Genomic DNA, 144,179 nt, shown 5'->3' with positions numbered 1-144,179 from the left:
AATACAAAAATTATTGACCACTCGAAATAAATTCATATCCATGTTAAGTAATTTTCCCTTTCCACTTGACAAGTGTGAATTCATCCTTGATATTGGCTAGTGGAAAAGTCTATTGGCCAATGGGAAAGTGTGAACCCAAGCTCTCATCAAACCCCCACTCATCAAAAAAGAAGAGTGATTGATTGAATGTGGCGACTTTGTTATTTTGGCAGGGCCCCGGCCGCCGCTGGTTGGAGAAGGGATTCAATGGAAAGTGCGAGGAGACATCGTGCGAGTGGACTTGTCGGAGACTCGGAATATGTTTTCCAGGGACAGGCTGGTTGAACTTTGCAAGGGAAATTTCCTGGCAAAATGAGGGCCGCGTGGAAACCATCATAGGGCGACCTTTTTCCTCCTTATATAGCGCCGATGCCCGTTCTGCAGTATCATTTCAGCAATACAAAGCTTCTCTTCTTCTTCTTATCCCCGCGATTCCCCGCTTTGCCTGCTTCAATTAGGGTTTCTGGTCATGGGCAATCACTTGGCTTGCATGTCTCCTGCGGCTTCCAATCGCCTGCATGCTGCAGCTAATTCTGAGTGCAGATTTATCAAGTTCCTTAACTGCGAGACCGGTGCCCTATCGCAGCTGGAAGGCCCCCTTACTGCCGCAGAGGCGATGATGGAATTTCTTGCGCAGTTTGTGTGCTCCTTTTCGAGCGCTGCCGCGAGCGGCAGCTGTGGGCGCCGCATCTGCGGTCTGTCTGCCGACGAGGAATTGCAAGCTGCAGAATTGTACTTGCTGCTTCCTATGCACAGACGCAACACACGCTTCTCAATGGAGGAAATGGCAGCCTTCGCAAAGCTGGAATCCACATGGAAGTGTAGTGGAAGGCAGGTTTCTAAAGGTGCGGCCATCTCTCAAAGAAAAGTAGTCCCATGTCCTGCACCACCAGCTTCGGAAGCTATGCAGATTGCCTCAATATTGGGCGAGGGCGCCTTTGTTAATCTGAAGAGCCGATCGGTCAAGCAGTTGGAGATGGCGAGTCTGCATGAGGGGCCATTGCAAGTAGGGGGCGTGGGCAGCAGGCAGGTAATGTGCAGGTCCAAGTCCTGGATGCCGAAGCTAGAGACGGTGAACGAGTACGCTGTTGCTTCGTGATAATACTGTTCCCTTCTCAATAGGGGGAACGGGGGTTCGATCCGGCGACTAGACCCCCTTGAACCCCTCCACACAACTAAAGCATTTTTTTGGGCCCTTTTAAGGTCACCAAGAGAGCTCCATCCAGTAGCTTCTCCAAATCCTAAGCATTTTTTGCGGTTGTCTGGAAGCATTGACCCTTGCAAGGCCACCAAAGTAGCTAATCTCTATTGCTCAAAGCTCCTTGCACACATATGTAGCATTGTGCAGCTTGGTTCTCTTGATCCACCCCTAGAGCACACCGTTTCTTTGGGCAGGGCTGCATCAGCTAACAAGAGAGTTTTGAACTCCAAAGAATACATAAACTTGTGTCGCCAAGTTTTATGTTGTAGGACCTTTTTGTTGTTTGGTGCCCGACCTTCTACAACTCAGCAGCATTGAGCGGCAATCTCACAAAAAATCATCGGTCACATTTGGAAAAGGAGAACATCATGGCATTGTGGAGGTTTGCACAAACAATCACCACCATTTACATTGTATTTTGTCCCAATTATAACCTATATTGCACAAACCGGCCCTTACAAACGCAAGGGATATATACACTCAATTTGGCTCACTGCACTTCAAAGAAGTTAAGGAGCTCTTTCCCACGAGTTGACTACATCATCATCCAACAATCAACATTTTTCTCTAGTGTGCACTTCAACATCTATAAAGTGATAGAGAAAATGATTGCCTTGTTACATTCCACCTACAATCTACATATCGATAAAACAAGGACTCTTTGCAACAAAATGGCCTTTTATTGCATTTTCAACCTTGAGTTTTCAACGAACCAAAATTGCAACATCTCGATTAGATTTAGAGCTTAAAGAGAATTAATCGGTAAAACTTTTATAATGTTAGCATGAAATCATGCAAATCCTTCAAATTGTGACCTCAAACAAGTAGAGTTTTAAGTGTATCATATTTTTCTTTGGTTAGGAAAAAAGTTGTTAGTGAGCCTTGAAAACAAGATACTTGAACTTGGAATACCCAAATAATTGAACATACATCATGCCTTGTGATCACATTCCACTTGCATAACAAAAGTGCTCTTACATCTCATTTCTTCGATAATGAACTAGTAAAGCCCCACACTACTTCTACCTTGTTGTTTTCCAGTGTGAGAGGGTTCCAATTAGGATTTTCTTTCTTTGACAAATAAGTGTGTGGGATTGTCTATGAAAGTGCCTAAGCTTCCATGAAATTGACTCGGCAAAGAATTGAGCGAGGAACAAGGTCTACCACAAGCTAGGGCAAAGTAGTGTTGTATCTATACAATTGAGTTGACGCACATAAGTTTTGAGTTGTTTTTGGGCATTCTTTTTTAAGGGAGATTTCATGGATAAAGTGAAGGTTTCAATCTTCAATCATGCCTTGTATATCTACCGATGGTTTAGCGTTAAACTATGGAGGGTGAAGCCTTAACTTAACCATGGTGTTATGGTTAGGGTTAGAGATTTAGGTGTAACATTTAATGGCCTAATAACTTATGTGTAGCGAAAATTAGCATGAACATAGTGGGCATTTCATTAGAATAGATTCCTAATGAGAATTACAAGAGTGCTTGGGTGGAGAGAGCAACAAAAAGCATAACACCTAGTTAGATAGCATCAACAATACTTTCAAAAGAGAGAGAAATTAAGCTATTGACAACAGTTGAGGACCGGATTTTCATGGAGCCGGTCCCCCCTCCAAAAGGCTTTGTATTATGGTTTCTCCCATCAAGAGAGACATTGTACAATACAATTCTTTGTGTTCCTTCAAGACTAGCTAGTGCAATGAAGATGGAAACTTCATGCACTACTCAAAACACTTAACAAACACAACTTGAATTATCCCTGTTCTCAGACCCAAGACCTCACACACCTTCGAAGATGGTGAGAGCTAGCAGGGTATGAGAGTAGATTGAGAGGAAGAAGGAGTATCTTATGAGAAAGATGTACATCTCCTCACATAATCACTCATATTAGCATAGCTTAGCTTAGTAATTAGCTTGGTAGAGAAGATGAGAATGCATTGAAACTTGGCTCTTGGTTGGATTTGCATCCACATGCCAAGAGAGTGTTGATGTAGGCTTCTATCTCACAAGCTTGGAGTAGGTGATGAGCTCTCCATTAAAGCTTGGGAGGAGATAGAGTATTCTTTCTTCACACATGAGCTTGTGTGTGTGTATGCGTGATAATGCCTTGCAAAAATCAGCCCCCTCTCTCTCTTGGGCGAGCCCTTCCTGCTAAATTGGTCTAGCTTTTGCCTCATTGGACCTCCCCAAGTCAAGCGAATGGGTGTTAAGCAGCAAGGAGCAATGTCATGCTTTCATATGGCATGAGGTGTCCTTTGGAATTAATGAAAGTCTAAGCTAAGGAGACCACATGAAGACTTTTGCTGCCATAAATGGACCCTATTTTGATGAATTTTTTACACAAGGTTCCAATCCGAATTGGAAAACGATTTTAAAATGAAAATCGTAGCTAATGAGCTGAAGTTTTTGCCCATATTTTTACTTTTTTATTTGGAGCCACGGTTGAGAAGATATGATCAAAATACTGGACCCCAATCTGCCCACATCATGCAGGGACAACTCATTTCCAACTTTTCCAATTCCTGTTCACATTGGCTCCTCTCTTCTTGTGTAAACCCTTGTGGGTTCCCTTCACCTATAAAAGCGGACCTCTTCTTCCTTGGAAAGAACTCAATCATTCAAGCCATTGATGAGAGGAATTCTTGAGGGAGTGAGTAGTAATGCCTAATTGTACTTAGCCATTAACATAAGCCCAAGCCTACACTTTTTCCTAGAGGGAGACTAGCCATTCTTGCAACAAGCTAACCTTGGAAGATCAACTCTAATCAAAGAAGGTCTTGCACTTGGTATATCAATCAAAGTGGAATTATCCAATCTTCTTCTCTCTCCCATCAATAATGGTGCCGAAGGGTTTCAAGTAAGATGTGTTCTACATTGATGTTTTCTTGATTTCTTGTTGTTTTCATTTTCATCTCTAATCCAACATATACATATATATGTATCTAATCTCATCTCCTTAACCAAACCTATCTCTCTCATTCTTAGTAATTCATCCTCTCTAGCTTCTCTTTGCTACAGGTACATCTCTCCCCGCAGTATCCTTATTGCCTACGGGCAAGAATAGGGCTTGGGAGGGAAACTTCTCATCTCTTCATTTCTCTCATATCTACATTTCTCACATACTATCCTAGATGAATAACCCACATGATGATCATTTCTATCGCTTTCACTCTGTATGATCTATTAGAATTAACGTATGGATTAGCCGTAAAATACACTTTCAACAACGTATAGTGTTTCTTCGGCCCTGAAAGGCTCAATGAAATACTTCTATCACCGGATCCCATCATACTACCTCTCATAGACTATAATTTTTCTTTTGATGTAAGCGTAGTTATCGTGCTATGAACCAAGAGGATTTGTACACACAATTAATCCCAATCACTAGACATAATATCTATATTATGGTAAGCACAAAACTACAATTCCAAAGAACAATTCGTAGCCTATTTGGTCAGCCAAGATTGAATGCCATTAACTCATCCATTAACCCTTTCATATTACCCATGATACGATATGACCATAGCCTTGATGTTTTCATCTTCGTATTCTTTTGACATTCTCTTTTGCGTTCTTTCTTTGTGTGTGTGTGAGTGCAAGAGAGAAAGAGTGAGTTTTCTTTGATTGCACTTCTTTCCAAACCCTAGTCTTCATGGCATCTATGGTTTAACTCCTTTATATAGTTTTTGTTGAGTTCTCTCACAAACTCTCACAGCCATAAGCCCGGTGCTTTCCTGGCAAGACCGCAAATTTCTCGACATATTTTTGGTGAACCCGACGCGAATCTGCTAGGGTGAGAGTTTGTGGGTAACCATGGGTGATCATGTTGAGCAACAGGGTATGCATTTTCACCCAGCAACAATGCAAATGTTTCAAGAATTTGCAATGTTCATGCAACAACAACATGCTACTGAAAGAAGGGAGATTTCAGCAACGAAGGCCATACAAGCGGTCGTCAACAGAATGGATCAGTTCAATGGCAAAGATGTAACCAAGTACTTACGCGAGTATGTGAAGGAGATGGAGCTGCATCGCGTGTCAGAAGGTGAGATGATTCAAAGGTTTGAGCTAGTTGTTGCTCCAGAAATTAGGGAGCATGTTAGGGCAATTAAAGATGGGCATGGGAGAAATTGGGAAGAACTCAAAGTAGCTTTAAAGAAGGAATATTTCATGGAGGACTCGGAGAGAGTGACCAAAAGGACATTCTTAGAATGGGTAGTCAAGCCAAAGCAAGGACTATCAATAACAGATCTACTTAGGGAATTTGAGCGGCGCTATGCACAACTCACTAGGACAGAAAGGGCCACACTAGATGCAGAGAAGACAGATCTTTTCTTACAAGATGCAGGTAAAGAGTTTCAAGAAAATTTGGAGCTTCTTCTTGAAGATAAAGATGCTGAGCAAGGACTAAAGACCGATTGGAATGAGGTTGAAGGTGCTGTCTCACTGCTTGCCAAACGACCAAGAAGAAGGGACAAGATGGTAGTAAACACTACAAGTCCTTCCACCTCAACTTCTGACAAAATGGTAAAGCCTACTTTTATCGCTCCTAAGTTTGATGAGTCCATGCTAGATGATCTTGTGAAGGGAATGCGTGACTTGAAGGTGAAGTTTGCAAAGCTTGAAGAAAAAGGCCAACCATCAGGGCCACTTCTTAGGCAAAGACAACAGCCCAAAGAAGGGTTTGTTAATAGATGTATTTGGTGTGATAGTACAGACCATGTAAGAAGGGATTGTGATGATTTTAGTGATGCTTTGTCAAAAGATGTTGTCTTTTTTAAGGATGGTAAAATCCACTTAAGAGAGACAGGTCTACCCTTGAGAACTAACTTTGGGAAGGGGGGAATGCAAACCTTAGTTGAAGATATGGCAACCAAGCATGCCACCTCTTCAGTTGAGGCAGCTACTTATGGAGTAAAAATTGAACATTTTTGTGATGAAGAGGTGAGTAACCATCATGGTCAAATTTGGCCAAATGTCATGCAATTAGCTAAAAAGGGAAAGCTTACAAAAGAGATTCTACATGAAGCAGGTGATTGCATACGTTTAGAAATAGGATGGAATGATCCAGTGGACTCATTGTCAATGCATGCCTACATTACAAAATGCCAACAAAATGAGGCAATTGTAGAAGAGAAGCGCAGACGTGAGAATGCTGATGAAGGACCATCAAAAAGAGCTTCTAGAAGTGGGGGAAGAAGCGACTCAATGCTTTCTCAAACACCCTCAACACAAGGAGCATCTCCACCTGAAGTACTCATGGAGGAGTCTACAACAGGAAAGAAGAAAGAGCCAACGAAAGGTAAGACAAAAGGCCGAACTTATAAACTACAATCTGATATTGAGGTTGCTACAGATTTAAAGAAGGTCTTGGAGGAAAGGATCTTGAATAGCAAGATTGAGTTTACTCTGGGAGAAGTTCTTGGCATTGCAAAGCGTGAATTCCATGAGGAGATCATTGACATCATCAAGAGAAAGAGGCAAACCCTTGCTGAAGTTTCTCGTCCACAGGTTGAAGGGGAAACCTCAAAGACACAAGGGATGCAACTGCAAAATAAGGAGAATGACGGAGCTGTGGTAGGATGCTACCAATCTAGTGGGAGAGTGAAGCAAGTGTATTTCTCAAATGATGATGAAGAAGTTGAAGATATTCCTAGGAGTTACTATTCACGAAGTCATTGGGCAAGGGCTACTACAGAAACTTTGGTCAAGGTAGGTGATCTTGAAGAGCCATTTGTTGCCTTGATTGACCATGGTTCAGAAATAAACATAATGTCAAAGAGTCTCTACAACAAGTGCAAATGGCCGATGGACACAGATCATGGCTGGATGGTAAAAGTGGCAAACAATTCATCCGGTGAATTGTATGCAGTATGTCCAGGTGTGAAGGTAACAATAGGTGATGTAAAGATTGACCAAAACTTCTTTGTACAGGATACATCTTAATATCATCTCATCCTTGGACAACCCTACATTGTAGGAGTTCGAATGGAAACAAAGGTAATGGACGATGGTTCAGCATATGCTAGGATACGTAGCAAAGATGGTAAACGTGCTGTCCAATTTCTCACAGTTTGTGTAAACCATGAAAAAATCGTGACAACCTCAGAGAACATCCTCTACCAAAGGTAAGCAAAGAGTTTCATGATCGTAGAGAAATGATGGGTTTTTGCCTAGTACCATTGTAAAGCGGGATTGCAGTGAAAGAAAAAGGGTCTCGCCTGATCCAAAAATAGGTGAAACTTTCTCAATGAGCTCCTTGGTAACAAGGAATGGATCAGTATGTTTTACAAAACTTGAAGATTTGAAGAGATATGAGAGGCAATATGTGCATAATGTACAAATAGGCATGAAAAAGAGTGGATTGCTAAAGCCTACTGAAAATGTTTTGGGTTTGTGTGAGCAAGTTTCTTTTGTAGATACTATGGGTGAGCTTGATGCTATAATGAGGTCTAGTTTGCATCTTGAAAATGAAGTTGTGGAAGTTTGCTCTATGGAAATGTATCAAGTAATAGAAGCCTTTAAAGAAAGCCAAACAGTTGGCCCAGAAGTCCATGTTGAAACTAAATACAAGAGTGTAGCAAAGAAGGTGAAACCAGTAGCTTCACCCTTACCACCCAACAACAGGGAAAAGATTGAACAGGCTTCTTTACAACCAAGTTTGCGGAATCCTAAAAAGATCGGGCATACCTTCACAAAGGAGTCTTTACAAGAGTTGCAGATTGGTTGCGAGGAGTTTCTAACACAGGAGGAGACAAAGTGCTTCAAAGAAATGCTTTCAAAGCATGGTAAGGCTTTTGCATTTGAGCCACATGAGATAGGATGTGTTGATCCTTATATTGTAGCTCCTATGGTAATTTTCACAATACCTCATGTGCCTTGGAATCTGCGGCCTATTCCGGTTCCAAAGGTTCATTTGCCAAAGTTAGTAGAGCTACTGAATGAGAAAATCAAAATGGGAATCTTGGAGCCTTCTTGTACTCCATACTCAAACAGGTGGTTCACAGTTCCAAAGAAGAATGGTTCTCTACGCTTCATCCAAGATATGCAACCAGTGAACAAGGTGACAATTAGAAATGTAGGTACAGGTCCAATTGTGGATGAATTTGCAGAGGCGTTTGCAGGGAGGGTTTGCAGGGAGGGCAATCTACTCAATGGAGGATCTCTACTCAGGGTATGATCAATTTCAGCTTGCAATCGAAAGCAGAGACTTGACAACCATGAGGACACCTTTGGGTTTGGTAAGGATGTGTACCTTGCCACAGGGAGCAACCAACTCGGTTGCACATATGATGAATGGGATGAATAAGTTCTTACGTGACTTTATTCCTCAAATCACAATGCCTTTCATTGATGATTTGCCTATCAAAGGATGTGAAGAAAGTGACAAAGATGAAGCTTTGGATCTCAAGGGATGTTGCAGGTTTGTGGTAAATCACATAAATGATTGTGATAAAATTTTGTCTAGGTTGGAAGAAGTGAATCTTACATTGTCAGGGAAAAAGTCTATGTTTGGTGTCAAAGAAGTGCTCATTGTGGGGCACATGTGCGGGCCATATGGTAGGAAACCTTGTCCATCAAAGGTAGATGCCATCCAAAGAATGAAAGAAACATGCACTAGCATCATTGAGGTTAGAAGGTTTCTGGGAGCATGTGTCTTCTATGTTATTTGGATTCCACATTATGCACATGTAGCTGATCCTCTTTATCAGCTGCTTAGAAAGAATCAAAAGTTTAAATGGACAGAAGCACATGTAAAATCCATGAAAAAGCTAAAGGAGTTACTCCAGTCAGCAACGACTTTGAGAAAGGTAGACTATGAGTGTCAAAGGCCAGTGATTGTGACAATAGATACCAGTCTTACAGGGATTGGATGGGCAGTAGGGCAAGATGACAAAGAAGGACACAGGTATGTGGTAAGATTTGGAGCAAAGGTACTAAGTGCTCGCCAAAGAAACTATCCACAGATAAAGAGAGAGTTATGGGGTATGTTTATAGCTTTGAAAAGTGGGAAAGAGTACCTAATTGGTGCATGTGTGGTTGTAGAAACAGATTGTCTACCACTTCTTGGGATGATTACAAGCTGCTCAACACCAGACATTGCTATGTTGCGGTGGATTGCCTACATTAAGTCCTTAAATCCCGAGTTTAATCACATTGCAGGTAAAGACAATACAGTGGCAGATATGCTATCAAGGGCAAGGTATGAAGATGAGTCACAAATGATTGATGAGGGAGATGATGTAGGCACAAAATTCTATTCTATCTCTCATGTCAAAGGTAACAATGTCTGCATGACTAATTCACTTGAATTGTTCTTGAAAGATCTTTATGAAGGTGATTGGCTTTCTATTGGAAGGTACTTGAGTACTCTAACAAAACAGGATGATTGGTCTGAACAAGAATTCAAGAGGATACGCAGGAAAGCATATGGGTACTTTTTAAGGGATGGTTACTTGTGGAAGCATCCTAAACAAAAGGGTGCTACACCACAACGGGTTATATGTAAAAAAGAGACTCAAGTAAAGCTCATGCAAGAGTTTCATGAGAGTCTATGGGCTGGACACAGGGGTGTGTGGGCAACCTTCTCCAAGTTGAAAGAAAAATACTGGTGGAAGGGTATGTATAAAGATGTATCTCAGTTTGTAGAGTCATGTGTAACTTGTCAAATGTATTCAAATGTTCGACATCGTGATGGATTGCACCCTACATATCCACTAGCCATGCACTATAAATGGATTGTGGATCTAGTCACGATGCCTTTAGGACTCTGGCACATGAGATACTTGGTTCTTGCACGAGAGGACCTAACTAACCAGGTTGAAGGAAGAGCATTAAGAGCTAAGACCACAGAAGCTGTGTGCAAATTCCTTCTTGATGAGGTGATTTGCCGTTATGATTGTGTGCGAAAAATCACTGCAGATCGAGGTGAACTGGATGCCGAAGAAGCAAGGGAGTTCTTTTCTAGATTAGGGATCAAGCTTTCTCTTACTACAGCTTACAGCCCTGAAGGCAATGGAAAGAGTGAAAGAGGGCATCCTCCTATCATCAAAGCTTTGGCCAAGGCTTGCGAAGGAAGAGTTGGTGAGTGGCCAAAATCGTTACCATATGCTTTATGGGCTGATCGTACAACACATAGCTTAGTAATTGGCTACATGCCTGCGGAGCTAATGCATGGTCAAAAGCCAGTGATGCCGATTGAGGATACAATTCCCACATGGAATGTACTACCTTGGTAAGAGGGGCTTAGTAGGGAAGATCTCCTTGCACTGCGTATAAGGCAGCTAGAGAGAAGACCTGGAGACATTGAAGCTGCAAAAGAACGACTCAAAAATGCAAGGTTGAAAAACAAGGACTATTTTGATAAGCGACATCGACTCAGGAGCAAAGCAATTGACAAAGGTGACTGGGTTTTAGTGTATGATAGTAGCCGTGATAACCAGCACACAGTCATGCGTAAGTTCTCAAAAAGATGGTTTGGAACGTATGTTGTAAAGCATGTGCATGAAAATGCTACTTACAGCTTGTCTGAACTAGATGGTACAGAAGTAAAGATTCCCATTGCAGGAAAAAGGATTAAAATGTTTAAGAGAAGAGGAGACAATGATCTAGAAGATATTGATGAGGAAGAAGAGAAAAACACAGGTGAAGATCAAAGTGAACATGAAGCTCTGGAATCATCCAGTGAAGAAGAAGACAAGGAAGATGTACAAGAGGTCTAATCTTACAAAGAGACAATGTGGCACATACCGGAGGATGTACAGGTTTAGAGGGGGTGGATGTCGTGCTGTGACACGTATATAGTGGGAACGCATGCTACAAGATCTATCTTGTATTTTTTTAGATACATAATTATATTTCCTATAGTGTACATATGCATATTTAAGCATAATAAGAAGCCTTCTATCTCATCCTATTATTTTTCTCAAGGGTAACATATCCTTACTTTACCATCAGAAAATACTATGGGAAAAGCATCAATAGCTCCGCCTCTTTAACTTGGGGCAAAAAGCATTGATTCTTTATTTCTACTATTTCATTATCATCTCACACCCTAGCTAGATCCTATATCTAGGGTAAACTCCAATATATATATATATTCTACGTATTTTTTTATACTTTTCTTATATTTCTTTTTTAGCTACTAGGAGAGAATCAAATCCTAGTGGGACACTAGGTGGCATGATTTCAAAGATACACTTATTTTAATGCATTACTGCAAGCATGATTACAAAACTTTGTCAAAGAGCAATGTCATGCTTTCATATGTCATGAGGTGTCCTTTGGAATTAAATGAAAGTTTAGGCTAAGGAGACCACATGAAGACTTTTGCTGCCATAAATGGACCCTATTTTGATGAATTTTTTACACAAGGTTCCAATCCGAATTGGAAAACGATTTTAAAATGAAAATCGTAGCTAATGAGCTGAAGTTTTTGCCCATATTTTTACTTTTTTATTTGGAGCCACGGTTGAGGAGATATGATCAAAATACTGGACCCCAGTCTGCCCACATCATGCAGGGACAGCTCATTTCCAACTTTTCCAATTCCTGTTCACACTTGCTCCTCTCTTCTTGTGTAAACCCTTGTGGGTTCCCTTCACCTATAAAAGGGGACCTCTTCTTCCTTGGAAAGAACTCAAGCATTCAAGCCATTGATGAGAGGAATTATTGAGGGAGTGAGTAGTAATGCCTAATTGTACTTAGCCATTAACATAAGCCCAAGCCTACACTTTTTCCTAGAGGGAGACTAGCCATTCTTGCAACAAGCTAACCTTGGAAGATCAACTCTAATCAAAGAAGGTCTTGCACTTGGTGTATCAATCAAAGTGGAATTATCCACTCTTCTTCTCTCTCCCATCAATAATAGTGCCGAAGGGTTTCAAGTAAGATGTGTTCTACATTGATGTTTTCTTGATTTCTTGTTGTTTTCATTTTCATCTCTAATCCAACATATACATATATATGTATCTAATCTCATCTCCTTAACCAAACCTATCTCTCTCATTCTTAGTAATTCATCCTCTCTAGCTTCTCTTTGCTACAGGTACATCTCTCCCCGCAGTATCCTTATTGCCTACGGGCAAGAATAGGGCTTGGGAGGGAAACTTCTCATCTCTTCACTTCTCTCATATCTACATTTCTCACATACTATCCTAGATGAATAACCCACATGATGATCATTTCTATCACTTTCACTCTGTACGATCTATTAGAATTAACGTATGATTAGCCGTTAAAGACACTTTCAACAACGTATAGTGTTTCTCTTCGGCCCTGAAAGGCTCAATGAAATACTTCTATCACCGGATCCCATCATACTACCTCTCATAGACTATAATTTTTCTTTTGATGTAAGCGTAGTTATCGTGCTATGAACCAAGAGGATTTGTACACACAATTAATCCCAATCACTAGACAAAATATCTATATTATGGTAAGCACAAAACTACAATTCCAAAGAACAATTCGTAGCCTATTTGGTCAGCCAAGATTGAATGCCATTAACTCATCCATTAACCCTTTCATATTACCCATGATACGATATGACCATAGCCTTGATGTTTTCATCTTCGTATTCTTTTGACATTCTCTTTTGCGTTCTTTCTTTGTGTGTGTGTGAGTGCAAGAGAGAAAGAGTGAGTCTTCTTTGATTGCACTTCTTTCCAAACCCTAGTCTTCATGGCATCTATGGTTTAACTCCTTTATATAGTTTTTGTTGAGTTCTCTCACAAACTCTCATAGCCATAAGCCCGGTGCTTTCCTGGCAAGACCGCAAATTTCTCGACACCGTGGAACGGGAAACCTATTTTTGATAGTGATCCTATTTAGTGCTCTATAGTCGACACACATACGGTATGTGCCGTCTTTCTTTTGCACTAATAGCACAGGTGAGCAAAATGGAGATGAGCTTAGCCTAACCATACCCTTCTCAACTAACTCATGCACTTGCCTCATAATCTCCTCTTGTTGAGCTTGAGAAACTCTATAAGGAGGTTTATTAGGCGGTGAACTTCCTGGAAGAAGTTCAATTGCATGGTCATCATTACCTCATTTAGGAGGTAGCTCACAAGGGATGTCGTCAATAAAAACATCTTGAAACCCCTTGAGAAAATTGGATGACTCTAATTCCTTTTGGTTGCTTTTATTTTCTTTTGCTAAAGCATTAGGTTCATTTTGAGAGTCTTTAACAAAAATCATGTACACGGAAATAGAGCTCTTTATTGAGTTGTTGAAAGCAGGTGTATGTACAATGGGGATGGTGTTACCCATTTCCTTAGCATCTATATACATGTCTTTTTCCCTGAACTTAAAGGAGATTCTCCTTTCAGGAAATTTAACATCGGCAGCCAGGCGGTCAAACCATGGTGCCTCTAGGATTACATCCTCATGCTTGAGAGGAGAGATAAAGAAGTCCTCTTTTTCCACATAGCCTTGGACATGAAGCCTCAATTTCCCAGTTAAGGGAGTGACTGAAGCTTCTTGCCCCTTGAAGGCACTGTCTGCGGGTAGGACATCTCCCATCTCGTAGGATTGTATGCCTAGCTTGGTGGCTAACTCCATAGATATAAAATTGTGAGTAGAACCAGGGTCAAAGAGAATAAAAGCATCATGTTCTCTTCCCTTTTCCCAAGCATGGCATAGAGGAGATTCTTTGTGGTGAGTTTGGTGAGTCTCCTCCTCTTGGATTTCAACCAAGGAAGCTCTAGGAGGATCTTGGCTGTTGTTCTTTTGGGGACAAGCACGGTACGCATGCCCTTGTTCGCCGCACTTGAAACACCGGTTATCCTTACGATAACGCTCAAGCTCTTCAGGAGAGAGTTTATTCTTACCTTTGTAAACTCCCTTCTCATTAGCTTTGTTGGCGTTGCCGTTAGGAGACTTTTGGACATTGTCCTTCCCCTTAGGCTCATTGGAACCCTTGTTTTCCGAGGGCTTATTATTTCTTTTTGCCCCCGTTTGGAAATTGATTCGAGAGGCGACCATAGTGTGGTGTATTACCACCGATATGGTACGTGGTCTTTGGGAGTTGACATACTCCACCATTTCTTCGGTTAAGCCCGCACAAAATTGTTGCTTTTGCTCTCCAAAATCCAACTTTTTGAAGAAAGTGGCTTTGAGTTGTAGGTCCCAAAACTTGTCTACATATTTGTGGATAGATTCATTGGGAGAGAGCTTTAAGCTTTGCCATTCGGTGAGTACTTTTTCTTTGGCATCAGTGGCCAAAAACTGCTTCATAATGGAAGCTCTTAAAGCTTTCCATGTTCGTGGAGCTTCACCGTTGGCTCATAGGCTAGACCACCATTTTCTGGCGGACTTTTGAAAGTGCATAGCTACATGGTGTAGCTTAGAGGACTCCGTGAAGCCCTCATCTCCAAACGCCGCATCGAATTGTTGGATAAAGGCCAAGACTTTGTCTGTAGCACCAAAGGTACCATCATAGGTAAGGAAAGAGATGCTCTTCCCTCCCTCTTTGAATTTCTTCAACTTAGACGACCTCATCCATGCGGCATAGGATTTCCTATGGCCTCTTCTTTTTGATGGTTCAAAGGTTGCACCATCACTTTCTTCAGAAGATGAAGAATTTGAAGAAGATGGAGAAGAGAGTGACCTCTTTCTTGACTTTTTCTTGTCTTGATCTTTGTCGTCTTCACCATAGCTTTCATAAGAGCAAGAGGATGAAGAAGATGGAGAAGAGAATGTCCTCTTTGTCGCCTTTTTCTTCTCTTGCTTTTTATCATTCCTCTTTGAATTGTGGTGGGGAGAAGAATATGATGGTCTTCTCCGCTTTGAGGGTGATGGAGAGCGTTTAGCCCGCTGTCTTCGTGGAGCCATCTCCGCCGAGGTGGTGGGAGACTCGCTTCTTTCTCGTTCCTTCGGTGGAGGCTCTTGAGTTCTCCTTTGGGAAGGAGATGCATCATCAAGAAGTAAATTCTTGAGCCCTTCATATGGATTCTCTTCTTCTTCCCGAATCGGAGAGAGACCTCTTTTGGTAGTCTCACAAGGAGGCTTCCTAGGTGTTCTCTCGTCATGGTGATGAGCTTGGAGAATCCCGTGAGCACGGAGCTGCCGTTGCACTTCACTTTGGAGAGATGGATTTCCCATGGCTTGTTGAAGCCTAGAAACAAGATAGTTAACAAGCATTGAAGAATCATTAGTAGCTTGCTCATGAGAAAAATCAAAGTTATCAACATTAATTTCACTCTCTTTACTATTGTCAGCCATTCTAACAACTTTTAGGTGTACTTTGGCACTTCAAGCCCTAGTTGCGACTTCTCTTTACCCCTTTAGAAAAAGCACTCAAGCTATTGTACCCGTGACTTGAATACCATTAATTGCAAGGAATAGAAGAGAGGGTCTTTCGACACCAAAACAACATCGGCTCCCGTCAAGCTTCTAATAGCTCAATAGTGGTTAAGCCGTAGGCAAGCCCCGTAGGACTCCACTATTAAGACCATAGCTCTCGACGGTGATGCCCCGTTAACTGCACGAAGGCAGGCGCACTGCAAAGCTCAAAAATCCCTATTCTACTTACTCACAGGCAATTAATAATACCAACCATTTATAGCTAGCTTGAAGACCTCCCTTCTTGAGCAAGAAAAGAGAAACCTTGTGCTCTGATACCAATGTAACATTTAATGGTCTAAAAACTTATGTGTAGCGGAAATTAGCATGAACATAGTGGCATTTCATTAGAATAGATTCCTAATGAGAATTACAAGAGTGCTTGGGTGGAGAGAGCAACAAAAAGCATAACACCTAGTTAGATAGCATCAACAATACTTTCAAAAGAGAGGGAAATTAAGCTATTGACAACAGTTGAGGACCGGATTTGCATGGAGCCGGTCCCCCCTCCAAAAGACTTTGTATTATGGTTTCTCCCATCAAGAGAGACATTGTACAATACAATTCTTTGTGCTCCTTCAAGACTAGCTAGTGCAATGAAGATGAAAGCTTCATGCACTAAGCAAAACACTTAGTAAACACAACTTTAATTATCCCCATTCTCAGACCCAAGACCTCACACACCTTCCAAGATGGTGAGAGCTAGCAGGGTATGAGAGTAGATTGAGAGGAAGAAGGAGTATCTTACGAGAAAGATGTACATCTCCTCACATAATCACTCATATTAGCATAGCTTAGCTTAGTAATTAGCTTGGTAGAGAAGATGAGCATGCATTGAAGCTTGTCTCTTGGTTGGATTTGCATCCACATGCCAAGAGAGTGTTGATGTAGGCTTCGATCTCACAAGCTTGGAGTAGGTGATGAGCTCTCCATTAAAGCTTGGGAGGAGATAGAGTATTCTTTCTTCACACATGAGCTTGTGTGTGTGTGTGTGTGTGATAATGGCTTGCAAAAATCAGCCCCCTCTCTCTCTTGGGCGAGCCCTTCCTGCTAAATTGGTCCAGCTTTTGCCTCATTGGACCTCCCCAAGTCAAGCCAATGGGTGTTAAGCAGCATAAGTGATAGCCTTCTGACATGTGTCCCCCTTTCCCCTTTTCTGAGAGCTTTAGGTAATTAAATAATTAAACTTAACTCTCATTGGACCCCTTTGCCTCATAGGAATCAGGCAAGTCATTGGGCTCCTGAATGCTCATTGGAGCCCTTGGGAGACTGCCCAATAGTCTTCTAGGAGACTTAATTCTCATTGGTTTCTTTTATTAAATGTTTTTAAATTAATTAAACTAGATTTACTCTAGCTTAATTCTCATTGGTCCACTTCAAGGGTCTTCCAATAGGAATTGGGCACACCTTGTGGGCATCTGGCCTAGGGAGCTGACATGTGTCCCTAATTCCCTTTGTGTAAAGGGAGCCTGTGTGTGTGTGTGTGTGTGTGTGTGTGGCTTTCTCTCTCATCCCCTACTAAATGGGCTCGCCCCCTCCTTTGTAGGCTTTGAAGAAGACTTTTGTACACACACTAAGCATCCAATTTTCCCTAGGGTTGACCTTTTGGACACAACCTTTGAATTTTGGAACCTTAGCATTTTGGAAGTCTTAATGGGCTGAACCTTAGGGTCTTTTTAGCCCATTGTTGCACATGGTTCTTTTGCACATGGCCCCCCCTTTTGATCCCTATTTTCCCTCCTTTGGATCCCTACTGTGGCCGGTCTGCTAGCTTAACCAATATTCTAGCTTTTTCTCCCCTGGTACCTCCCCACATTAAATGATCAGTTTAATATGAGAAAATCATTTAGGAGAATTAGATATTGATTATTATGACATAGGGATTAGAGTTAAGATATGCCAAGTGTAAAAGAATAAGGAGAGAAAGTATAGACACAATAATAATGCTCAAATTGCAAAGATTAATTAGAAAATAGCCTCTAATATAGGCTTGGTAATTTACATCCATTAGTTAGAGAGGTTGCATCCTTTCTTTATTGGACCATATCATCATCTCATACATCCTAGTAGATAAGAGATATTTCCAATGTAGTGCCACAAGTGTGGGCTTACCCTAACAATCGCCCCCTTAAGACAACACTTGGGGAGAAATACAAAGATATCGTAATTTCGTGTCATAGTGTACTCCTAGGCTCTACTGATCCATCTATGTGTAGTACATGATTCAACATGGCGGTTCTCATACTGGATTCATCACCTATGTTTCAATAGTACTCATCCTAGGCTCACGAGGTAGACCTATGGTAATACAAATTTGTTCATTCATTCATGTCGATGTCGTCACTTCATTGTTGATCTTTGTCTTGATCTTCATGTCGTTTTGGTGTCATGATTTTCATGTTTAACGTCGATCTCCATTGGTCCATCATGTTGAGTATGCAACCTTCTTGGTTGATGGTGTAAAGTACACATAGCTTCCTAGAATGGTGTACATTGTGTGTGTGCTCATGTGAGTGCTTGTGGGGAAGGAGTTCATACCATATAAAATGACAGTGTCTAGTCCCATAGACATTTTAGTTTTGTGCATTTGATACATATCAAGGTGGTGTTTGTGCGATTGGATCCTCAACGGATTTTACAAATTTTGACAGAATGTAAATTCACTCTTCTCTTTGCCAGAAGCACCTCTTTACAACGGTTGATCTTGAGCTTGCTTATGATTCTTATTTGAATGCACTGAATCACACTAAAATTCTCCTTTTGCTGTGAGAAATACCTCCTAATACGCTATATGCCGACAAGAACGAGGGCTTGAGCACTTGGTGGACTTGAGAAGCCAAGAACGGCGTGAGAATGGGCGCTTTGGAAGGGGCTTTGAATATGTGTGATGGCTCGTTTAACAAGAACAAAATAAATTTAAGCTCCAAAAAACAATATGCCAAATCTGGGTGCACTAGAGTGTGGCAAATGTGACTGGCAAAAAATAGAGCAGTACGATGCAAGCAAAGGGTGATGACAAGGACTCAAGGAGCGGGAGTGCAACCAACAAGTTGGTCATAGAGAACATGAGATTTTGTGGATCTATGAAAGGTTGATGGCGCTGCAGCCAGAAGTCAATGAAGACCCAAGTAGCTGCGTGATCTTGCAAGGCTTTTCAAATGAAGAGCTTATGACAAGTTATGCAGGAGGCTCAGGGAGTAGCTACGGACTTGTGGTGTTGAAGCGAATGGTGGTGGCAAGCTAATTTTTGAGAGGTAGTGCCCAATAATGAGCCGCTTGTGTAAGCATGGGTAACAGATTGTGATGGATATTGGCTCGTTGAAGCTATTTAAAAATTTACTACAAGAGCCTCTTAAGCTTAGTGACGCTCATTGTGCAACACTCAAAACTAGTAGCATCGCTATGAGCGCCACTATATAGCGACACTCATCACCAGCAGGTAAAAAAATACTCAAGAATGCCAAAACTCAGATGTGGATTTGAGTTTTGGCGCTCTCGAGCAAGCAACAAAGAAGAAGGTAACGCCTTCACCTTCCCTCTCTCTCTCTCTCTCTCTCTCTCTCTCTCTCTCTCTCTCTCTCTCTCTCTCTCTCACTCACACACACACACACACCGAAAAGGAGAGAAGGGAGAGCCAGGTATGCTTTGTCCCTCTCCTATCTCTCATGCTCCCTTCCCCTCTTTTCTTTCCCCCTCTCCCACTCACACACACACAAACACATTGAGAGATAGAGAGAGAGAGAGCGAGGCGAGAGAAGAGATAGAGAGATAGATAGATAGATTTTATTATCATCCTTGGAGGTCAAATATGACCTATGGAACCAAAGTTACATGTGATGTAGTATGTGTATGGTTGATGAGTGACTCTCGACGCTCCAAAATTGTGGTGATGAGAGTCGCAATGGAGATCCCACACTGTGGTTGGGAGAGGAAAGTGTGTAGGTCTAAGTCATGCCTGAACATCTGAGAGAAGCAAGTTTGGATGTGACCAAAAGCTAAGAACTCTAGTAGTGTGTAGTACACAGACTCTTGAACTTGCAGTGAGCATAATGTCCACAGTGGATTTGACTCTTCTCCATTGCCCCAGTGCCCTATCTCGCATCGAAGGAAATGGGAGCTAAACCGAATGACTGCAATAGTGTGTATCATCGACAAGGGGATAGGCTCAAGCATGTAAGTGTGAGTGCGGTTTCCTCTTTCAGCGAAGAACATGGTTTTGTAGTTGGGGGCAATATGGGTGGTGTAATGTATGAAGCGTGACCCACCGGATTTCTTTCAAGACGTAATATATTGGCATCGTAGAAAAGCTTCATTCACTTGGGAGTCAATTGAAGCATCATGTAGCAAGTGTAATGCATCCCATCTCCCAAACCACTTCTTTATGTCTTGCATCCATCCCATGCTCAAGATCTTGCTTTTATGCATCTTCTGAACTTTTTTGCTTGCTTCCCATGCAATTGTAGGAAGTTGATGTGAGAGGTTTTTACGCATCTTTATCATGTACTCCACAACCCTTTCCATGCCCATAACCTCGATTGGAAGAGATCCCGACTCAAGAAGTAGGAGCATATATGGTGTTTGTGTCTTAACTTGGAGAAATTTTGTAAGAAAACACTTATGGACATTCTCAAACTCTTTCCAAGTAGACTTTGAGATGTTGCCACCCCACACTTCAACTCCATAAAGAATAACCGGTGTCACCAGTGCATCAAAAAGGTACTTCTTGTGAACCCAACACTTGATGTTTTCCGCATTACACATGCTCTCAAATGCATGATATTCTCTCTTTCCCGTTTCCAAACGACGTATAGCACATTCGTGCAACTTGTGATGGAAAAAACCTAAAGGCCAAGGTACTTAAAGCTCTCAACAACTTCAAGTGTCTCATTGTTGTACACAATGCATGGCTTCTCCTTATGGTTGATTTTCACAAGCATAACCTTTGGTTTGGATTCATTCACAATTAGCCCACTATGCAAGAAAAAGTTCTCAAGAACAACCATAAGCTTTTGTGCATCTTCTAAAGTGTGTGCTAGAAGCACTACATCATCTGCATACAACAAAAGAATGATTACCACATTGCAAATAGAGACATGTTCAATGCCTTCTTCTTGCATAAAGTCAAGTACCATTTCTTCCAACTGATCGATGCATAGACCAAAGAGAGTTGGTGACAACGGACATCCTTGTTTAACCCCAATATTGCTTACAAAATTTTTTAAAATTTCTCTTCCTATGCGCAATTGACAAATCACCTTCTCATAGATTCGAGAAACCGCAAGCATAGACTCACTTGGCACTTGGAGTTCTTCCATTCTTCTCCACAAATTGTTAGATGGAATCATATCAAAGGCTTTCTAGAGAGACGAAGATAGAAAGAGGCATAGAGAGAGAGAGACATAGAGAGAGAGAGGGAATAAATGAAATGAAATGTTATATTAAACATCTTCAAAAGGCTAAAATGACCTATGAGACCAAACTGATACAATCTTGGTGGGTCTAATGCAATGTTTCGGTATAATTTTTTTTATATAAAGTAGACTAAAAGAATAAAATCATCATCATGATCATCATCAATGCCTGAGGGATACAAAATTATCTAGGATATATATAACTTTTGGATTATGGTTTAAATCTAGGATTAAGATTAGGGTTTGGGTTTCATATTTAATCTTATCTTCAAGATTATGGTTTTAATCTAAGGTTAGGATTAGGGTTTGGAAGATAGAGAGTAGAGGGAGAGGATAGAGACATTGATAGAAGATAAATCTCATATTGTTCTCACTACCCTTAGCCCTATCTCTAGTCTCTACCCTCTTTCTCTATCATATTGCGCTCAACCTACCCCTCTCTAATTAAGTGTAGGTAGAGAGAGGGATGATTAGGTATCTACCTCCCTTCAGAGTTATTGTTGTAAGTGGAGCCAATGTTTTCTGTTGTTTTCGAAGTTCGCAAGCTAAGTGTTTTTGTGTTTGAAAAACGTTACGGGCCTTGGAAATGACTTTTTCGCAATCTGCTCGTGCATGTGAGTTTGTAAATAGCTTGCATGTAGCTTTCATGGGTTAGGTAGGTACAGAGCAGGATGATTACGTATCTCACATGCGCAAGCGATTGTAGGAAAGTCGTTTATGAAGGTTGATATGTTTTCATGTCCCAGAAACATTGCGGACTTCAGAAATGCTTTGTCCGTGAGTTCTTTGTGTATGTGAGATTGCTGCAAATAGCTTCCATGTAGCTGTTGTAGAGTGCTTTTAAGAAAAGATTATTTATTGTGCTCCTTGCTCAACATCTCTTCATAGTAAGAGAGCTCGAGACCTTCCCAATTATGCGATGAATGTGAGGATACAGCCGCTTCGGTGAAATGTATGTGACCAATAAAGTCGATATTATAACTCGGTGGTCTTGATCTCTGTGTATCGTCCAATTGAGGTGTGAGAGGATGGGGCATGACTAGAGAATTTGAGGTAGCCAGCTAGGGCATGGATTGAGCTAAATAAGAGACAAAGGGGTTTTTACCACTACATGGATTGTCATGTAGACGTGGGTGTGCATATTTCTCAAAGCCACAAATATAAGAGTTGATCAATAAAGGAGAGATTATAACCCAATGGTCCTGATATCCATGCACCTCTAGACTGAGGTGTGCAAGGACAGGCATGGTTAGAGAATGTGATGTAGTTTATAGTGTGATTTATGGTTGATTGGTACTAGATAGAGAGAGAGAGAGAGTGAAAGAGAGAGAGAGAGAGTTAATTTATGTTAAATTTAGGGTTCAGGGTATTCACAGTCATTAGTATTGACGATGATGTGGGGTAGTTTGACCGAGACGCCTATCTCACAATGCAAACATGATGTGCAGAAGACAAGGTGTGTTTCTTTGCAACAGGTTCACTAGTTTGGCAAGTTTACCCATCTATTATAGATCGAGTTCTTGCCAATTACAACTCATCAGACTATGATGTTGGCCAACAAGCAGCAATACTGCAACCTAATAGACGTGTTCACATGTGCTTTACTCAAGGAGAATATGTCAAGCCACAAAATACAGCCTCTTCGAGCTTGGAGGGCAACCATGCAGAGCACATTTCCAGCCAGGCTATGTTTGAGCCCAAGATCGACAAAATGATCAAGAAAATCATGGATTAGAAAAGGCTCGTCTGTGATGACATGAAACGTGACGCCGACACTCCCTTGTATGATGAAGCACGAGCGTTAGATTGAAGGCACTCCCGATTCTTCTTAACATGCAGTCAAAGTCTGGATGGAGTGACACTAACGTCACATAACTTTTTAGATAATCTCTTGCAATGTGTTGACTTCAAAAAGAAAACTATATATGTATATGGTACCAAATTACTAGAGATGTTATTGTCTTTCTCTATGTAGATTGCTAAAGAAGCGCATTTTGCTAACTCATAATGTGATGCCAGATTCCATAGAGGATGCAAGAAAGATCTTGCAAACCGGGTTAATTTTATTTGCGAGTTAATCAATTCGAGTTTTTTTGCTAAAGGTGATGCTTTTTTGAGTTTATAGAAGCATGGATTTCTCTCATATGTATGCTCTCTAAGGTGGCGTTGTGGTATGTTAAATAAGTACCGAGGGAAGGAGAGAGAAGAAGGATTAGACGAAGAGAGAAAAACATACTTGTGAAATGGAGATAGGATCAGGGTGTGAGAGTACCGACAACGAGAGAGAGAGAGAGAGAGAGAGAGAGAGAGAGAGAGAGAGAGAGAGAGAGAGAGAGAGAGAGAGAGAGAGCCTGAGAGTGGGAGATGAGGGGGAGAGAGGAAAGATAGGTTCAAAATGAAAAAAGTCCGGCTCAAGTTTGGGCAAGAAGGTTCTCAAGCCGGTTCAAATTATTTCATTTAGTAACTTGGTATAGAATTGTTTATGTGTTGGTTTAATGTATATATTTTATAAATACCCCACATTTTAATTGAGATGAAAGTGGAGTTAAGTAAAAGTGGAATTTTGTTGTGAAGAAGGAGGTTGTGTGCACGTTTTCTACTCACGTGTGTGTGTGTGTGTGTGTGTGTGTGTGTGTGAGAGAGAGAGAGAGAGAGAGAGAGAGAGAGAGAGAGAGAGAGAGAGAGAAAGAGACTTTTCCTGTTCATATGCGTGTGAAAAGGTTCCAAAGCCGGGTCCACAAATAATGTTTTCCGAGCCCTTAGAGAGGCAGTTAGTGGTGGTTACTCATTGCACTATTATATGCTTATAGTCTTCGTAGGGGAATAATAATCATAGTGTTTCCCGAGCCCTTAGAGAGGCAGTTAGTGGTGTCTACTCATTGCACTATTAGTTGCTTATAAATTTTATAGGGGAATAATAATCGTAGTGACAAACCATGCATATTTTATTGCACTCCCCACTTTAAAAGTTAGTAGTGGACTAGTATACGATTATAATATTCATAGGGGCATAATATTCATATTGACAAATCATGCATATATTATTGCACGTTCCAATTAAGCAGTTAGCATATGCTGCATGGGACCCCTCATGTCACTAACACATGCCACTCTTCCATCACTATCAATGATTTTTGAGAGCATGCTGCTTTAGCTTATATAAATGTTACAAGGCAAGCAGCATATGCTGCACAAGTGAATCGGAGGTGCTAATCAAGAGAGATTTTTTCATTTTCCCTGTACTTATACAATGCCTATAGGATATGCAACTACTGGTAATGAGGTAGTTGCAAAAATCCATGAAGAGCTTCACAAACTCCCCCCCAACGCACCCCTTGAAGAAAAGAAGATGTTTACACAGAGAGAGCGTGACACAAACAAGGCGATCCGGATGTTCAACCACCTTAAGCGCGCTCGCAACACCGGAGACCAGGAACTCAATGATAGCTTTGAGACAATGCGAGAAGCTCTGGGAAAGTGGGAGACATGGGGGTACATAGACAGCTCTCGAAGGGTCGCTTTACAGGGGGAGATTGACCATTTGCTTGTCTGCAAACACACAATCAACCTGGTCGACATCTCTGGCTCTAATGTGGTAGAAGATTGAGGCAAGATTTAAATAATTATGCACTAAATATATATAGTTAAATAAATATGCACTAGCACATGATAAATTGTACTAGTGTGATGCAAGTTGTACTATGTGTGTGTGTGTGTGTGCAGGTTTGATTCCCTACCTAATCATGTAAACAACTTATTTTAACTATATGATGGTGTTACACTCTTCAGTGCCTTGGCGAGAATAATTCATATGTCTCTGTCTGACTTATTATTATTGAAGTAGCTGTGATACTTTTAATCGGCTTGGTCTACTAGCACATCTTTAAGATCTGTCATAATTTAGGGTATTGTTGATATCTTGTAGCTAAACTGAACCACCAAATGTAGCTACAAGCTGTTTGAAAGCCAAACATAAAGAAAATCTATGTGAGTTTTTTATATAATGCAAGAAAAAGATGAGCATGTCTTTAGTATTTACCCTACTTTTAGTAGAATGTTGTTTCCTGTCCATGTAGGTGTTGTTGCAAACAAGGATGAATGCCTAATAAGCCAATTTGAAACTAGGAATCTAAAAAATATTGATGGTTGTACTTGTTTGGGCAGAGACCTCAAAGTAATGATACACGCATAGACTCTTGCATATAAAATAGTAATTAAGAACACTTTACTGAGTTGAAGAACTGCATACGTACATAAACACACACATATAAATAACTATATATATTGTATAAACAAGTACTTAAAAACACTTTACCAAGTTGAAGAACTGCTTATGTACATAAACACACACATATAAATAAATAAATAAAAAGATATTATATATATATATAATATAACTATTATATATATATATAATATAAATATTATATATATATATAATATAAATATTATATATAAAACTATATATATTCTTAGACCGACAGTGTAAAGAAATACTGACAAGCAATCAAAATTTTGACAGCATAACAACGTGAAAAATTAAAAAAAACCCATTCCATACTTGCTTCCGTGAAAGCTTGCCTAACTTTCGTTAAGCTTTCCCATTCTATACTTGCTTCCGTGAAGCTTGCCTAGCTTTTGTGTATACATGAAACCATGATTATGTTTCTAAACATGAACAAAAAACATGATTATATTCAGAAGCAATCAAAATTTCGGCAACATAACGGCGCGAAAATTCAAACAAAAAAATTTCCCATTCCATACTTGCTTCCATGAAGCTTGACTAACTTTTCTGTATACATGAAACCATGATTATGTTTTCAAACATGAACAAAAAGCATGATTATATTGACAAGCAATCAAAATTTTGGCAGCATAACAGCATGAAAATTCAAACTAAAAAAATCCCCATTCCACACTTGCTTCCGTGCAGCAGCGAATGCTCACGGGAAGAAGAAATTACATATGCAAAAAAGCATGTGTTGGTATATTAATTTGGTAAATCCAAAGCTCTCAACTAACTTCTATCTAGCATAATAAATATTAAATCATGGCTGAATTGATAAGGATGATCAACACCAACAACATGTCTTCAGTAATACCAAAACAGCGGCACCCAAACACCATGGTCACACATCCTTCCATAAAAATCACAAACTAGAAAAAACGATAGATAATACCAATGTTGATATCAATCAAGGGCAATGTGATCCGGGGTCATATTGTTGCCAATCAGTCTCCTCATCGCTATCTGCATCAACTGCTGAAATAGCATGTACACATGGAGCCTTGAAGCGTGAAAGATGTTGATGGAAGACCTCTGGATCACTATCTATGCAGAGACAGTGTCTAGACAACTCAACGCAAACATTGCCCAAGCCACCATATCCGGAAAACATATCAACAATGAAGGTGTTCTCCGTAGTAAATGTCTGCACAAGCCACCTAAAAAAAGAAAAAAATATGCGCATTTTTACTTTATGTAACATAGTCCAATAATGCATAGAAGGAAGCATATATTCTTACCGAAAGAAGTCAAGGCTACGCTTGGCGGCACCTCTAAGAGCGTGTCCTCCAATGTACTCTCCGTCGGCGCGCTCCACCAGTATTCCGGACTTGGCATCGAAAGAGTTGTTGTCCACGCTCTCTCCATCTCGTCGATCGTAGATAGGACGTTGAACCTTATGATAAAACAATCCTAGCAATAGTGTTTCCACCTACAAATTACAATTAGAATGTGATCTAATTGAAGAAAACTACGAGCATGCTTTTCAATCAACAAATAAATTTACTTACTCTCTCAATCTCAATGGTCTTTCGCACATAACCATCGGGGATCAAAATAAGGATGGTGTGCATCATTTTGAATCCCATCTCGACAGCATAGCTAGACACAATGGTAATGTGATAATAATCAATATCTAATTCTCCTAAATGATTTTCTCATATTAAACTGATCATTTAATGTGGGGAAGTGCCAGGGGAGAAAAAGCTAGAATATTGGTTAAGCTAGCAGACCGGCCATAGTAGGGATCCAAAGGAGGGAAAATAGGGATCCAAAGGGGGGGCCATCTGCAAAAGATCCATGTGCAACAATGGGCTAAAAAGACCCTAAGGTTCAGCCCATTAAGACTTCCAAAATGCTAAGGTTCCAAAATTCAAAGGTTGTGTCCAAAGGTCAACCCTAGGGGAAATTGGATGCTTTGTGTGTGACTAAAAAGTCTTTGCATATCCCTACATGGGAGGGGGCGAGCCCTTCTTCTAGGGGATGAGAGATAAAGTCACACACACACACAGGCTCCCTTTACACAAAGGGAATTAGGGACACATGTCAGCTCCCTAGCCCAAATGCCCACAAGGTGTGCCCAATTCTTATTGGATGGCCTTGGAGGTGGACCAATGACAATTAGGCTAGAGTAAATTTAACCTAATTAATTTTAAAACACTTAATAAAATGAACCAATGAAAATTAAGTCTCCTGGATGATTATTGGACAGCCCGTGAAGGGGTCCAATAGGAATTGAGCAGCCCAATGGGCTACTTAATTCCTATTGGTCAGAATGGGGAAAGATCCAATGGGGATTTAATTCATTTAAATCAATTAAGTTTAATTGATTAAGCTCTCACAAAAGGGGAAAGGGGGACACATGTCAAAAGGCTATCACTTATGCTGCTTAATAGCCATTGGCTTGTCTTGGGGAGGTCCAATGGGGAGCCTGCAAGAGCAAATAGAAAGAGGGCTCGCCCAAGAGAGAGGGGGGGCTGATTTTTGCAAGGCATTATCACACACACACTCACACAATCTCATGTGTGAAGAAAGAGAAGACTATCTCTTCCCAAGCTTTAATGGAGAGCTCATCACCTACTCCAAGCTTGTGAGATAGAAGCCTACATCGACATACTTTTGGCATGTGGATGCAAATCCAACCAAGAGCCAAGCTTCAATGCATGCTCATCTTCTCTACCAACCTAATTACTAAGCTAAGCTATGCTAATATGAGTGATTATGTGAGGAGATGTACATCTTTCTCGTAAGATACTCCTTCTTCCTCTCAATCTACTCTCATACCCTGCTAGCTCTCACCATCTTGGAAGGTGTGTGAGGTCTTGGGTCTGAGAATGGGGATAATTAAATTTGTGTTTACTAAGTGTTTTGCTTAGTGCATGAAGCTTTCATCTTCATTGCACTATCTAGTCTTGAAGGAGCACAAAGAATTGTATTGTACAATGTCTCTCTTGATGGGAGAAACCATAATACAAAGTCTTTTGGAGGGGGGACCGGCTCCATGCAAATCCCGTCCTCAACTGTTGTCAATAGCTTAATTTCCCTCTCTTTTGAAAGTATTGTTGATGCTATCTAACTAGGTGTTATGCTTTTTGTTGCTCTCTCCACCCAAGCACTCTTGTAATTCTCATTAGGAATCTATTCTAATGAAATGCCACTATGTTCATGCTAATTTCCGCTACACATAAGTTTTTAGACCATTAAATGTTACATTGGTATCAGAGCACAAGGTTTCTCTTTTCTTGCTCAAGAAGGGAGGTCCTCAAGCTAGCTATAAATGGTTGGTATTATTAATTGCCTGTGAGTAAGTAGAATAGGGATTTTTGAGCCTTGCAGTGCGCCTGCCTTCGTGCAGTTAACGGGGCATCACCGTCGAGAGCTATGGTCTTAATAGTGGAGTCCTACGGGGCTTGCCTACGGCTTAACCACTATTGAGCTATTAGAAGCTTGACAGGAGCCGGTGTTGTTTTGGTGTCGAAAGACCATCTCTTCTATTCCTTGCAATTAATGGTATTTGAGTCACGGGTACAATACCTTGAGTGCTTTTTCTAAAGGGGTAAAGAGGAGTAGCAACTAGGGCTTGAAGTGCCAAAGTACACCTAAAAGTTGTTAGAATGGTTGAAAATAGTAAAGAGAGTGAAATTAATGTTGATAACTTTGATTTTGCTCATGAGCAAGCTGCTAATGGTGCTTCAATACTTGTTAACTATCTTGTTTCTAGGCTTCAACAAGCCATGGGCAATCCATCTCTCCAAAGTGAAGTGCAACGAAATCTCCTTGCTCACGGGATTCTCCAAGCTCATCACCATGACGAGAGAACACCTAGGAAGCCTCCTTGTGAGACTCCCAAAAGAGGTCTCTCTCCGATTCGGGAAGAAGAAGAGAATCCATACGAAGGGCTCAAGAATTTACTTCTTGATGATGCATCCGTTCACAAAGGAGAACTCAAGAGCCTCCACCGAAGGAACGAGAAAGAAGTGAGCCTCCCGCCACCTCGGCGGAGATGGCTCCACGAAGACGGCGGGCTAAAGTCTCTCCATCACCACCAAACTGGAGAAGACCATCACACTCTTCTCCACGCCATAATTCAAAGAGGGATGATAAAAAGCAAGAGAAGAAAAAGGCGAGAAAGAGGACACCCTCTTCTCCATCTTCTTCATCCTCTTCCTCTTATGAAAGTGATGGTAAAGATGACGAAGATCAACACAAGAAAAATGCGAGAAAGAGGTCACCCTCTTCTCCACCTTCTTCAAATTCTTCACCTTCTGAAGAAAGTGATGGTGCAACTTTTGAACCATAAAAAAGAAGAGGCCATAGGAAATCCTATGCCGCATGGAAGAGGTCATCCAAGATGAAGAAGTTCAAAGAGGGAGGGAAGAGCATCTCTTTCCTTACCTATGATGGTACCTTTGGTGCTACGGACAAAGTCTTGGCCTTTATCCAGCAATTCGATGCGGCGTTTGGAGATGAGGGATTCACGGAGTCCTCTAAGCTACGCCATGTAGCTATGCACTTTCAAAAGTCCGCCAGACAATGGTGGTCTAGCCTACAAGCCAACGGTGAAGCTCCACGAACATGGAAAGCTTTAAGAGCTTCCATTATGAAGCAATTTTTGGCCACCGATGCCAAAGACAAACTACTCACCGAATGGCGAAGCTTAAAGCTCTCTCCCAATGAATCCATCCACAAATATGTAGACAAGTTTTGGGACCTACAACTCAAAGCCATTGTCTTCAAAAAGTTGGATTTTGGAGAGCAAAAGAAACAATTTTGTGCGGGCTTAGCCGAAGAAATGGCGGAGTATGGCAACTCCCAAAGGCCACGTACCATATCGGCGGTAATACACCATACTATGGTGGCCTCTCGAATCAATTTCCAAACAGGGGCTAAAAGAAATAATAAGTCCCAGGAAAACAAGGGTTCCAATGAGCCTAAGGGGAAGGACAATGTCCAAAAGTCTCCTAAGGGCAACTCCAACAAAGCTCAAGAGAAGGGAGTTTACAAAGGTAAGAACAAACTCTCTCCTAAAGAGCTTGAGCGTTATCGCAAGGATAACCGGTGTTTCAAGTGTGGTGAACAATGGCATGCGTACCGCACTTGTCCCCAAAAGAACAACCGCCGCAAAGATCCTCCTAGAGCTTCCTTGGTTGAAATCCAAGATGAGGAGACTCACCAAACTCATCACAAAGGATCTCCTCTATGCCATGCTTGGGGAAAGGTAAGAGAACATGATGCTTTTATTCTCTTTGACCCTGGTTATACTCACATTTTTATATCTATAGAGTTGGCCACCAAGCTAGGCATACAATCCTACGAGATGGGTGATGTCCTACCCATAGACAGTGCCTTCAAGGGGCAAGAAGCCTCAGTCACTCCCTTAATCGGGAAATTGAGGCTTCATGTCCAAGGCTATGTGGACAAAGAGGACTTCTTTATCTCTCATCTCAAGCATGAGGATGTAATCCTAGGGGCACCATGGTTCCGACCGCTTGGCTGCCGATGTTAAATTTCCTGAAAGGAGAATCTCCTTTAAGTTCATGGAAAAAGACATGTATATAGATGCTAAGGAAATGGGTAACACTATCCCCATTGTACATACACCAGTTTTCAACAAGTCAATAAAGAGCTCTATTTCCGTGTACATGATTTTTGTTAAAGATTCTCAAAATGAACCTAATGCTTTAACAAAAGAAAATAAAAGCAACCAAAAGGAATTAGAGTTATCCAATTTTCTCAAGGGGTTTCAAGATGTCTTTATTGACGACATCCCTTGTGAGCTACCTTCTAAACGAGGTAATGATGACCATGCAATTGAACTTCTTCAAGGAAGTTCACCGCCTAACAAACCTCCTTATAGAGTTTCTCAAGCTCAACAAGAGGAGATTATGCGGCAAGTGTATGAGTTAGTTGAGAAGGGCATGGGTAGGCCTAGCTCATCTCCATTTTGCTCACCTGTGCTATTAGTGCAAAAGAAAGACGGCACATATCGTATGTGTGTCGACTATAGAGCACTTAATAGGATCACTATCAAGAATAGGTTTCCCGTTCCATGGGTAAAAGACCTATTTGATAAGCTACAAGGATCGACCTACTTCAGTAGGATTGACCTAAAAAGTGGCTATCATCAAATAAGGATAGTTGATCAAGACATTGTAAAGACCGCATTTCGCACCACATTTGGTCTTTACGAATACATTGTCATGCCTTTTGGCTTGACCAATGCATCAGCCACATTCAATCACTTGATGGAGAAGCTGTTCAGGCCTCATCGAACCTTCACTGGAGTGCTCTTTGGTGATATTATCATCTACTCGAATTCATTAGACGAACACAAGCAACACCTCCAGGTAATATTTCAAGTTTTGAGAGAGAATAAACTTTATGTTAATCGAAAGAAAAGTAAATTTTTCTTGCAAGAGATTCAGTATTTAGGTCATATTATCTCTCAAGATGGCATCCAAATGGATCCATCAAAGTTAGAGGTAATAAAAGGATGGCCTAAACCAAGGAATCTTCATGAACTAAGAAGCTTTATAGGTATGTGTGCATACTATAGACGCTTCATAGAAAAGTTCTCACAAATGCGGAACCATTACATGAACTAACAAAGAAAAGCGTTAGGTATACATGGTCTTCTAAGGATAACAATGCTTTCGAAAAGCTTAAAGAAAATCTTATCTCTCAACCTGTGCTTACACTACCGGATCTCTCAAAACCATTTGAGGTCCAATGTGATGCTTGTGGTGATTGCCTTGGAGCTGTTTTTCTCCAAGAAGGGCACACCATAGGCTATGAGAGTCGAAGGCTCGACCCTGTTGAGCAAGCTCTAGGCATATATGAAAAGGAACTCCTTGCGGTTCTACATGCCTTAGACTCATGGAAGCACTATTTATTGGGGACTCCTTTCATTCTGCGAATAGATCACCAAAGTCTTAAGTACTTCATGACGCAGACCAAGCTCTTCGACAAACAAATGAGGTGGGCAGATTTCCTATCACAATTTCATTTTCATATTGCTCACATTGCTGGCAAGCATAATCAAGTAGCTGATGCACTCTCAAGACGACCGAGAGTGAATGCGGTTTCCATAGCAACTCACAATGATCTATCTTTAATGATAGATGAGTAAGCTATTGATCCCGACTTTAGAGATGCGATTTCAGCCCTTGCATTAGGGAAGAAAGAAGAACCATTTACTTTACAAGATGGTTATCTTCTCTATGGCAATAGACTATGTGTTACTAACTCACTACGTGTGAAAGTAATGTATGAATCTCATGCTCCACCTTATGCAGGACATAGAGGGATTCAGTCTACCTTAAAGGGAATTGAAACATATTTCTATTAGCCTACCATGAAAGTGAACATACAAGAGTATGTTTCTAAATGTGTGGTTTGCCAAAAGACAAAATTTGTTAGAGGGAAGCAACTTGGATTTCTTGAACCCTTGCCAATTCCTAATTCACCATGGGAGAGCATATCCATGGATTTTATCTTTGGATTGCTTAAGTCTATCCATGGGAATACGGGAATATGGACGATAGTAGACATGTTCAGTAAACAAGCTCATTTTATACCTGTCAAAAAGACTATCAAAGCCCATCAAATGGCAACCCTCTTCATTTCACAAATTTTCAAATACCATGTCTTGCCAATGTCCATAGTGTCGGATAGAGATCCTAGAATGACCAGTAATTTCTGGAAGGGTCTCTTTTAGAATTAGGGACAAGGCTAAATTTCTCTTCGGCCTATCATCCACAAACGGATGGCCAAAGTGAAATAGCTAACCTAACAATTCTCGATCTACTAAAAGCCTATGTAATGGAAGTAGATCAAAGATCCCAATGGGAGAAGTACTTACCCTTAGTGGAGTATGCTTACAATAACACTGTACATACTTCCATGGGAAAAGCACCTTTTGAGGTAATTGAGGGAAGATCAAAAAGTCCCTTGCTACTGAAGGTACATGGGAAGATCTTCGTTGCAGATGAGTATAGCCGAGACCTACAAGAATCTTTTCAAAAGATTAAGGATGCTATCTCTATCTCACAGCAAAGGCAAAAGGCTGCTATTGACAAGCACAGAAGAGCCCAAGCCTTTAATGAAAACGATTGGGTCTTGTTAAAGTTTCCCAAGGCTCGATTAAGGCACACGACGGGCAAGAATCCTACGGGCCACCAAAAGTACTATGCTAAACTATCAAAACGGTACTATGGTCCCTTCCAGATTCTTAGGCCAATCAATGAGATGGCCTATCAACTCAAGTTGCCCAATCATTGGCTCATACACAATGATTTCCATGTGAGCCTATTAAAGCTTTACAAAGGAGAGCCACCTCAAGATCCAACTATTGAAGACCCACCGGAGATCGAGGACCAAGAGGAGGTGCTGCAGGCCGAGTCCATTCTCTGACATGAAGACAAGGTATTAAGAGACGGTAAGACTATCCGATGATATCTTATTAAGTTTAATAATTATCCTTTTGAAGATGCTAGATGGATGCAAGGCATACAATTAAAGGATAACCTAAACCTTGTCAATGCTTACGGTGCTTCCCAAGAGTAAGAAAATGTACAAAATGTTAAAAATGAACAAAGTTTTTTTTGTCTTATAAGACTCTCTTTTTCTTTATTGTGCACAAAAATGAAGTAGTATGCATGCTTAGAAGTAGACCTTGTCACTCTACTATGGAAGACTGATAGGACTAATGTGCAGACATGCTTGCGGCAGCCTCAGGCTCTCAAGCGCCAAATGGACTGGTCATCCATCGTGGAATGATGTCGTAGGGTAACATAGGGATCCTCTACCCGCTAAGAAAAGGACTCATAAATATGCTTTATCTTTTCTACACCATAGTCTAGGACGACTATGATTTCAAGAGAGAGGTAATGTCATAATAAACAATATATAATTCTCCTAAATGATTTTTTCATATTAAACTGATCATTTAATGTGGGGAAGTGCTAGAGGAGAAAAAGCTAGAATATCGGTTAAGCTAGCAGACTCGCCACAGTAGGGATCCAAAGGAGGGAAAATAGGGATCCAAAGGGGGGGTCATCTGCAAAAGAGCCATGTGCAACAATGGGCTAAAAAGACCCTAAGGTTCAGCCCATTAAGACTTCCAAAATGCTAAGGTTCCAAAATTCAAAGGTTGTGTCCAAAGGTCAACCCTAGGGGAAATTGGATGCTTTGTGTGTGACTAAAAAGTCTTTGCATATCCCTACATGGGAGGGGGCGAGCCCTTCTTCTAGGGGATGAGAGAGAAAGTCACACACACACGCTCCCTTTACACAAAGGGAATTAGGGACACATGTCAGCTCCCTAGCCCAAATGCCCACAAGGTGTGCCCAATTCCTATTGGATGGCCTTGGAGGTGGACCAATGAGAATTAGGCTAGAGTAAATTTAGCCTAATTAATTTTAAAACACTTAATAAAAAGAACCAATGAAAATTAAGTCTCTTGGATGATTATTGGACAGCCCGTGAAGGGGTCCAATAGGAATTGAGCAGCCCAATGGGCTACTTAATTCCTATTGGTCAGAATGGGGAAAGGTCCAATGGGGATTTAATTCATTTAAATCAATTAAGTTTAATTGATTAAGCTCTCACAAAAGGGGAAAGGGGGGACAAATGTCAGAAGGCTATCACTTATGCTGCTTAATAGCCATTGTCTTGGGGAGGTCCAATGGGGAGCCTGCAAGAGCAAATAGAAAGAGGGCTCGCCCAAGAGAGAGGGGGGGCTGATTTTTGCAAGGCATTATCACACACACACTCACACAATCTCATGTGTGAAGAAAGAGAAGACTATCTCTTCCCAAGCTTTAATGGAGAGCTCAACACCTACTCCAAGCTTGTGAGATAGAAGCCTACATCGACATACTCTTGGCATGTGGATGCAAATCCAACCAAGATCCAAGCTTCAATGCATGCTCATCTCCTCTATCAAGCTAATTACTAAGCTAAAGCTATGCTAATATGAGTGATTATGTGAGGAGATGTACATCTTTCTCGTAAGATACTCCTTCTTCCTCTCAATCTACTCTCATACCCTGCTAGCTCTCACCATCTTCGAAGGTGTGTGAGGTCTTGGGTCTGAGAACGGGGATAATTAAAGTTGTGTTTACTAGGTGTTTTGCTTAGTGCATGAATCTTTCATCTTCATTGCACTAGCTAGTCTTGAAGGAACACAAAGAATTGTATTGTACAATGTCTCTCTTGATGGGAGAAACCATAATACAAAGCCTTTTGTAGGGGGGATCGGCTCCATGCAAATCCGGTCCTCAATTGTTGTCAATAGCTTAATTTCTCTCTCTTTTGAAAGTATTGGTGATGCTATCTAACTAGGTGTTATGCTTTTTGTTGCTCTCTCCACCCAAGCACTCTTGTAATTCTCATTAGGAATCTATTCTAATGAAATGCCCACTATGTTCATGCTAATTTCCGCTACACATAAGTTTTCAGACCATTAAATGTTACAGCCAAAGTGATCAGTGGAGCTTAAGGTGATGTACCACCCATTGTCTGCCACATACTTTGAAGATATTACGGCCACTTTCTTACTTAAGTTTTGAGAGAATTGATTCCATGGAGGGACCTGCATAATACGCATTGTTAATTTAATTAAAGTTCCAAAACTATCATAAACTATCCATTGTGGTTTTGAAGGATGCATATCTCATTCTCTGAAAAATTTTCAACTTTAAAGTTTGTTGGAAAATCCGCAAACAAAAGAGAGGCCACTTCATTGCTCTTTTCCCCATCAACATGGGCTGAATGAAGAAAATCCAAGATCCTGCATACGATCAAATACATGTATTTCAAACATTCATAACACACACCACACATAGTTAGTCTTTCTTGTCACATGTGTTTACCATTTCTCAACATCGAGAGAAATTTTGTAAACATCTAGCATGTTGCCAATAACTGTCACATCACAATCTATGGAAGGCAATGCATAATTAGAAAATAAAATATGTCATCAAGAATTGTTGAGTAGAAAGAAAGTGACAGCTAGATATCTATACAAGCAAGTTTACCTGTGGAGCCTTGAGCACCTTTTTGGTTCTTTTTGGGAGACTTCTTGGGCTTCTTGGATCTAACAAAATCCAATCATTTCTTTATAGAGGAGATTGTACTATTGTTTACTCTTTTCGAAGAGGTGGCTTTCTTGGAGACTGAGCCAATCTCCTCAATACCATTTTCATTTCTTTCAAGAACGTTCTCTAAAGCAAACAAAAATATATTTCTCACAAACATAATCTAAATAGTATGAGCACTTTAACAATTTTGCAGTTTTTATAAATGCCAAAAATAACCTTTATATAAGTTCCCTTCATCACGTGGGTAGGTGCCTCAAGTGTAATCTAGCCACCAAGGGTAATACTAAATTTCCCAAGCAATCAAACCATAATCTCTCATCCATAGTGGATACATACACTCCTCACAAGAGAGGTCCCTCCAACTTTCAACAGCAATTGGCAACTTCTCCAACAAAGTTTGATCGTAAAGCTGAATTAGTCATCTACATAAAATGCAGTTAACTTTATTTGAGCTCCTTTCCTAAGTGACTTATTTATTATACAAACTCTAAGTAAAAAATAGAATAACAACCATAAAGAATTGTATTACCTGAATAATACTCTCCTCGAAGATTCCATAAGCTCTGGAATTTTTTCATCCGACTCTTTTGTGTTGAGCTTACTCCAAAGCTCCACAAAAGCTTTATCAATGTGGTCCCTCAATTGGTGATGAAACCATGCTTCAAAGCCCTCCGGCATTTCTTCAATCATTTTCCCTTTGATCCTCAAGCCAATATTGCTTCAAGATACTTCCCCAATACCACTGTTTACATAAGTACATTCTAAATTTCATTGCACTAATATAACGCTCAGAAGTAACATCATCTGCACGGCAATGCATCAAAGAGTGCAATATTTCCTTTTTCCTATAGAGCAAACAATAAACAAACCATAAATGCATGGATTCATTTGATGATTTCATGTGTATTTTTTATCCAAAAATTATTACCTCTCTGGTGATATTTTAGAAGTTGCCAAAGAGTGTACCTTGTCTCTTGTAAGGCCCACTTGATCCTTTTCTCTTATCCAATTGAAGTTAAATAATAAAGAGAAGAACCCCTGGCCATTGGCGGGGTTGGCAATGGCCAAAATCTATGTTGCATTAGCACGAGATCAAATCAAATCAATTTTTCAATCAAATAAATCAAATTCAAATGACATGTCAACTTACAATTTTGTAGAAATTCAAACATGAACGGTGAGAAGAGAAAGTGTTTACCTTATAATCTCTTTCTTTGAATATTTTTTCTACTCTTCCTCGAGCAACCAATTCCTTTTCTGGCAGTGAAATCGAGGGATCATTTATCTCTTGCATCTCTTTGATAAGAGACAAGTCAAAGTCTTCCTTTTGTAGAGCAAATGAAAAAAAAAGTAAGATTTTACAAAATAATGTCAAGCTTTAGAAATTACATAAAAAGTGTACTTTAAGGAAAAAAATATACCTTCCATATGAGCATTGCTAATAAAAGAGCAGGAGCATTGTACCAACTCCCTTTAGATGCGTTCTTCTCACAAGCAAGTTCTACCTCTATCCATCAAACCCAATCTTGGGGAAAGTCTTTCATTAAAGAATCTTTGCTTGCCACAACCAATTTTTGGAACAAGAAGATCTCCTGCCCAAAATTTGTGCTCATAGTGGTTCTACCAATCCTAGACCACAATATCTTATATTAAATGGCAGGATAATGACATCGATAAAGTAATAGCAATAACTTTAAAAACAACAAATGTGCCTACTCATTTTGAGAGCGCAAAGCTAGCATAAGTCCCCCTCTGCACTTCTATCAACATAGACAAATTGACACTTCACAGAACAATGTCTCCACTTTATCATTGAAAATTCTACAACAACAAAAAAGAAAATTAGAAAGTATAGAGTAATACAAGTCAACTTTACATTAAACAAAAAAGAAATCACTTACATGTTTTTATTAAGTGCATCCAAGTTTTCAAACGATGATTAACATCCCAAACGATAAAGTTTCTTCCCCTTAAGTCTTCCCACTCAAGGGGAAGGGAATTATCAAAATCATCGCTTATTTCTCGCCAAATAGGCCCCCATTCATCTTTGTCTAAGTCAAAAACATAATGTTGATCATGACTTGGCTTCTTAAATGACACAAGAAATGGAGCTCCAATCACACTGTATCTAAACATCTCAAACCTTTTCACCAAGCCCTCAGTGCCTGGACCCACCGCTCTAATGGCTTCATTTTCCATCAATCTGCATAGAGGAATGCGAGGAGGTTCCCCACCTCTCTTTACAATAAAACCCTCTACAATCTCCTACAATATTCGACCATGAACATCCTTTCCAAATATTGTTGGATGATCGGGAGGTTTAGCAACAATTGTTGTTGCTTCAGACACGCTGTGAGCCACCAATTCACCTTGTGTAGCATGAATATCTATGAACACCTCTTCTTCATGCACATCACTCAATATATCCTCTTATTCATGCACATCACCCAAAATATCCTCCTTTTGAAGGACATTGGAAGAATCAATGGAAGATCGTGCATTGGCCCTATGCCCTGTAGTGCCAGACTTTAATGTGTATCCTACTCCTACAAGCAAAAAACAATAAGAACACAACTAGTTTAGTGAGTATGTGGAGACAAATAAAAAGAACACAAATAGCTTAATGTATTTGAACTTACTTTGAGAGATACCTGTCCTGCCACGTTTAGATGGTGTACGAGCCATAATCTATCAACCACAAACAAAAAAAATCTTCTTAGCAATGACAATACAAATATAAACTTCTAAATTTTGGCAGCATAACGGCGTAAAATGAAAATTAAAAAAAAAAACCATTCTCAACTTGCTCATGGAAAGGAAAAATACAAATCCACTTTGACATTTGTATACCTCTTCTCTACAACGACCTGTTCTTACATCATTGTAATTGTTACTGTAAGTGTGTTTAGTATGTGTGTATGCATGGTGTCTTGTATGCAAGTGTGTTGATGTGTGTGAATGCAAGTGTTTATGTGTGTGTGTGTGTGTGTGGATGTATGCATGATTGTGTGTTTGTGAATGTAAGTGTAATATCTGTGTGTCTGTATGCATGATTGTGTGTGTGTTTGTGCTATGTATGCAAGTGTGTTGATGTTGTGAATGCAAGTGTTTATATATGTGTATGTGTGCGTATGCATGACAATACAAATCTAAATTTCGGCAGCATAACAGCGTAAAATGGAAATTAAAAAAAAAAACCATTCTCAACTTGCTCATGGCAAGGAAAAATACAAATCCACTTTGACATTTGTATACCTCTTCTCTACAACGAACTGTTCTTACATCATTGTAATTGTTACTTTAAGTGTGTTTAGTATTCGTGTATGCAAGTGTGTTGATGTGTGTGTGTGTGGATATATGCATGATTGTGTGTGTGTGAATGTAAGTGTAATATGTGTGTGTTTGTATGCTTGATTGTGTGTGTGTTTGTGCTATGTATGCAAGTGTGTTGATGTTGTGAATGCAAGTGTTTATATATGTGTATGTGTGTACGTATGTAAGTGTGTTGATGTTGTGAATGCAAGTGTTTATATGTGTGTGTGTGTATGCAAGTGTAATGTGTGTGCGTATGCATGATTGTGTGTGTTTGTGCTATGTGTGCAAGTGTTTTGATGTGTGTGAATGCAAGTGTGCAAGTGTTTTGATGTGTGCAAGTGTTTTGATGTGTGTGAATGCAAGTGTGTATCACTATGTGTGTGTGAGTGTGTGTGTGTGTGTGTGTGTGCTTACCTGCGGTGCTCGCCCGATCCACTGGAGGAGGTCCAATAGGAGCTCCATTGGAGCTCCCCCATGCCTTGAAAGGCATGGTGAGAAGGTAGCGCGCGCGCTGCCCTCTCACCATGCCTTTCAAGGCATGGGGAAGCTCCAATGGAGCGGCTCCGGTGGATAGGGTGAGCGTGCGCAGGTAAGCACACACACACACACACACACACGTGAGTAGAAAATCTACACACACACACTGTACCTTGTCTTCTTTTACTCCTTCTTCACAGAAAAACTCCACTTTCTCTTCACTCCACTTTCATCTCCTTCTTTACAGAAAAACTCCACTTTCACTTCACTCCACTTTCATCTCAACTACTACTTTTTTCACACACACCATATATTACAAAAAATGATATTGTGGTATAAACACTCACACACACACATTCATATATATATATATATGTATATACACACACAAAGATATACACAAAATGGATTCATATATATAATTTTACTAAAAAAATACTACGTTTTTTACACACACACACACACACACACAGCTATATATTTAAAAAAATGATTGTATGTGTTTGTGTGTATAAAAAACGTAACATTCTTAAAGTTAAGTTAATACACACACACGCACACACAAGATGGAAAAACTATGTGCACAGTCATACATACATACAATCTCTAGAGATAATTATATATATCTTAACTTAAAAAAATGCTACGTTGTTTACACACACCCACAAAATCATTTATACACACGCACAGTAATGTATATAACTTAACTAAAAAAATTATATATACACACTACCTAAAACACTCTCACACATATATATAAAATGGAAAGATGGAAGCATATATATAAATTAACTAAAAAAATTGCTACGTTTTTTATACAAAGTCAGTCATATAGAATGCTACGCTTTTTATACACACACTCACACAATATATATATATATATATATATATATACACACATACACACACACACACACACATACACACACACACACAAGATGGAGACACTATTAGACTGCATTAAATGCAGTCCTTGAACCACCATTTAGAAATTAAATGGCCCCTCAAATTTTATGACATATTCCATTGCACATACATTCACAACCGTCATATACTAAATGCACTTCTTCAATTATGATTTTCATTATTCTTTGAGCCGTCACAAGATCTTATGCAACTGTCTTTTCGTCTACCTACCAATCTTTCACTTTCATTAACCTTCACATCTTTCATTAACTTTCACCAGTTTCATTAACCTTCACTTTATCTTTAACTTTCGTTAACCTTCACTTAATCCACCACAGTTTTCTCGCATCTCCACCCTGTAATCTTTTGCTTGAGATAATATGTCCAACATGAAAGTAACAATAACTTGGAAGGTTGGTGGTCAGATAGTCAACCGCGACATTCAGCTGAAGGGAAACTCAGTGTTGCTTAGTCTTACTATTTGCAGAGTTTGCTGCCTCCATCTTTCCATTTTCATTCCCTATCTGCTCTTATTGAAAGTGATTGTGGCCTAACAAAAGTCTTACTGCAACCACAGTGGGATATGGAAGGTCATCAGCATTTCTTAATAGATGGATCTTTTTTTAGCTTGTTTGAGATGCTTCATTCAGACACATTTATACAGGTATTTAACAATGAGAAAGGAAATGACAAAGAGATATCTGAAGATGTTTTAAGAATTGTGCATCTTGAAAGTAGTGGTGACGATATAGGACATCTCAAAACTCAGTAATCGTCATTTGGATTCAACAAAATCCAGGGGCAAAAAAGTTAAATGATTTGTTAACATTATGTGGAGCTCCTTTGCAAGTTGCTGAACTTCCACAGCATTATGATAGAAATTTGTGTTTTGAGTTACCTGCGACTCAGGATAAAACAAAACAAATGACAGGGATGGAACAATGCTTTGATGGTCACTTGTGGACTCGCCCATCTGTGACAACCATGACAATAGCATGCACAATTCGTCTTAGCCAATGTTTGGGATGCATGCAGTGCAATTATTCAACGTATCCTCATTATATTAAGGAACAAGAATTTAATAGTAGAGATTTTCATGGATATTTGGACAGATAGGCCAAAAAGGACTACCTTGCAATGGAAGAGAATACAACAATAACTTGTCATTATTGTCAGAAGGTTGTTACTTGTGTTGCTGCTTGTCCCTGCAAAATCTATTATGTTTTGCCTAGAGATGGTACAATGTCGCGACTGGCAATACATGTTGGTAAACATTGTCATGATGTTAAGGCAGGAACCTCTAGGGCTTCTATTTCAAGAGTGTGGAAATTGGTAGGTGCAGTACTAAAAATAGAAAAGGGTGGCCCAAGAAAAATTCAAATGTTGGTGGCTTAACAACTTGTGCTTCACTCCTTGATTGGTGAGGAAGCTGACGTTACATTCGATGTACAATTCAATGATTTTTTGGAAGAAATGATGCCACTGGTTCAAACCAAAGGGTAAGAGAAACTCAATTTTGTTCTTTGAATTTGTTAATTTTTTAACTATTATAAATTTAGCTTTCTTGTGATGCATCATGTAGGTTTTCTTCAATTGTTTCAAAGGAGAGGAAGAGTCAAGGTGTTGTCATTGGGGATGGATATGATAATATTTTATTGCTTCAAAAAAAGTGCATGTTTCCTTTTTTCCATGGGAGTAGATTTCCTGGACAGGGTGAAGAGGATGAAAAGTGATTCCTATTAAAATTTATGTCCACTAAAAGACTAGGTTCTGGGATTGATCTAGTAAATCGGATGAAAAGAATTGAAACTGGTGACTTGTGAAATGTGTGGGTACATTTTGATTTTACCCATAGAATAGATGGATGGGCAACAATGTCATGCTCAGTTTATGATCGAAGGTAATCTTTAAGTATTTAAATATCTCGTATTTTTTCATCATTAAATAAAAGAAGATGTGTGAAAATGTTTATGTTGAATATCTTGCAGCATACGATCACTACAAATAATTTCTATATGTGAAACTAAAGAGGAGGATGCAAAGACTCAAGTTATTTTTTGGGAGAACCTTAATTCAACAATGGAAAAGTACGGACATGGTGCAACTGACTTTGTAGGTTTTATGTCTGATGAGGCTGGTGCAAATTGGAATGCTATTCGAACAGTCTTCAATGGCGGGCCAAATAATATCATGGAGGGACATGAACGGTCATGCCTATTTCATTGGGAGAAGAGTCTCCACAAATATGCTAAAAAGTGGATACCTCAACATCTAACAAATCAACACATTGATATGTGTGAGGAATGGAGAGCTTGTAAGACCATTGTGCTTGCATCTCAAAAGGAACTTTCAATTCAAAAATGGTGGAGACTTACCTCTCTGTAATTGCCATAGTGAGTTATCTCACCCTATCAAATCACTCAAACACTATGGTTACCCTCACCCTTTCACTGTATATAGGTGCGTGTGAGTTAGGGGACTTTTCCCATATCTCCTTACTGAAATAAAAAACCCTCAATTAGCTAGTCATTGGGCTAGTTGAGCCAAAAAAATAAAAAATATAAAAAATATAAGTATGTTATGGCCCATGCGTATGTAAATATTTCTTTGTATATAGGGCCTAAATAAAAGATTTTTTCATAATTATTTTGGTATTTATTTAAATATTTCTACCTAGGTGTGTGTTATTTATGCTCTGTACATTGCCTCACCATTACCACAATTTTTCTTACCATTTTTCATACTCTTTATTCCATATAGAAATATTTTCATGTAAGCTTCTCTTATATTTGGTGTAACTTCACCCCAACAAAAATCCAAAAAAACTAGTTTTATTTATGTGTATATTTTTTCACTATTGTGATTTTTCCCTTCCTACATCTATTTTGTTTGTTTTTTAATAAATTTGAACATCAAAAATATTTATCTTTTTATGGTAGCCTCATAATGAGAGAGATTTCTTTTGACCCCTTTATATTATTTCCACTTATATTATTTATATTTGACATGTACATATTTTTTAGACCCCTCAATATTTGATTTTCTTAGTTGTACTATTCACTTATATCATGATCTCAACAATATCTTCAATTATAGACCTACCAAATAAGGTCAAGGGTAGGTGGCATGCATACATGCACTATGGAGGGATCACTCTTGGAGGTATTCAAAAGAATCATCCAAAGAAGGACCCCACAAGGACCTTGTGCAGTGGAAAAAAACGGTCGGTTTTGCTGAATTTGTAAAGTTCACTTGCTCTCCGAATTTGAAAAGGTGATACAAACAAAAGTTGTAGCTCGTGGGCTGAACTTTTGCCTCAAAGTTTTTCATCTTTTTTTGAGCTACGAGCTGTGAGCTATGATTTTATTAGTGGACCCTAGTTTTCCCATGCTATGCAGCCACACTCTCTCTTCCACTTTATCATTTTCCTCTTTCACACACACTTCTCCACTCATCATCCCCACCTCTCTCACCACTCCTCTCTGCACCCTACTCACCTTCTCCTCAACCTTGAAGAATAAGAGAAACCATGGTGAACTCATACCTTCCACACACAATTCCATTCCAAAATTGACCACCTAGTCTCATTTTTCCTCCTCCAAATTACCCATATCTATCAAAAAAACCACAAAATTCAGTCTCTTCTCTTAAAAGACAGCATCATGGTGGTTGATTACTCAGCTTCAATTACCTTGTCTCTCAAGGAAGGTCAAGAGTGGAGAAAAAATGTACTGTCAAAGCTAGTGGACCGTCAACAAGCGTCAAAATTGGCCCTACTCAAGACACTTGGAGCATCAACCTTGTAAGAAATCCACCTTTTCTTACCTCTTAAGAGTTTTTCGTCCTTATTTGTATCCTACATGGATACTCCCATTGTAAATATCCAATTCCATTTGTAAATTAATACTAACTCTACTAACACTAACCCACTATGAAAAGTCCTATCACCTCCATTTCTCTCCTCTCTCTTTCCCCACCAACTTCTTGATAATTCCAAGCAAAAGAAATTAGATAAATTGCTGAAAATCTAACCCAACCATGGTTAGAGGAGTAACCCTAGCCTTCAAAATTTTTATAAAAGGAGGGTGTAGCTAGCACAAAAAAGGGGGGAGAAGAAAGAGCACTATGCTATAGCTTGAGAAGCCAAGCTCAACCTCTTGAGAAGGAGCTCTTGAGTGGAATCTCATTGGCATTAGGCATATGTATGTGTTGTATTAGGGGTGATTAGCAAGGGAACTCTATGCCATTGTAAGAGAGAGTGATCATTAAATTGAGAGTAGGAAATCTATCATTTCTCCTACTAGTGTAAGCCCAACATTTGTTGAATCAAGGAGGGTGAATTTGGACTAAGCATGGATACCTTGTCTCCCTTCCAACGTGAAGTCATGGACAATAATGATGTGTAAGTGTCTTGGTGTTTTATTTAAGTTCTTGATATCTTGTCTCCGGGTATTGTTATCAATTTAGCCATAAATCCCACATGCTATAAAAGGGCGACAGGGTGGAGAGGACTCCCCTGGCCTTAAGACAGTGATTGGGGTGGCTTTTTTCTTGTGATGTGTTGTGGTGTAATTTACTTAGGCTATGTTGAACAAATACTAATCTCACTTTGATTGGTCATGACAGATTTGTAAGAAGGCATTAGTGCAACAAGCGCCCCCTTCCCCCTTCTCTCTCTTTCTTACATATATATATTTATGTTTGCTTGATCATTAACGATACACTTCAAAGCAGCCCGAGCACCATCTCTCTCTCTCTCTCTCTCTCTCTCTCTCTCGTGTTTTAGTGTGTGAGAGTGTTCCATTGGTGTTAGGGTTAGTGTAAATTCCTTGCTTGTTTGTGGGTTGCTCTAACGATTCTCCTCTTTTGCATCCTAGTTCGCTCTTAAACTAGGTGGTGCCCCTTGTGTAGTTGGGATTTGGCTGGGGGTTTGTTGTTTTGGTTTGTGTTGTGTTGTGCCCCAGCCCCATTGAGCAGCACGGGAGCCTTGAAGGGTGTCTAGAGATTGCTCTTCTTGTTGCCCGCCCCGGACCGCTTCAAATTGGTGCCCCCACTAAGGACAGGCTTGTGTATGTTTTGTGAAGGCTCAACCTTTAGCATAATCAAGTAGCTTGGATGAATCATGAGAATTTGTATGATCCCTTAATTCCCATTGCAAGGCAAAAGGTACACATAATTGTTAGTACTAAGTTGAAATTTCAGCGAGTAATTCGTAGAATTTTAGGTCCTCTTAGGTTGGTAGAGATAAACGCATCAATAAATCCTTTTATTTTGCCTCTCATTAGGTACGACCTTAGTTTGGACGTCTATATTTTTGTTTTGTTTTAAGAATTAGGTCATGCATAGACCATGGATAATGGCCCAGGAATACCGGTTTTTCCCTTTCATTTCACTCCACACATTAGAGTAAACACTGCAATTAGAAGAAAAATCCATTTTCAACAACGTATGGTATTCATGTTTGGTGCCCAAAGAGTAGGAGAAATTCTCGCGTCACCAAACCCTGTCATTCTACCTCTTATTGATTATCATAGGTCATTTGATGTGAATATTTTTATTTTGTTGTAGAATAGATTGCAATTTAGAAAATATTATTGTGTAAATCTTTTAAAGAAAGAAAAGACAAAAACGCGTCACTTTGAAATCAATTCAATGGAGAGCCAACGCCAAATGTCTGGATATCCTCTTTTCTTTGGAGAGCCTGGAGAGGATGCAGAATTATTTCTAGCGAATTTCAAGATATCTTGCCGTATCAAGAGGATAGTAACTGATCAAGAACGTGTAGAAATGTTTGAGGTGGTCCTTAGGAAAGATGCTAGCACTTGGTTTGACTCTTTGCCTGAGGAAGTTAAAGGGAATTACACGGAAGTTTTGAATCGTTTCAAGAAATACTTTTTTGATCCCCAAAACACTCAGAAATTATGGCAAGACATTGTTTCTCATAAGAAAAAAGACTTAGATGACTACTACTTGTACAAGCAAGAGTTCCTACGTCTTTGGGCTCTATGGATACGAAATGTTGCTAACCCTGGTGAGGGTGCAGAATTTTTAAAGAAGGAGAGGTTCATAGCCGGACTCTTTCCTGACCTTAAGGTAAAAGTTGAGGCGGGTGCACCTGCTACTTTTGATGCAGCTGAAACTAGGGCTACTGAGAAGTATAGGAAACTCAAGTGCTTAAGGGGAGAGGTTCCAATAGAAGGTCTTAGACCCAAAGGTAAGTCACAAGCATCAACATCTAGGGAGCTTCCTGAGGTAACGGCTGAAGTGATTGAGAAGTTAAATGAATCTTTAAGCAGCCTGTCAATTCACCTTGCACAAGTTGTAGGTCCAAAGGGTCAAGCAAAGAAGTCAGAAGAGAGAGAGCCACGAACTAGGAGAGTCTTGCAATGTTGGAATTGCGGAGAGTCTGGACATGGGATGTATAATTGTCCTTGGCCCCGTGGAGAGCCAGGGAGACCTAACTTGAATTACCCAGTGATGAATGCAGGAGAAGGAGCTGGTCAACAACCAAGGCTTCTACAAAGGCCAAATGGACCAATACCACCTCCACAAGGGGTAGAAGGAGTTCCACCTTTGCCAGATCCAAATGTGCATGTGGTAGAGATGACAAATTCAAATGAGGTGGACATGGAAGCCAATGGCATTAAGCGTGGCCGAGGAAAAGGTAAAGAGAAAGAAGGAGTCACATCACAGAGTGACCATGGACAAGGTAAGAAGGCAAAGGAAACCAAGAGGACTCGACGTTGTATCAACCTCCAAGACTTCCCTCTTGGACATGGTATGGCTCCGTACAACTTGTTGGAAGACATGAGAGGTAAGGGTCCTGATATTTCATGGCCTCAATTTCTTGCATTATGTCCACATGTTAGGAGGGATTTAAGAAGGGCAGTTAGCACTAGGAGAAAGGTAAAAGAGAGTGTGCCTGTTGTAAAAATTGCACAAGCTGAAATGAATGAGGACATTACACCGGTGCTAGACTGTTACATCAAAGGAAGATTGGTTAGGAAAGGTCTAATGGATGGGGGTGCACAAATTTGCATCATGATAGAGGGACTCATGCAAAGACTAGGCATGCACATCCATGAGACACCTGAAATCAAAGTCAAGATGGCAAACAATAGCAAGGCTAGGTGTGTAGGCATTTGTAAAAATGTCTTTGTAGAGGCCTTTGGCATTAAGAAAGCGGTGGATTTTTATGTTATGTCGACCAAGGGAAGTGGTTATCCATTTATCTTAGGAAGACCATGGCTAATGAAAATGCGATCTTTGCAGGATTGGGCGAGTGGGAAATTAATTTGCAGGAATGACAATCATAAGAAGGTTGTCTTTGACATGAAGGAGCAACGCCAAGAGGAGCTCCATGAAGAATCATCTCAAAGTGAGACGGAAGAAGGTTGGACCGATAGCACTTCAGAAGAAGAAAGTAGCGACAGCATTACTGAAGAGGAGTCTTCCATCGAAGTCATGGGGGTAAGGTTTAAGCCAACCAACCAAGAGACCTCTTGTCAAGGCTTGGAGGAGGTAGGTACTCAAGAGAACGAAGGTGTTCAAGATAAAGGGATGTTGGAAGGTATGCTATCAACAACACTTACAAAGGATGAAAGAGAGGAGTTCAAATGTGTGCTAAGGAAGTTTCCTAGGCTTTTTGCTAAAGACTACACTGACGTGCGTGGGGTAGATGTTGTTCAACACAAGATTGAGTTAAAGCCTGAGGCCACACCTAAAGCTCAAAAGCTACGAAGGTTAGGAGTTATAAAGGAACAGGCTCTACTCAAGGAGGTAAGAAAGCTTCTAGCAGCAGGTTTCATTTATCCAGTGGAGAATTCAGAGTGGGTCTCTCCTGTTGTTGTCACTCCTAAGAAAAATGGCAAGTGGAGGGTGTGTGTGGATTACCGTCCCCTCAATGAGGCAACAAAAAGAGATCACTTTCCCCTCCCATTCCAGGATGAGATACTAAATGAGGTAGCTGGTCATGAGAAGTACACTGTGTGCGATGGTTACTTAGGTTACTTTCAAATAGGGATTGCATTGGAGGATCAATTGAAAACAACCTTTATCACTCCTTGGGGTTGTTATGCTTTTAGAGTCATGCCATTTGGTTTGACAAATGCTCCTGCAACATTCCAACGTTTCATGAATATGGTGTTTCAAGCATTCTTTGGAAAGTCAATTCGGGTGTTCATTGATGATTTCTGTATTTATAGCTCAAAATCATTGCATCTACAAAGGGTGGAAGAAGGTTTAAAGAAGCTCTATGACATGGGAGGTCAACTCAACCCCGACAAGTGCCATATAGGTGAGGATGAGGTAATCTTGCTTGGTCATAAAGTTTCTTACAAAGGCATTGAAGTGGATCCTTCAAAGGCAAAGGCTCTTATTGAGCTACCATCACCCAAGAGTCTTAAGGAGGTCATCTCATTCATTCAAAAGGTGAAGTATATGTCACGCTTCATTCACTTAGCCTCGGAGTTACTTCACCCTTTGCAAAAGTTGACACAACAAGTAGAATTTGCATGGTCTGATGATCTTGAAGAGTACTTTTGTAACATTAAAGCCATTTTGTCAGAGCTACCAACACTCATGCCTCCTTGTTGGGAGTACACATTCTTTGTTAGCTCTAGTGCTGGGAAAGAAACAATTGGTGCAGTTTTGCTACAACAAGATGCCTATAGTACCAGGATGCGGCCCATCTACTTTGCTAGTAGGGTCATGAATGCTTTAGAGAGAGGCTACACAGAGGTAGAACTCATGATGCTTTCTCTCATGTTTGCGATAAGGAAGTTTAGATCCTACTTGCTCCCAAAACCTTTTGTAATCCTCACCGTAGAGAATTTGTTCCCTTGGGTGTCATCTCAAATGAATCTTAGTACTAGGATCTCAAAGTGGATTATGGAGTTGCAAGAGTTTCAATACTCTTTCAAGGTAGAAGATAGTGTGCGTGCACAATTGGCAGGGATTCTCACTTATAGGGTGCATGAAAAGGAGATTAAGGTGCCTAAAGTAAAGACCCTACCATTGCCACCACCAAAAAATATTCCTAATGCTTTTACCTTATTCTTTGATGGAGCTTTTCGTCGAGCCACAGGAAAAAAAGGGGGAGGGCTAGTGTTGCTCAACCCAAGTGGAGAGGTGGTCATGAAAGAGAAGTTCAATCTACCAAGTTCAGCTAGCAACAATGAAGCAGAATATGACACACTACTTCATGGTTTAAAAATATGCATTGGCCATGGTATACAACGTCTCATGGTAAAAGGGGATGCACTTCTCATTGTGAAGAAGATTTTAGGCATTTGGGCATGCAAAAATGAAAGACTAAGGGCCAAAGTTCATACCATCCGTAGGCTATTTAATCAATTTGAGGAGGTGCAATTATATCATATTCCTAGGAAACAAAATGAAGATGCTGATTTACTTGCACAACAAGCCGTTGCATGTGTAAAGAAAGAAGTGCAGGTCATCATGGTGGCGGCTGCTGTGAAGCAACCGAGGTACCAGGGATTGGAGTCATTGGCTCCCATAATTGGCTACATTTTGGAGGGTGAGTTTCCACCAGACTTCACAAAAGCTCAGAAGAGGAGACTCATGAAGAAGGCAAGCATGTATCTCTTCCTAGAAGGCTCCCTCTATCAAAGAGGGAAGGATAAAGTGTGTAGAAGAGTACCAACTATCGCGGAAATTCCAGCCATTCTAAAAGGTTTGCATGAAGAGGCATGTGGTGGTCATTTTTCCCAAGAATTAACTGTGAAGAAGATTTTGCTTGCGGGGTATGTTTGGCCAAGTCTGCATGTGGATGTCCAACATTGGTGTAAAAGTTGTCACAATTGTCAGGTAAATGGGAATAGAAGATTGATTTATGGTCCAAGGCAAATTGTGCTTGCAAATGGACCCTTTGAAAAGTGGGGCATTGATGCTATGGGTCCTCTGCCTAGGACAAAAAATGGTAAACTCTACATTCTAGTGGCTGTTGACTATATGACTAGGTGGGTGGAAGCACAAAGTGTGGCAAAGGTAAATGAGAGGACAGTGAGCAAATTCGTCTACACTCACATTTGTTGTAGATTTGGCACACCTTTGGAGATTGTTTCTGATAATGGTCCACGGTTTAGAAAGGGATTGCTCACAGAAGTGTGTGAAGAACTTCACATTCTACATCGTCACAGTACACCCTACTATCCCCAATCAAATGGTTTGGTAGAAAAAGCTAATGGTGTCATTGCAGGCATCATTAGAAAGATGGTGAAAAACAAGACAAAGTTGTGGGATGACTTCTTGGATGGTGCCTTGTGGGCGTATCGAACCACATATAGGGAAGCCACGGAGTTCACACCATTTCACTTGGTCTATGGTCAAGAGGCTTTACAGCCAATTGAACTAAACATTCCAACAATGCGACTTCATGGCAAATAAGCACAAGATGATCAAGAAGCATGGATGGATCGACTTCTTACCTTAACTGAGCTTGAGTGGAAAAGAGAAGCAGCATACGAGTGCTATAAGAGGAAAGCCACACAGACAAAGGAGAAGCTTGACAAGAAACTGAAGGACAAAGGCATCAATGAAGGAGATCTTGTGCTAAGGTATGACAATCGACTCGATAATCGTTTTGATGCCAAATTTGAAACAAGATGGCAGGGGCCATACATAGTCAAGAAGGCTTTCAATTCAAGTTACTATCAACTTATGGACTTGAATGGGAAAGAGCACTCCAGGAAGGTAAACGGCTATCGCTTGAAGCCTTACTTGAGTCGCCTTCTACCAAAGGATCTACCAGAGCAAAAGGCAACTATCCCATGTAAGTATTGTTCCATGAAGCATGAGTGTAACACAAACCAAAATTCCAAGGGGCCAAACAATGAAGATCTTGTCAAGGACTCTGAAGCACTCTCTTTGGAAAAGATTCTTTATGATGGTATATGAATATACCATCATCCTGGCGGAGGGCTAATGATAGCCGTTTTTCGACTCTCTGTAATTTCCATAGTGAGTTATCTCACCCTATCAAATCACTCAAACACTGTGGTTACCCTCACCCTTTCACTGTATATAGGTGCGTGTGAGTTAGGGGACTTTTCCCATATCTCCTTACTGAAATAAAAAAACCTCAATTAGCTAGTCATTGGGCTAGTTGAGCCAAAAAAAAATATATATATATATATATATAAGTATATTATGGCCCATGCGTATGTAAATATTTCTTTGTATATAGGGCCTAAATAAAAGATTTTTTCATAATTATTTTGGTATTTATTTAAATTTCTACCTAGGTGTGTGTTATTTATGCTCTGTACATTGCCTCACCATTACCACAATTTTTCTTACCATTTTTCATACTCTTTATCCCATATAGAAATATTTTCATGTAAGCTTCTCTTATATTTGGTGTAACTCCACCCCAACAAAAATCCAAAAAAACTAGTTTTATTTATGTGTATATTTTTTCACTATTGTGATTTTTCCCTTCCTACATCTATTTTGTTTTTTTTCTAAAAAATTTGAACACCAAAAATATTTATCTTTCTATGGTAGCCTCATAATGAGAGAGATTTCTTTTGACCCCTTTATATTTTTTCCACTTATATTATTTATATTTGACATGTACATATTTTTTAGACCCCTCAATATTTGATTTTCTTAGTTTTACTATTCACTTATATCATGATCTCAACAATATCTTCAATTATAGACCTACCAAATAAGGTCAAGGGTAGGTGGAATGCATACATGCAATATGGAGGGCTCACTCTTGGAGGTATTCAAAAGAATCATCCAAAGAATGACCCCACAAGGACCTTGTGCAGTGGAAAAAAACGATCGGTTTTGCTGAATTTTTAAAGTTCACTTGCTCTCCGAATTTGAAAAGGTGATACAAACAAAAGTTGTAGCTCGTGGGCTGAACTTTTGCCTCAAAGTTTTTCATCTTTTTTTGAGCTATGAGCTGTGAGCTATGATTTTATTAGTGGACCCCAGTTTTCCCATGCTATGCAGCCACACTCTCTCTTCCACTTTATCATTTTCCTCTTTCACACACACTTCTCCACTCATCATCCCCACCTCTCTCACCACTCCTCTCTGCACCCTACTCACCTTCTCCTCAACCTTGAAGAATAAGAGAAACCATGGTGAACTCATACCTTCCACACACAATTCCATTCCAAAATTGACCACCTAGTCTCATTTTTCCTCCTCCAAATTACCCATATCTATCAAAAAAACCACAAAATTCAGCCTCTTCTCTTAAAAGACAGCATCATGGTGGTTGATTACTCAGCTTCAATTACCTTGTCTCTCAAGGAAGGTCAAGAGTGGAGAAAAAATGTACTGTCAAAGCTAGTGGACCGTCAACAAGCGTCAAAATTGGCCCTACTCAAGACACTTGGAGCATCAACCTTGTAAGAAATCCACCTTTTCTTACCTCTTAAGAGTTTTTCGTCCTTATTTGTATCCTACATGGATACTCCCATTGTAAATATCCAATTCCATTTGTAAATTAATACTAACTCTACTAACACTAACCCACTATGAAAAGTCCTATCACCTCCATTTCTCTCCTCTCTCTTTCCCAACCAACTTCTTGATAGTTCCAAGCAAAAGAAATTAGATAAATTGCTGAAAATCTAACCCAACCATGGTTAGAGGAGTAACCCTAGCCTTCAAAATTTTTATAAAAGGAGGGTGTAGCTAGCACAAAAAAGGGGGGAGAAGAAAGAGCACTATGCTATAGCTTGAGAAGCCAAGCTCAACCTCTTGAGAAGGAGCTCTTGAGTGGAATCTCATTGGCATTAGGCATATGTATGTGTTGTATTAGGGGTGATTAGCAAGGGAACTCTAGGCCATTGTAAGAGAGAGTGATCATTAAATTGAGAGTAGGAAATCTATCATTTCTCCTACTAGTGTAAGCCCAACATTTGTTGAATCAAGGAGGGTGAATTTGGACTAAGCATGGATACCTTGTCTCCCTTCCAACGTGAAGTCATGGACAATAATGATGTGTAAGTGTCTTGGTGTTTTATTTAAGTTCTTGATATCTTGTCTCCGGGTATTGTTATCAATTTAGCCATAAATCCCACATGATGTAAGAGGGCGACAGGGTGGAGAGGACTCCCCTGGCCTTAAGACAGTGATTGGGGTGGCTTTTTTCTTGTGATGTGTTGTGGTGTAATTTACTCAGGCTATGTTGAACTAATACTAATCTCACTTTGATTGGTCATGACAGATTTGTAAGAAGGCATTAGTGCAACAAGCGCCCCCTTCCCCCTTCTCTCTCTTTCTTACATATATATATTTATGTTTGCTTGATCATTAACGATACACTTCAAAGCAGCCCGAGCACCATCTCTCTCTCTCTCTCTCTCCCTCTCTCTCTCTCTCTCTCGTGTTTTAGTGTGTGAGAGTGTTCCATTGGTGTTAGGGTTAGTGTAAATTCCTTGCTTGTTTGTGGGTTGCTCTAACGATTCTCCTCTTTTGCGTCCTAGTTCGCTCTTAAACTAGGTGGTGCCCCTTGTGTAGTTGGGATATGGCTGGGGGTTTGTTGTTTTGGTTTGTGTTGTGTTGTGCCCCAACCCCATTGAGAAGCACGGGAGCCTTGAAGGGTGTCTAGAGGTTGCTCTTCTTGTTGCCCGCCCCGGACCGCTTCAACAGCATCTATCTACAGAGAGCATCACAAGAGTGAGCAGATGGTTTAAATGGTGGGAGCAACGAATTTCACACTGGGAGGAATTGGAACAGATGTAAGTACCTTTATGAAAATTTATATTTTTATAAAAAATTTTAAGCTTTTCATGCATGACATTTATAAATTTTAATTCATGTTTTTTTGAATTTCATAGGGTGGCCTAAGTCCATGGGAGCGGGCACAAATTCCCAATGTTAATTTATCAGAAAGTGTACATGCCAGTTGGTTAGCGGGTGAAGGTGGAAAGAGAAAAATATCCTTGTATGATGCATGTGTAACAGATGTTATAAACTCATATATTTAATGTGCAAAGCGTTTGGGATATACTACTGGGCGTTATATAGGAACGGGTTCCACAATGGAGACCTTTCTTTCTCGAGTTGAATCTCAGCAAACTCCAACTCCAACCAATGTGGCCCATCTATTACACCAGGCTGTTGCAGGGACTCCCATGTATGCGTAGCCAATTTTGCATGGAGACAAAGAAACAGTACAACGCAAAAAGAGGGGCAGAACAGTAACAAGTAGCTCCCATCGGCCGGAATATGTCATGGAATCTAAGCAACGAAACCATCGCGGTCGACCCAGAGGTAAAACAATTGAGCAATGGTTATGGTTTTGTAATCATGATATTTTGCATACTCAATCAATCAAAAGACAAGTCAAAGATTCACCTCTTGCTCCAAATGTTTGGCCAGTAGCAAGAGGGACATATATCTCCACACAGGAACTTGCCGCGCTGCATCAGAGTGGATTTCGGACAGAGAATTCAATGGTAAATCCACAAGATCTTGCTGGCGACTGCAAAGAAGGTGGTGGCAGCTCGAGGAAGAAAAAGTGGAGGCATGGAATCTCTAAAGAGGCCACGAAGAAATTGGAAGCATGTAATAGTATGACAATTATATTTTTGGATGAAGTGAAAAGGTCTCAAGAGCATGTAATTTTCCGAGTTCTCACTGAAAATAGTTATGAGATTCATATAAAACAGAGTCCAACATGCACGTGTCCGGATTTTTAAAAGCGAGAGAATACCAACAAATCCTTTTTGGCCTGCAAACATATGTACTATGTGTACACAAAAGTACTCGGACTTGAACCTAAGGAGCACATGATTATTCATCATCCAACCCTCTTACCAATGGACATCGCTTTTATTCTTGGACAACCAAGGAGGATTTCTCCCTCCATTTAATTACAGCTGGTTTGGTATGCATCTTTCACTCAACTAGAATATTGATCTATAATATTAAAATGTTTTTCTGTATTTATTTTGGTTTATTACACTTGTGATTATTTATCTTGAAAAAACATTGTTTATGCAGCAAAGGATTTCAAATTTCAAGCAAAAGACATGAAGCAACTTGCAAGCTATTTGGGAGCAAATTACTTGCCTTTTAGAGTGACCATTACATTTATGGCGACTATCCTTTTTTGTACTCTAATTTTGATCTTATCCTGTGGTAGTTTAGCGAATGTACTTACATCCTCAAACTTGCGTTCTTTCAAAAAGCTCAAGCTTGGGAAAAATAGTATTGTCTCTATCTGGCATGATTTTTGACTTCATCACATTTATATATGCTGTGGATTATTTAACTTTGAAAATAGTGTTGTCTCTATTTTGCATGATTTTTTACTTTATCGCATGTTTATATGCTGTGGATTATTTGACTTTGATCACATGCACTGCAAGCATATTTGACTCTAATGGCATGAGTTGTGAAATGGTGATTTTATTTGTTTATATTTTCACGTTGTTATGCCCTCTCGGTCTCTCTCCCTCTCTCTCTCTCTCTCTCTCTCTCTCTCTCTCTCTCTCTCTCTCTCTCTCTCTCTCTGCGTAGTGATATAAAACTCTATGATTTTACTTTCTCTATCTAGAGGAGAAGTCACTCTCTCTCTCAAGGATTTACTTTCTCTCTCTAGAATTTATACTTTCTCTCTCCGTCAACCACACATATATGGAGTCTTATGATGATTGAAATTACATTAAATAGATACTTTATGCTATGACACATATTTGGTTAAAAAAACTCTAAAGATTGCTAAAATTGTCAAACAAAATTTGAAATGAAAAACTTGCAAATGTTAAATCCCCTTGCAAACCCTAGGGATGGATTACAATTCCATTCACACTTATCCTAATGACTACATTCTTTTCAAGGGGAATATGTAACATGCAAAAATGTCCAAAATGTGATTCCAAGAGATATTGAACAGATCTCCATGGACAAAAAGTTTTGCAGAAGGCTATGACATTTTGCTTTATTGCCTCGCATCAAGGATTTCTTTGAATTCAAGTCCATGGCTACTCTAGCAACATGGCATGCGGAGAACAAATCTTCAGATGGTGTGCTACGGATCCCTGCAGATTGTGCAGCATGGAAACATATTGATAACATGTGGTCGGATTTTGCTAGGGAAGCTTGAAATCTGTGCTTCGCACTGGCGATGGATGGAATAAATATGGTCTGAGATAGACATCTTACAGTGTATGGCCAGTTGTCATTGTCAACTTAAACATACCTCTATGGTTGACGACTAATAAGGGGAATCTAGTTTAAAGCTTGATTGTGTCAGGGCGCTATAACATGAAGAACATGGATGTGTATCTTTGTCCACTATTGGAAGAGATGCAACAAATGGGGATAGGCATAAAAGTGGTGGATATGAGTTGACATATAGATCAGTGCAATGCTTTGATCAGAGGCATTCTAATGTGGACAATGCATGAGTATCATGGGCTAGCATAATGCTCAGGTGAGACTCAAACCCCTGTGATGACAGGGTTTATTGTTATGTGTATGGGTACAGGGATTCAATTGATTTATTGTCGTGTGTATGGGTGCAAGGCTTCAAACAAGTGGTTACAACGCATGTGCCACATGTGGCCCCATAATGCTCAGGTGAGACTCAAACCCCTGTGATGACAGGGTTTATTGTTATGTGTATGGGTACAGGGATTCAGTTGATTTATTGTCGTGTGTATGGGTGCAAGGCTTCAAACAAGTGGTTACAACGCATGTGCCACATGTGGCCCCATAATGCTCAGGTGAGACTCAAACCCCTATGATGACAGGGTTTATTGTTATGTGTATGGGTATAGGGATTCAGTTGATTTATTGTCGTGTGTATGGGTGCAAGGCTTCAAACAAGTGGTTACAACGCATGTGACACATGTGGCCCCATATTTAATGCACGTCGAGTGTCCTCACTCAAGAAGAAAATCTACGAAGTTCATCGAGCCCATCTTCCAAAAATCACGAGTTACGAGAGGGTTTCTTGGGAAGCAAACCACCAAAGATGTTTGCTCGAGCATGATTAGAGCAGAAGGAGATGTGTGAAGATAGTCTACCCCCCAGGATGAAGAGATTCTCTCTATGGTATTGAGAGGCGGAAGTGGAAAAAATAGACCCGGTGGCCTCTACACCAAGACTATGCACAATGGCCTCATCATGGGGAATACACAATAGGGGCACCACCTAGCAAGATATGCGGCTAGGACGCATACATATACACAATGAAGCATGCATGGAAAACAATTTCAAGATCCACGCCCAAATGTGGAATGGGGTGGTTAGAGAATAAGGTGAGAGGAGTAGTGAATGAGTGAGTGGGCTTGCTACTCGTGCATGTTAGTAAGGAAGATAATGAGGTAGGGGAAACTTGCAAGTATGCTCACTTATCATACAAGAGGTGGCGAATCCGCACACCTCAAGATGGAAGTAGCAAGATGATAGGAATATGAGAGGGAGAGAGAGTGTGTGTGTATGGTGGCGAATCCGCACACCTTAACATAAGCAGAAAAAAAATGGCAAGGAACAAGCATATACCATACTCATAATGAGATGTATCCAAAGCAACACAAAGTATGGCACCAAGATGGAGTGTGTTGATTGCTTGCAAAAGATGAATACAATAGGTAGCCTATGGCAGGAAAATGAGAAGGGAACAAGATCGTAGGAGGCATAATGGAGAGATGGGAGTTGATGGCAAGGAATATCATGAGTGTGTCCACCCTTCTTCTTCTTGAAATTGTGCCTTCAAACCTTAATTACAAGTGGTGTGGAGGTGTGGTGCTTGGTGATGGTGATGATGACGGTGTTGTGATTATGTGAGTAGGGTTCATGCTACAAGCATGTAGCACAAGAGTGTGTATGGATAGGTGTGTGTGTGTGTGTGTGTGTGTCTTCTCCCCCCAAGTGAGCTCTCATGGCCTCCTTATATAGGGAAGGAGGGAAGGATTTAGCAATATTTCTATTTGAGGTGAGTGTCCCACTTTGGTGACTAGGAAAACGGGGTGCATGTGACTGTGGCTCCCATCTTGTCTCCTCATTATTTAAAATACCAGAGTCAATAGAGAGAGAAAAAGAGAGAATGTGGGTAGGATGTAGAGGATAGGAAATATTTACAATAGTCTAGCTTTGGATAGACATAAGCTTATTAGGGAGAGAAGAGAGAGGTAAGAAAATTATAAGAGAGGTTGTCGAAGGTGGATATTTGTTGATGAGGATGGTTCCTCCAAAAATGGTGATAGAATTACTCTAGACTAGCCAAAACCTCATTAAAAGAGCCTTGTCTTTTGTAATCATGCTTGAAGACTTGTAGAACCATAGCCATTCTAGAAGGAAGAAAAGTGGGGATGGCATGTGCCACCATTTCATGAGAAAACTGGGGTCCACTACAAAAATCATATCTCCGTGTTCATAACTCAAAAAATTCTGAAAAACTTTGAGCTAAAAGTTGAGATCACGAGCTACATCTTTCATGTTGAACGCTCCTTCAGATTCGGGGTTCTTCTTTACTTAAAAAATTCAGCCAAATAATGTATTATTTGTGGCTGCAAAAGTCTTTTGGTGGTCCCCTTTGAGTGGACTTCTCTCTTGCCTTCAAGTGTAAGCTCCTTCATGTGTATGAAAACATGACCTAGAGTGTTGAAAAGATTGGCAATCATCTAGATGGAGGTATTATTGAAATTTGAAAGTGGGGTTGAGGTTTGAAAATGAAAACTAGTGAATAAAATATTTGTTAGAGTGGAATAATATATATACATGAAAAAAATATATTAGAAAATACTAGAATATATATATATTTAATATTTAAGGTCAAAAGAGAGATCAACAAAGAAAGCTTACTTATTATGCTACATCGTGATTGATTAGCATAAGTATTATTTATTTAATAAAGGCTAAAACGTTAGTGAAAAAGGGAAGAAAAATCAAAAGTAACTTATATAATAGGAAATATTTTTGGTAAAAGAGAAAAAAATATGGGGGGGTTCCCATGCATGGAAAAGCTTGCGTCATTAGCCCTCCCCCTAAGGCTAGAGGTATTCATGCCTCTAGCTCTGTTCTTGAGCATGTTGAAATAGAGTAGGATTTCTCCTTGGTGGCTGGTAGATCCTTGTAGGGAATAATGGATCCCTTGGAAGCATGAGGCTCCCCAAAGTTCTTTTCGATGTCCACCTGGGTCCCACACTAAGCGTAAATCCATTGTATGCAATAATGTCCTCTTCAGAAGATCACACTTATAATGATTCTTGAGTCCACAAGCTGCACAAGAATTAACTCTTGCATAAGTGATAGAAGGTATGGAAAGAACTTGATCATTCCTTGAAAGTATTTTAAAGCGGCACCATGCATGGCTTCCTCGTCTAGACACATAGCCAAAAGGGAGTAAGAAACCATAATCCTCATATCTTGCTTGTTTTCCTTCTTCATGCCAAATTAATAGAGACCTGTTGCCCACATGGATAGATTGCATGGTTGATGCCTGTTGCACAAGAGAGCCCACCATGTACAAAAGATAAACTGCAAACCACATTTTGAAAAATGACTCCATGTTACCACTAGTATGCAAAACCATTCTTCCTTGATTGGTGTGTCCTAGATTGATTCCACTGGTTGTTGATGTCAATCCTTCCACTCTTGTCACAACCCAACTTAAAGAGCTTCCCAAATTAATGTTACACACAATGTTCACAGTTAGAAAGGCAAACCTAAAGTGCCAGTAGACCTCAATTGCATTTCTCTGCATGAGTCTTTCACCAATCTCGTGCCATAGGGGTAGTTGAAGTGTCTTCAAAACTTTCACATGTGGCTGAAAATTTGAAGGGTCCACCTTGTTGTGGTTGAATGTGAGGCCCATTACCTCAATGGATCTATCACTTCCTTCAGTCCCTGTTGACTCCTCCTCTGAAGTGGTTGAAGAGTCACCACTAGAAAACTCATCCATAGAGGTTTCTAGATCCATGTCGCATTGCCGACCTTTCTTCATGTCGTAAAGTATTGGCTTCCCTTTGGCATCTCTCATTTGGATTATGCCGGTGTCCCAGTCTTGCTTAGCTCTCATAGCCATAAGCCAAGGCCTCCCTAGATAGATAGGATAGCCCTCCCCTTTGTGTGGCATGACAAAGATGTCCACATCTACCTCGGTGTTGAATGACTTTATCCTAACTGCATTTATGACACCAACACATTGAACTTTTAAATTATTTGCCATTTTGGCTCGGCATGGTGCCGGCGGACTCACCTCTAAACCCAAACGGTGCATCATTTTTTCACTCATGACGCATATTTGTGCGCCACCATCGATGTAGATGTTGGAGATGTGTTGCCCTTTTATGTAAGCATCCATCACTGGTAGTATGTCGTTTAGATTCCTCCCAGAGATAGCCCCAGCTATCTTTGGCTTTGGTCGCCTCGTGTTAACCATCTTTGTCCATTGTCTCCTCACCCTAGGTGCTAGGTGGAGTAACTGGGGCCAGGTGATTTTTGGGCCCTGCACAGAAACATCTTGAACCAAATCATATGGTTTAGAACATTCACCCAAAGAGAAATCTACAATGTCAATTTTACGTCGTGACTTGGACGGCTTTTTGCTAGATTCCCCTTTATTCTTCATCTTTTCTTCCTTTTGAGAAGATTCACCATGCCTAGCGCGTTTTACCCCAATGGCATCTACTCCTTTAACCTTGGTCTTATCCTCCTCCACTTTCTCCTTTCCCTTACCTTCAAGACTGATGACGCTTACTGTTTGATTGCCAACTGGTGGTGGGGGTAATGGTGGAATGAGAAGTTGTGGTGGTGGTGATGGTGGTTGTGGTTGAATCGGTGGCTGTAAGATTTTCACGAGTGGTGCTTGTCGTGGTACCCTCGGTGGTGGTGGTCTTGCTCTTGGTGGTGAAACCTGGTTTTGTCTGGCTCCTCTGTTGAAATTCTGCCTCCTTGGTTGTGGACAGTAGTACATGCCATGACCATCCTCCCCACAATTGTAGCAGTGGTATTCTTGGTTTTGCCTTCGTTGTCCTCTCCCTTGCTCTTGGTTGCGATTGTGTGCATGCCCTTGTTGTATCAAATGGACTAAGAGATTCTCAAGTTGATTGGTGATTCAGTTGAGCAGGTCTTGCTGATCTTCAATTGGTTTTTGTGGTTGAATCCTCTGGGCGACTGTTGTAGGTGGTGCTAGAGGTGGTGGGGTCCTAACGGCTTCCTCTCCATCGATATTCCTGGCTTGTAGGCGCAACTTCTTGTCTTTAAGGCGGGCCACTTCAACTGCTAGCTCATACGTAGCAGGAAACCTTCCCTTCACCTTCTCTTTAAGAGTTGGCCATAACCCAGCCACAAACCGATCCTTCTTTAGGAAATCAGGTGCCCCCTCATCCTCTCTTAGCGATGCAACCCAGCGCCCCCATAAATCTACAAACTTTGACTCATATGATGCGTATTCCAGCATACTGCCCTGCTTCAACTCTGTCAACAATTGCCATAGTTTCTCTGATGTTGTGCCCTCTCCAAAACGCTTGACAAAGGCTGCCCTTAATAAGTCCCACCGTTCCTTGGTTTCTTGTGCCAAGGCATTGTACCATGATCTCGCCTCCACCTTCATTAGAAGTGGGAAGATGCGCAAGCGCGAAGCATCATCATCTCTCGCAGAGATGACACATGCTATTTCCAAGTTGTCTAGAAAGTCTACAGCATCCTCGCCCACCTTACCAGTAAAGGTTGGAAATGCTACACTTGCCATGATTACTGAGAGAGAGCTAGAAAGACACACTTCTTAACTTGCAAAATTTTTTTCTTCTTTACAAGGAGGCATGTATACCCTATTATACTAGGACATAGATTAAAACTTCAAACGGTACATTGCCTTGTACCAAAGGTAAAACAAATGGCTGATCTGATGCCAGAACCTCAAAAAACCGCTCCCCACCCGGCATGGTGTCAATGACGTGCTGGTAGTGAATCTTCAAGTCCAATATTACCTTGATTGAGCGTACACGTGTTGATATGTGTGATCTGTCTTGAGGTAGGTTGTACTGATTCATGTGAAGCTTAGAGGTGCTTAGTCACTACCCAAGCTTGTAGGAGAGGGTGGTGTTCTTTCCTGAAACAAACTCAGTAGATCCCTAGTTTCTCTAGTGAGAGTGTGAGCCAATGCTTCTGTTATCTGTGCTGCAGCATCAAGTGCGACTTGAAAACTGACTATGATAATTACCTCAGTGACTTGAGTTACCCGATTCTCAAAGTAGAATAGTGTTGATTCTCTATTGTGCAGAGCTCCTTCCATTTTATTGTTGTTGGTTGGTTGTAGGTTGCAGACATGGTTTCCACCTTCTCCTTCTTCTTCTTGGCACTTGGCCTATATATATCCACTGGGTTTGGTGCTCCACCTTCTCCTTCTTCTTCTTGGCACTTGGCCTATATATATCCACTGGGTTTGGTGCGTTGGTTGACTCTCCCACCTCGAATCGATTACAGTTACGCCTGGCACTCAAGCTTTGATGGAGATGCGGAGTTCGTCTAGTTGTGCTTGGAGCTCTTCTTCTTCTGTCGTCCAGTTATAAAATCCTTCATACTCATTCATCCATTCACAATAGTTTAGGGTTTTCAGTCTTGTAAACTGAAGGGTTTCAAGAGCCCTCCTCAGTGGGGGCACCAAATGAGAGGCGGAAGTGGAAAAAATAGACCCGGTGGCCTCTACACCAAGACTATGACAATGGCCTCGTCATGGGGAATACACAATAGGGGCACCACCTAGCAAGATATGCGGCTAGGACGCATACATATACACAATGAAGCATGCATGGAAAACAATTTCAAGATCCACGCCCAAATGTGGAATGGGGTGGTCGGAGAATAAGGTGAGAGGAGTAGTGAATGAGTGAGTGGGCTTGCTACTCGTGCATGTTAGTAAGGAAGATAATGAGGTAGGGGAAACTTGCAAGTATGCTCACTTATCATACAAGAGGTGGAAAATCCGCACACCTCAAGATGGAAGTAGCAAGAAGATAGGAATATGAGAGGGAGAGAGAGTGTGTGTGTATGGTGGCGAATCCGCACACCTTAACATAAGCAGAAAAAAAATGGCAAGGAACAAGCATATACCATACTCACAATGAGATGTATCCAAAGCAACACAAAGTATGGCACCAAGATGGAGTGTGTTGATTGCTTGCAAAAGATGAATACAATAGGTAGCCTATGGCAGGAAAACGAGAAGGGAACAAGATCGTAGGAGGCATAATGGAGAGATGGGAGTTGATGGCGAGGAATATCATGAGTGTGTCCACCCTTCTTCTTCTTGAAATTGTGCCTTCAAACCTTAATTACAAGTGGTGTGGAGGTGTGGTGCTTGGTGATGGTGATCATGACGGTGTTGTGATTATGTGAGTAGGGTTCATGCTACAAGCATGTAGCACAAGAGTGTGTATGGATAGGTGTGTGTGTGTGTGTGTGTGTGTGTCTTCTCCCCCCAAGTGAGCTCTCATGGCCTCCTTATATAGGGAAGGAGGGAAGGATTTAGCAATATTTCTATTTGAGGTGAGTGTCCCACTTTGGTGACTAGGAAAACGGGGTGCATGTGACTGTGGCTCCCATCTTGTCTCCTCATTATTTAAAATACCAGAGTCAATAGAGAGAGAAAAAGAGAGAATGTGGGTAGGATGTAGAGGATAGGAAATATTTACAATAGTCTAGCTTTGGATAGACATAAGCTTATTAGGGAGAGAAGAGAGAGGTAAGAAAATTATAAGAGAGGTTGTCGAAGGTGGATATTTGTTGATGAGGATGGATCCTCCAAAAATGGTGATAGAATTACTCTAAACTAGCCAAGACCTCATTAAAAGAGCCTTGTCTTTTGTAATCATGCTTGAAGACTTGTAGAACCATAGCCATTCTAGAAGGAAGAAAAGTGGGGATGGCATGTGCCATCATTTAATGAGAAAACTGGGGTCCACTACAAAAATCATATCTCCGTGTTCATAACTCCAAAAAATTCTGAAAAAATTTGAGCTAAAATTTGAGATCACGAGCTACATCTTTCATGTTGAACGCTCCTTCAGATTCGGGGTTCTTCTTTACTTAAAAAATTCAGCCAAATAATGTATTATTTGTGGCTGCAAAAGTCTTTTGGTGGTCCCCTTTGAGTGGACTTCTCTCTTGCCTTCAAGTGTAAGCTCCTTCATGTGTATGAAAACATGACCTAGAGTGTTGAAAAGATTGGCAATCATCTAGATGGAGGTATTATTGAAATTTGAAAGTGGGGTTGAGGTTTGAAAATGAAAACTAGTGAATAAAATATTTGGTAGAGTGGAATAATATATATACATGAAAAAAATATATGAGAAAATACTAGAATATATATATATTTAATATTTAAGGTCAAAAGAGAGATCAACAAAGAAAGCTTACTTATTATGCTACATCGTGATTGATTAGCATAAGTATTATTTATTTAATAAAGGCTAAAACGTTAGTGAAAAAGGGAAGAAAAATCAAAAGTAACTTATATAATAGGAAATATTTTTGGTAAAAGAGAAAAAAATATGGGGGGGTTCCCATGCATGGAAAAGCTTGCCTCAATATGAGTTTCCATATTGGCAAAGACTCAAGATCAATCACTTGCTGGATCGAATGCACATATTCAAGAGTTGTGGGAACATCTTATCATCGGCAAGAAAGATACATTGGGAGCCAAAATTGACCTTAGGGAGGCTAGTCCTATGGAGAAATACTGGCCACAAATTGCAAATGAGGGATCGATAAAGCTGCCTAAAGCACCATCGATCTTGACTGGACAACAAGAACGCAATGTGAAGGGGATAATTTGATCTATGCGTATGTCCACATGGGTAATGCACTCACTCCGGACAGCATTCACAAAGGAAGGGAAGCTTATTGGTTTGAAGTCACACGATTGGCGTAAAATGTGTCAGGTATGTTCAAATTGAACTAGAGCAACGCTAAATCTATTTTGATCCCGATGCTAAATATGACTGAAAGCATGCATTGGTGGTACAAAAAAGGGACCTTTTTTGTTCCTACCTAGTTGATACTTCTACATATTTCCATGTTGTTTTGGAGCGAACCTTTTTTGTGGAGTAAATTTAGGAGGGAATTTATTATTATTATTTTGAGAGAGAGTCGGAAATAAAATTTGAAACACCACTCCTTTCAAAGAAAACATGGGTGCAATTATGGATGGGAGTTTCACATTTGCACTCCAATGACGTGACGACTGCCACTCTCTGTCCCGCTTCAGTCACTCCACCCTGCACCTTGCAGCAGCTCTGCACCTCTCTCATAGACCACCTTTGTCAAGCCTTTTGGAGCATAGGCTTTGCACCTCTCTCATGGGAATCACGTTATTTATTTTCTTGTGCAGCTAGCGAGGTCTCTGGTTGTTGACCATCACGACTATGAGGATGCCTACAAGGAAATCTGCTACCAAGGCATCAACAAAAAAGGGGGAAAAGCCTAGGACCACAGATGCAAGGTCCCCCCTCACAAGTACAAAATCTCCTCGAAGCATCAACACCCCAAACACGAGAGCTAGCAAGGGGGACTTCTCTGTGGAGAAATCAACTAAGTCTCGGGCCCTTTTTGGCGAGGATGAGATTCGATCATCTACAAAGTCCAGAGGTTGGTGTTCATCCTTTGCATCATGCCTACATGGTTTTTCTTTCATGAAAGATAGCAATTGTCATTCAAATGAGGATTTTGAGGTTTTGAGATGGTCAATATTTTTTCTTGTTAAATTGCATGCATGCAAGCGTGTGTATGGTATCTTGAGTGCTCTAAATTTTCTTTTCATTGCATGCATGCAAGCATATGCGCTATGACCTATAAAAAAAATTTAAACCTCAGTAGGGTGGTGAAGGTTAACATATAAATTGAGGTACTTTATAGCTTTACAGTACCAAATTTGGTACTTTACAGTTTTGGTACTGCTCAGTTTTAACTTTTGCATTGGCAAGGTCATCCGTGTGCTAAAGAGCAGCTCAAACTCCCTGTGTTGAGTTTTGCATTACTAAAACATGTTACCACATTGCAGGTAAAAACAAAATGGAGGGATACCCTCTTTTTGACCGAGTTTGCTATACAACCAAAGAGCTAAATAAGGAGTGTGGTCTGAGCATGGAGGGTGTGCTTCGAAAGGATCTTACAGACAAAGACCTTCCTGATGACCAATGGATGGCTGTTTTCAAGCAACGCTACAAAAATAATGCGAAGGTTTACTTGAATCATGTGCAGTAGAGACTGGTTGAAGATTGCAGGTTCTTGTTCCATAAGGTATACCAAGCCCCTCCATCTTGTGGGGAGATCACTGCAAAGTTTGCACGCTGCTTTACTTTCGAGAATTCCCATGCGGAAACAAAGGACCCTGCGCCATAAGGTTGCATGGGCGAGGTTTGGAGAGAATGTACTCAGCATGTGTCCCAGCCGCTCGGGAGGGTTGGAGCGGAAGGTCAATACTTGGAGAAGGGAAAATGCTGCCTCCCAGGAGGACACCCATCATCTATTAAGAAGCCTTGTCTTACGCAAAGTGGTAGTAATCTCTATACATATGTAGACCCCCCATAGCATCACGTACAGACACCTGACTATGTTACAGACCTAAAAAGTATTGTTGAGAGAGTGCCTCAAACATGTGTAGCTACATCCGCTAAAATGAAAGAGTTGAAATCATCTCAACAGCAGAACAAGGAAACTTTGTTGAGAGCGGAGGGTTCCAATGCTATTGTGAACAGGATAAAAGACGACATAGAGTACTATGAACTGCAGTTTTCAAAACTAAAATGGAAAACCCTTGCAATGATGAGGACATCAAAGAGGTGGAAGCTGATTTGGGAGCCAGTCAACGCATGCTTCACTAAATTGGAAACAATGAGGACATGAAGAAGCTTGAGAGGGAAGTTGATCTCCAACAAGTAATTCTTGGCATCAATGCCTTGAGAAAGTGGTTCTGGTATTTTTGGCAACTCCCTAATAACTTATATTTGTTGTTGCCTTGGTAGGTATAATACATTTGGTGGTTTATGGCAGTTTTTGGTACTTCAATTTATTTTTTAGTATTGGTAGATTCTGGCAGGCCTGACAGTTTTGAAATCCTTTGGTAGTTTCTCGTATTTGTGAGAGCTCTTGGTATTTTTTGGTATCTGTAAATCTTGCTTTGGTAGTTTTGTCAGTGTTTGGTCCTCTTGCTTCTGTATGCTAGTTGCATATTTTAGGTAGATTGGTAGCTTTAGGTAGATTTTTTGAATTTTTTCTATGCTATTTTGGTAGTTTCTATTCTTACTGGTATCTTTTGGGTCTTTTTGGCTCTACTTTCTTGTTTTGGTATCTTCTATCATGTTGTTATTAGACGTTTGGTAGTCGTGTAATTTTGCTATTTTGAGAGTTTTGGTAGTTTTAAATCTGCTACTAGTACCACTAAACCCTTATGGTATGATTTTGGTAGTTTTTGGTTACGCTAAGTAGTTTATGGCGCGGATCTAACAAGGTTTTTTTGGTAGTTTTGGTTATGTTTGAATAGTTTATCGGTGTATTCATAATGCTTTTGGTACTAACTGGAAGCTTTTGGTACAAATTGGTAGGACATGGTTGTGAATTGGTTTAATTCCTAGTACATGGTTGTCTTCTAGCTTTGATGACTTGGTCGTTTTGGTAGTTTTTTGGTACTATTTGGTAGATGCCTTGAGGAATTTCTATTATGTTTTGGTAGAATTCTCTTTCCCCCTCTAGTGGTTTATGGTTGCTTCCTATCAATGGTGTTTTGGTGGTATTGGTAGTTTTAGGTAGTTATGGTAGCATATGACAATGTTGTTTGGTGGCTATTAGGGTTTTGTTTTCCTTGCTTATGTTTCAATTACTAATTGATAGCTCATGGTTCTATTTTTGGTAGTGTCTTTTGTCATTGATGACTTGTAGTTTTGGTAGTTTTTGGTACTACTTGTTAGTATGATGCCTTGAGGACTGCTTTTGGTACTAACTCATAGATTTTGGTACTAATTTGGTAGCTTTTGGTACTAATATGGTATCCCCTTTGCTATTGTTTGGCAACAGGCTGCTGGGTATAATATGCTGGAGGCAGCATGGAAGGAAGCCCAAGGCCACACCCTCTTTGTGAAGCAGATGATTGTTGATGTTGGGCTTGGGAAGAGATTCATGATATATCCTAGGCCCCAGGTTGTTGATTCCGTGGGTATGATCCATGTGTTTGGTGTGTGTGTTGCATGTGGTGAGCTGCTGGAGTCTGCAGGGGTTGTTGGAACCTTTATGCTTGAGTGCCGACATCAGTATCACCCCCTTTGCTTCAATGATTTGCTACAAAGCAGAGATCAATGTTGTGCCAAACCTGGTTGTACTATGGTGATACCCGAGGTGGAAAAGTCCTAGGTCACTGGGTATCATCTTGTGAAGAGTAAGTATGTGTGTGTTCTGCAAATCGTATGCTTACTTGCATTGAATGTGAGGTTGTTTATAAGTACATGCTTTCTTTTGTTGCTTTTGCAGAGGAGAAGGATGTTGCAGCGGCGGTTGGGCCCAGCGGAAGAAACGGAGAGGCGATGAAGGATCGACAGGGTGCCACAAAGTCTGTTGCAAGTCGTCTATGGGAGGAGGATGAGGTTACTAAAGAGATAGGGGATGTTCTCCATGATTTAAAGTATGGTAGTGTGGAAGGGAAAGAGACTGAGAAGGGCCAACACTGTGATGCCATGGGGGACAATGAAGGAAACAGTGAATATGAGGACAATGATATTAAGGACAACAAAGACAATGTGGGAGGTAAATTCCCTCAAGAAGTGGAGCTGGATACTGTCGTACTAGATGTTGTTGGCACGATGTGTGAAGTCATATCACTAGCAAGGATGATAATATGCAAGGGGAAGGTGCAGCAGACAAGAAGGGAGTGGAAGAACCTAAAGGGGTAGGGAAAGAGACCAAACAGGGGGTGGGATAACCTAAAGGGGTAGGGGAAGAGACCAAGCATGGGATGGAGGCCAAGGAGGATGAGGGGGAGGCAAAGAAGGGGTTGGAAGCTAAGAAGGGGGATCAGGGGGAGGACAAGATGGGGGTGGATGCCAAGAAGGGGAAAGGGGCCGATGATGCCAAGAAAGGTAAAGGGACACATGCCAGGAAAGGGGAACATGCAGGAAGGGGAAAGGAGGGCAAAGCAAAGAACAGGGACACAACTGAGAATGCCAAGGAGGAAGTGGCAGAAGAGGATGCAAAAGTGGACAGCATCGATCGAGGTGTGGATACAGCAGTTGGTGATAATGTACAAAATCTAACAGGTGATTCTTCTGATTCGACAACCCTGTTGGAGCTTTTTTGTGTGCAAAGAAAGAAGCACAACCGTGCACATGACTAGTTGAGTCATGCATGCAAATTGTAGCCCTTCTGACATGCAAATGTATTTTGCACAATGTGCTTTTCATTTCACCAAATCAATTCAACTTTTGGCCTCTATCTTTCATCTCTTGTTCTCTCTATAATACTGTGGTGTGTTCATCTTGTAAGTGTGTTCCAATGTTACTATTCATTTCCAAACTAAGTATTGCACAATACAATACCAAATTGGTACTATTGAGTACCAAATTTCGTAATTTCTAGTGTCATACTAGTTTTCTTTCTATGATATGATGATTGCACTATCTGTTTGCACTGTCTATTTTCATCCACTCATATGGACTGTTGGTATTGTAGTAAACTCTTGGTGGCTAGATGAGCCACTGGCAAACACAACGCTTGCGCCTGATGTGGTTGCTAAACCTGGGTGCCTGATTGTGCTTGATCTTAATGGGGTGTTATTGACAAGCTGCCACGAATTTCCAGAAGGCCTTTGGGTTTTGGACAAGAAGCTCCAACCATGGATCTTCAGACTTAATAGATTGCTAATTTGTATTGTAAGGCCAGATGATGAGGAGTTCATAATAACTCTTAAAAAGAAAGCGAAGATAATTTTGTGGTCCTGTTGTAGAAGGAAAAAGGTGTTAGATATGTTGAACGCTTGTTGCCCCCAACATGTGAGGCAGAAGTACTTTGTAGGTATCTCATGTAAGCCTAGAGTGTTTCAGAGGTTAAGTTACGCATACTTCTAACCTCCTCTTTAGCATGGAAGATATATTGTGCCAAGAAGATTGTGAGACCTTGCGGTAGAGTATGGTGGAGTTGTTGCATGTGCCCAAAGTGGTGGGCGACAAGCCTGTTTTCTTGAAGAACCTACGGACGGTGTGGGCAAAGCACCAAGATTTTGATGCTAGTAACACAATTCTTGTGGATGACTATCGATACAAGTCACTAAAAAATAACTATGAGAACTATCTTGCAATCAAATCATACTACCCTATTGTGGTAGAAAAAGAACACCCTTTCTACTTGGAAGACGTCATTTTTTTGTGGTTGCTCGGATAGATACGCAATCGATACCCAACAACATACACTCACAAGAACCCTATGTTTGACATGAAGATCATATTTTTGGGTATGTTACTGATTACTTCATACAGATAGAGGGTTACTCTTACAAATTTGATCCCCTGACCTAGGAGATTCTTGAACTGTTGTACTTGGTGAAGTTTTGTATCATGTCGTATATTATATAATGGAAAACCACTTTTTTGGTATACTTTCTTGGGATCTTGATCTCTAGTGTCTTTTGTTGTGTTGTCTAGTAGTTTGTAGTCTAGAAGAATATTTTTTGAACCCCTGACATTGATGTTACTATAATATTAAAAATGTACAGTGCACATCTTGTTGTAATCAAGAAGTACAAACCACTGTGCTCATCAAAGAATCTTGAAATATGAGGTTGTGCATAGCATTGAATGGTATATCGCATGCCAGAAAATCATGTGTCCATTCAAGTGCAACTCAAGCAACCACTCCTTATCTAACGCCTCATATAGCGTATATTCATTAGATGATGCTTTACTAACTTTAAATGTGTTAGGGTCCATTGTTGGTGTTGAAGCATGCCCATCAAGAGGAGTTGAATGAGGAGTACAATCATTTGCTTGCATATACACATGCTCTATCTCCTCATTGGCAATAGACATTCCAACATCTACTAGAACTTCTTTGGGAGAACCACCTTTCTTTAAGCTGTAATAATATTCTCTTTTGTGCGACATTACTTGGGAAATATAACATGAATATGTTTTGGCTGGGCCATACACTCCAACACATTGTCAGGGACTTTAAATTAATGCTCTTTGATTCTATTCACATCACCACTGAACCCATGGCCATAAGAATTTCATCTTAATTGATAATTATTCTTCACGACACGCCGCACGTAGATTGTACACATAACTCCACTCATGTCCTTTCACCATGCTCCACAATGATAATCTTATGGCAGTTGAATTTAATCTTCTGGCAACAAATTCAACTATCAATTTTGAGGTCAAAAACAATTTAAGCAACAAATTACACAAGCAATGCTCTATCTATCAATCTAGTGATCACAATATCTCTACATTATCAATTAGATTCATGATACATTATCAATTTCTTTTGCTAACACCAGAAGAACTCTAAACAATACATGCAGCAGCTCAGCGCAGAAGTCAAGTACATGACATTCGGCAACAACACGCACAACCAGAATCCGAATTCAGAATATTAAAGCTCAAGGAGCAAGCAAAGTTTGAGAGAAAAGCACAAGAGAACGATTGTATTGATAGTACTCCGATAGCATCCATACAAATGGTGACTACATGGTTAGGTGGAATGGATCTACGCATTAATTTACAACTTCTTGATGGCACCATTGAACAAGCATTAGTGGACACCGGGGCAAGAGCTAATGTTGTTAACTACTCCACTTTCAGAAAACTCACAAGGGAACCTCTAATGCCAAACACAATGGGGTTCAAAGTAGAAAACAAAGGCACAATGGAAAATCTGGGACACATAAATTCACCAATCACTATTGATGGAACAATTTATCCGCATCAATTTCATGTGGTCGAAGATCAAGATCTTAACGAAGCAGTTATTCTGGGAGTGCCGTGGATGCGCACTTATCAGGCCACGCTAAACTGGCAAGACAATACCTTGCAGCTCAAATAAGAGAACCAATCTTTTGCCACGCTCTTTGTACAAACAGACCATGTATGGGAACCTCTACCATCACCACACGCACCAGTTCAACGATATTATCCAACGGTGGTCAAGAAAACATGGGTTAAAAAATCCATCATGCAAACCAATCCGACGAAATTGTGAATACCAAAACGACAAAGCAATACAAGTCAGCCTACATTGTATCAACAAAAATCCGACCAAGGCTTCTATCGGACAACCTAGGCCAATCCAACAGCAACCTCGACAACCAAAACACATCAAGTAGATATGGGAACCAAAACAAACTCGCTCACAAGATGCTTGTTCAAGGAAATCCAGACAAAATCAATTTCAGTGGAGACCAAAAAAAAGCCCTCAATCAAAACAACAAGCCGAATCACAACTTCTGCAGGTCATGGTCAAACACAGGGCGCAACTTTTACTACTGTTCGGACCATGCACCTTCAATGTAACCTCGTCAACAATAGCCACTGAACATATTGTTCAGCACCCCTTTCTTGCACAGCATTTTGTTCCACCATGCATATCCTCATTCGCATCATAGGGTCACACTATACAGCTATGCATAGACACCTTCTTTGTTCCCATGCACTCTAACACATGTTTGTCTGGGACAACTCACTCTAAGAAGGGGGGAAAATACAACAGAATTATCATTTTGTATATATTATTATCATATTATTTGTTTTCTTTTCTTTCTCTTTAAAACAAGCTTTTCAAAGCCTTATAAACTCTTAGCCGGCATAATCATGAGCCATACCGACACCATCTAATGCTGGGTGAAGAATATGTAGGTATGAAAGGTTACACTAATTTTGGCTAATTTTTGGCCAACTAATAATAATTGTAAATAATTTCTTTTACTAAAAAGTAAAAAACGATAGATAATCAACAAAAATTGATAAGTCTAGCCAAGAAAGTCGGAATCGACTTTTGAAAGCAAACACCGAAACTTCAAAGCAAGGACTTCGAACATGGCAAATATGAAAAGATTCTGCACGAGATGGATTTTGAGCCAACTTCAAAAGGATCAAAACTGCAGATCAAACGTCATTTGTCAACCAAATATCAGAATGAAGAACGGTTCGAATTGCAGATGATATGAACAACAAGATATGATCAATGGAGGTAAGTATGAATGGAGCATTCCGGGTAGACTAGGAACATATAGTCAAATGGGGTAGCATAAGCTCATTTTCCTTCACATAGATAGACTGCGCACATGCCATGTGCCGACCGGTCGAACTAGCCAGGAATCTCCACGGCTGTATTGGCCGATTTGCGCATATGCACAGTCGGCTACAAGCTTACCAAACAACATCGGCCATGAGGCTGCGCACATGCGGCTGTTCCGGCCTAGAACAGGAGGGAATTTCATCAACTCTGCAGGTTATAATTGACTACGTAGCCAGTTCAAGAGAATTAGGCTAATAATAGTACACCATCGCTTGAGCACCATTTCAAATGGCTAGGGGAGAGGCATGGCTTTCCGATTCTTGCGATGGAACCACGTTGGAGCTGCGGTACGCTAAAGTACAATTTTGTGGTGGGGTAGCCAGGAATCTACAACAATGGCCGGTGGGGGTGCTTTTGGGTGCATGTGTGCACCGTGTGAGAGAGAGAGAGAGAGAGAGAGAGAGAGAGAGAGAGCCATTGAAGCATAGGGTTTTTGGCCTTGTTTCTACCTGCTGTGACTACCTTGGTAGCTCTTCCTACACCAAATTCTACAGGTATGATAAGTCAAGCCAAGAAAGTCAGAATTGACTTTTGAAAACAAACACCGAAACTTCAAAGCAAGGACTTCAAACATGGAAAATATAAAAAGATTCGTCACAAGATGGATTTTGAGCCAACTTCAAAAGGATCAAAACTACAGATCGACTTCATTTATCGACCAAATATCATAATGAAGACTGGTTCGAACTGCTGATAATATGAACAATGGAGGTAAGTATGAATGGGGGATTCCGCTGTCGAGAAATTTGCGGTCTTGCCGGGAAAGCACCGGGCTTATGGCTGTGAGAGTTTGTGAGAAAAATCCAAAACACTATATGAAGGATTTAAACCATAGATGCCATGAAGACTAGGGTTTGGATGGAAGTGCAATCAAAGAAGTTCCACTCTTTCTCTCTTGCACTCACACACACAAAGAAAGAACACAAAAGAGAGTGTCAAAACAACACAAAGATGAAAACATCAAGGCTATGGTCATATCGTATCATGGTGGGTAGTATGAAAGGGTTAATAGATGAGTTAATGGCATTCAATCTTGGCTAACCAAATATATATGTTTTGTCTAGTGATGGGGATTAATTGTGTATACAAATCCTCTTGGTTCATAGCAAGATAACTACACTTACATCAAAAGAAAATTTATAGTCTATAAGAGGTAGTATGATGAGATCCGGTGAAAGAAGTATTTCATTGAGCCTTTTTGGGCCAAAGAGAAACACTATACGTTGTTGAAAGTGTATTTTACGGCTAATCCACACGTTAATTCTAATAGATCGTACAGAGGGAAAGTGATAGAAATTATCATCATGTGGGTTATTCAGCTAGGATAGTATGTGAGAAATCTAGATATGAGAGAAGTGAAGAGATGAGAAGTTTCCCTCCCAAGCCCTTTTCTTGCCCGTAGGCAATAAGGATACTGCGAGGAGAGATGTACCTGTAGCAAAGAGAACCTAAAATTTGTAGAGAGGATGAATTACTAAGAGTGAGAGAGATAGGTTTGGTTAAGGAGATGAGATTATATATATATATATATATATATAGGATTAGAGATGAAAAAGAAAACAACAAGAAATCAAGAAAACATCAATGTAGAACACATCTTACTTGACAAACCCTTCGGCACCATTACTGATGGAGAGAGAAGAAGATTGGATAATTCCACTTTGATTGATACACCAAGTACAAGACCTTCTTTGATTAGAGTTGATCTTCCAAGGTTAGCTTGTTGCAAGAATGGCTAGTCTTCTTCTAGGAGAAAGTGTAGGCTTAGGCTTATGTTAATGACTAAGTACAATTTGGCATTACTACTCCCTCCCTCATAAATTCCTCTCATCAATGGCTTGAATGCTTGAGTTCTTTTCAAGGAAGAAGAGTTCCCCTTTTATAGGTGAAGGGAACCCCCAAGGGTTTACACAAGAAGAGAAGAGCCAGTGTGAACAGAAATTGGAAAAGTTGGAAATGAGCTGTCCCTGCATGATGTGGGCAGAATGGGGTCCAGTATTTTGATCATATCTCCTCAACCGTGGCTCCAAATTAAAAAGTAAAAATATGGGCAGAAAATTCAGCTCATTAGCTACGAATTTCATTTGAAAATTGTTTTCCAATTCAAATTGGAACCTTGTGTAAAAAAATCATCAAAATAGGATCCATTTCTGGCACCAAAAGTCTTCCTGTGGTCCCCTTAGCCTAAACTTTCATTTGATTCCAAAGGACACCTCATGCCATATGAAAGCATGACATTTCTCCTTGACAAAGCTTTGTAATCATGCTTGCAAAAATGCATTAAAATAAGTGTATCTTTGAAATCATGCCAACTAGTGTCCCACTAGGATTTGATTCCCCGGTAGTAGCTATTTAAAAAGAAATATAAGAAAAATACATAGAATATATATATATTGGATTTTACCCTAGATATAGGATCTAGCTAGGGTGTGAGATGATAATGAGATAGTAGAAATAAAGAATCAATGCTTTTTGCCCCAAGTTAAAGAGGCGGAGCTATTGATGCTTTTCCCATAGTATTTTTTTATGGTAAAGTAAGAATAGGTCACCCTTGAGAAAAATAATAGGATGAGATAGAAAGCATATTATTATACTTAAATATGCATATGTATATTATTTGAAATATAACTATGTATCTAAAAAGTTACAAGATAACTCTTGTAGCATGCGTTCCCACTATGTACGTGTCACAGCACGACATCCACCCCCTCTAAACCTGCACATCCTCCGGCATGTGCCAACCTCATGGTAACTTGTGAAAGCAATTGTATCCCCTGTCATCCCATGACCTCCTCCAGGATCATATGGGTAACTCAAAAACTTGTATTGTACTAAGCATTGAGATTCTCTGCATCTTTTAATTCCTCTCGGGTCAGAAGGAATTGTTATATACATCTGTCTCCAAAACATCTGTAACAAATCTCCATTATGTGCAAAATCTTCATGACGAAGAGACATAAGTTCCTCATCCTCCTCTCCAAAAAACACTTCCAGGATTTCTGTAATATACTTGAAAGATTTTTGAAACTGCACTTCAACCTTCTCACCAACCTCTAAATCCATATGTACCTCTTTCGCATAGAAGTTTGAATCTGCATCTTCCTTCTCAAAAGGATCCTCTAGATAGCCTTTCTCAACATCGAGAGAAACCTCAAAAATATGCATGGTAAACCTCTCATCAATTCTCTCACCTTTTACCATATACCTCTCCAACTTTACATCATAAAACTTTGCATACCTCTCAAATATGGTGTCTAATTCCCTTTTCAAATCATCCTGGTAGGTATGCTCCCGGTCACTTGTAACTGACTGCTCAAAAACCTCCTTGGAGTTAGTCGCTGACACAATATCTTCACCCCTTCTTCCTTTTTGACCCATCCCTAAATTATCTTCATCTGAATCATGTCTCTGGTGTCGGCATAGAGCTAGCATCCTCTTCTTGCTTCAAGGCATCACCATGTATACCCTTCATATCCATAGCAGATAGATTCTCACAAACCTGATTGCAAATTATACCCTGTGACACGAGACCTAAATCCCTTTTATGCCTCAGATATTGTTTGCATACCTGCAGGCAACTGAAATTCTTAAAACCCTGTATAGTAGGAACTTTATGGCAAGCATCTTTATTTGCATCTTCACACAAATCAGAAATATCACCCCAATCACATACCATATCCGAAGAGGTTTCTTGCTCTTCTACTCTATCCTCTAATGTCACTTGAACCTGTATAGCATTCCCAAACATTTCTCTATCTTTGATTTGTGAATCTTGAAGATTCATAGCTTCATCCATAGAACCCCAATCCTCATGCAGAGAATCTGCATCTGTCATTCCTTCCTCTACCATGGAATTGTGAAAGCTTGTTGCATCTAAATCTAAATAAGGCACAATTTCATGAGTCATCTGCATCACATCTTCTACCCCATATATAGAAGACATACATATTACTCTGTCAATGCACTCCTCTTCTTCCACCTCGTCTAGCTGAGGTACTTCACAATCCGCAATGCTACTAGCAGAGCTATACTCACAAAGGAAGAGATTTTCAGTCACCCCCTCTAAATTAGCACTTTCGTAGCTAGGTAGTACCACATGCATCAAAATCGCATAGGAAAGCATTGATAATGACTTCTTCATCCTGGTATGTGTCTTCAGCATAGGCATCCGGCTCTTCTAAACTTGGTAAAAGTTCCTGGATCTGCTCAAAAGTAGATTGTAGTGCATCACTAATATAGTCGTCTTCCACTTGTTTTCCCTTCACATCCTCTCTCAAAAACATAGCATCCTCATCCTTGTATATACACTCATGTGCATCTTCAAATGATTCAAAAGGAGCGTCCAAATCATCTATCATAGCCTACCAGTTTGCATCATCCTCTAAGTCGCTTTGAGCTGTTTCAGGTGCTTGGATAGCATCATGAGAGTCATTATCTTGAGATACGAAGGTTACAAGACCCAAACGTGCATAAATAGCTTCCACTATGTCTACTTCATCTGCATACAATAAATTTGCATCTTGCAAAATATATGCATCTATTACTGCTTCTAAATTAGCCTGTATGGATGTGTTGACACTTGCATGGCTTACAGGAGACACCAACTCTAGCTGGTCACATCCACTTCCACTCTACTCCATCTCTTTGTCTTGATGTTCCAAGCATACATGTGTTATAGCTGTAGAAAACTCACCCCAGTTGCTTGCATATACACTTGCATAGTCTTGAACTTGGTGCTTGAAATCATCACTCACAAGTTCAACAAATGCTGCAATCATCCGAGCTTCTAGAATCGCTTGAAGCCTCATCTCAGTCACATAGCACTCAAGATATCATTATGGATCATAGCCTTCGAATATATTAAGCTCATTATATACGGATTGCCTAACGCTTTCAATCGCTTTTTGAATCCGGTCTTCTTCTTAAAGCCATTTGCATCTGTCTGCAAGCTCTTTCATTTCAGCATATAGCTACTCCACTTTGCTAGCCATCTTTATGTACTCTCATCCCGGCTTTTTCGCGTTGGGTTCACCAAAAATATGTCGCATTTGATTCCAAAGGAAATGCTGCAATCATCCGAGCTTCTAGAATCGCTTGAAGCCTCATCTCAGTCACATAGCACTCAAGATATCATTATGGATCATAGCCTTCGAATATATTAAGCTCATTATATACGGATTGCCTAACGCTTTCAATCGCTTTTTGAATCCGGTCTTCTTCTTAAAGCCATTTGCATCTGTCTGCAAGCTCTTTCATTTCAGCATATAGCTACTCCACTTTGCTAGCCATCTTTATGTACTCTCATCCCGGCTTTTTCGCGTTGGGTTCACCAAAAATATGTCGCATTTGATTCCAAAGGACACCTCATGCCATATGAAAGCATGAAATTGCTCCTTGACAAAGCTTTGTAATCATGCTTGCAATAATGCATTAAAATAAGTGTATCTTTGAAATCATGCCACCTAGTGTCCCACTAGGATTTGATTCCCCCCTAGTAGCTATTTAAAAATAAATATAAGAAAAATATGAAAAATACATAGAATATATATATATTGGAGTTTACCCTAGCTATAGGATCTAGCTAGGGTGTGAGATGATAATGAGATTGTAGAAATAAAGAATCAATGCTTTTTGCCCCAAGTTAAAGAGGCGGAGCTATTGACGCTTTTCCCATAGTATTTTCCGATGGTAAAGTAAGAATAGGTTACGCCTTGAGAAAAACAATAGGATGAGATAGAAAGCATATTATTATACGTAAATATGCATATGTACATTATTTGAAATATAACTATGTATCTAAAAAGTTACAAGATAACTCTTGTAGCATGCGTTCCCACTATGTACGTGTCACAGCACGCCACCACGTAAACTAGGAACATATAGTCAAATGGGGCAGCATAAGCTCATTTGCCTTCAAAGAGAGAGAGAGAGAGAGAGAGAGAGAGAGAGAGAGAGAGAGAGAGAGAGAGAGAGAGAGAGAGCTAGCTATAGAAGCATAGGGTTTTCGGCCTTGTTTCTACCCATTGCGACTACCTTGGTAGCTCTTACTACACCGAATTCGACAGGTAGGATCATTAACCCTACAAGAACATGTATGTATGCCCCATACTGCATCAACATGGCCAAAAAAACAGATCAAAGCTTTACAAAGTCACAAAATTTGCAAACTAACAGGTCCAATGGGGGACTTCAAAACTCATCAAAAATAAAACACCTTTCATCAATAGACCCCAAGTAGCTGGCAAAATCAGGCAAGGAAAAAACAACTGCAAAAGGTGGTGGAACATGGATTGTGATCCATGTTCCTCAAACCCTAACAATAGAAAAAATTGTACAGAAGCACCAAGTGGTGAGGAACAACCTCTCCTAGCTGGAATTACCAAGTGCTTCCCAACATGGATCGCGATCCATGTACCTTTTCGCCAAAATCAGGGCAGGACTGGTTTACTAGTTGGGAAATGCAACAATATGACTGATGTTGCAAAAATAATCACAAAAATTACTCTTAAACTCATCGAACCCTCCTGGTTGGGCTAACTTCAGTCTGCAAATGGTCTTTTGTCCATTTTCATAGGAAAAATGGTAGGAGTCCAGTAAAAACTCAGGGTAAGGACAAATGTAGGGCTAAAAGCAGAGTTCTTGAGGAGTTTTCAATTGCTGCTTAAGCCAGTTGGGAAGCTTCACACTCTCCTATAAGCCTATCAACAATGAATTGTAACTTAAGGATGTTTGTAGGATCAAAACCAAGAAAAAGATTGCCTGCAAAGTGGTGAAATTTGCCGAGATCAATTTGTCTCCTCAAATGGATTCAGGTTCTAGTGAAATTTGACAAGGAGCTAGGCAAAGCTGTGAATTACAGGCACAAATCATCTGCAATCAAAGCAATAACAGATATCAGGCAAATCATGTGTCCAAAAATGGTTCCAAGAAACATATATGGTCACATTAGGAAGGGAATGGGGTCTAAGGGGGCCTCTTTATTTGCCATGGGATTAAAAAGGAGATTATGGAAGGGGCCAATGGGTGGATGCCATGTGGACTGAAATGGTGGGTATGGAAAGGCCTAAAAGTAAGTAGTCAAACTTGTACTCTTTTATAAAATACAAAGAGAAAATCTCTTATAAACTCAAAACAATGAACTTTTCTCTAAATAGTCGAGTAAAAATCAATCCTTTCTCTCTCTACTGGTTGCCTATTTCTCCCCCCCTCTCTCCTAAAAGGGGTCCCCTCCAAAAACGTGCTGATCATTCCCTCCCTCTCTCTCTATTGTACCATCTCTCACTTCTCTTCACTTCACCTTGTTTCTCTTTCCTTCCTTTCAGTTTTCCCTCCCAAAAGCTCTGCAGCAGAAGTTTGAACCTCCTTTCCCTCCTCAAGCTTACTGCATTTTTGAGGGATGCATTCTCCTCAGAATGAAGTTCTCCATTACTCCATGGGCTTCACTGAACACCTCTAGCTAAAGCTGAAGTCTACAGCATATCCTTTTGCTAGATCATCCCTCTTTCTTTCCTCAACAGGTTTCTTGCTTCTTCTCCATTAAGCTCTCTAGAGAGGATCTACTTCCCTCTCAAGATTTGCAACATTTCTTCCACATTAAGACAACAAGCAGGTGGAACAGTATAGCAGTAAGTGGCATCCTTCACCTTTCGACCATCAAGATTCTTGGTCTTTATACAATTGAGAACATGGATGTGCAATGTCTTATCATAAGTGTTTGTGTGCAGGTTGTGCCACTATTTCCCATGGCATCGTCAGGTACTCAACGACCTAGGAGTGTCATTGACTCCATTTCATGCAGCAATGTACAAGATGAAAATGGATATTGGGTGACGATGGAGTTAAAACGAATGATGTGGGTGACAATGCAGCCTAGCTCAAGAGGTGCACACAAGGTCTCAAGGACACATGGCTTCTTGAGCACACCAGTGGAAGGGAAGAATCATGGAGTTCAAGCGAACACAAGACGGAAAGAGGCTTGCGAAGGTGCAGCATGTGTATGTTGCTTCACAACTGAATCTAGAGAGAGCAGTGGCTCCATCGAGGTTTCTTGCAAATTGTAATTTTTACTCCTCTTGCAAGTTTTTTGGTTATCTATTTAGTATTTCTGCCTTGTGTGTTGCTTTTGATGACTGTAAGATTTCCATTGCTTTTTGTTCATGTTTACATATGTTTTTCCATCCAATTTTGTAGAGTGGGAGCCAATAGATTCCTTCACTGAAACTTTTGAGGCCATCCACACTGAGCTTGGCAAATTTCTCTATGTTGGTTTTCAGTCCTCTGAGCTTGCCTCAGGTGACATTTTGTTTTATGATCATACTTATGTCACCCCTAGGCGAAATGGATATGGTAATCTATCTCTGGTTCACTCACCAACCTTGGAGAGTTTGGAATGGCCTAAGCAAGATAGTGCCTTGATCGCAACAACTAAAAGGAGAATCAAGGTGGATGTGCAAGCAGCAATGAAGTGCACCTATGGTTCCCATAAATCCATGGTAACATGGTTTATGTCTCTTCATGTGTTTGTGTTTATATTTTGACTTCAGAGTGTTCACAGGACACCAAGAATGTGGACTTGCAAAGGGGGAAGTGCGATCAACGGGTTTCTTGTAGATGGATGGGAAAATAAGGTGGTCAACCACCAGGGAGATAGAATCAAGTGCTCTGTAGTTGTTGACAAGGTGGTGTTCAGATACCATATTTGCAAAGCAAAGCTTGTCGATGGTCTTTCCCTATAGAAGATGGAAGCTAATAATGGGAGAATGGGAGGCACTAGACTCTGAGGTTGCTGCTAGAGAATCAGTTGACCTGCAAATACATCTCCACGACGATGCAGTGCACCACATTACAGTGAACAATGAATCGCATCTTAGTCACCTTCACGAGTATCTTAATCTTAGATATACCTTGCCCAAACAATATCTCTTTGTAATCAATGAAAAGATTGTTTGCTCCAGGAAAGAGAAGAGCGTTCTGTGTGAGAACATTTCGTTTCCGCGATGTATTTTAGTAAAAGCTTGTACTTGACATGGATTTTGTCCACATTAATACATACGGTGTTTTGAATCTCGTTTTTGTGCATACTTGTTTATTCTTAGCTTGTTCAAGTTCTCAATTGAAACGTGTAATTTATTTGTTGTGGAGCACAAATGTTTTCAATGTTGGTGTCTTTCAATGCTTTGTCGGGTGATTTTGTTTAAAATAAAAGTTTTAAGTTATTTTGACATTAATTTAAGTGCTTTTAAAAAAGTGACTTTGGGTATAGAAGTGACTTTCTAGTTTTTAAACTTCATTTCTCACATTCACAAAACTCTAGCTCTAAGCTCTCTTCGCATCTTCTTCCCGAATGAACCCATGGCAACGTCTACTGATGCAGTTCTCACACAATTAGAAAAGGTAGGACTTGCAGATTGAGCACATGAACTAATCAGTGTGTTCGACGGGACAATTGACATGCAGGCCACTGCCAACCTTCATGCAGAGGCATTCAGAAGCTTTCTTGACTACATGGCGCAGCACATGGAGGAATATGCCATAATCTTTGAGGGATCTGACACGGCGTGGTTGCTAGTGGATTTCTTGAAGCATCTCTATGCGTCTGACAAAAACTTCTGGTTTCGCTTGTTGAGGTTTATTAAAGTCCTCATGGAACCGGAATTCAAGACAGAGGATGAGGATGATCTCATGGATTTAGGCATGGGGTGCATAGGCACCCAATTTATTTCATGGGACATGGTTCTAACATTACTTGTGCTTGAGGGCATGGACAAGGGAAAATCAAAGGAAAAGGTCAACCAAAGACCTCCTGTGACCATTGTGGAGGAATGAAATGAAGTCATCAAAGAGATAGATGAGCAGGCCGAAGCATCTATGGCACTCGTACTCATGGAAGGTCCCAGCACCACTGAGGACGAAGATCGAATGATAGAGGGAGATGAGGTGTTGGAAGAGATCCCGGACCTCCAAATTCCCACTTTGCATTTAGTGGTGGTGGATGATCGTCAATTTTTGTTCCTTGATGACATTGCCAAAACGTTAGGACTCAGAGAAGATGAGTCACTTGCAATGCTTGCTATCTATGCTGGCATGAAGGATCCCAGTGGGAAGGAAGAGAAAGTCAATTTTCAAATTGATTTTGAAGACCAAGATCTCCCAGCAAGCCTCTTCTTCCTCCTAGTGAAAATGAACAACATTTGGTGCAAACAGTAGCAAGTACACTAGTAGAAATGAAATCATGTGCCTCATTCTATGAAAGCATGCCAGAGAGCGCATTTCATTCACACAAACCACTGATTGGAATTGGTAGAGATGATCGATCTAGCATCGATCTTACAAAAAAAAATCTTGAAGAGAGGGATGAAGAAAATGAGCTAAATAAATCTAAACCTGGTAGAATTTCTAATATTCCTTACTACAAGTGTTAATATCAATTAAAATGCTTTGCACATGGCTTATCATGTTGATAAGTTTGAAATGCATACTGGAGGTTCGCGCAACGTCTCCATGGGTAGAGATAGTTCTCTTTGGCACTACCTGAGCCATCTGGAGCCATCGATTCTTAGAGTTGCTCACACAAAGTTCTCCAAGAATGGTTCTGCAGAGCTGCTAAAGTGTAAAGCATTAAGTGGCATACTCGCTGAAGATTCTCTCACCTTAAATGCTCACAAATGTATATTGGTGGACCAAGAGAAATCATTGTATGCCTTTACAGGTAGACACCTAGGGTCGGTCCTCTCCCACTGCACCTTGAACCTATGTCAAGGGTTGACAAACCCAGAGGAAATTGTAAAATCCCTTGGTGTCAAGTCAGCCATTCGCCCATTACCCAAATATGTAATTCATAGAAAAACCAATTGACCATGATGTAATATTTGAATCAATAAAGAATAAATGTTTTTGTCAATGATTTTTGTCACCATTCAGTACTTGTGTTTTTATTTATATTGTTAAATAATTTCCATTTTTGCTCGGTGAGGCACACACGTGCACAAAACCTTGAACATGCAGCCACCGAGCGGCCGAGGGAAGTCTCGGAGATAATTTTGGTGACAGAATTGCTCCCTGCACGCCGTGGCGCACAGGGGATTTTTTTGCATCGTCCGACCCCGCCCGGTGCCACCGATGCGTTACATGCCCTTCTTGACCCCGTACGGCCCCCCCGTCACCCCGTTTTGCAAAATTATCTCCAAGACGCTCCCCTTGGCCGCCCACATACCTTGATTACTATTCCTGGCGTAGTATGTGGGGTGGCCTGAGCACCAATGGTTGTGGTAGGAGGCGATGGCGGTGGATTTTCAAGCGGACCTCGATATTCATGTTCTGTTTCTTGCGTTGCTCTGGGAAGAGGTAAAATCGGTGGGGGATTTGGAAGAGGTGTGCAAGTGGCATGGGTTAAATCGTCGTGACCTCCAAATATGTGTCGCATGTTGCTTTGATCATTTGGATTTGATGGTCGGGGATGCTCTTGGGTGTTTGGAGCAGGCTGGGGCACTAGGTTATCCACTTGTGGTTGAGGATGTGGATTTGAAGCCCTGGATTCTGCGTGGGGTTTCGACTGCGGATTTTTTGTGGTGTGAGTGGTTGTGGTGGTATTGTTGTGCGTAGTGCAAGACTGCTTGTGTGGATCGTCCATGTGGTGCAAGATGTGAGTGCGTGTGCATTTGTGCTGGAGTGGATCTTCTAGAATGTGCAAATAAGAAATGAACTTCAAGTTGTGAGTTTTAACTTATAAAGTACTATTTTTATAAAAAAAACTTAAAAACTCAATAATACCATTAAAAATCCAAAATTGTTGAAATTTGCTACATGAAACCACTGATTGGGGCGTCAACGAATCACGTGGCATTACAATGTAAGCTCAATATGGGAATGGTTGGTGGTCAGAAATTTATTGATTTTCCATCCAACGTCTGCCATTTCGTCGCCTTGTCGCCAACCACCATTGAAATTGATATTTTGCACTAGAAGCATGATATGATTGCAATCGCCTCACGCTAACCACTTTCTCTATTCTGCATTTCAATATTCTTTACACTATAGTCTTCTTCCTTTCTCTGTAGAACCAATTGAACATTTCGTGTAGGGCATTGCTCTTTTTCCTCCCACCTCCATGCCTTGTATTTTTAAAATACACTGCTTTTTCTTGATAGTGTGAGCGCTCCATTCCTTGGCTATTCCAGATGCCCAATGAGCGAAATGTGTCGAGAAAAAATGAGCTATGAGCAAAAAGAATATGCTGCAAAAATATAAACCTTTACTTCAAACAGTGATTTTCTTTTAATCCAAAGACAAAGTGTTCAACCCACCATGTAATGTGCTATGTGTGTCTCCCCCATGGCATCCACCATTTGCGTTGTGAAACTATTGATTACAAACTTTAAATTGGATATCTTAGCAGAAGTTAGATTTGCCTTTTCAAGCAAATGAAAAATATCATCTACAGATTGCCACACATGAGCACGCTTAATTCCTAGGGCTGCTTCATTACCTCTGTAGGTGGTAATGTCACACACCTTTTTCCACAATTGAAACTCATTGGGAATTTGAGAGTTAGAATAGTTTGAAAGCATATACCTGGCTTTACTACCACCCATACATATTTTAATAGGATGATCTTGTGTACTTCCAAATGCCTTCCTATCCTTTGATAGCTCTACTGCATCGCCATGAAGGCCAACGCTTGATAGAATAGATTCAAGTTCTCTGATACACTCTTCCCTTCTTTCTACAGGCTCCATATTCCAAGCATAATTAATATGGAGCATCAGCAACTTGTCAAGATTTCATAGACGGGCATGAAGAGTGCACACATGCACATTTATCAAAGGAATCGGTAGAATAGGATCCCAATTTGGATCATCCATGTCTCGATTAGGGGGTACACTCTGGTTACAACTAAGGATACCTTGAAACCATTCTTGGAGTGCTTTACCCACTGTTTGTGTAGTGGTCACACATTTTGCAGAATTGACTGTAGCTTTGCCACCCTTAACCTTACCCTTACCTTTCACAAAGTTGACAATAGCTTTGCCACCGTTACCCTTACCCTTGCCCTCAGTTCCTAATGAGACTTTGCTGTGGCAGCAATAAATGCATGGAAAGAGGATCATTGCACCTTGCTTGCATCCTAGCATACACTTGAGAGTTTTCAAGTCTCCTGCCAAATGCCACTCCACTTGGAACGTACCCAGACCTGAAACCTGCAACTGTTGTCCTTCTTGTTGTTGCCGAATGACGTCAACGATTGGGGTGTGATTAAAATACCATTTGAGAGACTCATGTGTCTCATGTGGGAGATGAAAAGCTGCCAACCACAAAATATTCTTCTCAGATTGAACACCTAAACATGTGTTTCCCTTCTCGCTGGCATTTAGCTCAACATCAACGCCCACCAAGGCTCTGTTCATAAGCGTAACGCTTATCCTTTTGAGCCGTTGACCTTTGACAATCTGGCACTCAAAAAGCTTCATCACAAATATAACTTTGCCATCACACTCTTCCTGTGTCAACCCATAAAATCTGATCATTGACTCCTGGAGCTTCAACAAGTCAACATAGACATTATTGAACTCGTTGTAACGAAAATATTTTTTCTCTTCTAGTGGCAAGACATCCTCCACATATTGAAATCCACCCAACAAGCTTGCAACATCATTATTGGCGCACCTTTTTGCGACGCTAACACTATAAGGCGTTGGCAACAACCTAAACAAACCTTTTTCTCTATGACCTAGTGTGACAATCCTATACAAAGCTTCATAGGCCTTGAAACTTATTCCTACGTTGTCAGACACCTCCATCATCTCCTGAGGTGAAACAATGTTCTTCAGCTCACTGAAATACTTCTAGCGCAAAACTTTAGCAATGCCAGCATTGGATGGCTCATCCAGTAGCTCCACCAACTCCTTTGGTTTGATGATATGCTGCAGCAAAGTATGTCCGATTGTTTCAGCATTGGACTCGATTCCCATCATTGTCCGAGCCAAGTTCCTACATATTGATATAATATTACAGCAACCTACAAAAAATGTATGAAATTAGAATCTTGCATTTGTATTCCTACCGAGTTTGATAGATACGCTTCTTTCAAGCTCCATCACTTGAAGATAGCATAGACATCGCATGTCTCTTGCACTTGCGAATGTGATAGTCCAATGGAATGTGTGTGAGCTGATCGATTCGCCGGTGCATATTACGTGCAGTGTGTTGTAGCTGAATATAATTGTCTAGACGAAGCTCTTGCTCCATTCTTTTGATGCTCTACCTTTGTAATAAGCTTTGACATCTCGTCATTAAGCTGCTTTGTCTTCTCATTGGCTTCCTCTCTGACTTGCTGAATGTCTTTCACGTACTTCTCTTGCAATGAAGAATAGGCAGCACATAGATGTTTTTTTGCTTCCCTTTCTTTGCAAAAGTTGAATGTAATCTCCAGCAGTAGCCAAACAGACCGTCTCTCCCATCTCCAATAAATCGTAGTAGCTCAGTGACATTACGAAAAGGCGTTGATGCATTGGTCATTGGATCACAAGGGTAAATATGGCCATAACCCATAAGTTGATTGCCTTGCATCCATGGTTGCGTAGCTGGTCTCCAGCATTGGGATTAGATGTGCCAAGTTGCACAGTTGCATAATCCTGCTCTAAATCAGCGTTTAATCGACATCTTTTTGATTTTTTAGTAATGTCTTGCAGTGGTGGGGGATTGAATTACATTGTGTTAGTTAATCAAGAAAATTAGTGAGAATGTGTAATGGTGACTGCTACAAGCAGGTGAAGGTGGCTATGGAGGAAAGAAGTGGAGAGTACTCAAAGTTAAGAGAAAAAGATTATGTTGTGGAGGGAAGAAAGAGAGGGAGTGCAGCTCAATCTCCTTTGAGTTTGAATTGTTGTAGAGAAATGTTGCAGCACAAAGAAATCATGACTGTAGAGAGAGAAATGCTGCAGCACATAGAGATAATGGAGTTTTCCATTGCACTCAGCTGGAGCTGGAGTGGGATAAGCATGAGGGGGGAGAGAGAGAGAGAGAGAGAGAGAGAGAGAGAGAGAGAGAGAGAGAGAGAGAATAAAGGAAGAGAGAGTGGGAGAGAGGACAGATTTGCAACCTTGAAGGATCTGTACTTTTTCAGAAAGAGGCAACCAAGAATGTTCCTTAATGATTAAAAGAGGAAGTGACATGAGAGAAAAGGGGGGAAAGAGAGAGAGAGAGAGAGTTGGCTCACGTTTTAGAGAGAGAATGCTGTGAGAGAATGTGAAAAATTTTCTTTTTTGGTAGGGGGGCTAAAAAGTGCCTCCTTTAATGAGTTCTAAGTGAGAAAGAGTGTTTTATATATTAGAGAGAGAAGAGGGGTGGGAAAAGGACATTTGGAAATTCATTTACCCCCCTCTCTTTTGGGTTACTAAATAAACTATTTTCAAATTCAAAATATGAAAATGGCTTTTTTAACAATCTCAGCATAGGCTTTTTTACCCTCTCTTTTAGGCTTTGTCAAACTTGGCTTAAGCTTTAAGCATTCCCTTAAACTGCCAAATAAAGAGGTCCTCCTATACCCCATTCACTTCTTAATGAGACGGAAAAAACATGGCCATAAACTAGAAAATGGGGCAAACTAAGCAAAAACACGTCCAAATCTGGAAAAAATTCACACATGTACTAGGAAGACCTTTGGGAACATATGTGCGAAGAAAATGTATCAAAATTCCTCTAGACATGGATCGCGATCCATGTATCTTTTTTCCCAATCATCTGATCCAGTATGTTCAAAAAATATAAGCCATGAAGTTTCAAGCCATTTGAATTCCAAAATCCACTTCAAAATGCCAAAATTCTCTAACCCTGCAGAGAACATCCAAAAATTATCCTAGGTGTCAGTTTAATGATCCAAATCCCAAAAAAATTGGACCAAGGCACCATCTAGATGAACCCTACGAGATGGTATCATCAAATTCTCAAAATGTTGTCCAACATGGATCGCGATCCATGTACCTCAAACCCTAAATCCAGAGAAATTTGCACACTAGCATCTCGATACGCCCAGGAACAAACCCCCCTAGTTGGATTTTCAAAATTCCTCCCAACATGGATCGCGATCCATGTACCTTTTTACCAGAATTCATCTGTTACATTATGCTCTTGTGCCTATAGTAACCCTAGATGCACTGGTGAAATTTGGTCAAATTTGGGGTAGTTTTGACAAAGTTATGCTCATTCTTCATTTTATGGTCAAAGTTTGCAGCTTTTGGACAGTTCTAATCAATTGCTAAACCCTTTTTTCAATGCTAAAGTTGACCATAGGATGCCTCGAAGGAAAGCACAAAGGGAGTGGAAAGCGGCACCTTATGAGATAACAGATATCTCCTCAAATGAGAAGGCTCATATCACCGAATAAGTAGTTGAAGCAATTCGGGCTAACATATTCATTGAAAAATTTCAAGCCGTGGATGGAGAAATAGTAAAGATCACTATCTTCCTAAGGGAAATGTGGACATTACACCAAAATCCAGAAGTCCAAGGAGGGGGCAGATGCCTACAATTAGACAGCTTCTTGCGATTACCGCCCTGGGAAATAGATTCAGACAAGCTCATGAACTCATAAGCTCTATTCAATACTATGGGGAAGCCACTCTGATTGACAAAGATGGGGCAACAATCAAGGTTAAGATCACAACAGATATAATCAATGAAGTTCTCCATCTGTAGCAAGGGATGCACAATCTATTGCAAAGGAAAAATGCAATAGACCACGACAAAGATTTCTTGAAGCAAAGAGGTCACAAGTTGACATATCACGATTTGATTTACTCAGAAACCGAATTACCATTGCACCTCATATCGCAACACTTCAAAGTGCAGAAGCCACCAAGATATATAAAACCCTTGCTACACATGGCAGTAGTAATGGCAATGGGCTTGGTAGAGAGAAGAATGGTCAGCTGCGACTTCGGAAATTACCTTTTGACAACATCATCGAAGAAAACCTAAAGGCGAGGCAAAAAAGTAAGACCTACATGAACGCAAGACCAATGCTGATGCGGATTGCCTATCAAGCATTAGGGATGATTGATGATCTACCACCCGTAGAGGCGCAGATAGATCTAATTTACAAATTTAAAAGAGCAGTAAGACATGTGGTTGGACCAAAACCAAAAGCTAAACAAACAAGGCAAAGTGCAATCATAAAGGACTCTGACAGTGAAAAGACAGAGTCGGATGCTCGGAGTAGCCAGGAAGTTGGGTCCCAACAAAGAGATACCCCTTAATTCCTCCCTTCTTGTATTCTCTAGGAGAATAGCTATTGCTTCAATCGGAAGAGGAGGAAGGTGAAGAAGAGGGTAACCTCTTTCTTACCCTTTTCTTCCTTTGTTTCCTCTCTTCCCTTTCAAAGTGGAAAGTGCTTATCCAATGAAGCCACATCATGAGAAGCAAGAAAAGAGAAATAAAATGTATGATACCAATGTAATGGAAATTGCCCATGAACTTCGAGAGTAGCGAAATTAGGGAATTCAATAAATCACTTCTGTGAGATTAGCATAGCATGTGAACTTAATAGATGGTAGCAACATAAACATGGTACTTAGCTATCTTGGCATGAACAATACTTTTGCAAGAGAGAGAGAGTTTAGAGAACATGACAACAGTTGAGGACCGGACTCATACGGAGCCCCTCTCCAATAGGCATTTGTATTAGAGTTTCTCCCATCAAGAGAGACTTGGTACAATACAATCTTTTCATTCCTTGTGACCTAGGTGATGCAATGAATATGAAAAGATTCATGCATCACAACAATAACATAAGCTTGTAGAAAGCATTAACTATCCCAAGCCTCAACCCCAAGGCCTCAAACACCTTCGAAGGTGGAGAGAGCTAGCATGGAATGAGGGTAGAAAAGAGGAGGAAGAAACATTCCATAGGAAAAGGAAAAAGTTCCTCACTTATCATCACTCTTCTAGCTAGCATACATAATAGCATAGTAATGAAGATGGACAAGATGGAAGATTAAGCATTGAAGCATGGCTCTTGGTTGGATTTGCATTCCATAACCAAGAGTGTTGGTGTAAGCTCTCACTTATCACAAGCTTGGAGAAGGATGGGGAGTTCCTCTACTTTCACCAAGTGAGAATGAATCCACAAAATGAGTCTGTGTGTGTGTTGTATACCCCCCCAAAACACCCCTTGCTTGCTTGGGGTGAGTTCTACTTTTTGTTCATGCCTCAAGATCATTGGACCCCTCTCCCCCTAGCCAATCATATGCACCATGCATTTCAAGTACATGTGTAGTTTTTAAACAAGTGTCTTCCTTACCCCTGAGAGAGAGAGAGCTTGAAAACATCTAGATATTTGTTGAATGGAACTAGATGTTAGAGCTATATATGGCTCACTCTACTCAACTTGGTCTCACCTATATATTTGTATCTTGTCCTCAATATGAATCAGTCTTTGGGAGCGTATATGGTGTGTCTCTTGGCTCCTCTCTCTCTCTTTCTCTCTACATCTCAACATGGTATCAGAGCAGTAACGATCACGCGCTGATTCAGTTCATGGTGACAAAACAGTATGTGTATGCGATTTGCATGTAAGATTCAAAAATTGCTACAAATTTTATTTTTGAGCATTGATTCTTGTTAACTGTGGTTGTTTTGTGTTAAGAAGAATATGATTAGTGTTTTGTGTGGCGTTTATTGCTAATCAATCTAATTGTTGATTACGTTTTCTTGTTGATGACACCCTGAACTTCATCTCAATTTTTCTTGTTGTTCTGCTCAAAATTTGGAGAAACGGGAACAGCGCAATGGCATTTTTCATCCAAAACTTGTTTGTCTCCTCGAGCTCTTTGATTTGAGTTCTAGGTTTGCATCAATCAGAGTTCGCAACAGAAAGTTATGCTGTTTTTACTGCAATTGAGCTTGACGCAGCTTTCTTTGTCCTACTTCTTCGTGAAGCGTCCGCAATAGTTTTTCTTATTTTGGCGTCAACTTTTTCGAGAAGATTTAGTTTTTTGCTATTCGTATTATGGCTGTCAATCTTGCGTCTCACGCCACTCTATTTTGAGGACTCTTTTATTATTAATGTCTCCTTTACCCTTCCTTTTTTTGGGTGACGTCTCTCACATCTTTGGACGTTCCTTGAGCATCCTTCTTACGTTTATCGTTGACAGAACGCAGTCCTCATATCTCTCTCATTCTCAATTGCGGCCTTCACCATATATGGTGTGCACATTCTACGATCTTATCTTATACGTCTTCTCGCAACAAGATATGGCTATGAATATTCTCGTCAACGGCTTTCCTTCTGGCCAGCGTTCTGTTCCCCCTTTCCAAGGTCAAGGTTTTCCAGGCTGGAAAGAAAAGATGTTGTTAATTCTTGAAGGCGATGAACTCTCCGATGTTGTTCTTGGAAATCGTGTTTGTCCGTCTCAGCCTGTTGATACGGATAATGATAACGTGCTTATCACTGAAGGACCTATATTTGAAGATTGGAATGTTGCCTATACGGATTGGCAACGACGTGATAAAGCAGCTTGTCGGTATATTCTTTGTGCTCTTACTGATTCCCTTTTGCTTGATATGTAAGAACTGCCTACTTCCCACGACGTATGGAAGTACCTTATTGCAAACTTTCAAAAGAAATCTTTCACAGAAATACTTTATTTGAGAGGGTTGCTTAACAAGTTACAATATGAAGTTGGTACTGCCATGACGGGACATATTGAATCTTTCAAATCTATTATTAATCAACTTGCTGCTGCCGGTGATCCTGTTCCACAAAAGCAACTTATTACACTTCTCCTTGATACGGTGAAGGACTCTTCTTATGATAACATTGTTACTATTCTCTCTAATAAAGATGGTCTTGATTTCAACCAAGCCTGCATGTCTTTAATTGAATACTCTCAACGTCAAGAACGTCGTAATGCTGGTCATGATACAACTATGATTTCACAAGAGGATACTGAGTCACAACAGATGGAACAGGATTTTTATGCTCGAAGGCGTCCATTTCAATGAGGAAACCGCAGAGGTGGCCGTCGCGGTAATATTTTCTCTCGTCTCAAATTTCCTAATAAGCAATGCTCTTACTGCAACAGAAATGGCTATACTGAAGATGATTGTTGGGCACGTCAATATGATGAAGAACACAATATTACAACAAAACAACCACGTTTATCTAGAGACTCTTCTTCTTCTTCTTGTGAATATTGTAGACGATCTGATCATCCCACTCATATGTGCTATAAGCTTCAATTCGACACAGATCGAAATAGAGCATATGCTACTGAACATCGAAACAACATTGTACCAGAAACAAGCTGCATCCTATGTTCAGTTGCTCCAGACAGAATACTTCATGTACGCGATGGATCACTTTTTATTGTCGATTCTGGTGCTACAGGAAATATGACATATCAGTCTAAGTGGCTCCATAAATATTATCCACTGCCAGTTCAACGTGTTGTTTATCTTGCTGATGATGCTACTTGTCAAGTAAAGGGTAATGGTACCTTATCTTCTTCCACTTGAATTTTGCGAGGAGTATTACATGTACCAGATCTTCAACGTATTCTTCTTTCAGTTGCTAGACTTGTTGATCTTGGTCTGTTTGTTGGATTTGATCATACCAAATGCCGAATTGAGAAAGATGGACAAACTATAGCCACTGCTCCTCGAAATGGTAATTTGTTTGAACTCTCTCTCAACGATGCTGTAGCAAATGTTGTCACTGCTCCAGGTGATCATGATTGCAAAGTATGGCATCACCATTTTGTTCATGCTGATTTCTCAAAACTTCTTGATCTTCAACGTCGTGATCTTGTTCATGGCATGGATCTTAAAGCCCATCCCCATATGGGAATTTGTGAATTTTGTGCTCTTGGGAAACACAATCGCAAACCCTTTCCTCTTTCAAATACAACTCATTCTCATGACATATTGGATCTTGCTCATACTGATATATGTGGACCTCTACCTTCTTCGAGATCACAATATCACTACTTCATTACTTTCATTGATGATTTCTCAAGGTATACGACTGTATTTCTACTTAGAAAAAAATCTGAAGCCTTATCTGTTTTCAAACAATTCCACAAGGCTGCGGAACTTCAAACTGGTCGTCGCCTTAAGAAGCTTCATAGTGACAATGGAAGCGAATGTGTTTCTCGAGAGTTTGTGAGTTACTGTGCTGACAATGGAATTCATCATGAACACACTATTCCATATTCGCCTCAACAAAACGGTGTTGCTGAACGAAAGAATCGTACTATTCTCAATGTTATACGATGTATGTTGATTCATTCTGGCTTATCTCGTGTTTTTTGGGCTGAAGCTACTTTGACAGCAGTATTTATTCAGAATCATCTTCCTACTACTGCACCCTCTGGTAAGATACCCATCACAACATGGACAGGTGACATTCCTTATGTATCTCATTTTTGAACCTTTGGATGTATTGCTTATATTCATGTTCCCAAAGAAACACGAACAAAGCTTGATGCTCTTGGTTTTAAAGTTATTTTTATTGGATATTCTGACACTTCCAAAGGCTACAAATTCTATGACCCTTCCTCCAAGAAAGTAATTGTGAATCGTGATGCTACTTTTAACGAACAGCTTATGGGAGGCTCATGGTCCATGGATGATTCTGATGATACTAAATCATTGCTTCAGGCTTTTTCATTTCTTTCAGAAGATGAAACTCTTCCTATAGAGCATCTTTCCTCTTCACAACCATCCATTACGAATGTTGCCAATGATGATATTGATATTTTTGTTGATCTGCCTATTGATTTTGAACATGGCTCATGTCATGTTTATGATGACGATATTGCTGATAATGCTTTTTCTACTTCCGAAGATCCCATTACTTATGATGAAGCTATCTCTTCACCACAAAAGGATCAATGGCAAGAGGCTATGGAAGCAGAGTACGATTCTCTTATCTCTAAAGGTACATGGATACTAATTGAATTACCTCCTGGTCGTACAGCTATTAAATGTAAGTGGGTGTATAAGACAAAAGTAAAAGCAGATGGATATTTTTACAAGTTCAAGGCGCGTTTAGTTGCAAAAGGTTACTCCCAAGTAGCTGGTGTTGATTATCAAGAGACTTTTTCACCAGTTGTTTGCATTACAAGTGTTCGAGTTTTATTGGCATTTGTTGTTCAATTTGATTTAGAAGCTCATCAAATGGATGTGCGAATTGCTTTTCTTAATGGTGACTTGGAAGAGGAAATTTATATGGAACAACCAGAAGGGTTTGTTATTCCAGGTAAATAAGACCTTGTTGCTCAACTCCATAAGGCACTATATGGTCTCAAACAAGCTTCGCGAGCCTGGTATACAAAATTTGATCTTTTTCTCACCTCTAAAGGATTCATCTCTTGCTCGTCAGACCCCAACTTATACATAAAACGCCAAGGTAGCAGTTTTGTGATTCTTGCTCTTTATGTGGATGATACCATCCTTGTTTCCAATGATTTGGGATTTCTTCAGCAAGTGAAAAAATTATTGTCTTCAGCATTTGATATGGTGGATCTTGGAGAGATTTACTCGTGTCTTGGCATTCAAATCCAACGGAACCGTACAAAAGGTATTTTATTCCTTCTACAGTCAAAGTTTATTGCAAATACTATTCAAAAATTTGGTATGGAATTCACACATTCAGCCAACACACCTTGTCTTGCGAGCTCTACGAAGAACACTTCTGACAATGGCGGTCAACTTGTCACAAATCAACCTTATGCTAACTTGATTGGATGTCTTTAGTTTATTGGCATGAACACTCGTCCTGATATTCTGTTTGCTACTAATTATCTTAGACAACATCTTACATGTCCTTCTCTTAAGCATTGGTCTGCTGCAAAACGTGTGTTGAAATACTTGAAAGGCACTACAGATTTTGGTTTAGTCTATCAACGACAACTCACATCCGATTCTATGCAATCTCTTTCTCTTTTGGGTTACACACATGCAAATTGGGCAAGCTCACATTTATCTATGCGATCTACTAGTGGAAATTGCTTCTTTATAAATGGTTGTCTTGTTTCTTGGACCAGCAAGAAACAACGTTGTGTTGCAGTTTCTACGAGTGAGTCAGAATATGTTGCGGCATCACTTGCAGCTCGTGAGTTGATTTGGCTTCGACAAATGATGGTTGATATTGGTCACTCTCCTCTTTCTAGCACACCCTTGCGGTGTGACAACCAAAGTGCTATTAGTCTTGCAAAAGACTATGTTCAACATAATAAGTCAAAGCACATTGCTATCCATTATCATTATGTCAGGTATGAGGTACGCAAAGGAACCATTATGGTTGAACACTGTCCAAGTGACTAGATGATTGCAGACATTTTGACCAAAGGCCTCAACGAGTCACGTTTCATCCTCTTGCGCTCGAAGCTTGGAGTTGCTTTGACCTCACTCTTTCTAGATTAGCTTCTTTGCTATTGTAATAGCTTTGTACATATGACATTGTAATCTTTTAGGTACCATGCACTATGCACACTCCACATTTGCACATTGTGATCTCTAAGTCACATGAATATTTGTACATAGATGCACAATTCACTTTCACATCATCATCGCTGGTTCATATTTTCACATTGTATAGGGGCTTGGGTTTTTCCCTTGAACTCCCCAAGGGTTTTTTCATCCAAAGCTAGAGACCTTTGTTTGAGTGGGGGTGTTGGAGCTATATATGGCTCACTCTACTCAACTTGGTCTCACCTATATATTTGTATCTTGTCCTCAATATGAATCAGTCTTTGGGAGCGTATATGGTGTGTCTCTTGTCTCGTCTCTCTCTCTTTCTCTCTACATCTCAACACTAGAAGCTCATTGGAACCCTCTTTAGCCCAACCAATAGCATTCAAGCACACCATGTGACTAAGCATAGGGAGAGTCTGACATGTGTCCCATGTGACCCTTGAAAAGGGTGCTCTTTGGGTGACTGGGAGGTTAAGTCAAAGATTCCCCTAACTTTGGGGATTTTCCCCTCCTTTGTAGGGTCTCTCTTTTACTCAAGCACCTTACCGCCCATGCATAGGAATCTTCTCAAGCACCTAAAGAGGCCACAAGTTGACATATCAGGATTTGATTTACTCAAAAATCAAATTATTGCTGCGCCTCATATTGCAACACTTCAAAGTGCAGAAGCCACCAAGATATACAAAACCGTTGTTGCACATGGTAGTAGTAATGGAAATGGGCTTGGTAGAGAGACGAGTGTTCAACATCAACTTCAGAAATTACCTTTTTGACAACATCATCGAAGCAATCCTAAAGGCGAGGCAAAAAAGTAAGACCTACATGAACGCAGGGCCAATGTTGACGAAGATTACCTATCAAGCATTAGGGATGATCGATGATCTACCACCCACAGAGGCACAAATAGATCTAATTCAAAAATTTAAAAGAGCAGTAAGACCTGTGGCCAGACCATCCACAAGGCCAAAACCAGAATCTAAACAAACAAGGCAAAGTGCAACCATAAAGGACTCTGACAGTGAAAAGATAGAGTCGGATGCTTGAAGTAGCCAGGAAGCTGGGTCCCAACAAAGAGATACCCCTTCGGAGAGGTGGGCAATGATGGTGCAAGAAAAGTGTATTGGCTATAGAAAGTGGGACAGGCAGGTGTTTGTAGGCTACCAAGTACATGGCCAAAGGCTGGAGCAGCTACAATGAGCATGGAGAGACAAAGAGCAGCTGATATATATGCTTCATGTGGTTTCATAGACCTAAAGGGCACTAGAAAGGGCCTGGCAGAGTGGCAGATGAAGAATTTTCAAGATGCTGGTTTTTGGATTATAAATGAATATTTTGAAGTGTTCTATAAACAAGTCGACACGGCTTGTCAAACAAATCCACGATGCCCAAGTTATGGCAGTTTGAAGTTGGAGATGTTTGCAGATTCTAGTCAGACAGGGTAGGTAGAGCCATGGAGTCCAAGCCAGTTTGGAGTTGTGGGTGTAGAGTGCTTGATTTATGGAGCCTACTGGTCTTTTCATATCGACAATTGGAGCCAGGGTGAGAGACATATTAGCAGAGGAAGTTTTGGTAGGGGCGAGGTTGGTGCCAATTTGTAGGCATTGGGAAATGTGCCAACATAGGTTCTTTGAAGCTTGATGGAATTTGCAAGGGTAGTAGAAAACATATGGAGCTAGCAGGAAGTGACTGTGGGGAAATCAGAGTCCTAGAGACCAGGATAGTGGCGGCTGAAGTTCATTAGGGAAAATATGAACCCTCTAGGGGCCCTTTGGGATTAAGGTTAATTAGAGGCCAGCCAATGAGAAGAGGGTGGTGGACACACTCTATGCCCTCAAAAATGTAGGGGTACAAAGTAGTCTTACACTTCTTAAATGGGCTCTTACCTAGTGAGAAGGTGGGGTGGGGGGAGGGGGGGGGGGTGGGTGGGCCATATGGAACCTCCAACTTCCCTCCTTTTTGATCCGGTTTTGGAAAAATCCCAAAAATTTAAAATTTTTCTATAATTTCAAAACTCAAATTTCATCTTCTGAAAACCCCCCTAAAACTATTTTATGGTCAAAAAAGCATTTTTTGATCTCAAAAAGTCAAAACGTGCATCCAAAAACCCTAAAATTAAAATTTTAAAAAAATCTTTTTTTGCTATCCAGAGCTCCCCCAAAAGTAGTTATTAGGCAAAAAGTGATTTTCTCTCTCTAGAACCTCTTTTCCAACCCCTCCTTGGTTGCAACCATCACACTCATCCTCTACTCCAACACTCTCTCTCTCTACACCATCTCCATTGCTGCAGCAAGGAAGCTTCTCTCTCCTCCCCTACCACCTTCCATTGCCACACCAAGCAAGGGTTATCCACCTTCTCCTCCAAGTGCCACACCAAGCAAGGGTTGTCCACCTTCTCCTCCCATTGCCACAAGGGTTAACCACTTTCTCATATCACTTTATCCCACCTACATTGTAGCAACAAGCAAGGTTCTTCTCCTCTTCCTAGTTTGCTTTGCTCAACCATGGCCAACTCTACTTCGCAAAGGCAGCCAAAGGATGAGGTCACAGCACTTGCATGCCACAACACTAGAGGTGTAGATGATGAGTGGGTGCCACAAGAGTTCACCAAAGGTGCTTGGGTATACATGCAACCATCTATTGTTGGCCCTCATCGTGTGCGCAATCGTGCAAACTTGGATCTTCATTGGAAAGGAAAGCTCCTTGGCTTCAAGAACCGCAAAGACAAGGGGAACGTAGCCATTGTGCAACATGTTTTCTCAATGTCAACCATGCACTTGCAACAACCACCTCAATTTCCAACACATTGTAAGTACATGTTTTGAGAATACAAAGCTAGGTGTGAAATCACAGTGTAATGTTATTATGGATTCATACTTAACATTTGTCATGCATTTATAGTCATATTTCCATCCACGTTGGTGGAGGAGCAGCCACTACATAGTCTCTCCGGCACATTCAATGCTATACATGCGGATATTGGAGCAATAATGTTCCCACATCTTTGCCCAACCAAACTGGTTCAAAGAAGGATTTTCTTCTATTCTCACTCCTATATTGTCCCTACTTCTACACAAGCATTTGGAACGCTTGAACCCATCAAAGTAACTTCCTTATTAAGTATGGAGTGGCCGGTCCCAGATTTGTGCTCGGTAGCATCTTTCAAGCAAAAGATGATAATGGATGTCCAAAACTCTTTGAAATACTCTAAAGCTTCTAGGTCTGTGGGCTTGAGTTGGTGTTTGTCTATTCATTGTTTTGTGCACATTTTTAAAGAGTTTGGATTTGTGGAGACTACCACAATGCTTGTATGTAAAGATGCGCATTACGAGGAATTAGGAAGGCTTTTAGAAGAGGGCTGGGGTTTTGTGGAGGGCATGCACAACGGGGACCGGTACCGTTGTAAGGTTGGAGCTTCAGGTATTGGAATGCGCTGTGAGCGGGATGAAAACACACACAGCGCCTCTATAACGACCCGACACACACTCTTGGGAAGATACACACACACACTATGGGGCACCACTCGGCTTACACAACACACCTGGCCGAGACAGGGAACACACCTCTGGAGTGAGAGGAGAGAGACTATCCACTTGCCCACTCCACACAGAGACACACACACACACACACACACACACAAAAAAAAAAAACTCAGCTCAAAAGAGAAGAAATTGTGATGTTTAGATACAAATGAGCTTGGGCCAACACCAATGGGGCAAACAGCTCCACACAATATGGGTAAAAGATACCAGATACAATCACAAATTGGAGAAGAAGCTTCACTCACCGGAGAAGATTACACAGAAAAACAGCAGAAAAAGAGTGAGGAATTTGGCAAAATGGACAGCGCCATCGCGTCCGGAACGGCCCAAAACCCCAGTCTACAATGTCAAAGTGCTCAAATCCGACCTCGGATGAGCAGTTTACAGCCAAAACAGGCTCCAAATTGAGCAAAAACACACCTGCGGCTGTTCCTCCTCTCTTCTCCACGTTTTTTCTGGTCTTCTCTCTGTTTTTTCAGTTCCCACACTTAGCCTTATTAGTTGGGCACCCTTGGCCTTTTAGATGACCTCAAACGGGGACCCCGAACAGGCCAAAAACTGACCTCGCAGTGCATAGTTGTCACCTTTTTGCATCATTCGCACACCTGGCACTCAGCTTTTTTCCAATAATGCATCTCGCCACCACGTGAAGTGGCCCCAAAAAAAGGTCCTCATGATGACCTTTCTGCATAACTCTCACAAGAAAACACCCACATTGTGTCCGTCCTCATCTGCGTGCAAATATTGACCTCGTTCGCCCTCCTGACGCCACTAGATGCCATCTGACGCACCTGCTGACCTCACGTCGTCGGCCCGCGGATAGCTTCCTCGAGAAGTTTTACGCGCTACCAACTCCTCATTATTGTATAAAAAACACACTGGTACTGGTAATAGTGAAAATCGTTGCACTATGTACATGTTGTCCTACCTGTACACATGTGGGCCCCACGTAACCACCTGGCTCTGGAAAATGGGAAATCCTTTATTCGATGCACCATGCATGGATATGTACATATGCACAATTCGTTGCTCCAAAAAACTCCTGACATAATTTGCCCATCCCCTAGCCTGCTAGATCATTCATGATCAGCAGCAGCAAAGAGAGATATGAGACTCGCCGCATCACAGGTCTCCTCATCCCTCACCAACACAGCTTGATCCACAGACAGCTCATCTTGCTCCACCATCATCAACCTGGCATGATACAACTTAAGACGCAATCCATTTACCCTTGACTTATGTAGAACACCATCCAGGTTAGCCAGCTGATATGTGCCATTTGGAAAACACTCTACTACCTTGAAAGGGCCTTCCCACTTAATTTGAAACTTCTTTTGGAAGGTGTTGTCCAGCTTACTGTTGTAGCGCAAAACCAAGTCATGTTGCTTGATACCCTTACTTTTGACCTTTTCATTTAGCTTTGTCAAAGCCTTATCCTGCCTCTGCCCATAATGCTCCAAAGCGCTCATCCTATCCAACTGGACCTCTTGTAACTGCAAGAGCCTCTCTTTGAATGCATCACTAGGCGGCCCAAGCAACTTCTCTAACATCTTGACCGCAGGCAACTCTACCTCCACAGGCAATAGTGCTTCCTTTCCATACACCAAATGAAATGGAGTAAACCCTGTACCTGTCTTCACCGAAGTACGGTAAGCCCATAATGCACTAGGCAATTCCAAATCCCAATTCTTTCCTTGGTGCTCTGTCACTTTCGAAAGAATCTGTACCAACTCACCATTGAATCTTTCATTCAAGCCATTACACTGCGGGTAATAAGGAGTGGTATGCTGGTGCCTAATCTTCATCTTTGCACATAAAAAATCTAGCAGTTTAGCTCTAAAGCCAGGCCCCTTATCTGAAAGTAACTCCAGTGGCACCCCAAACTTGCAACATATTTCATCATACACAAATTTTGCCACATCCTTTGCAGTGATCTGTTTTACTGCTATAGCCTCTGCCCATCTAGAGAGATAGTCCACTGCCGTCAAGATATAGCTTTTGCCCCTGCTTGTGATAGGTAACGGGCCTATTGCATCAATCCCCCACTTTTCAAACACATCAAACGCCATAATGGTTTTTCGTAGCTCTGGCTTCAACACTCTCTTCCCAAATGCTTGACACCTATTGCAAGACCTACACCAATGGTGAACATCCTTGTGCAAACTAGGCCATACATACCCCTCTTGCAAAATCTTATGCAAGGTGATCTTTAGAGCAAAATGGCCACCACATGCGCCTTCGTGATTCTCTTCCAACACTCTGTAAAGCTCCTCCCGCCAAGGTACACGTCTCAACACGAGATCAGCCCCTTTCATGTATAAGACATCACCAATCAATTTGTACCTGTATGCTCTACGCACAAAGCCATACTTCTTAGACTTCTGAATCTCCTTTGGAATGATTCCTGTTAGCAAAAACTCCTCTTCTTGAGCCAAACTTTCCCGGCCATGATAAAGAGGTAAAGTGGTCCTCAACACAAATAGCTCCCCAATCATGCCTTGAGCTGCTTCATGTGCCTCTCCATTTAGAGCACGTTCAATGTGTGTGATACTCCATGCTTCAAACTTTTTTAACAGGCCTTTAATTCTGAAGCACATTTCCTTCAATGAGGTGTTCTTGCTCTTCCACACACCCAACACTTGCTTCACCACTAACAAGGCATCACCTTTTATGCTCAACCTTCGAACCCCATGCTTCAAACAAATGTGTAATCCGGCTTCCAATGTAGCATATTCAGCCTCATTGTTACTATGAGCATCCAATTTGAACCCTCTCTTGCATACTAGCTTCCCCTCTGGATCATAAAGTGCTATACCCCCTGAAGCTGCATCATGGCTCTTTCTGTATGAACCATCAAAGAACAACACATGTGCATTGCTGATCTGTGGCACTTCTTCAACTACCTTTCTCACCACCTCTTCCTTAACAATAAGGGGATTCTCCTTGTAGGTCAACAAATCAGCTAGGGTAGCCCTTGTACTATCTTCCACTAGAAAAGAGAACTCAAACTCTTGCAGCTCAATTACCCATTTCTTCACCACATTTGACATGTTAATACCATTAATTAACTGTGGCAAAAAGGCATAACTCGTCAAGAAAACAAAAGGCCGTGGTAGCAAGTAATGACGAAATCGTCGACAAGCAAATATTACACTAGCCATCACTAGCTCTACTTCCGATAACTTTCTCTCCGCTACCAACTTCACTCGGCTTGCACAATACACTGGCCTCATATAATGGCTGCCCTTCCCCTTTTGCAATAGCATGGCTCCAATGGCATCATCCCCCACTGATGGATTTACATAAAAAACTTTCTCCCAATCAGGAGCCTGCATGGCTGACAACCCCCCTAACACCTCTTTCACCTCTTGAAACACTTCTTCACACTTGTCATCCCATTGCAATGGATCATGCTTTGCCACTTGCTGTAATGGATAAAGAAGCTGCGAAGACAATGGAATAAACCGTGCCATGTACTTCACTTTGTGTATAAAGGTTGCCAATTGCTTCGTACTCATAGGTGATGGAAGAAGAATAATAGACTTCACCTTATCTGGATCAGCCTCAATGCCATTTTCTGACACCATATGGCCCAATAACTTCACCCTTGGCTGTGCTAGATGACATTTCTTTGGATTTAGTTGTCCTCCACATTCATCATATCGAGCCAATACCATCTGCAACTTCTCATGATGCTCAGCCCTACTGCTATAGACACAGAAGTCGTCCATAAAAGCCTTAACACAACTACCAATGAATGGTTCCAGCACCCAATTTGCTCTTTCTTGATAGAAAGATGGTCCATTTGACAACCCAAACGGCAACACTGTGTAGCAATAGCAGCCCCATGGCGTAATAAATGTTGTTTTTGTGCGGTCTTTAAGAGCAATCTTCAATTGAAAATAGCCTGAAAAACCATCACACACACTGTACCTCTCATAACCTGCCACTGAATCCAAGATCTGATCGATGAATGGAAGAGGATATGGGTTCTTCTTTGTGGCTGCGTTTAAGGGCTTAAAATCTACACAAATCCTCCACTTCCCATCCTTCTTTGGACTGACTACTACTGGACTCACCCATTCTGTGGTCTCCACTGGAACTATGAACCCTGCCTTCAATAACTTGTCCACCTCTACCCGCAAGGCTTCCATTTGCTCTTGACCCATCCTTCTTAGCCTTTGCCGTACTGGCTTAGCACCTTCTTTCAGCTCTATATGCATCTCTTCACCCTTGAACCCTCTGATCTCTTCATATGAAGTAATGAACAAATCAGGAAAACTAGCCAGCATATGCAAAAATATATCCTTCTCCATAGCTGAGAGGTCTCCACTAATCATTTGCGTCATTAATTCCTGCTTCTTTGACAACTCAACCTTGGTTTGCATCAGCCCTTCAATCACTTCATAAGGCCCTTCACTTTCATCTTCAACTTCATTCGCAAATGCGACTAAACCACACTCCTGGATTTCTTTATCCATCAAAATAAATGCAACATCAGCATCCTCGTCACTGCTGGTAGTGCTATCACTATCCTCATCTGTCACCGTGGAAGAGTCTTCATCACTAGACTCATCCTCATCTTCATAAAGCTCCTCTAATCGTTTCCTTGTGTCCATATTATAAAGCTTCTTGGTACCTGTCTTTCCATAGAGGCTAATTGTACCATGTCGCCAATCTTGAACAGCTCCCACTGCACGTAACCATGGTCTGCCCAGTATAATAGGATATGCTCCCAACCCTGCTGGCATCACATGAAAATCAACCACTGCCTTTGCATCGTATGCCTCCACTTCTAAGCTCTTTACAACACCCAAGCATTTTACTTTTTGATGGTTTGCCAATCTGATCCGAAAACCTGACACCCCAGCCACTGTGAGACCCATCTTCTCAACGCATGAGTGTGTTATGACGCATATTTGGGCTCCGCCATCCACATAACCTTGTCCCAAATTTTTCCTTTTATGCCACACATCTACTATTGGACAAATGTCTGGTAGCTCGTCCATTGCCAACACCTTCACTGAACCTCTCTCTGGCTCTTTCTCCATTGGGTTAACCATCCTCTTCCACTGTCGCTTTAGCTTAGGCACCATCTCTATAAGCTGCCCAAAAGTAACATCTGCCTTCCTGCTCGTCAGATCCTCCTTCAAGTCATAGCTTAATTGCCCATCCCCTAGTGGAAAATCTGAAACATGAAACTTTCGACGAGCTCTCCTTTTCCTCTTGGCCTTGACATCCTCGCCTTCATGGCTCTTTCCTTTCTTCTTACTAGGACCTGGGGCACTTCTTCCTTCCTTATCCTCTGTGGTCCTCTTCCCAATAGGCATCACTAATGTATCCTCTAGCTTTGATGCCTTCTCCAAGGTGACTACACTTAGCACTTTTGTCTTTCCCTTTTCCTCCTGGGTCAGTCCACTGGTTCCTTCGTCTCCCTTAATTTCGATGCCATAATCATTTGATCTAGTTAGCACCTGTCTTGGCAATGGATACATGTCTCCCCATCCTTGGTGGCTTATCACATTGCGGGCTGATGTGACCCAACTCTCCACAATTATAACATGTGGGCGTCTGCCTCCAAAACCTACTATTACTTTGTCCAGCACCATTCCTAGGTCTTTCTTCACCTCCTGGCTGATTTGCAAACCGCCCTCGACCTCGATTATTTCCCACTTGACCTAACATGTTTAGGCTGAGATTCTTCATCAGATCAACCACTTGCCTCATGTCTTGCCTTAGGCCATCATCTTGCACTGCTGTAGTGACCACTGCTGGCATAACCTGAGTAGTAACAGGAACCACTGGTTCATGATGAACCCCTGACATGCGCCCTTGTAAAGACTCTATAGGCTGAAATTCAGACCTCATTGGCAAAGACTCCACCCCTAACTGGCTCATTTTCCTCAGCTTCCACTCTTTGTTCCTTGCTACCTCTAGTGCATCTTCATATGTCCTAGGCTTCTTTAGCTCCACTCTCCAACGTATATTCTCCCAAAGACCAGCCAAGAACCTGTCCTTCTTCATCATGTCAGGCGGGGATACCTGTGGTGCTAAAGCCTTGCACATTCGCTCCCATGCCAATGAAAACTTACGTATGTACGCATCTACTGGCTCACCTTCCTTTTGCACCAAAGCCTGTACTTCTTGCCACACTTTGTCAGGGTCTTCTATCTTCACAAACTCCACTTCCAATCCATGCCTTAGATTGTCCCAACTCAATCTTATAGGTGGATCAGCCATACGCAACTCCTCTTCAAATGCTTTGGACCAAGCTCGTGCATCACTCTTCAAACAAATTTGGAGAAGGCGTAACATTTGCGTAGGGTCATGAATCTGGTTGCTAATGCAGGCAACCTCCATCTTTTCCAAAAATTCTTCCACATCTTCATCACTTCTTCCATGAAACTCGGGATAAGAGAAAGCCATGGCTACCCAAATTATGATGCTTTGAGAACCCCTTCGAACACACGTGCAAGAACCCAAAACTTTTCACTTCCCAATCCCTAGAAACTTCAATGGAGATCAACTTTAGATAAGGACAAACACATGCACATCAAATGAGTTTTCATAGTTGATCATCGGAATGACAACAGGCAAAGGACATTCCAGGATCTCTCTCAATCTTCTTGGCCCAAACATAAAGACTATGCGCTGCTGGAAAAAGATCTTCCTGGACACATGAACATTAATCTGAATTCTTTGCGTTAAATGAAAAGGAGTGAACTGAGGGCCATTTTGATCATCCATTAAAGCCAACCATGAAGCTCCCAAGAAGGCACACCTGATTCAACCTCTGATTTTGCCAAAATTTCAGCAGCATAACAGCATAAATGGCTCAAAATACCAAAAAACCAGCCATCATAACTTGGGAAAATTTCGACAGAGTTTCCCCAGAAGTAGAGCAGTAGGAACCCAAAATATAGACTGTCTATGTACGCATAAACTGTCAACAATAGAACCCGAGCATCAAGTAGGACTCACTAGTACATAGCCTATGGCGAGGTCACGAAAAGGGTGCTCCAGCTACCTGTATCACCGAAAGGATCTCCACATTTGAGAATCCCCCAGCTCAATAAAAACCTCACGCTATCGACCCTCACACGAAAGCTAATGCAAATCGCGTATAGTCAAGTCTCAGAAATGACTATCTTCCAGACCAAGTCTCAGAAATGGCTGGGACTGCCAAATAAAACCATATATGGCTCCACAAAGGCGTACAATGGCAGTTTCCACAAGTAACGTACAATCCAACAGACAATGCGCTCAAATAGGCGCCAAGTGATGCATTCCCACAACAACTGCAAGTGACATCACTGTACTCCAGCTACCTGTACCTGTGTGAATCACCTGTACCTGTCCCTGTCCCTGTTCCTGTAACCTATAACCTGTAACCTGTAATCTGTAATCCCGAAGCTCGAAGCTCGAAGCTCGAAGCAGAAGGTACTCGAAGAAGATCCTTCGTGGGGGCGCCAAAAGAATGTGAGCGGGATGAAAACACACACAGCGCCTCTATAACGACCCGACACACACTCTTGGGAAGATACACACACACACTATGGGGCACCACTCGGCTTACACAACACACCTGGCCGAGACAGGGAACACACCTCTGGAGTGAGAGGAGAGAGACTATCCACTTGCCCACTCCACACAGACACACACACACACACACACACAAAAAACTCAGCTCAAAAGAGAAGAAATTCTGATGTTTAGATACAAATGAGCTTGGGCCAACACCAATGGGGCAAACAGCTCCACACAATATGGGTAAAAGATACCAGATACAATCACAAATTGGAGAAGAAGCTTCACTCACCGGAGAAGATTACACAGAAAAACAGCAGAAAAAGAGTGAGGAATTTGGCAAAATGGACAGGGCCATCGCGTCCGAAACGGCCCAAAACCCCATTCTACAATGTCAAAGTGCTCAAATCCGACCTCGGATGAGCAGTTTACGGCCAAAACAGGCTCCAAATTGAGCAAAAACACACCTGCGGCTGTTCCTCCTCTCTTCTCCACGTTTTTTCTGGTCTTCTCTCTGTTTTTTCAGTTCCCACACTTAGCCTTATTAGTTGGTCACCCTTGGCCTTTTAGATGACCTCAAACGGACCCCGAACAGGCCAAAAACTGACCTCGCAGTGCATAGTTGTCACCTTTTTGCATCATTCGCACACCTGGCACTCAGCTTTTTCCCAATAATGCATCTCGCCACCACGTGAAGTGGCCCCAAAAAAAGGTCCTCATGATGACCTTTCTGCATAACTCTCACAAGAAAACACCCACGTTGTGTCCGTCCTCATCTGCGTGCAAATATTGACCTCGTTCGCCCTCCTGACGCCACTAGATGCCATCTGACGCACCTGCTGACCTCATGTCGTCGGCCCGCGGATAGCTTCCTCGAGAAGTTTTACGCGCTACCAACTCCTCATTATTGTATAAAAAACACACTGGTACTGGTAATAGTGAAAATCGTTGCACTATGTACATGTTGTCCTACCTGTACACATGTGGGCCCCACGTAACCACCTGGCTCTGGAAAATGGGAAATCCTTTATTCGATGCACCATGCATGGATATGTACATATGCACAATTCGTTGCTCCAAAAAACTCCTGACAGCGCTATTTGAAATCCCGCACCTCCTTGTACATACGATTTCACTATGATCGTTGGATGTGCAAGCTTGGAGTGTGGACTCCCTTACAGAGTGTAGACGGCGCTATTGCAAGCTTTGACATTGTAGTGAAGATGCCCAACGATGATTTGGAGGCAGTCCAAGTGAACAAGCATTGGACTCTTAGTAATGTTCGAGAACATTTGGTTATTATGGGTTTTGAGGCCCTTCAACAAGCACAATTTCGTTTACAAGGTCACAAGGTGAGAATCCTTTCACCACATTTTCAATACATCATGGTTTGTCGATCATTAGATGCTTATTGTAATGAATGTCCGCAGATTGGGAAGAGAATGGAAGACAAATTGAAGGTCGAGGAGGACTGGGGGATAGATGAAACTATTCTATCGATCTTATAACTTTGTAACTCTTGCAATTTTCATATTGATCCCCGCTGTAATCAACATGATTTGCTTCGGCAAATCATGCCTTTGAATATAATTTTTTGCATTGGGATGAGAAATCATTTTTTGGTGAAAGTGCCTTTTTTTTATGTCTTAAAAAAAGGGTCCATTATAAAAGGGGGGCCACCTAACTCATTCACTATTTTCACCTTTGCAACTCTTGAGCTCCTCCACTCTCTATCCACACCCCAGGTTAGACATGGATGCTGCCACAGCCTCTGCATCTGCACCCACATCCACCCCTTTGTCACGCTTCATCCTCTTCCTCGAGGACACCAAATACAAAGGGAAGTTGGACCTCCACACCTTTTTTACTCGTCTCCCTCACCTTGACGCCACAGTTGCCTTTCACATGGATGCATTTGAGGAGATTTCTGCATTCATGGAGCAGCACATCATAAAATATTATGTATCTATCCCCCCACATGCAGAGATCTGGGTGCCTTGCGATCTTTTGTGCTATATACACAAAGGTGATCGCCCATTCTCCAAGCGGTTGCAACGATTCCAAGAAATTGCAACCAATGCAGGCCATTACTTGGACGAGCAAGCCCCTGGGGTGTCAGCGCTCAAGAAGCGCAAGTTGGGGGTGGAGTACCTTTCTCGACTCGCAACATTTATCTTCTTGGTGAGCGAGGAACCTGATTTGGAGGAGCTCTGATTACCACACTTTCAAGTTGGGTCCTTTATCAAGGACACCAAGGAGTAGCAGGTTATCCCCATGAACCCTGCAGCGGAAGGAAAATCACACTGGCTCGAGTACCCTAGGGGTCTTGAGGAAGTGGTTGAGAAATCCATAGTTGCGGCTGGCCCTAGTGACACTCCACTGCCACTACCACTGACGGATGTGGCAATCCCAGAGGTAGAAATCAACTGCTTCTCCTCAGTGTTAGTGGATGGGGAGGAGTATGTGTTCCTGCATGATTTGGAAGAAGCATTTGGCCTGCGCATGGATGAATTCTTGAGCGTGCTATGCAACAGTAGCAAATGTTCCTTAGACAATACGCTAGATGCCCTAGAAAGCAAGCTCTTGCCAGATGGGGACTCTGTTGCTGACACTATTGCAGTTGTATGTGTGGAGGTCTTGGCAGCAGAGCAGTTGCAGGTGGCTCATGAATATTTCCAAGCCACCCCAAGCCAAGGTTGAGGCTGCTAGGATGCCTATGACATTATGCGGCCTCCCATCTGATGATCCAAATCTTGTATCTGTGGTGCATGGGAGCATTGACTTGGATGCAAAGGGCAACAGTGAGGAGGACGACAAGGAGCAGAAGGTAAACTGTATCCTAATTTTCATGTTACTATTTTATCCTTCATTGTGTTTTTTCTTTACCTTCATAAGTTTATGACAGGATGTTGTGGAGGTTGATGATTTTGCTGCAAGGACGGGTGGCAAGCGGACGGGCTTTGGACCTCAATCTTCCCTTGCGCATTACCTAGGACAACTCCCCCCTGGCGATGTGGCCATTATCCATAATGAGTTTACTCCCCAAGCCCATTTTATGACTTGGTCGTTAAAAGCTTTGAGCAAGTTTTTGTGTTTGAGCACCATTACTCAAACTGCGCATCAAGTGTTCCTAGTGCGTAGATCCCTTGTATGCACAGCGTTTGGCACTGGCTTTCGTGGTAAAGTGCTTGCCCATATAGGGATACATGCTTCCATTGTCTCAACTGACCCAAATGCCATAGCGCAGTCCCTCTTGACTGGGGAGTTGCCTTACGCACAAAATAGGCGCCAGGAAATGGTCAAAAAAATTATGAACTCCTCAGATACATGATGTAAAATCACCGTGCTGGAAGGAATAAAAAATATTTGAAATTGTCTCTCTATATTGCAAATTATTTTGAATCTGATTTGTCAATCTTGAAAATTGTTTCAATTGGTGATATGAATTGTTTTTTGATTGGTGACTTTGTTATTTCAAGTTCTGTATGTAATTGCAGTCAATTTCAGTATATTTGTGCTTTTTAAGTACCCTAGGGGGTAGATTAGCCTATAAGGGGCAAACAAATGTCTGGCCACAAGGGCGCGCAAATGGCCCATCCATCAGTTTTGGATGGGCCATTTACGCGCCCTTGTGGCCAGGCATTTTTTTGCCCCTTATAAGCCAATCTACCCCCTAGGGTACTTAAAAAGCACAAATATGCTGCAATGGATTGGTTTTGCATCATTCATTTAAATGCACCCTTTTTATGGCAATTCCAGTATATGTTCCGACTCAAGGACACTAGAAAAGATGAAATCAATTATGAAATGAATTTTCCAGCACACTATCACCTGCTTTAGCTCTACCTAGTACACCCCTCCACCAAAAAGTCCAATTACATTGGACATTTGAAAAATCCAAATTAATGTTGCATAGACACTTGGTATCACAATGTGTTATTTGTTTTGATATCCTATAAGGAATTCAAAGCTTGAAATGACCAAAAAAAGGTGTCCACAAGGATCCATATAAAATATTGATGCAAAACCAATAGGTTTTAGTAAATTTGTGCATTTTAAGTACCCTTGGGGGTAGATAAGCCTAAAAGGGGCAGAAAAAGGCCTGGCTACAAGGGCGCGCAAATGGCCCATCCATCAGTTTTGGATGGGCCATTTGCGCGCCCTTGTGGCCAGGCTTTTTTTGGCCCCTTATAGACTTATCTACCCCCAAGGGTACTTAAAATGCACAAATTTACTGAAATTGACTGCAATTACATACAGAACTTGAAATTACAAAGATAATAGACAGAGTAGACACAACTATTGATCATATTGTCATTGGAAAGTCAAATCATTACAAAGATAAGGGTGTGCAATACAAAAAGAGGGATAACTTCGCCTAATGCTCGAAGTCTCGTCGCAATCGACGTGCAAGCTGCATATCTTTTGGCTGTATTGTCACTCGCTTTGCATGAATGGCGCATAGGTTGGTATCTTCCAACACCGAAATGATGTGGGCCTCTGCAGCTTCTTGAATAGCCTCTAGAGCTATTACTTGCATTCTATACTGATTTCCATAGCTTTGAAGCACCTCCTTCACAGTGCGAGCAAAGGGGGCGTGTCGAATCAAGAGCTCTGTCGTCTTCTGGTAGTGGCGGATTTCTGCAAATGCCCTTGCTATTTTTCGGCGCCGCTGCGGTTGTCTTGGGGGCACTTGCACATTTGTTGGCGAGCGGCGTTTAGGAATCTTGAAAAACTTAGGCTTGCGCCTATTTACATGCTTAGGGGCTGGTTCTGCAGCCTCTTCTGATTCTTCTTCTTCCCTTGGTTGCCGATCTTGTCGTGTGGGGAGAGCTCCCTGGCCTTGAGGCAATGTCTTCCCCCCAACGGCCACCTGGTGTGTGCACGGTATTTTTTCTCGCAGCCATGGTGGCGCACTCTTTGATTCGATGTCTGTATGGACCACCCGAGTCCTGGATGGTCCTACTTGTGATTGGGGGCACGACGGCTGCTCCCTATCGGACTCTGATGTTTGCCGGCCCTCTGCTTCTCTCCAGCGCTGGGCACATTGCTTCATTCTCTTTCTAGGTGTTATATCTTGAGGAGGTGGAGATTCAACAGTCCTTGATGACTCTCGTGCCCTACCACCATGCCCACTACCATAAGAGTTCCTGGAACGGCCAAGTGTTCGTGGCCGTTTTCTTGTGCCTTTAAGCCATGACGGCTTCTCACATCCTTGGAGGTTGTTTTTGTTGGCAGGTGGATGCTCTTTCGCGGTTTGTTTGGTGCGCGCCATTTTGTTGGTAAGAGCTCACCTGTTCTTAAGAAATGAGTGATTTATGAGAGCATGCAATATTTATAAGGGCCCATTTAAAAAGGGCCCTGTTCACACTAATTTTTTAAAAGAAGTATTATTTTTTAAATAAACATGTCGCTAAGAGTTGGACCCTGCATTCACGTTTAGTGACTCGCGCAATATCCACTTTGATCCTTGTCGCACTCTGCATCGCCGGCATGCAGCATGCTTGGTGGGACCTTGCGACATTTGCCACTTGTTGCTATGCTCTTGACGACTCCATTTGCGCTCTTCAATAGCAATCTTGGATTGTCGCGCACGCTCCATTGTGAGCTTACGAGCAAATGTTGTGCGAAAAAACCAGTTGAACATCTCCTCCAAATAATTGGATTGCACCATTCCACCACTATGTCGAGTATTTTTGAAGTACACTCCCCTTGCTCGATAATGGAACTTCACCATGCCTTGAGTGCTAAAAATTTTAAGCGATCCATACTTGTGCATAAAAAATGCACTAGGCGCAAACAAGATATGCTGTTCACATGAGTAAACGATCCACATTATTAAATAAAAACAATCCCTTGTAATGAATACACCATGAATGACTTACCATGTAATGTGTTATGTTATTTTGACCCCAAGAAAGGGTGAAGACCTTGGTAAAATCCGCCAAAGCTTCTTGAAATGATTGACGTTGTTCTTCTGTTGTGCCGTTAAGGCCCATAAGCTTGACCATTTTATCAAAATGGGCCCAAACTTGATTGCGCTTGTTTGCAAGCTCGCCATTTGAATCATTGTCAGTAGTAGCTTTGCATAACTCCTTCCAAAGCTCCCAAAGGTTACCTGCCTGCTGGTTGGAGCTGTTTTGAGCATCATATCGACTTGGCTTTCCTTAGGAAACTCTCTTCAAAAAGTGTCTAGCTTTTTGTCCACTCATTGACACTTGTTGAGCAATTTCATGGGCCTCCCCTGTGTACTTTGCAGCAACTATAGACACATTTCACCATGACAGCCAATGGAATTCAAGAGTACCTCCACTCTTTTGATCGCTTCCTGGGACTTTTCCAACGGTTTCATTGTGAAAGCATAGTCAATGTGGAGCTTCAATAGCCTATCAAAAATGAGCATGAATGCGTGTAATGTACAAAAATGTACATTCGATAGAGGAAATCAAAAGATTGGATTCCAAGCATGGTCCTTTTGATCACGGTCTGGGGCATTGATCATGGGACATCTCAGAATAGACGCTTCCCATTCTCTACCTTCATCTCCAACATCACGACAATCTAACCCTTGTTCTCCATGCCCTTGCCATGGAAGCATGTAACCGGCCTCTGCAGTGCTCTTATGTGATTTTTGTCCATTAGGTTTGTACCCTCGAGTGCAAAATGGACAAGGCATGAGAGAAGAAGCCCCTTGTTTGCATCCAAGCAAACACTTTATGGTCTTCAAATCCCCACCTAAGTGCCACTCCACATCATAACTACCAAAGCCCTCAATCTCCAACTTCTGATGTGCAATTTGGGAGTGTATTACTTCTGTGATCCATGGAGTTCTCTCAAAAATCCATGAAAGTACTCCATTGGTCTCTTTGGGCACCTCAATAGCACCCAACCACCAAATGTCTTTCTCTGATTGCACGCTAAAAGATAGGGTGGGATATGGCTCGACTCAATCCGTTCACTTGGTTTGCAAAAGGGCCTCGTTCATGAGAGTGACACTTAGCCTCTCTAACCTTCGGCCTTTCACTATTTGACACTCATCGAGTTTCAGCACAAAAGCGACTTTTGTGCCAAGCACTACAAAATAAATAGTGCTAAGACCTTAAACTTCAGAGTCTATGATAAGAATAATACCAAAGAAAAAGGTAAAGTGTGTCACCTTCTTCAAGTAACTCGTAAAATCTAAGCTTGGCTTCTTGAAGCCTTCTAAGATCCATGAAAATATTGTTCCACATTGTGTAAGGAAAGCCCTTCTCCGAAGGTCTTATGGATTGTTTCTTACCTTTTCCCCTTGTCTTTGTTGCGCACGAAGCATAAAGGGAAGTTGGCATTGTGTCCTCAATGTGTAGGTATGTCCCAATGCGGGAGAACACATCTTCGTTTGTGGCCTTCTTTGCGAGCTTGACCTTGTGAGGAACGGGAAATAGGTTTTCCATAATGCCATGTTCTTTGAGGGCATCCTTTAGGAGTTGAAAAATAGCCTGATAGGCTTTGGTGCTGATTCCAGCCTCATCACAATCTTATTGAACATCATCATCACTAACCACATTTCTTAATTTACGCATAAGGCCCTTGGTGACTGCATCCTTAATGTGCTTACCTCCAGGTGATTGTAAGATAGAAATCACGTCCTCGATATTGAGACTACTACTGTGAGAAGGTTGACTCGATTATCTTGGCTTGTTCCACCGCATGCCTCCTGGATGAAGTTTCTGGCAACAAATAAACATAAATGTTAGAAAATAGTGTGAAGTAAGAATGCATCATGCAAGTAAAGACCAAATCACCTTGTGGCTGTAACTCATCGTTTGCGTGCTCCTCAGGAATGTGCAAGAGTTTCAATGGATGAATACGGGCGTTTGTGTTCCCTTGCACCAAGGGGTGTTTCTTTCAAGTATGTGATGGTGTTGGTAAGCTTCTGGATGTGGGACTCCTTTTCTTGCATTTGTTGTTCAAGACTTTTAACTACCCTCTCGGGAGAGGCAACACTCTCTTGTAATTCCGTCGTCTTGAGGTGAAGAGCTTGACATTCGTGCATCCACATATGCAAAGAAGCACCTGCACCCATACACAGCCGCTTGCAATAGCCTAACAAGCCTACTTCTCCCCTCCCAAGAAATTGAAGAAATGTGGAAAGACTATTAAACAGTGGATGGAAGCGGCTTATAGGATCGTAAGGGTACAAATGGCCATCCACCCAAATGTCAACATTGGTCTCACAAGCTGTGCGACGTTCCTGTGATGACCTTTGATCACCCTCACTAGTGGTCTTCGGTGCAAATGCCGTGGGTAAGCGAATATGTATGCTTTTGGTGTGCGGAGTACGTGGTGGTGGAAGCAAACCATTTGTGATTTCCATGAGCACCATGGAAGCTGTTGCGTGAGGAAGCAAATGATGAGAAGATAGAGGGGGAAGGGTAGAGTGGCCGAGCAGGATGGGAGGAGAGAAGGAGGGAGGGGGGGGAGGGAGAGATTGGGGAGGAGGAGGAAGGTAGGGGCAGAGAGGGAGAGGAGAGGGAGAGGGATAGAGGAGGGAGGAGGGAGGAGGAGGAGAGAACAAAATGTTTATTAATTTTTGGGGGAAAAGATTTCTGAAAAAATAGACTTTCTAAGCTTCTGGGTTAAAAAATGGGTGAAAAAATGATTTTTGGATATGTATATATGTTGGGAGGGAGTTTTAAGTAAAAAAACAAATAAAAATGAATTTTTTTTTAAAACGTCAAATTTTGACTCTTTTTGACCCTCAGAATTGCTGATGTGGACACACCCCTATGCTTCCTTCACTTTAAAAAAAGCTAGAGAGAGAAAGCAACCCTTTAGGTCCACATCCTACATTTGTTTAAAACAAAGGCTAGAAAAGCCTACTCAAAACTACCTTCTTCAGTGCCCTTGCCCCCTAAACCCCACACAACATTAGCCTTAATCCCTAAAAATTAGGATTCCTTACAAGGCCCATGCAAGGTTCATATTTCTCCTAATGTTGGGTGAGTTGGCAACCGAAATGGATTTGATGTTTTTTTTTTTTTTTGATATGCTTTGATTGCGGGTCTAGAGAAGTCGAGATGCAGCGGGAATCATGTGCCTTGAAGCCGGTGGTGTGGAGTTTCCAAGGGGGTTCACAGATCAATAGATGGAGCTTTGAGCAAGAATCTGTAGGCAATGAAAAGAGGGAATTTTTCAATTTCTCATGATCAAAAAACTATGAAGTTTGGAGGCCCATGGGGGGTGGATCACTGCAAGGCTAAATGTGGTGGGCCAAAAAATCCATATGCAAAGTTGGGCATGAGGGAATAGGGCTATATAGCCAGAGGTGTGGATGGATTATCACAATGGGAAGCTCCCCTTGGATCTTATTGGAGCTATTGGCTATGGCTGCCCGTTGCGGGCGCTCCTCGCGGCCGCGAGTCAGAGTGTGGTGGTGGTTTTGACACGGATAGAGTGGCGTTGTGGCGTCTGGTGGCACATTTCAGGCGTTCGTGAGGCAGCTGCTTACGTGACACCCAGTAGGGGCTCATCCCGCTCCATTCATTTATGAAGAGAGAGAGAGCACCAACGGCACCGTCAGTGCCCCCTCCAAGGGTGATTTCCTGTGTAGTTTGAAGGGCCGACTGCAAGGGGAAGTTCTATCAGGTTGAAAGTGGGAAGCCAATGTGGTGTCAACCATGCAATGGAATGCTAAGTGTGATTTGGTAGGTGTATGTCATGCACAAGAAATACCAAAAAGGGCCTCTAATGGCTTGTGCAAGTTGGATAAACCAAAACGTTTTTTTTTTCAGGGTTTTGTAAAAGTCCCTATAGAGGGGAGTGCACACGCATGTACGAGGGATTTTTGTTTCATTTTTGGAAAGCTGAAAAGCCATTGTTGGACAATTGAAGCTTCGTCGTTGAGTGTCAAGCCGTGTTATACACTGCCAAGGTGCTGCTATGGAGTTGATGAAGAGCCGGAAAGCTACTTATTGAAGATCTTGTTCTCGTCAAGGGTGTGCCGGCTTGGAGCCCCGAGGGGCGTACCGAGTCAACAGGACCACCAATGAGCATGACGGCACTCGAAGGGATTGGACGGCACAAAAAAGCCCATGTGCTCCACGACGTGCATGGGGACAGATCTGCCCCATGCGTGTCGTGGCGCACAGGGGCTTTTTTGTGCCATTCGACCCTGTTGGATGCTGCCGTGCTCATTGGTGGCATCATTGAACTCATACGCATCCCCCCCCCCCCCCTCATCTCCCACTTTCATAGACAATCACCAAGATGTGCCCCCTAGACAACAGATTGCTGCATGTTCGATGTTCTGAGCATGTGTTGCAGAAATGAAATTTATTAGACAATATGATTTTTTTTTTAAAAAAAGTACCGATGTTGACAAAAATTGTTAACAAAAAGTACTGATTTGGATATTACATCATGGTCGATTAGTTTTACAACGAAATACATATGTGGGTATGGGGCAAATGGTTAACTTGACGCCAAGGTATTTTACAATTTCCTCTGGGTTAGTCAACCCTTGACCTAGGCTCAAGGCGCAGTGGGAGAAGACTGAGCTTGGGTGTTTGCTTGTAAAGGCATACAACAATGCTTCCTCTCGGTCAACCAATATACATTTGTGAGCATTTAGGGTGAGGGAACCTTCAGCGAGTATGGCACTTAATGCTTTGCACTTAAGCAACTCCATAGAACCATTCTTGGAGAACTCTATGTGAGCAACTCAAAGAATCAATGGCCCTTGGGAGGTTCACCATTCAGTACCTCCCTATATAATGTGTATTTGTAGGGTATTAAAAAAACCCCTCTTTTAACATGTCTAAATGAATAAAATGACCCATAAAACCCATCCTTTCAAACTCACGCTATACATTAACATGATTACACAGTGCACCCCTCGAGCAATGGCCCAAGGTGGCTGAGGTAGTGCCAAAGCAAGCTATCTCTACCCATGGTCGCGTTGCGTGAACCTCCAGTACACATGGAAAACTTATCAACATGGTATGTTTTCTGCAAAGCATTTTAAACGACTAACACTTTTTGTAAGGAACAATAGACAATTGACTAGGTTAAGATTTGTTTATCTCAGTTTCCTCATCCTTCTCTTCAAGATTTTTCTTTGTAAGATCGATGCTAGATCGATCATCTCTACCAATCCTGATCAATGGTTTGTGTGGATGAAAAGCGCTTTTTGGTACGCTTTCATAGAATGAGGCACATGATTTGATTTCCACAAGTGTACTTTCTATTGTTTGCACCAACTTCTACTCGTTTTCATTGGGGAGGAAGAGAGGTTGCGGCTAGGAGACCTTGGTCTTCAAAGTCAATTTGAAATTTGACTTTCTCTTCCATTCCATTGGGATCCTTCATGCCCGCATAGATAGCAAGCAGTGCAAGAGACTCATCTTCTCTGAGTTCTAATGTTTTGGCAACGTCCTCAAGGAGCAAAAAGTGACGATCATCCACCACCACTGCATGCAAAGTGAGAATTTGGAGGTTTGGGAGTTCCTCCAACACCTCATCTCCCTCTATCATCCGATCTTCCTCGTCAATGGAGCTATGCTATTGCAAGAGGACAAGTGCCATAGATGCTTTAATCTGCTCATCACTATCTTCCATAACTTCATTTGATTCCTCCACAATGGTCACAGGTGGTCTTTGGTTGACCTTTTCCTTTGTTAGCAGCAAGCTAACTCAAATAACATTTTTCAAAGCTACAAGCTTCCAGATTGTATCAACCTATCTTTAGTTAGAGCTCCCAAAATATTAGTTTTGAGTACAAAACCTTGGCTAAGGTATTAAAGCCAATTTTTATAAGTATTTTACAAGTTTTGGATAATAGAAACACATCGTGAGCTAACGATGCTCACTTCTCTGTTTCTCGCACTTCTTACTCCCTTCTCGGTTGTCACATTGCAGTGCCATCTGTTGCGTTGCAACCGCAGGTAAGAGCTCTACGGATTGATGTAAGCATTTCATGGTAACCCGTATCTTTTGGCGTGTCGCCAACCTGTGGCCTAATTTCATCATAAGTAGGAATTTAGGCTTCAAAATCATAAAATAAGTATAGATGGGGTATTGGGGAATCATTGCTAAGCATTTAGATACATTCTGGGTAAAAAATGACTAGGTTAAAAACTCACTGTTGTTAATAATCTCAATTTTTGTACTTGACCTAAAGTGAGATTTGAGACCATAAGCATGTGTGCTTAGGTATTATAAACATGTCCTAGAAGTTTCGTAACATTTGGATGTCGTTTGATGCTATAACGGTTTTGATTTGTTTGCCGATCAGCGACTAGCTTTTGGTGATTTCTGTCATTTGAGTGTAGCTTGAGTTAGATGCAAGTTTTTTTTTGTCTTCCAAGAGATTGACAACCTCTTGTAGCCTCTATGCACTAGTCGAGTCAGCTTCGTCCCATGGATTGACAATTATATTCGTGGTTCTTGCTATGTCTGCAATAAGATAAGAGTGAAGCTAGACACCCGTCGCACATTTGGTGCCGCTACTGGGGATCAAAGAGACCTAAACTAGGGAAAAATATGAGCCTCTTGTGTATTTGTCCTTTAACTTCCTCTAGGATCACCTAGAGTCAATAAAAAATTTATAAAACTGCATAGCTTAAGATTGTCATCTTTTGGTGTATACAGGTAGCTTGGAAGTAGGTTGTACTTGCTAAATACCTTTTAGGAGTGTAGGACTCTAAAGGTAGATTAGGATTTTGAGAATGATTGATGGACGAGACAAGTCTTAAGATCAAGGCTCATAAAACCATAAAGAACAAGAAAATGAGTGTTTGTGGATACTTTCCATAACCCCATTCTAGTAGAATCTAGGAGTAGGCTAAGTAGAATTTGAGGTGGGATCTTAGAACATTGCTCTATCCAAAAGAATCAATTTAGAGTTGTTAATGTGAAGTTATAAAATTTTAGATCTACGGCTAGAAATAGCACCAAAAGGCTGTCAACCACTGAATTTGGCTAGAGATTATGATTTAAAAGTTGTATAAACCAGTGGTAAGCTTAAGGACGTATTTGAGGTAAAATTTCAAGAGTTTGCAAAAACTCAGATTATTTACTTTTTCTTGATATTTTTAGCCAAATTAAGGTTTAGCGTGAATCAGAGCTTAAAATAGATCATAAAAAGACTGTCCACACTGAAAAAGTTGAAAAAAGTACTCATTTTGGATCAAAAGTAAATAATCGCGATTATTTATTTCCAGCTCAAAAGTGACGAAGGTTGATAGCAGAGACTCTATGCATGTGTACAAACATCTTTTATAAAGGCTCATACAATTTGGATCACCAAATTGACCAATATCTTGATAAAAACTGAAATCTGTACTGATTATCGAGAACTTGAGTGTGACTTGGGAAAATTTTGTTCAAACGTAGTGAAACTTGACTCAGAGGCTTGTATTGAAGTGTTAAACAAGAGTACATGCTCAATTGACCAAAAAGATGCAAAAATTTGCTAGAAGTAAATAATCGTGATTATTTACTTTTGTCCCATTTTCCAATTTTTTTGACCAACCCAACATACACTAGTTTCAACATGTTATATTAAGCCCACAAATCAAATTTGGTAAGATTTGGATCATCGGAGTGGAAATTGTGGCCAAATCTGTAAAGTCAGTCAGCAAACACAAGATTGTTAATCATTTAAACAGGGATTATCCAAACTTGATGAAACTTGGCTATGCAACTTAAGTTGAGTTGCTTATCTTAAGTTGAGTTGCAACTTAAGTTAAGTTTAAGCTGATCTTGAGGTGGGAACCTGACCTAAACCTAAGCAAGCTAGGGTTGTGCTTGAGGTGGGAACCTTAAGCAAGCTAGGGCTGTGCTTGAGGTGAGAACCCGACCTAAACTTAAGCAAGCTAGGGTTGTGCTTAAGGTGGGAACCCAACCTAAACTTAAGCAAGCTAGGGCTGTGCTTGAGGTGGGAGCTCCACCTAAGGTGCTTGTCATGCTTGATGACTAAGGTACTTGAGGTACTTGTCACATTTCATAAAATTCTCAAAGTTAGGGAAATTCTAAAAGAGCACATGGGACACATGTGAGACTCTCACTAAGCTTAACCACATGGTGTGCTTGAATGGTCCAATGAGCTTCTACTTCCATCTAACAAATATCTAGATATTTTCAAGCTCTCTGTCTCTAAGGGGTAAGGAGGAGACTTGTCAAAAGACTACCCGTATACTTGACTGCATGCTGCATTGTATTGGCTATGGGGAGAGGGGTCCAATGAGCTTGCAACATGCAGAAAGGTGACAACTCGCCCAAATCAAGGAGGGGGGTTGCTAGGGGGATATACTCCATACACACACTCATTTTGGGAGGCCATTCTCACTTGGTGAAAGTTGAGGAACGCCACCTCCTTCTCCAAGATTGTGAGAGTATCAGATCATTTGGTTTCTCTTTTCTTGCTTAAGAAGAGAGGTCCTTAAGTAGCCTACTAATTAATTGTTTTTGTTAATTATATTAGGGTAAGTGGATCTGGGATCTATTATCGGTTTTGTTGAGGGATATGGTGCACACCTCGGGAGCTTTGGTCTTAATAATGGAGTCTTTTTAGACTTGCCTACGACTTTACCATTATTGAGCCATAAGAAGTCCGAAACGAGCTATCCCTCGACAACTTCGCTATGTTAGACTCACTCCACCACTCTGTATAATTAACCAATTCGAGCCGTGGGTGTAGATACTTAAGTGCCTATTTTCAAAGGCTAAGAGGAGTAGAAACTAAGGTTTTGAATTGCCAAAGCATACACTAAGTAAGCACATAAATTTAATTAGCATGGCTGACAATAATCAAGAGAGGAGAATGAACATTTAAAACTTCGATTTTGCACATGAAGGTGCCAATGATGATGCCGCCATGTTTGTTAATTATCTTGTCACTAGGTTGCAACAAGCTATGGGCAACCCCACTTTGCAAGCCGAAGTTATCTTGTCACTAGGTTGCAACAAGCTATGGGCAACCCCACTTTGCAAGCCGAAGTTACTCAACAACTTCGTGCTTATGGGATTTCCTTTCCTCTCCAAGAGGAGAGAGAGCTTACGAGGCCTCTTGAAGAGATCCCCAAAAGAATACTCTCTCCCATACGAGAGGAGGAACCCAAAGATCAAGAAAGCAATGAATCCCTAAATTCCTCCGAAGATGTGGCTCCACAAAGAAGGAGGACTAAATGATCGCCAACTCCTCCCAAGAGGAAATAGTTAACCCACAGTCCTTCTCCTTGTCACTCCAAAAGGGAAGAGAGGAAACCAAGGAATAAAATGGCAAGAAAGAGGTCAACCTCTTCTCCTTCTTCTTCACTTTCCTCCTCTATCGGTGAAAGCTATGGCTATTCTGCTAGAGAATATAAGAGGGGAGGCATCGCAAATCTTACCCTGCATAGCGAAGGTCACAAAAGCTCAAGAAGTTCAAAGAGGGAGGAAAGAGTAGATCTCTTTTCTCACCTATGATGGCACCTTTGGGACTACCGACAAAGTGTTGGCCTTCATCCAACAATTTGATGTGGCCTTTGGAGACGAGGGCTTCACCGAGTCCTCCAAGCTACGCCATGTAGCTATGCACTTCCAAAAATTGGTTTATCAATGGTGGGATAGCCTTCAAGGCAATGGCAAATCCCCAAAGACATGGAAAACTCTACGAGTTTCCATAATGAAGCAATTCCTTGCAAGTGATGCATAGGACAAAGTGCTCACTGAATGGAAGAGTTTAAGGCTTCTCTCTCATGAGTCTATCCACAAATATGTGGACAAGTTTTGAGATTTACATCTAAGGCTACTGTCTTTCAAAAGAAAGACTTTGATAAGCAAAAACAACAATTTTGTGTGGGGTTACTTGAAGAGTATGTCAACTCTCAATGGTTTGACTCTATCAACAAAGTAATCCACCATACCATGGTTTCTTCACGCATCAATTTCCAACCAAGGGTTAGACATAATGTCAAACCCATGGAAAATAAAGACAAAATTGATGCAAAGGGAAAAATTAATGCCCAAAATTTTTCCCACGGCCATTCCAACAACAACAACAACAATCAGTCCAAGGAAAAAGGAGTTTACAAAGGTAAAAATAAACTCTCTCCTGAAGAGCTTGAAACTTTTTGCAAGGATCACAAATGTTTTAAGTGTGGGGATCAATGACATGGCTATCGTTCTTGCCCCAAACGAAATCCTCGCAACGAGACTCCTAGAGCTTCCACTATCGAAGATCCAAAAGAGCATACTCATTGCAAAGGATCACCTCTCTCCTATGCTTGGGGAAAGGTAAGGAAGCATGATGCTTTCATCTTGTTTGACCCTGGTTCTACTCTGAACTTCATATCAATGGAGTTGGCCACCAAGTTGGGCATTCAAGCATTTGAGATGGGAGATGCTGTAATTGCCGATGCCTCTTTCAAGGGATAGCAAGCCTCCATTACTCCCTTGATTGGGAGGTTGAGGCTTCATGTCCAAAGCTATGTTGACAAAGAAGACTTCTTCATCTCTCCTCTCCAACATGAGGATGCTATCCTAGGGATACCATGGTTCAACCGCATGGCTGTCAACATGAAGTTCCCTGAAAGGAGAATCTACTTCACCTACAGGGAAAAGAATATGTATATAGATGCTAATGAGTCTGGTCAAACTATACCACTTGTAAATCCTCTCGCCCTTGATAAATCAATGAAAAGCTCAGTTTCTGCGTACATGATTTTGGTCAAAGAATCCCTAAAAGGTCCTAATGTTTTATCATAGGTGAAGGGTAGGAATCAAGAAGATTTAGACCAAGATGTGTTCATTGATGATATCCCTATGGACTTCCCTCCAAAACGAGGAGATGATGACCATCAAATTGAACTCCTATCAGGAATCTCACCGCCTAACAAACCTCCCTATCGAGTTTCACAAGCTCAACAAGAGGAGATCATGAGGCAAGTACAGGACTTGGTAGACAAAGTAATGGTGGGGCCTAGCTCCTCTCCCTTTTTCTCTCTAGTCCTTTTAGTGCAAAAGAAAGATGGTACATACCGCATGTGTGTGGACTATCGTGCAGTAAACCATATCACTATCAAAAATAGATTTCCTGTATCTCAGGTAGAAGATCTGTTTGATAAGCTACAAGGCTCTACCTACTTCAGTAGGATTGACCTTAAAAGTGTCTACCATCAAATAAGGATAGTGAATGAAGATATCCTAAAGACCGTGTTTCGTACAACGTTTGACCTTTATGAATATTTAGTCATGCCTTTGGCTTGACTAATGCACTAGCTACATTCAATCGATTAATGGAGAAAATTTTGAGACCCTACCACAAATTCACTAGAGTGTTCTTTGATGATATCATCATCTACTCCAATTCCTTGGAGGAACACAAGCAACATCTCCAAGTGATTTTTCAAGCATTAAGGGAGAATAAGCTTTTTCTCAACCAAAAGAAAAGAGAATTTTTCCTTCAGGAGATTCAATACTTAGGTCATATTATCTCTCAAAATGGTATCCATATGGATCCATCAAAGCTGGAGGTAATAAAAGCATGGCCTAATCCAAGGAATCTACATGAGCTAAGAAGCTTTATTGGTATGTTTGCATACTATAGATGCTTCATAGCAAAATTCTCTCAAATAGCAAGACCATTACATGACTTAACAAAGAAAAATGTTAAGTATTCATGGACTGCTAAGGAGCAAAGTTCTTTTGACAAGCTCAAAGAGAAGCTTATCTCCCAACTAGTCTGTATGCTTCCGGATCTCTCAAAGCCATTTGAGGTCCAATATGATGCTTGTGGTGATTGCCTTGGAGTAGTCTTGCTTCAAGAAGGGCATGCCATAGCATATGAGAGTCGAAGGCTCAACATGCATGAACGGGTCTTAGGAATTTATGAGAAAGAGCTGCTAGATGTTCTACATGTCCTAGACACATGGAATCACTATCTATTGGGGACTCCATTCATCTTACGAGCAGACCATCAAAGTCCCAAGCACTTCATGACACAAATAAAGCTTTACGACAAACAAATGAGGTGGGAAAATTTTCTTTCACAATTTAATTTCCACATTGCTCACATTGCTAGTAAGCACAATCAAGTGGCTGATGCACTTTCATGATGACCAAAAGTTAACGTTGTGTCAATAGCAACTCACAATGATCTATCTTCTATGATAGATGAGTATGCTACTGACCCGGACTTTAAAGACATAATGTCAGCCCTTGCTTTGGAGAAGAAAGAGGAACCACTCACCTTGCAGGATGGTTATCTTCTCCATGGCAATAGACTATGTGCTACCCACTCCCTTCATGAGAAAGTCATATATGAATCCCATGCTCCTCCCTATGCGGGGCATAGAGGCATTCAACCTACTCTTTGAGGAGTAGAGACATACTTTTAATGGCCTACCATGAAAGTGGACATACAAGAGTATGTTTCAAAATGTGTAGTATGCCAAAAGACCAAGTATGATAGAGGGAAGCAACCTGGATTACTCCAGTCATTGCCAATTCCTAATTCACCATGGGAGAGTATATCCATGGATTTTATCTTTGGATTACCAAAATCTATCCATGGGAATACGGGAATATGAACAATAGTCAACAGGTTTAGCAAGCAAGCACACTTTATCCCTGTCAAGAAGACTATTAAGGCACACCAAATGGCAACTCTCTTCATATCACAGATTTCCAAACACCATGGGTTTCCAACATCCATCATGTTAGATAGAGATCCTAGAATGACCAGTAATTTTTGGAAAGGTCTCTTCAAAAATCTAGGTACAAGATTGAATTTCAAAGTGAGATAGCCAATCTTACGATTCTTGATCTACTAAAGACCTATGTTACAGAAGTAGATCAACTCTCACAATTACTTACCTCTTGTAGAGTATGCATATAATAATAATATCCATACTTCTATGGGAAAAGCACCTTTTGAAATCATAGAGGGAAGACCTAAAAGTCCCTTGCTATTTAAAGTACATGGGAAGATCTTCACTGACGAGAGTATAGCCGTAACTTGCAAACATCTTTTCAAAAGATTAAGGAGGCTATATCACTCTCCCAACTAAGGCAAAAAAATTTTGCTGACAAGCACAGAAGGGCCTTAGCGTTCAAAGAAAATGATTGGGTCTTACTTAAGTTTCCTAAGGCTCATTTGAGGAAAACGACGTTCACAAATCCTACAGGCTATCAAAAGTATTATGCTAAACTAGCAAAAAAACACTATGGTCCTTTTCAAATTTTGAAGCCAATCAATGAGGTGCCTTATCAACTCAAGTTACCTAACCAATTGGCTCATACACAATGCTTTCCATGTGAGCCTACTCAAGCCCTACAAAGGAGAGCCTCCAAATGAACCAATTATTGAAGACCCTCCCAAAATCGAAGATCAAGAAGAGGTACTACAACCCGAAGCTACCCTTCGGCATGAAGACAAGGTACTACGACATGGTACGATTATCCGACGGTATCTTATTTAGTTCAAAAATTATCCTTTTGAAGATACTAGATGGATGTAAGGAATCCAGCTTAAGGATAGTATGAACCTCGTCAACGCTTACAATGCTACATTAGAGTAGCCAAATGTACATGTTTCTTTTAAATGATCAATGTTTTTGTCTTATAAGACTAACTCTCTCTTTATTGTGCACAAATTTAAGTAGTATGCATACTAAGAATCATGTTTGGGATGACAACGTCTCTCAAACACCATGTAGAATTTGTCACTCTACTTGGGAGGATGAAATGAACTAAAGAGCAGACTTGCTTGCGGCAACTATGTCTCCCAAGCACCAAATGGACTAGTCATCCATCTTGGAATGATGTCGTAGGGTAAAAAGGGATCCTCTACCCACTAAGACAAATTGATTAATGACTATGACTTTATCTCTTTTACCTCATAGTCGAGGATGACTATGATTTCAAGAGAGAGGTAGTGTCATTAAATATCAAATATCTAACCAAACCAAATGATTTTTTTCATATTAAATTGATCATTTAATCTGGGATAATAAGTGAGAACAAGGGCAAGAATATAGACATGTGCTTACGGATCTATCTCAACACAGGGCCAATGGTAAAGGGGCCCAAATGAGAGATGGTCTATCAAAGAGCAACGTTAACTAATAAAGCTTAAAAGACCTTAGGGTTAACTTCATTAAAGACCTCCAATGGTTAGTGTTAAAAGTCCTTTGACCTTAAGCAAACTAGGGCTCAGCTTGAGGTGGGAACTCGACCTAAACTTAAGCAAGTTAGGGTTGTGCTTGAGGTGAGAACCCGACCTAAACTTAAGCAAGCTAGGGTTGTGCTTGAGGTGGGAACCCGACCTAAACTTAAGCAAGCTAGGGATGTGCTTGAGGTGGGAACTCCACCTAAGGTGCTTGTCATGCTTGATGACTAAGGTACTTTTAATGAGGAAGTTTCTTGAGAAGCTTCCTATGCATGGGGGTTAAGATGCTTGAGTCAAACAGAACCTACACACTTAATGAGTAAGTTGCTTGAGAAACTTTCTACGCATAAAAATCTCAAATCTAGGGGAATTCTTAAAGAGCACATGGAACAAATGTGAGACTCTCACTAAGCTTAACCACATGGTGTGCTTGAATGCTATTGGTTGGGCTAAAGAGGGGTCCAATGAGCTTCTACTTCCATCTAACAAATATCTAGATATTTTCAAGCTCTCTCTCTGTCTAAGGGGTAAGGAGGACACTTGTCAAAAGACTACCCATGTACTTGATTGCATGTTGCATCTGATTGGCTAGGGAGAGAGGGGTCCAATGATCTTGCAACATGTAGAAAGGTCACAACCCGCCCAAAGCAAGGAGGGGGTGCTAGGGGGATATACACCGTACACACACTCATTTTGGGAGTCCATTCTCACTTGGTGAAAGTTGAGGAACACCACCTCCTTCTCCAAGCTTGTGAGAGTGAAAGCCTACACCAACACTCTTGGCTATGGAATGCAAATTCAACCAAGAGTCATGCTTCAATGCTTAAGCTTGCCATCTTCTCCATCTTCATTACTATGCTATTATGTATGCTAGCAAGAAGAGTAATGATAAGTGAGGAACTATTTCTTTCTCCTATGGAATTTTTATTCTTCCTCTTCCCTATCCTCATTCTCTGCTAGCTCTCTCCACCTTCGAAGGTGGTTGAGGCCTTGGGACTGAGGCTTGGGATAGTTAATGCTTTCTTCAAGATTATGTTATGATTTTTATGCATGAAGCTTTCCATCTTCGTTGCATCACCTAGGTTATAAGGAACACAAACATTGTATTGTACCAAGTCTCTCTTGATGGGAGAATCTATAATACAAATGCCTATTGGAGGGGAGACCGGCTCCATATGAATCCGGTCCTCAACTATTGTCATGTTCTCTAAACTCTCTCTCTCTTGCAAAATTATTATTCATGCCAAGTTAACTAAGTACCATGTTTATGTTGCTACCATCAATTAAGTTCAACCGCTATGCTCATAATGAATCTCTCAAAAGTGCTTCACCTAATTTCCTAATTCCGCTACTCTCAAAGTTCATAGGCAATTTCCATTACATGATGAGTCCTGAGCAGGTGGAACAAACCAAATACCAAGGGTACTCACTAAGAGATTGGATATTGGACTAAGGACCAAAAACTATTTCAAGAGAGGAACTCCGTGAGAGATCTTTTGAGAGTAATGTTAAAAAACCCGAAACTACATCATCAAGAAGAAAACCAGGTGACACTAAAGCCAGTCCAAGGATACATGAGTCATAATTTCCAATAGATAGGTTTGAAGAACTCGGAACAGGACCAACTGCCAAGAGATCGGGAGTTGAACCAAATAGACGTGTCAGGCCAGCTGATTTTCAAAAATGGGTCAAAAAATACAGTGGATCTAGGGATCCATATGACTACTTAGCAAGCTTTACGCAAGTGCTAAGAGCAGAATGCATATTTGATTTCTATAATCAACTCAAGGGATTTGGAATGATATTAGAAGGAAAAGCACTAACATGGTTCCAAAAAATTCCACCAAGGTCAATCATGGACTTAAATACATTAGCTCAAGGATTTTTAGCTTCATGTTCTAAAACGGGGATCAAACATAACTGTAGCTCAAATCTATAGCTTCAAACAACAGAAACAAGGTGAGTCCGTTAGGGATTGTGCAACTAGAATGAAACAATACATTGCAAAATACCCAGAACTAGAAATACCTGCAGAAGAAGGATTAGTATCATTGTTTCTAGAAGGACTGATAAACAAAGAACTTCATGCTATATTGTATAGCAAGAAACATATGACACTAGAAGAGTGTATCTATTGACTTAGGAGACAATTATGATATTTTCAATGAAGAATATGTTTCCAACGATAATCAAAGTGAGAAAACAACATCCACCATGTTAGCAACAAGATAACACGAATACCATTTTTCGGAGTTCTCTTTGTAAAATACTTATTATTTTGATAAATCAAGACTATTGTAACTCTATTTTCTTGGATAAACTCTGTAATTAATGAGCCGAGGCTACAAGCTTCGAAATTGTATCAACCTATCATTACCCATCTTTGGTAGAACTCAGGGATTATTAGTTTTGACCACCAAAAACCTTGGCTAAGGTATAAAAGCCAATTTTTGTAAGTTTTTTATAAGTTTTGGATAATGAAATACACATTGTGAGCTAATGACGCTCACTCCTCTCCTTCTCGCGGTTCCTACTCCCTCCCCGGTTGTCACATTGCAGTCGCATTTGTTGCATTGCAACCGCAGGTAAGAGCTCTACGCATTGACATAAACACATCACAGTATTTTGTAGCTTTTGGCGTCGCCGACCCGTGACCTAATTTCATCATAACTATGAATTTATACTTTAAAATCAAAAAATAAGCATAGGCGGGATATTGGGGCATCATTGGTAAGCATTTAGATGCATTCTGGGTCAAAAACAACTAGGTTAAAAATCCACTGCTATTAATAATTGCGATTTTGGAACTTGACTTAAAGTGGGGTTTGAGACCATAAGCATGTGTGCTTAGGTCTTATAACATGTCCTAGAAGCTCCATTACGTTTGGATGTCATTTGATGCTGTAACAGATGTGATTTGTTTGCCGATGAGCGATTGGCTTTTGGTGATTTTAGTCACTTGAGTGTAGCTTGAGCTAGATGCAAGTTGTTAGCTGTTTTTTGAGATATTGACAACCTCTTGTAGCCTCTATGCACTAGTCGAGTCAACTTCGTCCGATGGATTGACAATTAATTGTGGTTCTCGCTAAACTGCAATAAGATAAGATGGTGAGGTTAGACATGCGTCCCACATTTGGCACCATTGCCGGAGATCGAAAAGACCTAAACCAGGGAAAAACATGAGAGTCTTGTAAAGTTATCCTTTAACTTCCTCTAAGATCGCCTAGAGTTCAAAACTTTCTTTTGAAACCACATAGCTTAAGATTGTCATCTTTTGCGGTGTAGATGTAGCTTGAAAGTAATCGTACTTGCTGAGTGCCTTTAGGATTGTAGGATTGTAGAAATAGATTATGATTCTGAGGATGATTGGGAGATGAGACAAGTCTTAAGATTAGTGCTCAGAAAACCATAAAAGACAAGAAAACGAGTGTTTGTAGACACTTTCCATAACCCCATTGCATGAGAATCTGAGAGTAGGTAAGTAGGATCGGAGGTGGATTTCAGAACATTTCTCTCTCTGAAAGAATCAAGTGTGAGTTGTTATTGAAAGTTGCAGAATTTCAGGTCTATGGCTAGAAATAGCTCAAAAAAACTCGAAACCACTCAATCCAATTGGAGAGTAAGCTTAAAAGTTGTCTGAACCAGTTGGTAAGCTCAAGGACACTTCGAGGTAAAAATTTCAAGAGTTCGCCAAAACTCTGACTATTTATTTTTTCTTGACATTTTAGGTCAAATTAAGTTATGACTTGATTCATAGGCTTAAAATAGCTTATGTAAAGACTGTTTTTGAAAAAATTACAAAAAAGTGTTCATTTCAAGCCTGAAGTTAATAATCGCGATTATTAACTTTCTGCTGCAAATTGACCAAGGTTCATACCATTGACTCATTGCATGTGTACAAACAACTTTTGTAAAGGCCCAAAAGATTTGGATCACCAAACTGACAAAAAACTGGGTAAAAACTAAAGTTTGTACCGACTTTTTGAATCTTGAGTCTAAATTGGGATAAAATTTGTCCAAACTTGTTGAAATATGATTTATAGGCTTATATTGATGTGATAAACATGTGTACATGCTGAGTTGACCAAAAAGATGCAAAAATTTATCAATAGTAAATAATTGCGATTATTTATTAATGCTACCCAAGGACATCATTTTTTACTTTTAAACCTGTAAAGTGTTAGACTAGCATAATACAAAGCCATCGGGCAATTTTGGGTTCAATCAGATCAAAATTGGTACATGTTCACTCAGTTTCTAGGTTGTAGATTAATCCTTTGATTTTTTGCTAAAGTCGAATCTGAAAGTCAATTTTTGACTCTCACAGCTCAATTTGAAGTGATACACATAGACTAATCACGAGAGTTAGCAAAAGCTTTATTGTCTTTATACAAGAATAGCTGACTTGATCAAATTTGTACAAGAATCAGGTTGCAGACGAGGAATCAGTGGCTTGACAGAAAGTAGTAATCGAATCAAGTGGAAATTGATGACAGGTCAATCCAAAGGTAAGTACTCTAACCAGGGGTTCATAAGTCTATATGAACCTTAGATCTGAACCTTAGATCAGGTCGTGTACTAGGAAATCAAGGCATACTTGGAGAAACCTCCAGTAGAGTATCCACCGAAGAAAGCGTGAATCAAGGCAATTCCTTGCACACAATTCTCGAAGAAGTCTCAGACACTTTTTCAAACTCAACATCCGAAATGTCTTCTTACTCGACTCACTCAGAAACCGGAATGACAATGCGCTATAAGCATATACTCTCTTTTTACAAGACTAACCGCCATGGAGCCTAGGTTTACTTGGACCCTAATGAGGAGTATACTATTTGCATCTATGACCATGGTATTGAGTTCGAAGAAAAGATTAGGGAAAACAAATAAGGAAAACTTTACATGGACACAAATGGAACTCAGTATGTACAGGTCAAAAACCCTGATGAGGTAGACAAATGGGGGTTAGAAGTAAACACCATAATCCCAGATATGTCAGCAAAAAAAGGACCACCAACTTTAGAATTTGAGGGATACGATCAAGTAGATTTGAAGCCTTTAAAATGGCTTAGTATGGAGAATCCTAGGATCAGAGTCTATTGTTGAAAAGATAGAAACATAAAAGATCGTCTATGGACTTTGCATGCCAAGCGAGGACAACTAACGGCCATGAAGATAATCTATATCTTCAAGATCAAAGATAAGGGATCAACAGAACTACCAACCTACCTATTTAGGGATTGTTATAACAAAAACTTTGTTATGATGACTCCTAAGAAGGTAGAACAAACTAAATACCAAGGGTATTCCATAAGGGATTGGATATTGGGACAAGGACCAGAAACAATTCCAAGAGATGAACACCGCAAGAGATCATTTGAGAGTAATGTTAAAAAACCAGAAACCACCTCATCGCATAGAAAACCGGGTGACACTAAGGCCAGTCCAGGGCTACATGAATCACTATTTCCAATAGACTGATTTGAAGGACTCAGAAGAGGACCAACTGCCAGGAGACCGGGAGTTAAACCAAACAGACGCGTCAGACCAGATGATTTTCAAAAATACAGTGGATAGGGGATCCATAGGACCACTTACCAAGCTTTGAGAAAGTGCTAAGAGTAGAACGTATATTCGATTTCCACACTCAATTCGAGGGGTTTGGAATGACATTAGAAGGAAAAGCATTGACATGGTTCCAAAACATTTCACCAAGGTCAATCATGGACTTAAAACACATTAGCTCAAGTATTTGTAGCTGCTTGTTCCAAAATGGGGATCAAACATAATATGGTAGCTCAAATCTACATCTTTAAACAGAAACATGGTGAGTCTGTTAGGGATTGTGCAACTTGAATGAAACAATACATTGCCAGATGCTCACGACTAGAGATACCTGTAGAAGAAGGACTTGTATCCTTGTTCCTAGAGGGACTGCTAAACAAAGAACTTCATGCTATACTCTATAGTAAAATGCATACAACCCTAGAAGAGTGTGTGTTAGATGTTATTGACTTAGGAGACAATTGTGATATTTTTAATGAAGAAGATGTCCCTAATGATAACCAAGGCAAGAAAACAACATCCACTAAACCAACACAAGTGGGAACGGCTATTGCAGTACCACTTTGAGCCATAGAAAATATGCTCAAAAGGATGAATGACATGATGAACAACATGCAAAAAGAACCTATGAGGGGACCAGGGCAGGGGATACCTCAACAGGGACAACCAATTAGGCCACAAAAATAGTGTGCAATTGAGGGTAAATGAACCAACCATGAGACCCACGAGTGCTACTTCAAACCAAAGTATGATAGGAATGTTCAGTACGTGCCCATGAGGCCACAAGGATAACCCATGTACATATATCAGCCTAATATGGCCCAAGCTCGAAGACCAACAATGGGTATGAAAAGACCTCAACTTGTGTTGGGTCAACAACCTCCGTATCGAGAACATAACGGAGTGCCTGTAAAGTACATGCACTCTGAAGGAGTCATAGATGAACAAGCATTAGTGCATGTTACACCCTATGTGGAGCCTAGTCAATCTACAATAATGGTAAAAGGAGATTGGTATAATTCACATCCACCACCAGTGGAAGAAACCGTGACTTATGCTCCACCAGAGCTCGCACCAATGTAGTATGTAGCTAATCAAGGTGTCAGACCTCCCATGGTAAGACCCATGATTAAGCCAAGAACAGGAAACTGTCATAACTGTGGTACCGATGATCATTGAAAAAATGAATGTCCAGAGCCTAGCAAAAACCTCAAACCATTTGAAGCCTATTGCATACAATGTTGCAAAAAGGGAGGACACTTTTCGGAAGATTTTCCTAAAAATCCTTTAAACAAGGATCAAGTAGTAGTAAACATAGTGATACCTAGTAGCTCATCAGAGAGTGAACCAATTGTTCCAATCAAGGTAATCACTAGAGCCTAGGACAAGAAAAAGAAACACAACTCCTCTGATGATTCGGGAAATACAAAATTTTCCTCTCAAAGAATCAAAAGAAGTAGAAGCAAAAGATATGAGATGAGAAAACAAAAACAACGGGTTGAAATCGAGGAGAGAGCAAAAAAGCTATTTCAGGAAAAGTTGAAAGAAACTGGAAGTGAAATCAAGGAAACAACCGTGAAATCTAGAGAATCCATTCTGTCTGATAAAATTTTTGAGCCTATTAATGCCGCCTTGGAACAGGACTTAAAGTAGGCCAAAACATGGAAAACAAATAGAAAAACTATCCTTCTCCAGGCATGGAAGCAGCTAAGGTGGAGGCTTATCAAAATTTGGTAAGAATCACACAAGAAATGCTAGAGAAACAAAAACCCAAGCTTGAAAGTATCACAAAACCTGAGGAGCTTGTGGTAAGAGACAATAAAGAAAAATCTAATGTGGTGGCATAACCCCACCTCGAAACAAGAGAACCAGAACTTATAGTGCCGGGGACAACGAAGATTCCTTAGACGGAATTTCATTTGTAGAGGAAGCTTGGCCAAGACACTTATGGGAAAAAGTTAGAGAGATCAATGATGAGAGCCTAACTCTAAAGTCAACTCCTATAGAGGAAGTCTGATTGGATAACCTACCTTCTGATATGAACATGGATGTACAATCCTTGTACGGGGATTACGGATCTGAAGCTTTAGGAATGTCGAAACCATTGACTTTGAAAACATTGCCTTCTTATTTGGGGAGATAACAAAGATGAATCCATAGTGTGTAAGACCACTCAAGTAATAGCTGAACAGACCGTAGAAGTAGACAACATTCATTCAATCATGTCTACACCCATCCAATACACTCTTACCTTGGGAGAACTGTTAAAACTCAGACCATATTTATGGAATGATCTACAAAAAACCCTAGAGAAGGTGGGGATAACAGGGTTAATCTCGAAAAAATTGGGAAAATTGAAAAATGCAATGGACAAAAAAGAGATTTGATATGTTCCCATGAACAAAGTTGGAGAATATTACAAAGGGGAAGAAGGAAACACCACCCTTCTAGTGAAATATAATGACATTGAAACCATGGAAATACTGGATAGTGGAGCAGGCATAGCCATAGCCACGAAAGCAGCATGGGAATCTTGTGGACAACCATCCATTAGACAAACTCGAATGAAATTGCAATTGGCTGACGAACACATTGAAAGACCATTAGGGCTGGTTGACAAGGTGATAGTCAATTCCTGTCATATTGGGAAGAACTTTCATGCAACAGGTACAGCTTATCTACGATTGGGGAAACAATTATCTATACTTGAAGCAAGTGGGATCTATAACAAGAGTAAATCTAAAAGATAATACTTATAGAGATGTATTGAAAACACCCATACAAGAGTTTGATTCAGTCTCACTAAGCTTCCATCCTGGTTAAACAAAGACACTCCGATTTGGATGTGTGGAGCTTCTGAAAATGGGAGTTTAAAATGAGAAGAATGTATCCTAGAAAGGGACTACACAAGCCAAGCCTACGTACCTGAACCCTTTTCAGAGCATTTGTTTGAGCCGTTGGAGTGGACTCAAATTTTAGCGCGACCATGGATGTATGTGTGAATACATCTATGCCTACTCAATTTTGCAATGAGGATGGCTATGACATAATTCCCATCCAAATGATTTCAATCCTCAACATTGAAGACGAAAATGACAAACCCAAGGACTTAAACAAAAGCTCAATAAGTCTTTTCAAACCTCTATTACGATGCAACCGATGAGTTAGATGAACACTCAACTACCTCAAAAGGTTCGGGGTCAGAAAAAGAACATATGAGAGCTAAGATACTCTTGAAAGGAGGGGAGGAAAAGTTTTTGACTTTCCCAACCAAAAATCAACAAGACAAAAATGGTGTAGATGAAAAAGAGACACCAAAAACGTGAAAACACGACCTATGCCATCAGTCTCTAGTAGAACACAATTCCTGATGGAGATAGAGGCAAATGATTGTGTCAAGGACAAAATCACTGGCAGATATCCTTCAAAGAAAAATTCAAAAATGTCTAAAACATCAAGAAAATCAAGGAAGGATACTCAAGCAAACCCACAGGATAAGAAACCACTCATGACCCGAGTCAAGCGGAAAAAAAAATATCAAGAGTTGAAAAAATCTCTAAAGGAGATATATACGACCGAAATGGAAACCACACGAGAGGATCGTAAGGATGTAATGAGCATTCCATCCCATTACAAAAAGTATACTCTCCAAGATCAAAAAATCATAGTCGAACAACCTGTTAGGGAACTATAGAAACAGGGCGAGTCCTACGAAGGGCTTGAAAACACTAAAAAGATAGACCTGGCTGAACCGACAGAAGAGCCTAGACCTGCTTACATTGCAAATGACCTAACAAAAGAAGAAGAAGAGCTTTTTCTAAGCTTGCTAAATGAATACCGAGATATCTTCTCTTGGTCTTACAAGGATCTCAAGGGTGTTGATCCAGAAATCTATCAACATACCATACCCATGAGAGATGATGTGAAACCAAGTAGACAAAGGTCAAACACGTATAATGAAACATTTTCCAGGAAGATAAAAGAAGAGATTGAAAAACTAAAGGAAGCCGAATTCGATTACTAAATTGAACACACAGATTAAGTGTCTCTAATTGTGGTAGTACCCAAGAAGAATGGAAAATTACGAGTGTGTGTTAATCTCAAAAAGGTGAATGCAGCTACCAACGAGTTGCACAAAAAGAAGCTTACAACTTCTTGGATGGCTTTTCAGGATACAATCAACTTTTGGTTGACCCAAAAGATCAGCATAAAACTATTTTTGCAATAGAATGGGGTATTTTTGCCTATCAGGTTATGCCGTTTGGGTTAAATAATACTCCAGCCACATTTCAAAGGTTGATGAGCCATGCTTTTAAAGAATATCTTAGGAAAATTTAGAAGTTTATATAGATGATCTATGCGTACATTCATCAATCCGGGCTGATCATTTTGAACACCTCAAAAAGGTATTCAAAAAATGTAGACTTTATAGGATTTTCTTAAATCCTGAAAAGTGCACATTCATGGGTAGACAAGGAAAAATTCTTGAACATATAGTGTCTAAAAATGGCATAGCTACTAATATTGAAAAAATTCATGTCATTGCTAATTTTCCTAGACCAACAACATTCAAGGGGATACAAGCCTTCATAGGGCATTGTGGGTATTACCAAAGGTTCATCTACATGTACGCTATAATTGCAAAACCCATATATAGCTTGATTACACACTTTGAATTGACTGAGACATGTGAAGAATCCTTCATGAAGCTTACGTAAGCTCTCACCTCAGCTCCAATATTGAAAGCACCACATTGGAATAAGATATTCCATATACATGTAGATGCTTCCAATTTTGCTATCGTTTGTATACTACCTCAACCAGGAGACGACAAAATTGACTTTCCTATTTCTTATGCTAGAGGACAATTGAACTTGGTGGAAAAGAATTACACCACCATCGAAAGGGAAAGATTAGGAATGATCTATGCCATTAAAATGTATAGACATTATATATTAGCCAGCAAGTTTGTGTTCTTTGTAGACCACCAGGCTTTGTTGTACTTGGTAAACAAGCCATGCAGCACAGGAAGAATAGTGAGATTATTCATCATTCTTCTGGAATTTGATTTCACTATGGTTGTAAAAAAGGGCACTACACATCAACAAGCAGATCATTTGTCAAGGATTGTTTTAGGAGAATCACCTGAAGGGGTAGACGATGATCTACCAAATGCCTATTTGTTCCCCATAGAAATGATACCTCGATGGTCGGAAAACATTATGTCATTGATGACAATAGCTCAAGTGGATTCACAAATACCACTTCCTATCACGATCAGATTAATCGAGCAATCATCTATGTATCAATTACTAGCTGACAGGCTATACAAAAGAAATTGAGACGGAATATTTCTCTTATGCATTAATCCTGAAGAAAAAGAACAGTACCTAAGTCAAGAACATGTTACCATAGTAGGACTTCACTTTGTGGAAGACCAAACTATGCAACTAATCTTGAGACTTGGAGTATTTTGGCCGTCTATGAGGAGCAATGTTCGATCTTTTGTAGAGGATTGTCCTCAATGTCAAAAACAAACACCCATACCTCATGTAACATTGTTTCAATCACCTGTTCCTAAGTGGAGTAACTATGTAGTTACTTACTTATCAAGCCAAATATTTCTTGAGGATATGAGTAAACGCCGTCAAAGAGAAATTGAAATTGGATCAAGATACTATGCTCTTATTGGGAACCAATTGTATCGGAGAGGTAAGGATCAACACTTGCGTCTTTGTGCAAATGAAAATGAGTATATTCCGATTATAGAACAAGAACAAGAACATGCTCGATTAGCTGGAGGTCACTTTTCTAGTGAGACCACCACTAGAGCAATCTTGATGGCAGGCATATGGTGGCCAACACTTTTTGCAGATGCCAAAGAATATGTTTGAAGGTGTGATGCTTGTCAATGAGCCAAAATGCCAACACGTGTAGATAGAATTCTCTTAAGACCAATGATGGGGCTAGGGCTTTTGCAAAATGGGGTATAGATTTTGTTGGGCCAATACAGCCACGTACTTAAAGAACCCAAGATCAATATATCATTGTAGCTACGGACTATTTGACCAAGTGGGTCGGGGCTAAAGAAACTCAAAAGAATGATGCCAGGACCACTACTGCATTCTTATATGAGTATGTATTTAGGAGATATGGACTGCCAATAGAAATTGTACGTGATCAGGGAACTCATTTCCTCAATGAGGTAATCAAGTATTTTCTTAATGAGTTTATGGTCATCCATAACAAATCATCTCCCTATCACCCACAAGCAAACGGACAAGCTGAGCATACGAACAAAATTCTTTGCTCCGTGCTGACTGAAGTGGTTAGTTCAGAAAGGACAGATTGGGAAATGAATCTCCATGATGCTCTATGGGCTTATCGAGTTTCATTCAAAATAGATTTAAGTGCTACATCTTTTAACCTTTTCTATGGTCTTGATGCCATACTGCCAATAGAATTTCTATTGCCGACATTAAGGGTAGCACAGAATCTTGAGTGGACTGGACATGAATTGTCAGAAAAACTTGAATATTTGGAAAAGCTAGGTAAGCAAAGGCTATCTGATGTAGCTCACATCTATGCACAAAAGCGGAAACAAAAACAGTTTTTTGATTCCCACTTAATTACAAAAATCTTCAAGAAAGGGGACTTATTTTTTGTCTATTCCCTTAAGCAACACATTCTCAAGTTTAAGAAAAAGGGAAACGTACCGTTTATCATTGAAGATGTATCTCCAAGTGGAGCCGTAAAATTGTCCACCCTAGATGGTGAACCAATGGCTAATTGGATTAGTGGATGTCGTTTAAAGAAATACAATTTGCCGCTAACCAATGAATTGCTAGAAAGAATACATGTAGCCAAGCAAAGGAAGATTAAATGATAGCAGGTTATTGATGAAGCCCAAGAGGAAGCTCGGCTTCGGGTACTTAAATAGAAATATGCTCTCAAGAATCAACAGATACCGATTCCCATCAACACTCTGGAGATAGATGACCGACAACGGGAATTACCCAAAGATGCAGTTTCAACAGATGATGAGTGGTGATTATTTACATTCTTGCCAAAATGAGTGAAATTTGCAACTTTGACCTTATGGGACCAAAGAACATAATGTCCCAAGTCCACTGATCAAGTTTGAGCAAGTTTGGATCTGAAAAACTCAAAATCTTTCTATATCTACTGTTTCAGAGCCTGAGAGCCTAAATCTGGCACCATTTACACCCAATGCACTCAAATGAGCCCACACTTCAGTCAGAGTATCTAAATGCCATATGTTTCAAGTCTATGATTTCAAAAATGCAAAAAGTTGGAAAAAATACCCAACTGTAAATAATCACGATTATTTACTTTTGTTTCAATTTTTGCTTGAATTGTATGATTTTGATCTCTACATGTTTTTATGCATCTATGCATGCTCCGAAATTGATTTGAAGCAAAATGGACATCATTTGTCAGCAATTCAAACTCAGGGCATTTCAGAGAAAAATTTGCATAATTTTCTTACTTTGACACTATATTCACTTAACAAGAGCAATGCAAGCTGCCAAAAAGGCAAAGAAAAGGGTGTCCTATAAAGAAAAGTTGCAAGAGTTTCCACCCTACCAATTAGATTCAAGTTCAGTGAAAGATGGAAAAGGCAACTTACTTGTCTAAGGAACAACTCGAAGAAAACAACACAATTGTTTTCACTGGTAGATTCAAGAGCAAAGAAGGACACCAAGTAGGACTGCAAATGCTACCAAAGGAGATTTATGATGTAGCTGCCAAGCCAGATCCTAAGAAAGCCAACAAAAGGCTAGGCCTAAGGGATTTCTATGACCAGGAACCATGCACTGTGGATTTCCAGAAGGCATATGAATTACTGTCCACAGTCAAAGAACATGGTTTATAGCCCAAATTGCCGATCAACAAGGGAAAAAGGTAGAAGTAGTAATCACTAAAGAGATAGTGACTGAGGCACTGAAGCTGCCAACAAAAGGTATGACGATGGGGGCTAGAGATAGAAAGACAACAGACACTTTTACCAAAGATATAGCTGTTGCCACGGTTTTAGATCTCATCCAAAGGCAAGTGGAAGAACCAGATTGCCTCTACCATCAAAACTTCCACTTCTTATTAAAGAGACCACCACGGTACACAACTCCAAACTATGCGGTTGCAACCACCTTCACTCAAGTATTAAAGTTGACAACCAAGCAGGCAATTGATCATGCACAATATGTGCTGACAACACTGAAGGGCACAAAGAAAGAGTGCAAGATCACATATATGGGCAATCCAGAAGTGCTAATAAGAATTGCATATCATGCTATTGGAATGGCCGATAATTTGTCGCCAGCCCCAGATCAGAACATCTGGATTGTGTCCACTCAACCTTCTCTAAGAACCACTCAATCAATAAAGAGAGTGTACAAGTCATATGAGGAATTTATAGAAATCTCCCATAGCAGTGAAAGCTCGGACAATGAATAAAGAAGAGCAAGAATTGAAGAAATGAAAAAGAAAGTAGTAGTAGTACACCAAGAGGAACCTCAACAAAAGAAGGCAAGATTTGAAAGAGAAAAGCAGACATATGAAAGGATCCACCAAGCTGTAGATGATGACCCTAAAAGATGGAGTCCAAGAGATATAAGGGGACCAAGCACCAAGAACCCTACAAGGAAAGGAACAGAGGATTCCAAGGATTTCCTTGAGAAGATGTATGCAGAAGAAAAAGCATTAAAGCTGAAATAAGCTCAAGAAGCTCAGAGGAAAGTAGAGGAAGAAGTGACCAAGCAATAGACACAAGCAGAAGCTACTGAACAAGGTGAGTCACATCGTGACCACAAAGATATGTCTCCAAAATCCACTTCACCCACTACGGAGCAAGAAGACCATCCAATGCCAATCCCAAATCCTTCACCAACTGCTAAACCTAATGAAGGCAAGGAAGCACAGGGAAAAGAGAAACAATAGGCATTAGGAAGAGGATGAGGTCTAGGAGGGCCTCTTTATTTTCCATGAGATTATGGAGGTGATTAACATTTTGACGAATAGTTGCATGCCATGTGTGCAAGAATGGTGGGTGTGTAAGAGAGGTGTAAGAATGGTCAAAGGATGCATCTTTCCCCCCAAAAAAGGGAGGGGACAACTTTATGATATTCGGCCTTCCATAACTCCTACATACGATTTCCGATTTGAGTGGAGATTATAGATCTATAATCTACATGCCGAGCTCTTTCCGTAGATATGTTACTTGATACAATTTTTTCTGCTAGATTTTAAATTTCATTTTGGGGGGGAATTTTGAATTCAAATAAACTAGCTGTTTTGCCTGTTTGAATTCAAAATCTCTCCTTTGATTTCTTTCTTAATACTAGAGCTTTGACTTCCTTAAACTGCTAAATAAAGAGGCCCTCCTAGACCCCATTCTCTTCCTAATGAAGAGGCCAGTTTTGCACAGCCAAAGGGAACAGAAAAGACTAAAGCTTGACCTTCTAAAACAACACAACAAGAATCAGCCAAGGTATCCATGAAGCCTCAAGAAGAAGAAGGAGCCAAGGCATCCGCAACGCCTCAAGGAGGAGAAGTAGAACTC

General features: G+C 40.7%; 1 protein-coding gene across 1 annotated transcript; it reads left to right on the top strand.

Moving 5' to 3' along the window:
* The first annotated feature begins 428 nt into the window (after positions 1–428).
* Positions 429–1,912, top strand: LOC147445470 (uncharacterized). The gene has a single exon (XM_086526038.1). It carries the CDS (start codon positions 509–511, stop codon positions 1,136–1,138), a length of 630 nt encoding a protein of 209 aa, XP_086382164.1. The 5' UTR covers positions 429–508; the 3' UTR covers positions 1,139–1,912.
* The last annotated feature ends 142,267 nt before the right edge of the window (positions 1,913–144,179 follow it).

The sequence above is a fragment of the Adiantum capillus-veneris genome, chromosome 12 (assembly GCF_014529385.1).
Source record: "Adiantum capillus-veneris isolate H3 chromosome 12, ASM1452938v2, whole genome shotgun sequence".
Classification (NCBI taxonomy): Eukaryota; Viridiplantae; Streptophyta; class Polypodiopsida; order Polypodiales; family Pteridaceae; genus Adiantum; species Adiantum capillus-veneris.
Note: the sequence above shows the minus strand (reverse complement) of the source record. Positions and strands in the feature narration are given on the sequence as shown.

Coding starts and splice junctions, on each gene's coding strand:
- LOC147445470 (XM_086526038.1), top strand. CDS start 509: ATGGGCAATCACTTGGCTTGCATGTCTCCTGCGGCTTCCAATCGCCTG.